At 41.0% G+C, this 144,179-nt stretch overlaps 6 protein-coding genes and 1 pseudogene across 8 annotated transcripts; 4 read left to right on the top strand and 3 right to left on the bottom strand.

Annotated features, from left to right (window-relative positions):
* Positions 1-31,078: 31,078 nt before the first annotated feature.
* On the bottom strand, positions 31,079-35,049 carry LOC117558798 (G2/mitotic-specific cyclin-B1-like). Of its 2 annotated transcripts, none has more exons than XR_004570876.1 (9): positions 34,925-35,049; positions 34,585-34,719; positions 33,934-34,059; positions 33,663-33,851; positions 33,429-33,587; positions 32,587-32,823; positions 32,361-32,494; positions 31,849-31,959; positions 31,079-31,742 (listed from the first exon to the last, which is right to left on the bottom strand). XR_004570876.1 is itself a non-coding variant. In XM_034235192.1 (9 exons), exons 1-9 carry the CDS (start codon positions 34,943-34,945, stop codon positions 31,638-31,640), a joined length of 1,227 nt encoding a protein of 408 aa, XP_034091083.1. In that variant the 5' UTR covers positions 34,946-35,047; the 3' UTR covers positions 31,079-31,637. The 2 variants fall into 2 exon arrangements, 1 of the variants encoding a protein (XP_034091083.1); XM_034235192.1 differs by having other exon boundaries at positions 32,361-32,504; positions 34,925-35,047.
* A 24,267-nt stretch (positions 35,050-59,316) lies between these two features.
* Positions 59,317-66,499, bottom strand: LOC117558809 (G2/mitotic-specific cyclin-B1-like). The gene is made up of 9 exons (XM_034235207.1): positions 66,331-66,499; positions 65,963-66,097; positions 65,414-65,539; positions 65,143-65,331; positions 64,889-65,047; positions 63,639-63,875; positions 63,413-63,553; positions 60,091-60,201; positions 59,317-59,984 (listed from the first exon to the last, which is right to left on the bottom strand). Exons 1-9 carry the CDS (start codon positions 66,349-66,351, stop codon positions 59,880-59,882), a joined length of 1,224 nt encoding a protein of 407 aa, XP_034091098.1. The 5' UTR covers positions 66,352-66,499; the 3' UTR covers positions 59,317-59,879.
* Positions 66,500-67,949: 1,450 nt separating this feature from the next.
* Positions 67,950-75,834, top strand: LOC117558808 (annotated as a pseudogene).
* Positions 75,835-77,182: 1,348 nt separating this feature from the next.
* On the top strand, positions 77,183-97,074 carry tmc2a (transmembrane channel-like 2a). Of its 2 annotated transcripts, none has more exons than XM_034235198.1 (22): positions 77,183-77,267; positions 79,174-79,406; positions 79,827-80,061; positions 81,134-81,172; positions 81,277-81,721; positions 82,400-82,555; positions 83,578-83,668; positions 83,765-83,846; positions 83,928-84,034; positions 84,787-84,885; positions 85,634-85,776; positions 86,119-86,266; positions 86,433-86,621; positions 88,051-88,230; positions 88,655-88,813; positions 89,335-89,463; positions 89,676-89,743; positions 90,053-90,292; positions 90,785-90,910; positions 91,224-91,302; positions 91,506-91,617; positions 96,004-97,074. In XM_034235198.1, the coding sequence occupies exons 3-22, from the start codon at positions 80,034-80,036 to the stop codon at positions 96,285-96,287; spliced, it is 2,904 nt and encodes a 967-aa protein (XP_034091089.1). In that variant the 5' UTR covers positions 77,183-77,267; positions 79,174-79,406; positions 79,827-80,033; the 3' UTR covers positions 96,288-97,074. The 2 variants fall into 2 exon arrangements, with proteins under 2 accessions (XP_034091089.1, XP_034091091.1); XM_034235200.1 differs by lacking the exon at positions 77,183-77,267 and adding an exon at positions 78,938-78,984.
* A 1,017-nt stretch (positions 97,075-98,091) lies between these two features.
* On the top strand, positions 98,092-104,682 carry LOC117558794 (annexin A1-like). The gene is made up of 12 exons (XM_034235186.1): positions 98,092-98,228; positions 98,357-98,435; positions 99,038-99,143; positions 99,226-99,320; positions 100,031-100,144; positions 100,540-100,630; positions 100,889-101,025; positions 101,759-101,852; positions 102,481-102,576; positions 103,300-103,358; positions 104,241-104,363; positions 104,475-104,682. Exons 2-12 carry the CDS (start codon positions 98,367-98,369, stop codon positions 104,529-104,531), a joined length of 1,041 nt encoding a protein of 346 aa, XP_034091077.1. The 5' UTR covers positions 98,092-98,228; positions 98,357-98,366; the 3' UTR covers positions 104,532-104,682.
* Positions 104,683-105,852: 1,170 nt separating this feature from the next.
* slc30a5 (solute carrier family 30 member 5) lies at positions 105,853-119,273 on the top strand. Its single transcript, XM_034235202.1, is given in 17 exon segments — positions 105,853-106,378; positions 106,856-106,978; positions 107,088-107,154; positions 107,704-107,789; positions 108,791-108,878; positions 109,334-109,421; positions 109,528-109,604; positions 109,688-109,858; positions 110,658-110,946; positions 112,195-112,403; positions 113,503-113,660; positions 114,585-114,714; positions 115,394-115,637; positions 116,878-117,063; positions 117,066-117,103; positions 118,354-118,482; positions 118,994-119,273. Coding segments are annotated over 17 exon segments (2,325 nt in total). The 5' UTR covers positions 105,853-106,307; the 3' UTR covers positions 119,165-119,273.
* A 1,684-nt stretch (positions 119,274-120,957) lies between these two features.
* Positions 120,958-144,179, bottom strand: LOC117558796 (MAM domain-containing protein 2-like). Its single transcript, XM_034235190.1, has 17 exons — positions 144,117-144,179; positions 143,694-143,845; positions 137,196-137,253; positions 136,957-137,064; positions 131,321-131,610; positions 128,598-128,682; positions 128,271-128,408; positions 127,703-127,980; positions 127,095-127,188; positions 126,098-126,244; positions 125,348-125,467; positions 125,069-125,208; positions 124,119-124,215; positions 122,991-123,149; positions 122,189-122,442; positions 121,499-121,583; positions 120,958-121,395 (listed from the first exon to the last, which is right to left on the bottom strand). The coding sequence occupies exons 3-17, from the start codon at positions 137,224-137,226 to the stop codon at positions 121,349-121,351; spliced, it is 2,073 nt and encodes a 690-aa protein (XP_034091081.1). The 5' UTR covers positions 137,227-137,253; positions 143,694-143,845; positions 144,117-144,179; the 3' UTR covers positions 120,958-121,348.

The following is a 144,179-nucleotide window of genomic DNA, read 5'->3' as shown; positions in this document are numbered from 1 at the left end:
ACAATTACACCAGGTGCTCTAATCACCCAGTGCCCAAAACATGCCTTCAAAATAAAAGCATAGAAAATACTTTAACTTATGAGACTAACTAAGAATACATTTACAATAAACACTATAAAACAACAAGACAATAAATGTTAAACTATTAAATAATATAAAGATATATAGCTCCAACAATATCTAATAATAAAATAATACAATTCAATAACGTTCTTCAACCTTTCTATCAGCTCTGCACCGTTATGGTTTAAATACAGCCTATCTACCAATTGGATCAAATATAAAAGTCAGCCGAATTAGTGTTGATACTGCAAGGAGACGTATTGTGTGAAAAGAAATGTAAGATGTTGTTTAATTGCTTATATATTTATGATCCACGTCACATTTTCAGTTTTGGCGGCAGTTCTCCTGTTTGTCTAGAAGTCTTCTCATAAATAGAGAATTACGGCAGATATGTAATAGGCTATTTAATGCAGCCGAACCGTGTATTACAATGCGATATGATGACTTTCAAAGAGAAAAGCAAGCACACTCGGAATAAAGTATTATTGTATTTTTTTAAAACGTTTTCAGATTTCACATCACATAAACACCAAATCCCAGCATGCATTGCCGCTAAACCATCCAATCATCGAGCTGAGGATCTTGCCTACGTCTGTTTCCGGTTTTGTTTATGACCGATGTATTTTGTTATACACACATTCCTTCACATTTACATTTTAATTTGCATTAAAGTATTTCGTGAGGCCTTCTAACATGTTTTTAAATATAACTACGGTTGTAGTTGAAAAGTTTGTAAATTAACATGAACCGAAGCTGTTGCCTGGCAACTCAATCGCACAACATGCGTTAATTCCACATCCACACGCATGGATTAACATCGATTTAATACATTAATGTAGCCTTTGTTTCTGCTAAAAGAGGTGTCGACGAGCTGGGGCAACAAGAAAATCGGCGTAATCGAGACTATTACAAAATAAATCATTACGTCGGGGTAGCATTTGCTTGGTATTTCCGGTTATTTCTCCACTGGTTAACATGGGTTAACAATACCGTGTAACTGTCACGTTTGAAGGGACGAAATCGTGACATCTTCACGTCTCCCAGCATGGTAAATCGTCACATGTTCACGTCTTGCCGTGATATCGGGTTGGTTGCAGAATGCAGCGAATAACAACTATTTAACAGATTTAAACACATATCTCTCTCTGTGAGGTCTCTTTTAGCAATGTGGTGTAAGAGACGGTGTTTATTTGCTTTTACCATAATCTTTATAGACAGATACAGTATCTGCATTTCATCTTTAGTCAACAACAAGATTTAAATATTGGAAGCTTTCTGGTTTCCATGTGTAGTCGGTTTGTAGTCTGTCTTGTATTGACCATCATAAGCTACTTTGATTGGAAAGAAAAAGAGGTGGCAGGCATTTGCAGAAATGCAATCTCGGAATCCATAAACTATCATCCAGTGAGGATTTTGCTTTTCGTTGGGTGTAGACTTTCTCTAGTAGGACTCTAAATGATTATTGGTGCACTCAGGGGAAGGCTTGACCATGTATCTGTTATCCCGATATCCATTAGTAGCCGTTGTCCACTGAGTCTAAATTGTCCTCAACAGATAGCTGACGGGTTGCTCAACCACGGAAATTATTTTCTGACGCGTTAACCTATTAGCAAGACACTTCAAGAAACTGTCACCTAAAGAAAATGTGTGTATTTTACTCTAACACCATTTAATTCCTATACCATTTATACCATTTTCTATTACATATGAGCAGTCCAGCTGTGGTCTGGTCTTTATGAGGAGGGATTAACACTTACTGCCCAGTGCCACCCTGCTGGTGCAAAAATGATGAGGTCTCTATGTGAGGTCCAGTTGTGACTTGTGAATAATTGCAAACACCTTCCCTGCCAGGAATCAGTTGTGAAAAGCAGTAAAAAAAGAAAAAAAAGAAAAGGTTGCTGGTGCTTGTTAAAATGGCTTAGTCACAACTGCAGAACATTCCTCACAATATTAAAGAAGGAACAGTCAGCAGAATGTGTTTCTGGGAATGTGTGCACCTTTTTGGTATTTAGGATTAAGCTTAATTGGTTTAAGACATCGGCAGATATCCAGCATGTGAGAAATGTAATGCTCCAACAAAACGATTTAAAAGCCATGGTTTGGAAACTGGGGTACTAGAAAAATACTACTTAATGCCCTGTTGGACTGTTTATTGCAAAGTAAATCCTTCAATTTTGGATAAGCTTCCTTGCGTTAAAAAAAAACGGCAGTTGCTAACAAGGACACTACATTACGTCATCACACCAACGAGTCCGCCTTTAGTTTAGCGGTGCCGGTGGTGATGCGAAGCCATGCGACCGAGATGCAGTTCCTTTATAGCCTTTAGCTTTTTACTTCTGGCTATTGCATTTCAGTTGATGAACCACAAAGGGGCATTCATATGTGGAGATTATCCTGTTGAGTAAAACGTGTACGTATCAATCAATGTGTGTTTGCCACAGAGCTTATTTTCCGCAATACACTGACATTTAATCAAGGGGACCCCAATGCGAGGCTACATTCAAAGACAGTCTACAAAAAACCTCATCACTGCAACACTCTATAAAGATTGGTTAGGGTTAGGCCACCACTTTTATTGAAATGGATATTGTAGGGTATTTTAGCTCTGAGCGCAGGATGATTATTCTGAAAACCTGATGTTCACACACTGGACTTCCGGTTTTCAGAATAAAGCAGCTTTAAATTACACTGAACAAAAATATAAACGCAACACTTTTGTTTTTGCTCCCATTTTTTATGAGATGAACTCAAAGATCTAAAACATTTTCTATATACACAAAATAACCATTTATCTCAAATATTGTTCACAAATCTGAAACAATCTGTGATAGTGAGCACTTCTCCTTTGCCGAGATAATCCATCCCACCTCACAGGTGTGGCATATTAAGATGCTGATTAGACAGCATGATTATTGCACAGGTGTGCCTTAGGCTGGCCACAATAAAAGGCCACTCTGAAACGTGCATTTTTGCTTTATTGGGGGGGTCTGGGGGGGTCCGAAAACCAGTCAGTATCTGGTGTGAGGGGTAGGGTTAGGGTTAGGGTTAGGGTAATGTTGTGAATCGAGTGGCCTGTGTTCGTCGTCCATAACATACACCTGCCCATACCATAACCCCACCACCACCATGGTGGAAGTGGCACATTTTTTACGGCTGTGTATTTTCAAATTCTAGCGCACTCGAGCTGGTTTCTCCAACATTACTATTCCCAGGGCCGGCCCTAGATTTTTGGGGACCCTAAGCGAGCTTTGGCATGGGGGCCACCCTCACTCTAGCGCGTTCTCATTACACACAACATGGAACCAACTTTTGTCTTATGATGTTAGCATAAGCACACATATTGTATAAATAAGCATGTAAACACCACGGACCTAACATCCTCTAGGGGGGTCCTCACCTCCTCTAGGGGGGTCTGGGGGCATGCTCCCCCGGGAAGATTTTGTTTTAAATATTGAAGTTAATAGCATCAATCTGGTGCACTTTGAGAGCAAAATGAAGAGATCTATGGATCAGAGTTCCCGTTAGCCGGTAATTACCGGACTACGACCAGTAAAATATGCTGAAGACCGGCAAATCTAAATCTCTCCGGTCAAAGTATCCGTTCAAAATCATTTCCGTTTAGCGCAATACCACATCAGTTGCGCAACTTGCGCCATTTATGTGACAGACAAAAGAGTATGTGACAGACTCACCCGGTTGCATAGCGATGCTTATTGTTTAGGTGTCTTTTAATAAGCAGGTAGTCATATCATTAGCTAGAACTAGCTAGATCTGATCGATATGGACATAAACGCGAATAAAGTCTAATCTGACGCGAGAGAGAGATCAGCTGCTGTTGACGTGTCCACACGCAGCTCTGCATGATCACCTGCAGCGGTGAGCGGAACAAAACACACACCAGGTTAGAATATCACACGTAGCCATTTAATGACCTCTCAAACTACCTAAACTAGTTATAGGCCTAGATAGGCTATGTTTAGTTTTACTGTCGGGTCACTCATTACTGATCCGCGAGCTGCATGATACTGACGAGCTGTCAGGAGAGGGAGAGCGCTCCGTTTATTATTCCCGTGTTATTGTAAATTACTGTTCACTTTTGAATAATGTAGTTAATCTACTATAATTAGTTTGTTTAATATCGAATCATATCAATTTGTTTTAAAGCACAATAAGTAACAAAGAAGACCTTTGACCGGCACTTTTCTCATTTTGTCCGGAAGATTTAAACTTTAACGGACATGTTGACCGGCGAAAAAATATTCTAACGGGAACTCTGCTATGGATACATCACAACATCCATATGAAACAGAACTGTTAACAGATTTTTCTTTATGGATATTTTACAAATCACTCCCCTTTTAAACTGTATTCTTGTTTTGTCATAGTATTTCATAACTGTTTTTAATTTATTCTCTCTGGCTGTCCATCTCATAATGTTCACACAGAAACTAGCTGTCAATAGGAATATCATTCAGAAGAATTATAATTTCATGCAAAAATCTGTCACAAAAAGAGATTGCACATTTAAATTCAGGTGTTGTTATGGCAACGTCAGTGGCCAAACAGCCACATTTACTGCTGCAAATACGTTCAAACATGCTGTCGACACGTAAAGCAGTGGCAACTATGCCACCATTTCAGCTGACTTTTTCTCAGAAATACTGTCACATAACATCCATATATTTCAGTGCTAGGTTGATGCTTAGCTAAGCTAACTATGAAACACTTTAACTGACAGGACTCCGGATCAACTGTGTACTAGGTAGCTTCTAGCTTCATGTCGAACAGTAAGTCAACATTTCCCAGAGAGCTTTCTTTGAAATCACCAGGTAACGCTAAAAGACATAACATTTAGATTGTATGACAAGGTGTTTATTTAATATATCTGGCTAGCTATAGCTACTTGCTAACGGTTTAGCTTACCCCCGCGATTCAAAGTAACGTCAACGTAGCTGAAATGTATGCTTTGCTTACATGTTCGCATAACTTGGAAGTTTACTGAAATGTACATACCTTGTTCACCTGGCTCAAGTGGTGACTCTGGGGTTGTTGTGTGAGCCACAAATTGTCGTCTTTTATAATTAAGAACAAATGTTCTTATGTCCATCTTCAAAAACTCAGAGTCCGACTGACAGTTTATTTTAAACATTGTCACAGCTCACAGGATAGGTACCTGTCAGCCAATAAGACAGATGTTTATTTCCATTCAACTCTCTGGTTGGTCTGGTGAAATTACAATCCTGCCGTCCTCTAGTCTCATGATGAGTCTCAGGTAAAGCACGGTTAATGTATTATATGATTGACTCAATCATATAATACATGACTTTGAGAGTAGGCAATCTAGGCATATTAACAAAATGAATTAAACATACTTATCACGGCGAGGGTGTACTGAGGGGGCCCTAGTGGCTTCGGGGCCCTAAGCGGCCGCTTATGTCGCTTAATGGGTCGGGCCGGCTCTGACTATACCCCACCTTTAAGTCAAATTACCTTGAATGTTATCAGTCTGAATGTTCTCCATAATTTCAATGTGTTTGTAAAGAGTGTTCTATATAATATAGTTTATCCTTATAGTAAAATTCACTGTTGCCAATTTTTTACCTTTGAGAGACGGATAAAATACCAACCATAAAGAGCATATCACTCTGTAATAAAGTGTGGTATAATGGCTATTAAAATTGCCGGGAATTTTGTTTATCATTTTAATTTACTTGTCACTGAAAGGCACAACACATACTCATTGTAAGCTAACAGCATCACAAGGAAATACTGTCAAGATAAACAGAAAATATAATCTTTAATGTCTTCCTTTTGTATCGTTTAAAAGAGGAAGTTTTTACTTATCCAGTATCTAGTATTTGCTTATTCTCCAAATAACCTTTTTGGACATTTTGTTTTACCTTGGTTCCTGCTATGGAAGTTAAAGTTTACTGCACTTAAAGTCTTAAAGTCTCCATACCATCAACGAAAGTGAAAAAGATTTCAAATAAAAACTTGAATATAAACCTGTAATTATTAGATAAGCGAAGTAAAAGCCAGAATCAAGGCCATTACAAATGTATGACTTCCTATGTAGTATTACTGTGCACTTAATGATTAACGCTTGGCCCAACATTGCTCCAGTTAATAAACGGATTCGAAGGCGCTCTGTATCCTCTGCAGGGTAGCATTGTAAGCCATGATTGCCTGTTGATTCTTCTGGAAGAAAAGCACTATTAATAGCTGAGGAACAGCGGGAGAAAGGTTAGCGAACTATTGAAACTGTCTCGGACTTAAATGGGTAGAAAGCACAGGCTGTCTGCTTCATTCGACTGATGCTGAGTCCCCTTTCCCCTGTAACTATTCCACTAAGAAGGATACATCTCTTGAGGAGCCTCAGGACAGAGGAACTCAGTGAGTGGGATTCAATAAACGTAATACTTCTTGAGTGGGGAGTTTAATGAAATATTTATAATTACAGCAATTTTGGAGGACGAACGATGTGAGAAAATCATGATTATTATAATGGTTACAGCTAGGTTTTTATATAGTTAGTATAACATAGAACACATTATCACATCATCAACAGTACTCGGGCACCAAAAACCTCTTAACCAAAGTGTGACTTGATGGAACCCAGAACATTTTCCATGGCCTACCATAACAAGATACTGAAAGCAGACTGGATGTTGTCTTTGGCACAACACATATCTCAGTAACATTGTTTGGAGGAACAGTGGTGATTTTAAATCTACATGTGTGCACAGAGTCCTTTTATTTAACAACAAACTGCATTTTATATACATGCCATTAGAAGTCATGTATTATAAAGCTATTAAATGTAACATGGGTCAAAGGATCGGGATGTTGGAAAACTTTGTTAGTGATAAAGACTCAACCACAATCCTTTTCTGTAGCAGATGTAAGTACTAATATATTATTATGACGACCCTCATCTTAATTTATTACTTTGCGTTTGCATTTATATATTTTTTGTTTGCATAAGTGTTTTGATTTAAGTTCCAGAGATTTTCACAAGTTTAAAGAACCTATGGAAATGGTAGAAAATGTCAAACTTATATCCACAAAAAAAGTATACAAATAAAGTTATCTTACAAAGTGGGGGCTGGTGGCTTCACATTCCTTTATAATGTATAATTTATTTATGTCCAGCTCATAAAAGAGTGAATGATAAATAAGGACAATTTAACCTGATAGGTTTTGCTGTAAAAATGATTAAATAAAATCTAAAAAAGTAAAAAGTGTGCATGTCTGTAGCACCTTTTAATCTTGATCTGCTCCTGATGTGGCTCTCTGGTGTACAAATCAGCATTATATTGCTGGTATGTTGACATTACAATTTACAATGCTAATATTGAAACGACAGGAGCTCTGCTATTGTCTGAAAAGGTAGAAACAGCTGACATAGTGAAAGGAGGTGAACAGAGCTCATTATAGCAGGAGAGGAATCGTTTGTGCGAGCACATTTCTGTTTGCTCGACAGTGCTCGTTTTGCACAGTTTACAACAAATGGCTTTCACCCTCAATGGGGTACTGCTAGGAGAAAAGAAAAGAACATCTGGAAACCATTTTTGGCAAAGTGATTATTCTGTCTGGGCTGTCAGATATAAATCAGGGCATTGTTTTACCAAATGTCTATTTATGTATGCCCTTGACAAATGGAGTCTAGTGTTTTGAATTGAATAAAACAGTATGCTACATCTGGAGCATGCATTTGCCAGGAACAGTCTATTTACACAAACATATTTTTATTTTATTTTGTTTCCTTCAGACGAGTTTATAATCCTAATGATTTATGAGGCTGAATGGTGTGTTTTTTAATACAAAAACAAGGCTTGTGTGAAATGTTATAATAACTTCCTTAATAAAGCATTTGAAGGCATCAATCATACAAGCCAATTAGTTATTGTTAGAGAGGCACATTTATGGGATAGGATAGAGATTTATTGGTTGGCAACTGGTTGAATATTTGGATCACGCCAAAGTTTTGCATAAGTTCACCATGGAAATAAAAGTTATTTTAAAAGGAGCAGTGTGTAGGATTTAGCAACATCTAGTGGTGAGATTGCAACCAACTGACAACCACTCGGCTCAACACTCCCTTTGAAAGCGTGTTGTTGATCTACGGTGGCCTTCAGGTAGCGTCAAAACTTCCAAGACTTCATAGAGCCAGTGTTCATTTGTCTTTTCTGGGCCTCTGTAACAGCATGGAGCAACAACAACTTGACAAATGCAGACATTGTAGTGTTTTCCTCTGCTGCACTTTATTGATCCCTAAGGTTGATCCACTTCCATTACGCCATGGAGAGGAAGAGCATGGAGGAGAGGGGTGTGTTAGACCACAGAGACTCAGCTATCAGCCTAAGGATAGTTATACAGTAAAAACACCTAAAGGGAACGTTATTTGTAGGTCAAGTGTTAAAGGTCTCCTATTACTGTGTGGCTCTATGCTTTTAATGGACACATTGTACACATTCCCTCAATTATATTACATATACACTATATGCACAAAGAAAAACAACTACACACACACATGCACATGTTCGGCAGATTGCACCGAACTGATTAGACTTAAAAATAAAATTATCTCATTAGTACAGAGAATAGAGAAACAAAATCAATGTATATATCCTCATCTTGGAATGCATCCAGTGGATATAAACACTGCTTCACAACAAGTTTTATACAGACCTCTTATAGATTATAGCAACACACTGACGTTGATAGTTAACCGTGATTTATGACTGATCAATAGAGAAGGTAGAGAAGAGTCCATTTATCTTATGGTGAACATCTGCTCCGCCATCTCGAGGTATAAACATCGTTCTTAATCTTTAGATGTATTTCATTAAGTGCAGTGATAATGACCGGCTCTTTGTGGAGGAAAACAATAATTCCTCTCAGTCACTTTCAATAATCAGTTTCACTGCTGAACATGTTTGAGCCTGACTAGCCGTTAATCACCACCGACCCCAGGCAGATCTGATGGTTTTAGACGGTCACAGCTGGAGCAAGACATGTTTTTGAATATGCTCTACAAGATTTTCAATTTAACTACCAATGGCACCTCTATCGCCATCATCATGCAAGGCCAAGCCCTTCCTATTAGGATAAGTTTTGGTTCAGTCTTGATGTATTCCGTCCATTCAAGGCAATCAGTTGCTGTCAACAGTAGCTCTAACAACATTTTTATCTTAGCCAGAATATACTTAAGCAAAATACATGTTTCGATGTATGTTTTCTTATTATTTTATATACAGGTTAGTTGAATAATCGATTCCAATTGGTCGATTTGGAAATGTTTGCAATCGTTAATACTCACTCAAACCCCACTGCTAACGATAATATGACGGAGGACGATCAAGGGACGATGAGCAGTCATTTCAATCCGCAGAAAGAGGTCTGGTCAATGTAACATCATCAATGGACAACAAACAATAGTTTTCATCCATGAAAAAGTACAGTGGAAAACTTTTTTAATATTTACTTTTGTGAAAGGCATGAAACCCAGAAAAAGAAAAGAAAAAGGGCAGAAGAGAAAGGAAGCGGATAAAAGACAGAGTGCTGGACGTCAGATAATTCAACAGGGGAAGACAGACAGTGGCTGTTTCTCAATGTCGAATACACATGCTGCAGAGCCACTATTTCAAGTATACTACGTAATCGAGTGGCGCCGAAGGACTGTTTAAATGCATGTTAAATGCCCAGCATTCGGCGCCACTCGATGACGTAGTATACTTGAAATAGTGGCTCTGCAGCATGCATACTCGACATTGAGAAACGGCCAGTAAGTAAGTAAACACTACCGGGAACAGCAGAAGAAGAAACATACAGGAAGTACACACTAACTAGAACAGCAGAAGAAGACAGACAGGAAGGCCCAATTCCAAACCACCCCCTACACACTACCCCTCCGTTTGCGCGTTCGCCACATTAAGTGCTTTTCCAAACCAACGAGTGTGGAGGGGGAGTGGGCTATCAAGCCCTCAAACAGCGAGTCTGGGTGTTTCTCAATGTCGAGTATAGCTGCTCCAGAGCCACTATTTCAAGCATACTATGTCATTGAGTGCCGCTGAAGGACTGATCCAATGTCCAGCATACTTGGAATTCTACAGAGCCTGGCGTACTTTGTAGCGAGAAATTTCGAGGCTGCACATGTGTAGACTCCGCGGTCTTAAAATCCCCACAATGCTTTGCGCATGGACCAATTTCCCCAAATCTGTGGCGGAAAATGTAAGGGGGGGCCTCTCATATGACGCACACCTGCACACTTGCTCGCCTGTTCCTCTCTTCGTTTTCCGAATGCCAGGAAGGATTCTTGTCTCGCTACCAAGCAAGCGTACTCGAGATTGAGAAACACCCTCTGCATCGGTCCTGGGTTGCGTTCCGATAATCCAAAAATCAGCTCCTAAATTCTAACCCTATCTCCTATTCCTTGACCTCTGAGTGAAACGTCACGGGGTTAAGGGATAGTGGATAGGAGAATTCAAAAGGACTTAGGAGAAGAGACCGCGGTACTTTAGAGAATCCGAATGCACTTTCACTATCCGACGTGTTGAATGAACACATGAATGTGCGTCTGCTGCTGTGGGGAAACTATGGAAACTACAGTTTTCTATACAGCGGACTACAACATGGATGTATAATAAGAACGAGGGACTACTGTAAACTCATCTAGAGACTGCACCGTGCTCTGATGCTGTTGCTTTATGCTTTATGAACGTGGACAACAGAGAAACATATTCTTCATGACCAAAGTTGGAATTGAAATAAAAAAGGAAAGTGAAACTTCTGCTCGTCACCCTCTCCCTCCGGTCCACATTAATACAAATGATCCCAATACGTATGATTGTATGAAAATATCTTAAAATCAATACAAATGTATTTATTATAAACGTTAGACCTTAACATCTATCACTGTGTATATCACCATTCAAACATCTTTTAAAAGTTGAACAAAGCCCACACAGCTCAGTAAAGACTGTGAGATGTAGACTTTATTTGATCATTTCAGTAAAAACTAACGTTCATATTTCTCTTTTTGATTATAATACTGATGAACGTTCAGAAAAAAGCACTTTGGCAACTTACCACGTACGTTTTAAAATGCTTAATAAGCACCGTAACTTTCATGATATCATTTCTCGGTCATAATCGGTTGTTTCCGTGAACGGCCGACTGTTGTGATGGCAAATGCTGCGGCTGCAATGCATTGTGGGGCAGCATTTTCTCCTCTCCTTTCGGTTAGGGAGGTCCAGTGGTTCCTAAGCTAAAGGAGGTTATAAAGGAAGTTTGAAACCTCCTTTCCTTTCATTTGGAGAATTGGAACGGCACTTATCATGGCTGCCAGTGACGTACTTCCGGGTCATTTCACTCCGTTAGGAAGGTTCCTAAGCTAAATGGACTATTGGAATGCAACCCCGACTTCACCTACTGCACTACCTGACCGGACTCAACGCTGTGTGTGTCCGTCAGGAAACAAGCTGTTTATAAACAGTTCCTGCAAACATCCACTGATAAATTGCGAAGTTAACAACCTCATGATAACCTCATTTTTTTTTTTACTTAGAATCCTATACCTGTGTTTAATCTAGAAAAAGTTAAATGTGTGCATTTTATTATAAAGTTGTGTATATTTACAGACTGTTGCAAAAACTAAGAAGCTTATAAACATCAGGTTTAAAACTAAAAGAGCTGTACAAAAAAGTAACGCAATTAAAGATGCCGATTTGAAACCGTTGTTACATACAGTTACGGCATTTCCCGTTTCTGCCGGAGAGAGGGGAGTTTGTCCCAAAGCTTGCCGCTGTATTTACACCCTCCATCTGACAGGAGTACACACTAACGGAAACAGCAGAAGAAGACACAGACAGGAAGTAAACACTAACACAAACACAGTTTGGGCTCTGGCATTGTGTAAGGACTGGTTAATGGAAAGGAAAATGTGACTGAAATCTTTAGTATATTCTTTATAATATTTTGAGACTTGGTCATTTCCTGGAAAACAATAAATAAACTTTTCCTGCATTTTCTCCTTATATGGAAACTTTAAAAGACTGCGACAGAAATAATAATGAAGTGATAACGGATACTTAGTTATTAACTTTACATACATAGTCACAGGCCCCTGGACTCTGACCCTGTTTTCCCAGTCCTCCATCCTTAATGTAGAGCAGTGACATACCAAATGTTAGCTTCTGCCAGTCATTTAAAGACCTTCCCAGGCTTCATGAAGCCCTTCGCCCAGAGGAAAAGAGACATATAGAGGGACAGGGAGTCAGGGAGAGAGAGAGAGATGACTCTTGGCAACTGTGTTACCTTCTCCTCTCTTGACTATGTTCATATTCCACTGTGATTCTCTGTTTTTGCTGCGAACTGTACTAGCCTAAACTTCCCAGAAATTAGACAAAAGTGAATCAACTGGGGGGTCGATATACCTCACACAGACACTTGGCTTATTTAATGTGCTTTTAAAATTCCACCAGTAAAAGCTTGTATCTTGACGTGATTGTTGTTAGAAAAATATCACTCGTCACCGGCTTGATCTTCAATATCAGGATACATGTATCCTTGCAAGAATGGAAGTAGTCATCACATACAGAGCTGCATCGGACAAAATAGTTCCCCGAATAGTGTCCTTCACATGCTTAGCGAGCGTTACAGTCACAAGATGAAGAATACCGGTTCAAAGCCGTATTCTGGCATTAGTTCAGATTAGCTAAGGCCTGCGTAAGCAATAAACATGACAGTCATATGCCTATCTCTCTACAGTCATATGCCTATCTCTCTACAGCAGGGGTGGGGAACCTCCGGCCTCCGGAGAAAATCTGCTTCCAGTTCTATTTCATATGGGTGTTGAGAGATGTATCCATAGATCTCCTAATGTTGCTCTCAAAGTGCACCAGATAGATGCTTTTAACTTCAACAATTTAAAAAAAAATCTTCCCGGGGGAGCATGCTCCCGGACCCCCCTAGAGGAGGTTAGGTCCCCCCACCACTTAAATCATGTCCACATGAAACTAAATACATTTGCACACATCTTGTGTCCATATCTTTCTGTTTTGGTGGTAATGCCACACCGTGCACGTGCATGCATGCGCGAGTCATGGTAAGATATCTGGATTAAGAGGTTGCTTTTTCTTTGCACAGCATGAAAGAAAGGCGAAATGAATGGGCTGTGATTTTAGTATTTTTAAGCAGAGGTCAATAATTTGTACGGCCCTCGGAGGAAGTTGAAAAAATTGAAATGGCCCTTGAGAGAAAAAAGGTTCCCACCCCTGCTCTACAGTCATATGCCTATCTCCTTAGGGGCTGTGTCATCATGTTTAATCGTAGGAACATAGCTATCGTATGTAAAACACAATGTCTCATGAGCGTCATCTATGTAATCATACATCCTGTTACGTACACAGCTACGTAGGGCCTTTGTTATCATGTGCTACTCTGATATTCAAAGAGTACATTCAGTATTTTCCCAACAATTGTCCAAGGCAAATTCCCTTTCTCTTTTTTCTTTCACTTTCATAGCTTCTCACAGGGGTTCAAGTTGTAACAAGTAGGGAGTACATTGAAAATACATTTGCAGTCAAGTGGTATTTATGGAGGTTGTACAAAGCCATACAAGTCATCGGACCAGGACAATAAGCAATCGTCCTCCTGGAGAGATCGGGTAATGACGGTATGTGCTGCTTTTGTGCAACAGAAGAGCGTTCCTTCAATCAGGCCTTCCTCCTCTTAGCCCCCTCTCACATTCCCCCCCAGCAGTGTTTACGCCTGTCAGCCGGAGCGACACATAAGTGATGGGTGCATTTTACTGTGGATCACTTCAATCCTTTTTCCTAATCAATATTCTCGGTACCGGTAGGATGAAAACTACCAGTTGGATTTCGCTACACGGACCACTATTGCGGTAAGCATGTTGTAACTTCCGGTTGTTGTCATCTCCGGGTATCCCGTGTGCCCGTTCTGTTGCTGATAGCTTATTATCTTAACTTAATCGATCGTTTTAAAACTCTTGATCACGGCAACTGCCTGACGTTGTAATCACACGTTACTATAACGTAAGCTCTCACAACTCTCCTTCTCTTAGCGACTGTAACTCCACAGTTGCCTACACTCTTTTCGGGTTTGCTAACGGTAGCTACTTTAGCTTGATAGCTAGCCATGGCTCTTTCCCCACCCTCGGGTGCTATTTCCTGCTCTAACTGTCTCATGTTTGGTTACTTCCCTACCTCCTTTACTGGTACCGGTACATGTGTTAAATGTAGTATAGTTGTTAGGTTGGAGGCGGGAATCATAGCCATAGAAGCCCGGCTCCGCATCTTAGAAAGAAACTCAGCTACAGTAAAGCCCATGTTAGCCGGTGCGGACCGGCAAAAGGTAGCTCCTATTAGCCGTCCCCCGGCAACTCCCGAGCAGCAGGGAGACTGGGTGACTGTTCAGAAGGGGCATAACGCGAAACCCGCAGGTCCCCACCAACCCGTTCACGTATCTAACAGATATTCCCCACTCAGCGAGACACCCGCTGAGAAGCCAACTCTGGTTATTGGTAGCTCTATTATGAGACACGTGAAATTAGAGACCAAAGCCTCCACAGTCACATGCATTCCGGGGGCCAGAGCGGGCGACGTTGAGGCGCATCTTAAACTGCTGGCTAAAAATAAACGTAAATACAGTAGGATTGTTATTCACGTCGGTGGTAATGATGTTCGTATACGCCGATCAGAATGCACCAAACTTAATGTGGAGTCGGTGTGTAGTTATGCTAAAACAATGTCGGACACCGTAATCTTCTCTGGTCCCCTCCCCAATCTGATCAATGACGACATGTATAGCCGCATGTCATCATTTCAGCGCTGGTTGTCTTGGTGGTGCCCAGTAAACAATGTGGGCTTCGTAAATAATTGGACAGCCTTCTGGGGAAAACCTGGTCTGATTAAGAGAGACGGCATTCATCCTACTTTGGAAGGTGCAGATCTCATTTCGGCAAACATTTCAGGGCTTTGTGGACTTAATCCATGACAAACTGGAGTTGAGACCAGGAGGCGGAGTCGCAGTCTTACACGCTTCTCTGCGCTCTCTCCTAGGCAGTCATCCATAGGAATCCCGAACCCAATAAAATACCCAATATTAGCGGTGTGTGTGTCTGCCCAAGGACAAGTTAAGGTAAAACCTAATAGAGGTGTCATACAAAATAACCTAATAAAAGTAAATGTAACAACTACTACAGTGCAACAAAACAGGAATATTAAATGTGCTCTCTTAAACATAAGATCTCTAGCATCTAAAGCAATATTGGTAAATGATTTAATATCAGATTATAATATTGATATATGCTGTCTCACTGAAACTTGGTTGAGACATGAAGAATATGTCAGCATAAATGAGGCCACTCCACCCAGCCATATCAATACTCATATTGCCCGAGGCACGGGCCGAGGAGGTGGAGTTGCAGCAATCTTTGACTCAAGTTTACTTATCAATACTAAACCAAAATTAAATTATACCTCCTTTGAAAGTCTCGTTTTTAGTCTTACGCATCCGACCTGGAAAACTTTGCAGCCAATCTTATTTGTTACAGTGTACCGTGCACCAGGTCCTTATTCAGAAATTCTTATCTGAATTCTCTGAGTTTTTATCAACTTTGGTTCTTAAAACAGATAAAGTAATTATCGTAGGTGACTTTAATATTCATGTTGACGATGATAAAAATAGCCTTACTGTTGCATTTAACTCTATATTAGATTCTGTTGGTTTTTGTCAGAGTGTAAATAAACCAACCCACTGCTATAATCACACTCTCGACCTTGTTCTGACTTATGGTATTGAAATTGAGCAACTATTAGTCGAACCGCATAATCCTGCTTTATCCGACCATTTCTTAGTAACTTTTGAAGTACTGTTACGAGACTACAAAGCATTAGTCAAAAGCTCCTGCAGCAGAAACCTATCTGTTAGTGCTATAGCCAAATTTAAGGAAGAGATTCCACCAATACTTAACTCGATAGCATGTCTGCATGTAAGGGAGGAAACTTATACAAAATGTACACCACCCCAAATTGATCATGTTGTTGATAGTGCTACAGATGCGCTGCGAATAAAATTAGACTCTGTTGCTCCTTTGAAAAAGAAGAAAATAAAACAACATAGACTAGCTCCATGGCATAATGCCGAAACCCGCAAAATAAAGCAAAAGTCGAGACAACTTGAAAGGATATGGCGTTCTACTAAACTTGAAGAATCTCGTTTAATTTGGCATATTACTCTCAATGAATATAAGAAAGCACTGCGTAAAGCGAGAGCAGCCTACTACTCTTCATTAATAGATGAGAATAAGAATAATGCAAGATTTCTTTTCAGCACTGTAGCCAGGCTGACAGAGAGCCACAGCTCGATTGAGCCTTCTATTCCCATAGCACTCAGTAGTAATGATTTTATGTGCTTTTTTAACGATAAAATTGTTACTCTTAGAAACAAAATTAATGACCTCTTGCCTTTGACCAGTATAGTGTTATCAACAGCTCCCGGAAACGTAAGTTCTAATATTACACTAGATAGTAAACTAGAATGCTTTTCAGCCATAAACCTTGAACAATTAAATTCAATGATTCTCTCTTCTAAACCATCAACGTGCATGTTAGACCCAATTCCAACTAAGCTGTTGAAGGAAGTTTTTCCATTAATTAGCACTTATTTATTAAATATTATGAATATGTCTTTATTATCAGGCTATGTTCCACAATCATTCAAAGTAGCAGTGATAAAACCGCTTCTTAAAAAGCACAACCTCGATCCAGAGGTTTTAGCCAATTATAGACCTATTTCCAATCTTCCGTTCCTCTCAAAAATTCTTGAGAAAGCGGTCGCAAAACAGTTGTGTGATTACTTAAAAAACAAGGATTTATTTGAAGCTTTTCAGTCTGGCTTTAGAACACATCATAGCACAGAGACAGCTCTGGTTAAAGTCACAAATGACATTCTAATAGCCTCTGACAAGGGACGTGTCTCTATTCTTGTTTTGCTCGATCTCAGTGCTGCATTTGATACTATCGACCATGATATCTTATTGCAAAGACTAGAGCACTTAGTTGGCATACAGGGAACTGCTTTAGACTGGTTTAGGTCCTATCTATCTGAACGCTCTCAGTTTGTACGTGTCAATGATGAATCTTCCACGCAAACCAAAGTTAGCCATGGAGTGCCACAGGGCTCAGTGCTCGGACCTATTTTGTTCACATTATATATGCTTCCGTTAGGCAATATTATAAGGAATCATTCTGTAAACTTTCATTGTTATGCGGATGATACTCAACTATATTTATCAATCAAGCCTGATTGACTGCCTTAAGGACTTAAAAACGTGGATGACCTTAAACTTTTTGATGTTAAACACGACCAAAACTGAAGTTATTGTACTTGGCCCGAAGAATCTACGAAACAAATTATCTAAGGATATACTAACTATGGATGGCATTAATTTGGCCTCCAGTGAGACTGTAAGGAATCTTGGTGTTATATTTGATCAGGATTTATCCTTTAACGCCCACATAAAATCAATTTCAAGGACCGCCTACTTCCATCTACGTAACATTGCAAAAATCAGGCATATCTTGCCTCAAAACGATGCAGAGAAACTAGTCCATGCATTTGTTACTTCAAGGCTGGATTATTGTAACTCTTTATTATCAGGGTGTACCAATAAGTCAGTCAAGTCGCTTCAGCTGATTCAAAATGCTGCGGCTCGTGTACTAACCAGAGTTAGGAAAAGGGACCACATTACTCCTGTTCTGGCTGCCTTACACTGGCTCCCTATAGAACACAGGATAGAATTTAAAATTCTTCTTCTCGCCTACAAAGCCCTTAATGGGCAGGCGCCATCTTACCTTAAAGAACTCATTATACCCTACTGTCCTACTAGGGCATTGCGTTCCAAGAATGCAGGGTTGTTGGTTGTTCCTAGAGTCTCTAAAAGTACAATGGGAGCCAGAGCCTTTTCTTATCAAGCTCCACATTTGTGGAATCAGCTTCCAGTTTGTGTTCGGGCGGCAGACACCCTATCCGTTTTTAAGAGTGTGCGCTTAAGACCTTCCTTTTTGATAAAGCTTATAGTTAGGGCTGATTAGATCCAGCCCCTAGTTTTGCTGATATAGGCTTAGTTTGTCGGGGGACATCTTACTTCTTCCTTCTCTCTGTCTATACCTGTGTACTCTCATGTTCCGATTAACCCAGCTTCCCCAAATGTCTTTCTTTTTGGTGTCTATATACGCCGGGATCCGGAGTCATGGATGATCCTGCGCTCCTCTGTCCTGGATCGCGAGCCCTGAATCTTGAGTCGTGGCTGTGGTCCTGGATCATAGGTCCTGGATGGATATCCTCGTGGTTTCATCTTCCTATTATACACACATGCATTTCCAAACATTTGGACTACCTATGTTGCAAATGTATTATCTTTTCAATTTACACACGGCATCTATTGCACGTCTGTCCGTCCTGGGAGAGGGATCCCTCCTCTGTTGCTCTCCCTGAGGTTTCTCCCATGTTCCCCTTAAACTGTGGGTTTTCTCCGGAAGTTTTTCCTTGTACGATGTGAGGGTCTAAGGACAGAGGGTGTCGTATTGTCATACTGATATTTTGTACAAACTGTAAAGTCCACTGAGACAAATGTAACATTTGTGATATTGGGCTATATAAATAAACATTGATTGATTGATTGATTGATTGAGTTGTGGGGAGGGTAGCATGTAATCTATGTCTGCGATTCGTCCATCAAAAACATTTGTGCTTTTCAATTTATTCAAGATATGTGTGGGTTGTTTCCAACTGTTTCAAACATGAAAGTAGATGGATTTATAAAGTGAAGTGACGTGTATCCAGCTAAATGGCACATACAGTACCCTTTTGTCCTTCTGGAAGTGCCAATCATGTTACACTGTGTCATCCAATATGTGGTGTTTGTTGTTGTAGTGGTACCTTTGGTAGGTTGTAATGGTCATTGAGTTGGCTGACCAGGTCCATGAGGTGCTTCTATTAGTCAACACGAAGGTTCAATCGGTCCTTTAGGTCAATCTGGTGGTCCATTATGAGGTTCTAAGCGTTGTGTAAGAGGTTGAAGTGGGCCTGAAGGAAATCATTCAGTTGGTGGAAAACCTAGGGGCAGTAATGTGACAGCGCTCTCCACCACCGTCATCTCAGTCTCAGAATCAATGGTCTACAATCACTTGCTAGTGATTTCGCCTTGTTGTAGTGCTGTCTGAATGTATTGTGTGAAAGAGTATATCATTAAGCCGATTTTTCAAAGGGAGTATTATTCGTTCTTGTTTTAAATTTGTTGTCTGTAGCTGTTGCTGACTATCTTGTCAAATAGATTTTTAATCTCAATATAACTTCTCCTGGTTAAATAAAAAACAAATAAAATCACAACGCAAACAGGCCGACAGTATCTGCATGTCGGTATCTCTGGCACACTATCATTTTTGCACAGCAAAAAGTTCTTATTAGCAAAGATAAATATATAGTATAGTCCTCAACAAGAACTCCCTAAAAAGTGAGAAAGTATTGAAGTGAATGATTTCTGACTTCGCTGACAAGGAGCGCTGAACTTGGTTTAACTCTGTTAGTTTTTCCTTAAAGATCTATGTTCATGTAACGGCTTTTTCTGAGCACCAGCGTTTTTTTTTAATTGATTCCAATAAGAAGAGCACATGCTGTCACATACAGCCTCTCGGGAAATAGAGAATCTTTTTTCTGACTGTCCTTGCTTCTGAGCAGATGCTTCGAGGGCTTCGAGTTGAACATTTTGTGACTTTTAAGAAAAGTGCTGGTGGCGTCAATAAAGAAACTGGAAGAGAAGTTTGTCTTTGGCCATGGATGTTGTTACCGATGAGTGTTGGTACTTTTTCACCGAACACAGATCGTCCTCGTTGTTTTACGGCTGTCAGACTGAGCAGTGAAGCTCCTACATACACAGTGTGTGAGCAAGAATCTTTTGAATGAAGTTTATGGTGAAAAAACGATGTCTAACAATTATAAAGTTGCCCAAATAGATATATAAAAGGCAAGGGGGGGAGTTTGGGATGACTGGAAGCAACGATGGAGGGCTCGTCTGAGGACGACCTAGAGAGGGGGAGCTAGTCGGTCCTGGTGATAGGTTCAGGGGCGGTTCTAGGGGGGGCAGGGGGGCAGTGCCCCCCTAACACTGACTTTGGACCCCCCTGTGGCCCCCCTAAAAATGAAAAAAAAATAAAAATAAGTTTATGATTAAACGATTTCTTGGCTGACGGAATAGGCAGAAGTAACAATTGTTGTCACTCTAGTCGGACCCATTAGAGCAGGGGTCTCTCAACACGTCGTTCACGAGCTACCGGTATCTCGCAAGCCCTCAATAGCCCCCACTTTACAAATATGTTTGTTTTTTTAACGCAAGCCGTCATCGCCACGGAGGAGCACACAGCCTCTGTGAGCGAGCGAGACAGAGGGAGACAGAGAGAGAGAGAGAGCGCACACCTTTATCTATTTAATGTGTTGTAAAAAATAAATAAATCATTCCAATGATATAGGACAGTAAAAAAGAATACTAACTATAGGTAACATAAGATAAGAATAAACTAGTTTAAATGATTTGTTATTGGTTGAGATCATATTCTAAAGATTTGTTGATTATTGAGAAGTATACAGCTCTCTTTCATGAGTGTTGAGAGCTGTATCCATACATTCATTTTGTGCTCAAAGTGCACCAGATTGATGCATTTAACTTCAACATTTAAAAAAAAATCTTCCCAGGGCTGCATGCCCCCGGACCCCCCTAGAGGATGTGAGGTCCACCCCCGAATGAAGCAGGTTCAAATAATTAAATTGCATACATTTTCTTTTAGTAAACACTGAAAACGGGTCCCACAGACCCAAACAGCACACAAAGGTTAAAGGTAAGCGTATAATAATGTGTAATGAAACAAATACCAATAACTGTATTGCATTGTTTTCTTAGGTGTATGCGCAATTACTTCATACTGTCTTTGTCTTTTTCGTCCTGCATTTATTGTGCCCCAGTCTGGCCCCCCCAGTCAAATTGGTCTAGAACCGCCACTAGATAGGTTGTCAGGATATCGTCTCCTCGGGTAGACTCTTCCGGTAGGGCTGCGGTCGTCCACAACAGCTGACTCCATCATTCAGTCCCAGGTGCCCTTGTGTGGTTCCATGGGGCCGGGTGACATCATTATCACTCCCCCCCCCCCCTTTACTCTTCCCCTGCTGACTCTAATGGTGGCCCGGAGGTGGTGGAGGGGCCTTGTGAATAATTTAGGAGCTCTGGTGCACTTTATAACCTGGCCTGCAAGGCTAGCCGGGACATTCACCCTAAGTGCATTAGTATAATAGTCGAGGAGGAGGAAACTAGCCCTTATTGACTAATATAATCAATAACTGTGCTTCTGTTTGCTGTTGATTCCCTTGAGGTACCCGTGTGTGTGGGAGGATGGACCAAACTACCAGAACACACTCATGAGAACTACAAAAAGCAACCTGCTGTAATTACGCTTTGAGGAGTATCGGTTTGTTCCCGACTCTTAGCATAATGAAAGAGCTGAATAATTGGGGCAATTTTATCCAGTCATTCATTTCTTGACAATGCTGAGTGATGAGCCATCTTTAGCGATACAAACATTATTTCTCCACAGAAAGGCAAAGTAACTACGCAGACTGCATGCATTATGTGTCTGAGGCAGCCAATTTCAACAAGGAAAGAGCTCTATAATCAAATAAAGCAGTGTCGGTTTACAGAGGAGAGTGACGTGACAAACGGCGTCATTATCCGAGGCTTCTTGAGTGACTCGAGACTCCTCAGGGGAGGAGGAGGAGGAGGAGGAGGAGGAGGAGGAGGAGGAGGAGGAGGAGGAGGAGGAGGAGGAGGAGGAGGAGGAGGAGGAGGAGGAGGAGGAGGAGGAGGAGGAGCTCACCTTCATGAGGTGAAAGCTAAAGGAAAAAATGACTCCATTCTCATTTACCAAAGTGCTTACTCAGCACTGCAAACAGAGAGCACACTGTTGGTTACATTGTTGGAAATAAACAACTCAAAAATGTGTTTGCACGGAAATATATTTGACTTGGCGACAGCAAAACAGTGGAACTTCTTGTTATAATATTTCCATTCAGAGAAGCAGTTTTTTTCTTTAATGATTAATTTGTGTACAACCTTTGTACAACTTTGAGAAGTCAAGACGGACAAATATGTTGCTCGTTGCATGATGACAATTATTTTGTACACATTTCTCAACTTATACCTCTAATAAAATAACCACTCCTTTCTTATATTGTAGGCTAAATCTCTTTATTTGGTCCTAACATAATTATCTATATGGCTATAGTAAACCTTGACTTTTACTGTAGCGTTATAGTTATAAAAGGTAGCCTACAACATACAGATTTCTAAGCGGATTCAGGCCGGATAAGAAGCATTGGGAGAGCCAAGGTTCAGTGTTTCTGTCAATCTCAGTGTTGCATGCAGACAACAAAAGAGATGGCCAAGTGACCCTAGAGGTTGATATACAACGTGTCAGCAGGAGCAGCAGTGTGTCCCCCCCTCCCCCCGCACACTGAGGATTTATTACAGCGGCGTGTGCCAGGCAGCCTGACTCACCAAACAGGTCAGATTACAACATCCTGTAGATACCAGGAGACGTCTCTGAAGACCGGCCATGCTGGGCGCTTACATCACTTTCAAATTAAAGAACAAAATGCTGCTATTACGACTTTACATGGGCAAACACACTGATTTGAAACAACATCCATCAGGGCCATTTTAATGGTTGTTGTTTTTCTGTGTGTAGAAAGATCCTTTTTCACCATTACTGCATTAAAGACCACTTGTATCAGGAATAATGTAACAATAACAAACTCCAATCACAGCACCAGTAACTATCACTGGCACTCTATTTCTTACAATGTCGTAAATCAGCACAAACACGGGCCCAGTTCCACCTAATTAAACAGTGATATAACCTCTGATAGTTACGGTGCGTGACAAAATGAACTTAATAGACCTTTAGTGGTCATTATGTTGCGTGGCGATGGCAGGTTAAAAGACAGGCAACAGTCTGACAAGTACAAACTATTGTTGTTTCACTCAGTATGATGCCAAGTCAACATCAAGATACGTGATCACTGGTGAGGAAGTCAGTAAACTGCATTTCTGGAGCCAGATTAGAACAAATTCAAGACAAGAGGAAGATTGTCTCAGTTTTAAATGAGTCAACTCAGGACAATGACATGCAAGACTGCCAGTTTTTCGTAATATGTGCCATGAAGTTTTTTCTGTGTACTCCACAAGGAGGCGGCGGGAAATCTGCTTTGGAGGATAACCACCTGATTTGGCCAATTATTGCTAATGAAGCCTCATATTAGCTTTAGCAGAAGTGAATGCTTTTAGCACTACATGATGAAGTAGCAAAGGACCTATCCAGAGCCAATATAAGAGAAACGATTACGTCAACAAATGACTCGTTCATTGTACATATTGAAATGTAATGTGGGAAAAGCATAACCTATCCTTCGATGTCAATTTGAAATGTGTATTTGATTTCTTCATTTGTGTTACGCCTTTTGCTGGAAAAAAAACACTTTTCAAGATACTTGAAAAGTCAACTGAACAAGGCATATTTTAAACAATATTTTAGGGACTGAGAATTCAAAGCTTTTTAATTTAAAGCTGCACTCAAGCATAACAACATTTACAGAAAGACATTAAAAACAAAGGCAACACAAAAAAAACTAAGACTAAAATGCCTTTTCATTTTACCTTAAATGTGGGGTATGTAATTTATTTCAGAAACACTTTTTGTTATATTCCAAGGAATGCTCTTAACACCCCGATAGCAATGAATATATTAAATGCGTTGACAATGAATACATAAAAAAATGTCATCTGTGGAAGCCGTGGCGCTGTAAAAAGCACGACCAATCATCTGAGCCGGCCCGGCTAAAGTAACTGGATGGCCTACCTGCCTGTCAGCCTTCCATCTGTGCACAAACTTATCTCGTGCCCTCATTGGTCATGTGCGCGTTCGTGTGTGTTGGAGGAGGGGCTCTGTAAGGAAGTGGCAGATTTTTTTCCGGTTGTGTATTTTCAAGTTCTAGCGCACTCGAGCTGGTTTCTCCAAAATTACCTACCCCACCTTTAATTATTGAAACCGAAAATATATATTTTTTTGCAAATTTCTCATTTTGTGTGTTTTTCAAATGGCACAGAAGCTGCGTTACAATTAACTATATCTTAACTTGGTATATAAATAAATTGGTAATTTTTTGTGGAACAACTACAGCAGCGTCTATGTCTGTCATCCATGCTTGTTGATATTTTTGTGGCCATACAGTAGGAGGAGGACATAACAATTCTTAATCCCGTCTGCAAAGCTATGATTGGTCAATTGTTCATATCCAGTCTGAAGTCAGAAGAGAGATGCATAACGTCCACAAAGACAAAATAAATATCTATACAGTCTACATGTCTTGTAGGAGAGGAGGAGGTGCTTTTGCAAATTTGTGCCAAGGGGCTCACTGTCTTTTAAATCCGATCATTCATACACTATGCATGTAGTTTTGAAATACTTTATTTTTACAATTCACAATCAACACTAATCTTTATTCAATCCTTCTTGCAAATGAAAAAAGAAATCCCGATCTCCTTCCAAAGTTCTCTCACAACGTGGCGTCTTTATAAAGGAAGCACGCCGCTATCCTTTCTGCGACTTTTAAAAACAAACATGTAAGTGTAACCTTGATGGTGAGGAGACGACAACTTCCTGTTCGCCGCTCAAGCTGTTCACGCAGAGGTTAAGTTGGTCTGGAGAAAATTCAATTCACACCTGGCTCAAATGCTCCACTGTTCAGGCCACAATGGGAGTCTTTCTTTGCTGCGTGACACTGAGCATCCAAGGTCAGCAAAGTTCAGGAAGCACATGATTTTTATTTGAAAATCTATAAATTGTGAAAACGAATGCCCCTGTGTTTATTTGTGCTTCTCTCCACTCTCCAAGCCAGAGGCCTCATTCTGCTTGCCAGCTGCCGACCTATTAGCACCCCACAGAAACCCTAACAGTGTTGTTTGTTTGACTTTGTAGTATTGAATTGAGACACGCAGACTTGGAGGACGGGAGGTGAGAATGGGCATTGACTCATTTTGAAGGGTGCACTTGTTAAATCTCTGGCCATCTTGGCTGATGTTTAGACTGGGAAGGAGTTCCAAAAGTTTGACTCTGGTCTTGGACGATCCGCTTGTGGGTGAGATCTGTATTTCTGAAATACTCAGAAGATCTGAAGCCAAGCTTTGCATTCTTTCTGGACCTCAGTGCTGACTCGCAAATTCATTTAATGGGAACAGCTTGAATATCCATGTAAAAGGACAGAAGCATTTGGGCTTTCAGGACACTGAAATGCGCTAACGTTCTCAAATTGTCATCACACAATGTGTATTAAATGTCCCTACAGGCCATAAAGTCTGCGATCGTACATCATGGTCATAGAGTGGCCAGTTCGCCAAATATTACATTATTCAATTTGAGTGGTATGTAGCCATGCAGATGGTTTGGGCTTTATTTGCATACATAGGCTTTTAGACATTAGCCTCTGATAATACTACTAAAATGTAAGTGTGGAATAAACTGCATGTGAGTTTTGCCAAATTGCAAAGATTATTTGTAACTTTAGGATTTTGTATGAAGCTTGTAATTTCATTTATTAAATGACTCACACAACCAATGACTTTTAATTTAGGGGATTGTGAAGCAAGTTGTTGTACATTGGCTATATTTCTGCTTAACCTGTAAAGCCCCTTTTTTGACTTTTTTGTGCCTCCTTTCGATCGGATAAAAGTATTATTCACTCATTATGGCTGATGGTTGTTGTGAATATGATTTGCCAATGTCTCAGTGAAATTCAGTTCAACACACCTGTTTTAGATACTAAAAAAACATGTTATTTTACTGGAAATACTGTCCTTTCTTTCAAGAAACAGATTAAACAGAGCTGCTGCCTAGCGGCTCTTACAGGTGTTCAGAACATGTACCAACACATCTTCAACAACAAAACTTTGGACTAAAATGACTCAACTGAATATCTATTGTCACTGACTGACGAATCAGTAGCCTTTAGCAGAGGAGCTCCTCTAACTGGTGAGGGTGTGTTGATGTCAGCTCAGTAGTGATGTACAGTACGTTGAGTCCTAGGTAAAAGCTTTTGGAATGATTGTGAAAACTAAAAAACAATCATAATCAGACAACTCAACAATAAATAATTGGCTGCTGAGCTAAAAAACCTTTTAAACAATGGTAGGGAGACAGTTATTATGAACTATGACTGCTTAGTTTAGAAATGAAAAGAGTTGTGTCTAGATGGTCACACATTTTCGAAACCCGCAAGATTGTAAAAATGAAACATTGATTAAGAATGGTGAGGTTTAGCACAGGCCGCTCATACATTACATTACATTACATTACATGGCATTTAGCTGACGCTTTTATCCAAAGCGACTTACAATAAGTGCATTCTCCATACTTGAAGAAAACAGAATCATATAAGTACATCAGGTTTCAGAACCAAAACATTTCAAGTGCTACTCAACTGGCTTTAGATAAGCCAGTCCTTTATTAGTATATACGTGCTTTGTTAACAATTCTATCGCTCGAGGTGGAGTCGAAAGAGATGAGTTTTCAGTCATAGATGCTAATCCCTAGTTATGGCTATCTATTGGGAAGGAAAGGGTGAGGTAGGGATAGGTATTCAGGCAGTGAGTTGTTACTTTAGCATGTGAGCATGCAAACATTTGCCAATTAACCTAGAAAAGTGGAAACTGAAATACTTTTCTTTAATGATGGCGTCATATACTTTTTTCCAGTTGAAGTTCACCAGAGGTATGCCAATTGGATGTTATGGGAAAAGAACATCTGAACCAAAATACTTTTATTGAAAGAATGCATTTCGAGAATTCCGGACCAAGTCTGCCTAGTATTAATCGGCCAAATCTGCTCAAGTGTGGTCCCGTTGCAGTGGGATTTGGGTCTTTTTTTATGTCTGATACTATTGAATCATAAAGAATTGACTCCCAGCGGACTCTTGATCAGCTCTGATCATCTGAGCAGAAGGGAAGAGCAAGAAAAAGGATTTATTGGCTACAGTCGTTCATTATTTGGTGCCTTTTCAATAAAAGGCACTTCTAAAACTGTTCTTAAATTCTTGTCATTTTTCAATGTTTTGAGGACCACAGTGACCCTTCACATAAACCAGACTATTTGCTTGGCTAGATACCACGCGGGGTAAGTGATGAAATATGTTTTTGTAATCTGTGTGAACTGACCCTTTTGAGAATTTGAATTTACAAGCAGTGTTTCAGTATTCAGTTGCTGAGTTGTCTTGAACGGCACAGCCACTGTGTTTAATTTTCCATCATAATAAACGTCACACAGCTGAATTTTCATCAGGAAGGGCCAAATAATGTTCCGGGCAGCTGTAAGTGCACAGTTTGTAGCCCCTGCACAGGAGGAATCTGTCTTGTAAACCGATATAGCTGCCCAGTCATGACCTCAGCCTCAAAGTATGATTTCTCTGTGTGATGTATGGGTTTAAAAGCCCGGCTTTGCAGGATAACTGAGACTGATTATTACGTGTGTCTGGGGAAAACGACAGAAGGCTCAGAGCATTATGGACAAAAGGGATGTGCTCTTAAGGTGTCTGATTTTCTGCTTCGACGTCAGATAGCACATTCGAAGCTAGGATTTTTAGATCAAACTATTTTGCATTATATAACTTTTGTTTCTACCTCGCAAGACGGTGAAAGCACCACTGCTCTTTGGAACCTTGTGTTTCAATTGATTTACTCAGACATAGACTACAATAAACCCAAACTCCCAATGTGCCAAATAATGTAATTCCCCTTTCGACGGCAGAGGATTTCTGGTCCATAAAGCAGCAGATGCGTTCAAGCTGTTATCCAGCAGTCCTTTAGGAGCGATGGCCTTATGATCCTGATGATGAACACAGTGTCATGCAGATGGCAGGTGGTCTTTGTACAGCAAAGCTCTCCTGGCATCCCCCAGGGAGGAAGGAGTCTCAGCTGTGAATGGCTTTAAGTGATAATAGCTCCCTCTCTGCTCCGTCTATTGGCTTTATATACTCGAGGCTTGGCGTGATGTTATTGAAGATGTGAGAAGCTTGCATCTGCAGCTTACAGGATAGCTGCCTATGAGCAGAAGAGGAAGAAGTATTCTGATCGTTCACTTAAAGCAATACTCCACATTGAAAATATTGTTAGCACTGAGGTCTTTAATTCAAAATGTCACTCAAGTTATAGCATGTACTAAAATTAACAGTAGACCTACTCATTATGCAGAATGGCCCATTTCAGAATATTTTTGGGATTATAAATATTGATGTATTAATCGCTTTAATGTTGCATCTGATTAAGGAGTAGATTAAAAACTGAGATGTAGATCAACCTATAATATTCATTAGGGGTTTTTTGTCATCAATTTGAATCTTTAAGGTTAATGAAGCTATCAAATATATTGGAATAACAAGTACAATATTTCCAAAATAGTAGAAAAGTATAGGTTTGCATAAAGATTGAAATACTCAAGAAAAAGAGCCTTAACATTCTAGTTAAAGGTGGGGTAGGTAAGTTTGAGAAACCGGCTCGAGATACACTTTTTGTTATATTCCATGGAATGCTCTTAACATCCCGATAGCAATGAATATCTTAAGTGCTTTGACAAAAAATCCATTAAAAAATGTCATCTGTAGAAGCCGTAGTCAGGGCCGCCCCTGGCCAACTTGGGGCCCCAAGCGACATTGTGAGATGAGGCCCCCCCCCCCCAACCGACAGGAGTGGAAAAAGATGTGTTTGGAAACAAAGTAGGCTACTTTGCAAATATAATTCCTGTTTATTATTATACAAAACACTTTTTTTATGCAGTGAGGTAAATGGTTGTGCATGTATGTCGTTCAGTATGCGTTTACAGGTGAATACGTCTGCATTTCCTGCCAAATACTAGCCTCAAAAAGATTACAATATAATTAATGCAAATAAACAACTTCTACTAATAATCATAATCAATTCAATAATATAAATACTATATTATTTTATTATAATATAGTTGTATAGTCAAGACAAAACATGCTTATGACATGCTCAAAAACTGATATTTCTTAAATCTGTATTCAAATGTAGTTCCCTCTGTCAGCAATGTATCAACAACTACACACACATTTCTATCAGTACAGTATTTCTCTGTGTTGTGGTTGACATGATGACTGTTAGGAGTTAAGGGGAGAAGCTGAGCATCACCATGAAATGTGCAAATTGACGTAAAAATGAATATAAGGGCGAAAAATGCTCCATATTCTTTAGGCTGTAAACTTGAACTGTTATGTAAGCCAACTAGACAGACAGTTTATCACTCTTCCTCCACATTAGCAGATAAAAGGCATCACATACTTGAATGAATGGTAAATAAAGAATGCTGGAAATAACTGCATCTCCATTAGCCTATATGCTATGCAGAGACTGCCTTCTTCATGTCGTGAATTGCAGCTGATGTTTTAATATGGCAATTGGCAATTTGACTTATACAACATTCGCAAGTTGTACATTTGACTCATACAATAACCCACCTTCGAGTGATGCTCTAGTTTCTTCATATGTTTTGTTTTTTGCGCCGGACTGAAACTGTCTTTTCACCGACATCTCTTCATCTGCACTAGTGGCCGTATCAAAGCCGTGATTGGTCAGATGTCGATTTATAGCAACGGTGTCGGGTTACAGACGTGCTCCCCTTGTCACCTCTCACTCTCGCGTGTCAGCCGGGGGTGCGCGGAGAACTGAGCGGAGAACTGCGCACAGCAGCTGAGGCCCTCTGGGCGGGGCCCCCTGCGCAAGGCGGGGCCCCATGCAGCCTGCGTGATTGGCCTGTAGGGAGGGGCGGCCCTGGCCGTAGTACTGTAAAAAGCACGACCAATCACTTTAGCCGCCGCTAAAATAACTGGATGGCCTACCTGCCTGTCAGCCTACCATCTGTGCACAAATGTATCTCGTGCCCTCATTGGTCATGTGCACGTTAGTGTGTGTTGGAGGAGGGGCTCTGGAAGGAAGTGGCAGATTTTTTCAAATTCTAGCGCACTGGAGCTGGTTTCTCCAAAATTACCTACCCCACCTTTAAGTACAGTACTTGGGTAAAAGTCAACCAATGATAACTATTGGATTCTCACTTTATTGATCAGGTTATAATGGCTAACACATTTTCTTGGACTGCATGAATAGACGGGGAGTTTTTCCTCAGCCAGTGGACTGAAAGGTCAAGATACTCAACTTTGACAAATATTCTGCAACCTTAGTGTTACTGTAAGCTGTCCTTCTTACCGAAGACATTGACATGAAAACACATTAAAAATGTTGATAGCTGAACTTTGACTACATCAGTATCAGGAAGCTGGTTTTGCACATGCAGGCCCCGTGGTAGACTTTGTGCTTAAGAACATCTGTTTTCCTGTCACATTGCACCTTATTCAGTGTGATAAACATGGTAGAGAGCTGCACAATGGACATAACACTGGAAACTGAAGTGTTTTATTTGGATCAGATTTGTATGTAAATTTAGAATTTGGCCAAGGTATACAATTAGCATTTTAATGGTGCACCCTGTTGGACATGTAGAAATAAATCATTAGTTCAACTGCAGCAATAGACTAATGTTAAATTAGTGGATACTTCAGTGTGTTCAGGATGGAAGCATTAAGAATGACCAGGAATACGACTAAAAAGTGATGCATACCACCTTTCAAGAAGTGATGCTTTTGAATCACTCAGTACTAAATACCATCATATAGTAGTAATAGTTTTGAAGCTCAGTAAGGTCAATATTAACTGAAAATATAGCGATCAAAGTCTAGATTTTCTGCTGAAGAAAGATGAAGCAGAGAACTTTAAGCTGAGAGTCCCCTCTGGTGGTGATCAACATTAATGACAAGGAAACAAAGGTCTGATCTGAACCATTTTTATTAAAAGCTTTAAGAAAATTAAGCATGTAAAAGGATTTTAAAAGTATTGCTGTACATTTGACACAAGAAAAAAAAATTCACACCTGGCAACTTTAGATATTCGGGACCATTTGAAAGCATGCCACAAGTTTTAGATTTGCAGCCAAGAGCAGCAGTTAAGCTATAAAAATAACTATAGACAGTCAAGATTTCAGTCAGCCAACATCCCAAGTAGTGTATTTATGATGTAAAAAAGTGATTAGGGTTGGATTAGAGTAGTCATACAGACTGAAACTCATACCGAGTAAATAAGCCTGATATGGTTCACTTTACTGAAGAGCAGGTCCTTTTCCAAGACTGAACTGCCAATTTGTGTGAGGGCTAGCTTTTAAATTAAAACTTGTAGCATGCTTTAGAAAAAGAGTCAGTAAAAGTATTCACGATTTCAGTTGATAAAACGTGCAAACCACTGATTTGGTCCTTGGTGTGCAGCTCCTTCGGTCACATTAAAAAGTTTAAGTTACAACTGTACAAAACGGCACATTGTGCCAAAAGTCTTCTCATACGGTGAGCTGCTTTGCAATATCCGTCACCACTGAAGACTTGAGCTGCGAGATGGTGGCAATCCTCATCTGCTTGGAAGTGGAGTACTTTCCTTTAATGGCCTGGAATAAGAGAAAATTATTGGGTTATAAGTCAATCCAAATTAAGGATTAATCCTTTTCAAGTACACAAATGTTGACACTTGAGTTTTGTTTGTTTTACACTTACCATATGTTTGGTCGTACCGTCGTTCACCTTCAGTACATTCTTGGCAATGTGTGCCATCACAGGAATCAAACTCTCTGCCGTGTATTCCATGTAGTGCTGCAGAGTCACGTCCTGAGAAGAGACAATACACAGATGTCCTTCAGAAAAGCATTTAATCCACTTGACAGTAAATGCTCCATGACCATTTTATGACTGAGGCAACCATTTTTTAAAGGCAACACCCCACTTTGCACACTTTTGTAGCAAATGTAGCCTTGAAATACAAATATTGGCCAATATTTAAATAGATGATAAGCCACCTTTTAACATTTTGAAGGTGCACTTATTAGCTTAGTCTTGTAAAAATATGAACGTTTCAAAAGAGGGCCAAATGTGTTATTTTAGCATATTGAACTAATGCATTTTGCTCTCTTGGAAATATTTCTCTTCTCCTTTAAATGGACAGTTATTTTAGCAGTATTAGCATATTTTCCTCATCTGATACAGACGTATTTAGGAAGAGGTTAACTCACCCATTCGCCAGCGTCCAAGACCTTGAGACTGAGAGCCAGAGAAGCACTTGCAACAATGGAAGGTGGCATGTGAACCATCTCGTAGTCGACCATGGTGAGCTCCAGGAAGTATTTAGCCAGGGTGTGCTGCTCAGCTGTTATCATCTGAGGAAAGCCATTGACATCAACAAATTGAAGATCTCAAAGCAGAACATTTGGCTCGTTTGCTGTTAAAAATGATACAAACCTCGTAAACCTTTGACGCTCTTCTGAGGAACTGCAGGGGAAGAGGGCGGCCCAGCTGGAACTTGAGCACTCGCAGGATGGCCATCTCCATGTCTCTGATCTCTGCGGTGGTGTAGGCCTTGTCGGTTACGTAGGCAAAGTCTGAGATCTCGGGGGGGTACATCTCCTCGTATTTGGAAGCCAGGAACATGGCAGTTATGCCGACCAGCTGCAGCTGCTTCTTGGGGACTGGGTTGTCCTGTTGGAGGTGCAATCACAGGACTTTAGACACAAGGATTTATACTGTTTCTCATCAATATATTATAAGTCTCAGATATATGCAAAACATTTCTCTGAAGTGTTTGCCTCGAAATACCAAACAGATCACCCATTGCAGCATCCCATAATCCCCTGTTTCAGCCCTGTTTCTAAAGCGCTGATTCTCTGTCTGTTACTTTAGATGAAAATAAGGAGCCCCTCCCCTCTTGAGAGATATTTGGTTAAAAAGAACACAATGGTGCTCTAGGAGGAGATTCAGGTGATAAGGTGTGTGTGTGTGTGTGTGTGTGTGTGGGGGGGGGGGGTTACCTTTGTTGGTGATTGGCTAATGGTTACACGAGCCAAAAAAAAAAAATCGTTATGACATCATGAAGTGGCCAAAATCTGATCAGCTCATTTTCAGACATGTTTTTTCAGAAATGGATCAGGACAAAAAAAAAGAGAGAATCTTTTTTCCTGAAACTTTCAGAATGTCTTTACACAGAGGGGACACATGTTGATGTATAAAGTGTATTTTGCATAAGAGGTGACCTTTAAGCTAGCCATGTGATGCAAAAAAACAGGACAAGATATACATGTACACACCTGAAGAAAGCGGTCAATTATTCCCACGGTCAGGTACATGGTCTCCTGCAGCAGACGGAACTTGAGGCTCACTTGCACCAACCAGTCAACGAGAATGGCCCGCATGTTCCCAGTCACCTCTTGACCCTGCAGATAAGTGGCTCTGACGTTCTGCTCCACCTGTAGAGACAAAAACTGGTTAAAATCTGGAATCTCCAATGCATATAGCCAGTTGAAGAATATTAATTTGCTTGCCTCGAGCTGACGCAGGTACTTGTAGATTTCCTTCACATATTCGCTGCAGAGCATGGGGTTTTCGTGGTCATCTGCATCAACATCCCTGACAGCAGTGTGAAGAATGATGTCTGAGAAGGCTTCGCAGAGGTCTGCCGGGGCACAGCCAGAAGTCTCCATGGGAGTTGGGGAGGCTGGTTCAGGGATAACCTGGAACGGTGGAATTCCCAACATTAGAACCACACCCGGCAGCCATTTTTGTTTGAGCAGATAGCTGCTGGGATTCACTCACCTGGACTTCTGGCTCAGGTTTAACAGGAACCACAGTTTTTGGTTTGGGCTGTTCAACAACAGCAACTGCTTTTTCAACTTTGGTGACGGGGACTTTGATCTTCTTTGTGGCCTCTGTCTTGACAGCCTAAAAGGAAAAAGATGGATTAAAGTCAGAACTGTGCTGGCCACCATTTCATAGCTTGCGGCAACCACTCTGGATTGTGTACAACTGAATTGCAGAGTAGGTTATAATAGGACACTGTCAATTTAAATGCTGGACAGACATTTAGTGTTTTATAGAAGTGTGAAAAAATGCTTTTACATGGTCAATCTTTCAGAACTTGGGTAAACCCCTTCTAAAAAGCAAATGTAACCTTGTGCTTCAAGACAATGTTACCAGGCTTTGCTTGTTGCTACATCAGAGCACAGCTGTAGTCATTTTGCATAAAAGGCTTTAGTCGTGAGAAGCATGCAGACATGATTGTAGGTAAAAAAAAAACATTCCCACGTTGATTTTGATAAAAATGGAAAGTGATTGTTTTCAGTTATTTAGCCCTCAAAGCCTACCAATAATCTTACATGCATGGCTACGATAATTAGCTGAATATTTGCCGTGTTTTTCCAGGTGTTGGCATCCTACCTAGATTATAAAATGTAGTAAAAATCGTACCTTCTTCTGTACTTCTTTGTTAATTCCAATGTTTCCAATTTCACCGAGAGCCGCTCGGGGCTTTGTGGGCCCGGTGACCGTGGAGGCCTTTCCAGCGAGCTGAATTTCAGCATTTCTGGTTGAAGCCAAGCGGCTCTGCAGAAGAAGAAAAAACGTTATTGTGCATGCCATTAATTTGTAATTGTTTAAAAGAGAGCAAACCCCACAGCTAAGCACGAGGGCATTTAAGAGATATCATGTAGATATTTTTTTTTAAATAAAAAAAATCCAATAAAGACACATTTCCTCTATACAGAATTACTGTCAAATAAAGAATAATGATAAACATAAAAATACTTACTCTGGTAACTCGGAATGCCATTTCGAAATATGCGTCGCTTCAACAGACAGACAGGCACGCAGTCGTAACGGAGAATGATGCGGTGTTTTTTTGAGGTTCAGCGTCCAGGTTTAAATCCTCGCTCCCTACGATCTGATTCGCTGAGGGCTGTAGAGAACCGCAGTGATGCATCCTTAAACCCGGAAGTAAACACCATCCGGTTCCTTCAACAAAAATGCAATGCAATTTCTCCATAGGATTTTGGAAAATAGCTCGAAATAAGGTCTGTGGTTGACACACATTTATGAAACGGATCACGTTTTGTTCAGCCGGATAATATCCACTAGTGATGGCTATAGATGAAGCCTTATGAAGCTTTGAAGCTTTCCAGCCAATTTGTTCGCAAAAGGGTTCATCTCATGAGGCTTCATCATGGGCTTTATTTGAACACAAACCCCCCTGTTGGTCAAAGTGTGTAAAACAGGCAGATTTGACATCTCAACAGTGTGCTCTATCTCATTGGGAACTCGGTATGAGATAGAGTCTATCTCATACCGAATTCCCAATGAGTAAAGCCTTAGAATAACTCTAAACAACAAACATAAAATCATATTTTCATGTTAACAATATTGTTTTTATTCCAGTTTAATGATTGTGATTGAAAAGCCTAAGGAGGCTGGTAAACATTGCAAAGAGGGATTTGTATTCCTTAATAATATTCGTAAATTTAACCATGTTGTAGCCTGTGAAAGTGTGACGAAGGTAACTTCGTCACTGTGAACTGACGGCTTCTGGCCTTGCATGTGTGCACATTTGTATACAATTTATACTATTGATTGATGTAGTGTTTATTGTATTTTATTTTGAAATGTGTTCCCTTTTCCCCATGTCTGTTTCCGTTGAGTGTGTGCACCTGGTGCCCTGTGTTGTCTCCTCCCCCCTCACCTGTGTCCTGTTGGGTTGATTGGGTTGGGCATTTAGGCTCTGGGGTTTTGCTGTTTGGGAGTGTTTTTTGAGATCTTTGTGGCTGCAGGATGTGTGCAAGGAGAACAGCAGGATTGAGGCTGTGAACTTTGTGCCCAGGATTTTAATAAATGCCCACGTCGGGTTATATTTTTGGACGTTCTGCCTCTGCCTCCTTGCTTGGTCTGGGCAGCTCAACGGTCAGCTTCACAATTGGTGTCAGAAGTGGGATTCGACCAAGTGAGGAGGTGAAAATGACGAGAGGAAAGAAGAGGGACCAAAGAGAGGAACCGCGGCTGGGGGTGGCTAGGCCTGGAACTGACCAGGGGGTCACGGCTGCTGAAGCAGCAGGAGACGAGAGACAAGCAGCAGGAGACGAGACACAAGCAGCAGGACACGTGAGACAAGCAGGAGGAGACGAGAGACAAGCAGGAGGAGCAGCGTTTGCAGGCCGAGGAGGCGGACCAGCGCCTTACAACAGGCCAAAACAGCTTCCGGATAAGTGGCAGCACGACATGTTTGACAACGGCTTCACTGGCTTCAGCGGCCCCGCTGAAGGTGGCGGAGGAGGCAGCGTTGAAACCGGGTGGCTGACTGGTTGTCCCGAAGCCGAGACTTTTAAGACACTGTGCTTCCTGGGGAGAGGGGTAAGGAAATGTGACGAAGGTAACTTCGTCACTGTGAACTGACGGCTTCGGGCCTTGCATGTGTGCACATTTGTATACAACTTATACTATTGATTGATGTAGTGTTTATTGTATTTTATTTTGAAATGTGTTCCCTTTTCCCCATGTCTGTTTCCGTTGAGTGTGTGCACCTGGTGCCCTGTGTTGTCTCCTCCCCCCTCACCTGTGTCCTGTTGGGTTGATTGGATTGGGCATTTAGGCTCTGGGGTTTTGCTGTTTGGGAGTGTTTTTTGAGATCTTTGTGGCTGCAGGATGTGTGCAAGGAGAACAGCAGGATTGAGGCTGTGAACTTTGTGCCCAGGATTTTAATAAATGCCCACGTCGGGTTATATCTTTGGACGTTCTGCCTCTGCCTCCTTGCTTGGTCTGGGCCGCTCAACGGTCAGCTTCACAGAAAGGCTAAACCATATCAAAGACTACATTTATTAACTGCATTATCTAATTTAGCTGTAGCTTTTATAATAATAAAAAAAGACGTATTGACGAATCGTTGTACCAGGGACCCTGCGGTTGTGAGTCAACTGCTTTCCAGCTGAGCCACAGCCCACACGCTGAATCCACCTGAAAACACTGTACGCTATTTATTCCTTTATTTATTCATGTTTTTATTCCTACATTTATTTTCTTTTATTTATTTATACTTATGACATGTTCCGACCTCTATATAAGTGAGGGTCTGAGCTCTCTTAATTCCATCGTGTCACCGGGCCCGGGTACAGGAGGGGTTATATTGTTCTTATTATACATCCATGGTTAATATGAGCGTTGCGGTTCAACCGATCTGAATGGCTTCGTGAAGCAGTCACGTGGTATCGACAGGCAGCGAGGCTTCGTTTGTCATCGATGACGTCACTGGCCCAAAACGATACAAGCCTCAATACAAGCTTCACAAAAAGCTTCGGGGATTACTCGACACACGCTCCGAAGCCTCGGCGCAATACGTAACATCACTAATATCCACATGTCTACCCTATACATTTATAATTTTCGAATCGTAAAGCAAATCGCCAGAAGCAAAACGTTATGCTATAAACGAACTACAGCAGGGTCGCTGCTTCAACGTCACGCCGACTTAAGATCCACATTAAAAAAAATACAGATACAAAATTGTACAAGTTGAAGCTTTTGTTTTAACAGTTTGCAAGAGTGCAGGTACTTGCTTTCAAGCAGAACAGGGCAAACAAACTTAGCGGGAGTGTTTACGTGTTCTGTGTAATGACGTAATACGGCCTCGACAACTTCTGTAGTCCTATTCAGCCACATGTTAACAACCATCGTTTTTCAGACACGTTAACTCTTCAAAAATCCCCAGTGGGGTCACTGCTGATGTATTTAATGTCGTAGAACAAAACGTGATCTGTCTCTTCAATTTGTGTCAAACACAGACCTTATTTCAAGCTATTTTCCAAAATCCTATGGAGAAATTGCATTGCTTTTTGTCGAAGGAACCGGATGTGGTAAAAATGCTAACTTACCAGAAGTATCTGGCAAGAAAATATCTCCATGGAGAAAAGCCATGACTGTGAGAACAGCAAAAACTGAGTGCAGAAAAGCTGAACGCAGGTGGAGAAAAACAAATCTCCAGGTTCACTTGGAAATATATAAAAAGAAACTCTGTTTCTATAATCAGGAAATAAAAAAGGCACGACAATCGCTCTTCTGACATAATTAACAAAAATAAAAACAACTCGCGTGCCTTGTTTGCTACCGTCAACAGACTAACAAACCCCCCCAGTGTCGAAAGCCTCAGAATTTCTATCCACCAGGGCCTGCAATGATTTTGCCTCCTTCACTGACAAAATCATGCAAATTAGACAGGCAGTCAGTGCCTCTGTATCAGGAACAGCAAATGTACTGTCCCTGTGTTCACCTAAAGCCAATTCAGACACCATGTCACAATTCCGTCTGATAAATGCTAAAGACCTGGAAGACATTATCCAACATCTGAAATCCTCCTCCTGTAGCCTCGACATCATCCCGACAGGATTTTTCAAAACCGTTTTTCATTGCTTGGCCTCAGATATACTACACATAGAAAACAAGTCTCTTCAATCAGATGTATTTCCACAGGCCCTGAAAACTGCAATAATTAAACCGCTCCTAAAAAAGAATAACCTAGACGCAACCATAATGAATAACTACAGGCCAATATCAAACCTTCCCTTTTTAAGCAAATTGATTGAAAAAGCTGTTTTTCAACAGTTGAGTAATTTCATGTTTTTAACTGACTGTTTTGATGTGTTTTAGCCGGGCTTTCAACCTAACAACAGCACTGAGACTTCACTTGTTAAAGATCAAATGCAAAGCTTCCAAATATGCTACATTTTTATAGAAATGTTGTTTTTAAGACTGCCTGTATTTTTTATTTTATTTAAATCGAGATAGTACACCCAAAAAAAAGCTTTTTATTGATCCAAAACTCGACCCAAAGCCGTCTGAATTTCTGACATGTAATTCCCAGCAGCCTCCGCGCGCGTGACGTAATAGTGGCCAAACAGTCTCTGGACCAAATATCCCGACTCGGCAGTCTCGGTCACATGTTTTTCGAAAAGAAAACTGAATTAACATGGGTTATTGTTGAGCATTTTGTTGTACGAACGGTGCGGGATCTGGGAGAGTTTTACATGCATTTCCCAAAGACCAAATCATCCGCAAAAAAAGGATTTTTTTTTTTTTAGTGAATCGTGTTGGATGGCAACCGACAAAATGGAGCAAGTTGTGTTCTGACCACTTCGCGTGTGATGCATACGACGTTGATCCTGCTATCATGAAGTCTGTTGGTGGAGAAGCATTAATAGCACGTCGGAGGCTGAAACCCGGAGCCGTCCCCTCCATATTTCAGCACAAGAAACCACTGAAAGAACGAAAGAGCCGGGCGATGCAGAAACGCCAAATAATTGAGGTAAACAACTTTTGATTAGATTTCAAAGCGCACGGAGCACAGCAGATAACGGAATTGCAGTTGTATTGCTTATAGAGGTGGGCACCGTTAGATTCTGTGTCTTTACGATCATAAACAATGTGTTGGATGTGGAGCTAGGATAAGTAATAAGGGCGCTAGGAGTGATAGGTTAGCATTTTTCGCTCGGGGCTAATTCACTGTTAGCATTGTAGTTTATCTGCAGCTCATTCATCGCTACCCCACTCATAACGGAAAATGTCGAACGTCCTACAGTCGGTGATGCAGACTTCTTCTCCCATCTCTTCCTTCACTTTCCCATAGTTGTGGCAGCACTTGTTTTCTCGGCTTGTAGGCATGGTCTGGCAGTTTCCACATCTACACCAATTCTCAGCACCCTCGGCCTCTTCCTCAGATGGCGAACTTGAATCATCGCCATCAGCACTTTCATCGGTGATATCAGGTGACGTTTCCTTGTATTTCCTCTTCGACATCAGAGGCTCGTATAGATATGGTTGGATGTCGACAACATACTCCAGATATTGGGTGGCCTCCGACTCAGAATCAGACATGATAGACGAAACTAAGTTGTACTATCGGCGGAAGCCGCTGTGAGCCGCTGCGAGCATTTTTCGCTCGGGGCTAATTCAGAGGCTCACTCAGAGCGCCTGGACTTTATTTTTCTAAACCTCTCTAAAAAGGTCAAATTTCACTTGTTTTGCATCAATCTTGATACAGGGTACTTATTATATGTTATAGTTTGGATTCCTAAAGCTTTTAGTCTATAGTCTACTCAGAATCAGACATGATAGACGAAACTAGTTGTACTAAGCCGCTGTGATTGATAAGCCAGGTGGAAATATGTTTGGCACATCTGACGTCACGCGCCGCCATCTTGCGGAGGAGCGGCGGAGAAAATAAATCGTCGGACTTGGTGTTGGGCGTTGAACAAAATTAATATTGCGCATTGCCAGACTCATATTATCTCCGATTTTAATACTGCAATATCTTAGATAGTGTTGTAGCTATATGATTTCGATTGTACTGGCAATTATACAAAAAGCTTTGCATTTGATCTTTAAGGTCTTAAATGACATCCATTTGAACACAGACAGTGGCAGAATATCAGTGTTAGTATTATTAGATCTCAGCGCTGCCTTTGATACTGTTGACCACAACATATTGCTTGACCGTCTTGAAAACTGGGTGGGAGTTTCAGCAACAGCTCTAAACTGGTTTAGTACCTACTTAAAGGACAGAACAAACGTTGTCTCAATAGGCAATTACAAATCAACCCTGATAAATATGTCATGCGGGGTTCCTCAAGGCTCCATCTTAGGACCTTTGCTTTTTAATATTTATATGCTACCTCTGGCTGAAATTATTAAAAAGAGCGATCTAAGTTATCACATCTATGCAGACGACACCCAGATTTATTTTTAAAATTACACCGGGAGACTATTCTCCGATTAGAACACTGAGCAAGTGCATTGAGCACATCACTGACTGGATGACTCAGAACTTTCTCCAATTGAACAAACAAAAAACTGAGATAATTGTTTTTGACCGATTAAAAGTAATCACAGAGCTTCAGTCGGCAGACTACAAAACCACTAATAAAGCTAGGTGTAGTGATGGACTCAGACCTGAATTTTAACAGTCACATTGCAACAGTTATTAGGTCTGCATATATCACCTGAAGAATATATCAAGGATTAAAAAACTAATGTCGCAACAGGATTTAGAAAAACTTGTCCATGCTTTTATTTTCAGTAGACTCAACTACTGCAATAGTGTATTCATAGGGCTCACTAAAAAATCGATCAGAAAGCTGCAGCTGATTCAGAACGCTGCTGCTCGAGTTCTCACTGACACTAGAAAAGTGGATCACATCACTCCGGTTCTGAGATCATTACACTGGCTTCCAGTCTGCCAAATAATTGATTTTAAAATACTACTGCTAGTTTTTAAATCACTAAATGGCGTAGGACCGAGGTATATAGACGACCTCCTCCATCACTATAGAGAGGCGAAGTCCCTCCCCTTCCGGTGGGACTCATGGGAGTTTATTTCGGAAAAAGTTTGTATTGAAGTCAATGGGGAGAGAAAGATTATCTTTCGATCCCGTTTGAATTGTGCCACGAATTACACATATGATGTTTGTCAATCTTAAATAATAATTTCCGTGTCAAAAAAGTCAGTTTGTCGTAAAACTGTTGAAATATAAAACGATGAAAAATACGCAACTAGAAAGACTACAAATCCCAGAATCCCGGTCCCGACTAACTCCCCTTGTGTGTATGTACAGCTCTCAACGTGCCCAGACTTGTAGTGATTTTCACCTCTTTTAATACTTTCCGCCTCGTTCTGAAAGAAAGAAGTGAAATATGCCAACGTGACGGCCGTCTTGGTGTGTGGTGCGAGACGGGAGATGTAGTTCATTGAGCGGTTTCACACAAAAAAAGTGTTACTTCACAGTTTTACGACACATTTTTATTTTTTTCATTTGTAAAATTATCTTTTAAATTGACAAACATCATATGTGTAATTCGTGGCACAATTCAAACGGGATCGAAAGATAATCTTTCTCTCTCCATTGACTTCAATGCATAACTTTTCCGAAATAAGGTCCCATGGAGCTCAACCGGAAAGGGAGGGACTTCGCCTCTCTATGAAGCATCCAGGAGTCTCAGGTCTTCTGGGTCGGGTCTGCTCTCTGTTCCGAGAATAACAACTAAACATGGAAAAGCATCTTTTAGTTATTATGCCCCAACGATCTGGAACAAACTGCCTAAATCGTGCACGTCCGCTGAAAACACTTCCTATTTTCAAATCCAGACTCAAAACGCACCTATTTGCCGCTGCTTTTAATTGAGCTGCTCATACTCATACAACAGTATGCCTTTTAGTCATGTATTCTGTACCTGCTGTGTTTATTTATTTATTTAATTTCATTATCTTTGCTTTTTATGCCTGTTTTTAAATGCCATTTAATAATGTATTTACGCTGTATTTGTTCTTAAATGTCTTTTGTTTTTATTTTCGAAAGCACTTTGAATCGCCACGTGCTGAAAAGTGCTAAATAAATAAAATTGCCTTGCCTTGCCTTACTTCCGGGTTTTATAATATTCATTGGGGGGTTTGTTATCAATTTGAGGGTCATTCCTCCAATTCCAGAATTGGAGGACATTTCATGTCCCCCATATAAAAAAATGCACTTGTGTTAAACATACTTGTCTTGAGACAAAATGTATATAAAGTTGAAGAAAAAGTGGTTTCAAAATATTATTTAAATGATCAAATAGCTCTCGAACATCCCCTAAAATGGAATTTTTCTCTTGTCCCGTTTCTTGGTGACCAACTTGCATGTCAAATATAACATTTAAAATAGGGATTTTATTTACTTTTGTTGGGATTATTCTATTGATATATGTCTCTTGGGTAAAATCAATTTGTTAAATCATAAACACATTTTAAATAACAGTAATTTTGCACAGAAGGTGTGTCCCTCAACATGCGTTCAACCCTGTTACCCAAACCTTTTTAGATTGGCACAGGAAGTGAAAAAACTGTAAGTCAGATGACACAGTGCAAGTGACATCAGCAAGCCATGTGCTAGTGCCATGGGTAGACCAAAACTAAGTCCTCTCTTTTATTTTTCATATTTTTACAATATTTTCAGTCTTAAAAGAGTGTGGTACTCTGACCCACTCAACCCTGTTACTGATATTATCAGAATAAAGCATATTAATTTCAAAGTTATCTTTCTTGCATTAGATATCCAAGTTTGTCCTTGCCTTGAAAGTAGCATTACATGCTACATCTAGCAATAATTCCTGAGGTTAAAGCTCAAATTAGCATTGATTTTCAACCCTGTTACTATAATTAGCAGGGACGTGCACAGGTACGGGCTAATGTTGCCCGGGCAACGGCCCGTTTGGCCTTTTTGGCTGACCTGCCCCTCTGGAGAGAGCGAGAGTTTGTTTGTCTTTTTTCTGTTGTGGCCGAATGAACATGATCAGCCCACAATTAGTATTGTAGCGTCTCGCTGCGGGAAACACACTTTGTCAGCGCTGTCATCTGACGGTGCGTTAAGACCACCTCAGTGTCGGATTTTGGAAACTTGATTTTGAGTTGTCTCATGGCAGTTAGGGTATAAGGGACAAACCAGGGGACTTTACTTCCTCTTGATACTGTCGGTTATTTACAAAAAAACACCTAAATAAATAAGTAATTAGATACCTTACCGTTACAACGCTCATAACGAATGTTAAGAATAAGAATAATGCGTATTGAACTGGTTTCATTAATTAGTTAGAGGCCCTATTTCATCAGTATGTCTGGACTGCACAGCAGTTACAATGGTCTGGCAAACTACATTAGAACAGAATTGTCCCCATTTTGTCTTTAATAGTTACTAGCATTAGATATTTTAATGAGATATGGACCGCAAAACAAAAAATGTCCCTGGTCACCTTAGCTTATTTTGTTATGAAATGATAATGTGAATTACTCTTCAAATTAGTTAATGTAAAAATCGTTTGGTTTATTTTACATAAAAAACAAGTCACAATTTTCAAAAGGTCTTGTGTTTTTTTCCGGGGGGAGGCCCTTTTTCCAGTTTAGAGCAATAGCCCCTCCAAATGTCTGTGCACGTCCCTGATAATTAAAGTAACAGGGCTAATTCTTCATTGGAAAATATACATTTGATGCCTAGCTGGGCAAATCACTTTTTTGATGGTTTATTATTTGTTTTTCCTAAATACATTAAAAAAAATTATAAAATAAAAGGTTCATTTTTCAAAATCATCAAATAAAGATAGTGGAGTATCAACACACTCTCACTCCATAATCGTCCAGGAGCGACGTTTGGTCAGGGTCCCGTGGCGTGCAGTTGTGACGCTCCTCCTTCAGCTTCATAAAGGGACGCAAAGCTTTCAACTGATTGCAATGTATTCCCATCTGCGGCGGGATTTGACGCTCATGGAAGCACGGCATTCGTTTGTGTCGGCTGCCCTTAAAGGCAATGTGAGCGTCCATTCCCATTGGATAACGGATAATTGTACACCCGGAAGTAAGTATTCCCCTTACTGTCGATTAATTTGACAGTGATATCTGCACTACTCATCGACTAAAAAACACCAGATTATCCTTGTTAATTACACAACATTGATTGGTTTAAATTGTGTGCAATGCTGAGTAAAGGATGGCAGAAGACACTACACTACCCAGAATCCCCAGCTATCGTTTAGGACTACACCATGTGCTCTGTTTGACAAACCCCGTGATTAGTTCTCAAGCTCTGTGATTGGTTGACCTCCAACTGCATTCCATATGAAAAAAAAAACGTTTCGTAAAAGATAAAATCATACTTTATTCAGCAGTGCTTGCTTTACTCTTTGAAAATCATCACATGAATGCATTGTAATAAATGGTTCGGCTGCATTAAATATATTACACATCTGTCGTAGTTCTTTATTTTTATTTATCTTCTACAGAGATCGGGCTCAGAATAGACCGGAAACTATTCTTTTATCGTTCAGTTTGAATTTCACAATAAAGTTAGTAGTAATATTTTGTTTTGATATTATTGTTTTTTATTAACTACTAGACCGCTGGGTCATGTTAAGACCATCTTTTCTGTGTTGCTGTGGGTTTTTTCCATCGCTTTTGTGTTACAAATATCAAAACAATAACTAAATATATCCATCGTAAACTAAACCAGAAACAGCAGTATATTTTATTTTGTTAACACTGTAAACTTGACAGTTTTTTTTAACCCAAACCACCTACTGGTTAAAGCACGTCATTACACGTTTAGAGTAATGCAATGCAGGTAGATTGTGTTGCTTTTTGCGACACCTAAGGGCCGTAAGGGCCCGACCGACAGATCTCATGCCCAGCTCCAGCAGTTTCCGGTAGGGTGCACAATGGAGAGGATCGGGATCGACGTTCTTGGGCCGTTTTCCCGCACAGAAAAAGGGAACCGCTACATCCTCACAGCCATGGACTACTTCACTAACGGCCCGTCTACACTACAGGCGTCGAAAAAGCTTGAAGCTGGGCGTGTCTGAGGCTTGGCGATTTTTTGCGAGCAACGCGACCAACAACCAATCACATGAATCTCCCGCCCCCGACATACAAAGCAATAGCAATGTTAAAACGAAGTAAACTGGATATAAAATCCCCAAACAGGCGAAAACCTACCAGTTTCACCCACTGTCTCTGCCACCTCCCTCCATGCCTCGCTCCTCCTGTTTGTATCCCGGTAGATGAACAGAGACTGATCATACAGCACCGGGTGATTCACTACCGCTATAATGAATTTTCCCTCCATTTTTTTGAATATGAGGAAATGACCTGCGTAGTCTCTCCCAGCATACACGCGGTTTGATTGGCTAGCTTGTACTGGCAGATTTGCATAAACGGGATTTCATTGGCTGACACCAGCTTCGAGCAAGCATCAAGCCTCAAAAGTTGAACATTGTTCAACTTTTGACGCCGATAGACGCTCGCGATGCTTGCAACGCCTTGCCATGCTACCCACAATGCAGTTCGGCGAAGTTTGAAAATATCCTACGTCACCCCATTCAAATGAATGGGCGAAGCGTTGAAAGCATTTTTTGACACCTGTAGTGTAGACGGGCCGTAAGTGGCCTGAGGCATACAGCCTACCAGATCAAGAGGCAGAGACTATTGTGGACGCTTTGGTGGAGGGAATGTTTAGCAGGTTCGGGGCGCCTGAAGTCATACACACAGACCAGGGCCGAAACTTTGAGTCCCGAGTGTTGAAGGCTATGTGCGAAAAACTGGGATCCCATAAGATCCGCACCACACCCCTTCACCCACAGAGCGATGGCCTCGTAGAAAGGTTCAACCGCACACTGGCTCAACAGCTTGCCATAGTGACGGCAAAACACCAAAGAGACTGGGACACCCATGTCCCCCTCGTGCTGATGGCGTACCGGTCTGCGACCCAAGATTCCACTTCCTGCTCCCCTGCCCTCCTCATGTTAGGAAGGGAGATGCGCACGCCGGGCGAGATGATGATGGGCTTGCCCCCCGACGCTCCTGTGGACCCCCCAGGATTCGAATATGCCAGGAAACTCCAGGAACGGTTGCAGTCTGCTCACGACTTTGCCAGGCGCCAACTACAGAGTGCAGGGGCGAGGCAGAAGAGGAACTACGACGTGCATGCTAGAGGACGGCATTTCAGTGCAAGCGAGTTGGTCTGGGTGTATAACCCACAGAAGAAGAAGGGCAGATGCCCAAAGCTGGACAGCAACTGGGAAGGGCCCTGCAGGGTTCTGGAGAGACTGAGTGAGGTCGTCTACAGCAGTGGTTCTCAAACTTTTTTCACTCACCCTTTGAAAAAAAAATTCAGCCAAGTACCCCCTGATCAGCGCAAAAACTATTTGTTAAGGGAAAAAAAGCCTATATAAAGAGGTACAGTGCAGCGCTGCACCATCAGTGTCTGATTTATTAAAACAACAACCTTGTAACTGAGAAACACTTAAATGCTACACTTCAAATGTTTACAATCCATCACTAAAGTCATGGCAAGCCAATTTTAACATCATGCAATAACACAGACGACATTAGTTGCATTGAACTGATCTTTTTAATAAGTTGTACAATGTAGTGAAACATGGGCTTGAGCTTCACTGAGGATCCTTGTCATTCTGACAGGGAGGCAAACTGCAGTTATTACACTTCACGTTTTGAAATATGTGAAACTCTGTTAATATAAAACCCACACTGCTCAAACTTCCTTACTTTTCCTAAAATTGGTATATTTATTTATTTGTTTTGGGGCGTGGGGAATGAAGAGAAAAAATATAGTAGCATTTTATGAGCATGGGATTTTGACCCCTCATATAAACATATGCATAATGCTGCGCTATACTTTGCGGCCACACGCCGTTGCCAAGCAACGCTTATTGTTTAGGTCCTTTGATAAGCAGGCAGTCATATAATTAACTAGAACTAGCTAGATCTGATAGATTTGGACATAGACGCAAGTGAAGTCTAACCGGACGCGAGAGAGAGAGATCAGAGATCCGATCAGCTGCTGCTGACGGAGAACACGCAGCTCTGCATGATCACAGCTCAGCCGCTGTGACGGACCGTTGAGCCGAGCAGAAATACACTAAGAGTTAGACCTAACACACTTAGCTAGTTTATCTACTCTGGAACTAGCTAAACTAATTTTATTTATTTTTTTACTGTCGGTCACTTATTAGAGGTTCAGCGAGCTGCACGAGACTGACGGGCTGTCAGGAGAGGAAAAGAGAGCACCGTTTATTTTTCCCATTTTATTATCCAGAATTACTGTAAATCTTTGAATTGAGTAGTTAAACTACTATTAGTAGTTTGTGTAAATGCATGTGTGTATGAATTATACGTTTTTGTTTTTGTATGATTTTAGTAGAATAAATACAAAAAAATAAAAAATGTTTTTTTTTTCATTAACATAAAATAAATCTCACGTACCCCCTGCAGTACTCCAACGTACCCCTAGGGGTCCGCGTACCCCCATTTGAGAACCACTGGTCTACAGGGTCCAACTGAAGCGGAGAGGGAGAATAGTTGCTCTTCACCGGGACAGGTTGGCACCCTATCGGGGGACAGCGACACCACTAGGATCAGGTGGTGAGACACAGGGGGCTAGGGACACTGTTCTTTCTTCTTCCCAACCCCCCTCTCACGACCCGTGGACCTTGCCTGGTTCCCCACAACCTGGACTTGTTTCCCCTTGCCCTACTCTGGGCCCCACGGTGGGCTTGTCTCCCCCTGCCGCAGACCAGAGAGACTTTGTTTATTCCCTCGAGGGCGAGGGACTTTGAGGAGGGGGGAAAGTGTAACGGACTGGTTATAATCAGGGGTGCACATAACTTTTTTGCCCTGGTTCTCAAAGGAGCACCTGGAGATGTTGCTTGGTGCTCATCCTTAAAATGAAATAAACCGTAACTTTTGATGGGGTCTTGACTTTATTTGCCAGACACACGGCACTGAACACACATGCAGAGGTGAACACAGAACACACATGCAGAGGTGAACACAAGACAACATTAGCACGACCAGTAATCCTACAAGCTGTCGACACTACCCTCCTGACTGTTCTCCTCTCTGTCAGACATGGTAGCTGATGATGTAGGCCTACTACTTTCTCTCTGGTTGAGTCTGCGATTAGCTGCTTGCATCCACAAGTCAACAGCTGGTTTTGGGTCGAAAGTCTCTGTTGTCATCTTAGACAAGTGGATGTAATCAAATAAGTATGTGAACATAACCAATAACCTACCATAGCCAATAACAAATGAATGTAACTTATTTTATTTTTGTTGTTCATATCTTATTTTACCTTAACATTTATTTATGCATTATTTTTATCTCTCCAGTTTTAAAGGATATTTTTGGTTACTGTTCTATAGTATACATTGGAATGATTTCAAACCTGTTTATCTCAATAATTATAAAGGAGTGCCTTGGAAATATGTGTTTACATAAATTGTGACCAAACCGTTTGAACTTAGACTAAAGTGAACTATCTAAACACTCAGACTCCTTTACCTCACTGAGCTGCAGTTATTAGCCTCTCAGTCTGACTGGAGAGGACTCTCCCTCCACATCATTGTAGAAACATCTTCTTCTTATATCCGTTAGTAACGGCCCGTCCACACAGCGGCGTGCGTTGAAGCTTCCAACGCTTCTGCCCATTCACTTTGAATGGGGTGACGTCACTTTTAGCCGAACTGCATTTTGGGAAGCGACGTGGAGCGTTGCTGGCGTAGCTGGCGTCAAAAGTTGAGCAATGTTCAACTTTTGACGCCTCGACGGAGGCGTCAGCCAATGAAATCCCGTTTATTCAAATCTGCCAGTACAATCGCTAGCCAATCAAACCGCGTGTATGCTGGGAGAGACTGCGCAGGTCATTTCCTCATATTCAAACAAAGTGAGGGAAAATTCATTGTAGCGGTAGTGAATCACCCGGTGCTGTATGATCAGTCTCTGTTCATCCACCGGGATACAAACCGGAGGAGCGAGGCATGGAGGGAGGAGGCAGAGACAGTGGGTGAAACTGGTAGGTTTTCGCCTGTTTGGGGATTTTATATCCAGTTTACTTCGTTTTAACATTGCTATTGCTTTGTATGTCGGGGGCGGGAGATTCATGTGATTGGTTGTTGGTCGTGTTGCTCGCAAAAAATCCCCAAGCTTCAGATACGCCCACCTCCAAGCGTCAACGCACGCTGCTGTGTGGACGCTCCGAGCAGCTAGCACCAGATTCTAATAACAACAGCGCCGGAACCGGTGCACCCTCCCTCACTCCCACGCTCACGGTGTGTCCACACAGCAGCTTTGACCAAATCTTGAAAATCCTGGAGCTGGGCGTGTCTGACAGCTTGGGGATTTCGCGACCAACAACCAATCACATGAATATCACATGAATATCCCGCCCCCGACATACAAAGCAAAAAAAACCCGGTTCTTCTACACTATTGTCAAATAGGAAGGGCTATGATGAACATTTATTTTTTTAACATTTTGAACATTTATGAGATTAATGTTTATGGTGCTATTTTATGCTACATTCCATGCTGGCTAATGATACTGTATATGCTTGCTAGCAACGAAGTAAACTAGCAACGAAGTAAACTGGATATAAAATCCCCAAACAAGCGAAAACCTACCAGTTTCACCCACTGTCTCTGCCACCTCCCTCCATGCCTGGTTCCTCCGGTTTGTATCCCGGTAAGTAAATAGGGACTGGTCATAAAGAACCGGGTGATTTGCTACCGCAATAACTAAATTCTCCTCCATTTTTGTGGAATGTAGAAATGAACTGCGGGTCTCGTTCTCCCAGCTTGCACGCGGTTTGATTGGCTAGCGCTTGAACTGTCAGATTTGCATAAACGGATCTGATTGGCTGTCGCTTCCAGCTCAGCCTCAAAAGTTGAACAATGTTCAACTTTGGAATCCTGAACATCCTGGAAATCCTGGAAATCTTCGCCTCGCCCCCCCACAATGCAGTTCGGCGACAAGCGAGGGAAAGTGACGTCATCCCCATTCAAAGTCAATGGGCGGAGACGCGGTGGACAAATCGCCAAAAGCTGCTGTGTGGACGGGCCGTCGCACTTTGGCTGTGAGCTGCGGTTGCCAGATAAGCCAACATCCCCCATTTTCATCACTTACAGCGCCCATCGTACAGGGCAAATGAAACGTGTAACTGGGATGAAAAGGGTGTTACATTTACTCTCTCTCTCTCTCTCTCTCTCTCTCTCTCTCTCTCTCTCTCTCTCTCTCTCTCTCTCTCTCTCTCTCTCTCTCTCTCTCTCTTTTTATCTTTTCCCTTCTCTCTCTTCTCGCTCTCCCTCTCTCTCTCAATGTTGGTACGCAAATGCGCCTTTTTTCAAATGACCCGGTGCTCTTTTTTTGGCGGAGGTGCGCATGCGCACCTGCGCATCAGTTATAATGTTGATGTTTGATGTGTTTGTTGTTCAGAGTTTGTTTGCATTTTACAGAGTGTCAGTGAACGTGCCACTGTTTTGATGGACGGTTCTTGTGACCTGTAGCTGTGGGTTTGGGTGGGAGAGTGTTGTCTGGTTGGTTGGGGCTGGAAGAGGGAGGTTCCTGGGGAGAGGGACGCGGGAAGCTAGGAGAGAGCTAGCGGGAGACGTGACGGAGTGTGAGAATACGACAGGGTTAGTGGATTGTTTTGGCGTGGTTATGGCCAGTGGCGGCGGGTCATTAGGGGCAGGTGGGGCACAGCCCCACCTAGTGTCAGAAGAAAGTATTACAAATAATGATTACAAAAAAATACAAAAAAATAAATAAAAAAACATATAAAATATATTTAAAGGTCATGTTTAATAATCTGATTCGTCTGTACATTTCTGTTTTAGTCTGTGTTCTTCTAATTAGTGTCTAGAGTGCCGTTTTGAGCTGTTTAGAGCCATGTGGGACAAAACCCGATCCTGCCCCTCCCTCTCACAGTCTAAGTGAACGGTGATTGTAAAAACTACACTGCGCATGCTCAGAGTATTTTTCTATTTAATGTGTGTGGCAAAAAAATAATGACCGTAGGGGCATAGTGCTCCCATCCCCACCATACGTCATCTCACATAATTCAGAATTGATTGGCTGTAAGTACTCACGTGTGCAGTGCTGCGAAACGTCACGTGTAGTTTGAAGAGGAGACGAGAGCGCAGCATATAGCTAACATCACCATTAAAAGAAGTAAAAAACTGAAAGAAAATGAATGAAGTTGACCATTTACTGGAGCACACATTTGAGACACTTAGTCTCGGAGAGAAACTGGAGGTAAAGCGCCTCGGTGCCCACCATCCACCGGATTTCCAAATGGTCCAGACTGCGGGCAAAGTTAAACGTGGGTTTAACGCTGAGTGGTTTGCTAAAAATAAATGGCTAACGGCGAGCATCCAGAAGAATTCCCTCTTTTGCTTTCCTTGCCTGCTTTTTGGTGAAGATCAAAGTACTTGGTCGAGGACAGGTTACAAGGACTTAAAGCATCTTTCGGAGAGGACAATGAAGCATGAGAGCAGCAACAGTCATTTGCAAAATGCCGTAAAATTGGGATTACTTGGAAGGGTGAATGTTGCAGCTCAGATTGACAGCGCCTACAGACGCGGCATTGATGATCATAATAGGAAGGTGGAAGAAAACAGGTACGTGCTTGGTCGGATCATCACCTGTATTAAACTGTGTGGGAAATGTGAGACAGCACTGCGGGGCCACAACGAGTCGGCGGACTCTCTGAATCCAGGGATATTCAGGTCAATTTTCGAGACAATGTGTGAGGGTGATTCAGCTTGTTTTCAAAGGGACATCAAGCACCATACAGAATGAACTCTTGGACTGCATGTATGATGTGTACAGGGAGGAAATAGCCAAGCAAGTGGACAACACATCATTTGTTGCCGTTCAGGCCAACGAGACAACCGATGTCTCCTGTAAATCGCAAATGGTGATTGTGCTGCGATACATTATGCCTGACCTCACAGTTACAGAGCGTTTTTTGGAGTTTGTGGAAGTAAAGGACAAAACTGGTGTAGGTCTCTCTAACAGCATCAAGGCTGTTCTGGAACCCTTGAAGCTGAAAGAAAAGCTAATCGCTCAGACCTATGACGGGGCGGACGTCATGAGCGGTAACTTACGCAGGGTACAGACAGTGATGAAGGAGACGTACCCAAACGCTCAGTTTGTTCACTGCTACGCCCACCAACTGAACCTGACCCTGCAGCAACTGTGTTCAGCAAGGATGAGCATCCTGAAGGTGTTTTTTGCAGATCTAACTGCTTTTTCCACTTTTTTTCCACTCTTGCAGAGGCAACACAGAGACGCATCCCACGGCCACCGGCTGTGAGATGGAACTTTAAAAGCAGAACTGTGAACGCGGTTTGAGAGACCCGAGATGCACTACTTCAGTGTATGAAGCATATACGCGCACAACCAGGATGGGATGCGGTCACCATAAGTGAGGCATACGGCCTGTCAAAGAAACTGCGGGACCGAGCATTTATGCAGCTCCTGGAGTTTTTTTCGTTGCTTATGCCAGAAGTGGATGTTCTATACAACACTCTGCAAAAACGAAGCATCAATGCACCTGGGATCAACAGCGCGCTCTGCCGTTTCAAGGAAAATGTTCAGAAAATGAGGCAGAAAACTGATGCATTGGCCGCCACTGCTCATGATGGAACAGACGAGCCAGGCCGACGAGTCAGCAGCACAGCGCCGGTGATGAAGGAGGCTTGTGACACAGTCATCTCACAGGTGGAACAGAGGTTCTCACAGAGTGACCATTTGATCGCTGCAAAGCTTGTTGACAGCTCATTCTTCCCACAGCATGTCCTGTTATTTCCTACAGCTGAGCTTGACTGCGCCGTGAAACTGTGGCCTGCGTTGGGAAACAAGGAGAAGTTGAAGTCTGAGCTGACCACGCTCTACCGCCACAGTGAGCTTCACACTGGAAACACTGCCCTGTCTCTGTTGAAATCCATTCACGAGAACAACTTGGAGGAAACGTTTGCTGAGACTGTTATTTTGGTCAAAATAATAGTGACAACTCCGATGACGACATCCGAGTCAGAGAGGAACTTTTCCACCCTCAAAAGGATAAAGACTTTCACTCGCAACACCATGGGACAGCCGCGACTTAACGCATTGGCCATGCTTTCAATTGAAAGCCAGTTGATCCAGCAACTACAGGACTTCATCCCCAAAGTGATAGACACATTCTGTCAGAGGAAGGACCGCCGTGCCGCTTTTCTTTTCAAGTGAGCCTTCAGCTTTGGTAAGTTCATTTATGTCATATATTTTGTTGATCTTCTGTGTTTTGCCTCTGCTGGATCGATTGATATTGTGACCTCGATGATGAGTGTCTGTGTTTTCCTTATATTTACAGTCTATGGTGTTTTAATGCTAAAGCATTACGGTTGTTGTTATTGTTAAGAATTACTTTGTGATGGTGACCTTTACTCCATGTATGAAGGTGCATTACTATGACATCCCCACGCTGTGTACGTAAATGTATGCGCTCACAGTGTTGCTCCTGTGGTCTTCAGTATGTAATTTGACACTCCCTCTCTCTCTCTCCTCCCCCCCTCTCTCTCCCCCCCCCCCTCTCTCTCTCCTCCCTCTCTCTGTCCCCCCCCTCTCTCTCTCTCTCTCTCCCCCGACCTCTTTCTGCCCCCCCAGTTTTGTACACCTAGAAACGCCACTGGTTATGGCCAACAGTAACCTGTGATCTGTACAATAAACTCCCGGATAAAGGACAAACTAAGCCTCCCTGTGTTCCTGTAGCGAGACGCTACAATACATTCTAGTTAAAGGTGGGGTAGGTAATTCACTTCAGAAACACTTGTTATATTTCATGGAATGCTCTTAACATCCCAATAGCAATACATTAAATGCTTTGACAATAAATACATAACAAAAATTCATCTGTGGAAGCCGTGGCGCTGTAAAAAGCACAACCAATCATCTGAGCCGGCCCGGCTAAAATAACTGGATGGCCTACCTGCCTGTCAACCTTCCATCTCGTGCACAAATTTATCTCGTGCCCTCATTGGTCATGTGCGCGTTCGTGTGTGTTGGAGGAGGGGCTCTGTAAGGAAGTCTGAAGGAAGGGGCAGATTTTGTCGGCTGCGTAGTTTCAAATTTGAGCGCACTCGAGCTGGTTTCTCCATTCTTACCTACCCTACCTTCAAGTACAATAGGCTACTTGGGTAAAAGTCTACCAATTTAATTAATTTAAATTGTTTACATGAAAACACATAACAAAAATGTTGATGGCTGAACTTTAAAGGAGACATGTCATGCTTTTCCGGTTATTACCTGTCCCCTTGTGTGTTATGAAGGTTTGTATGCATGTAAACGGTGTGCAGAGTCACAAACCCTCAAAGTACACCCTGTAGCAAGTAAAACTCTAGACCTCAACAATGGAATTATGATCAGTGGAAATGGCCATGACATGGGACCTTTAAAGAGCCTGTGACACGAGTTTCCCCCATCATCCAAACCCATCAATTTGAGTAAATATTGTCCCCTTGAAAACCGTTACTGAACTGATTTTGGATATTTGTACTTTGATAACCATTAATTTGCCCTTCAATGTTGACCATATTCTGGATCTTCTCGGGGATTCTTCAAGTCCCGCCAAATTATGTGTGACGTCATTGCGGGCACAGCGCTCCAGCTGCACCGTTCAGGATCCCAGCATCTGCATGCAAATGCACGATGGTGCACACCATGGGCGTCGCCTGGGGTAGGCATCCGGGGCTTTAGCCCCGGATGTTTTTTCTTTAGCCCCGGACAAATTCTCCCTCAATAATATAATACATTAACCGTACTTTACCTAGAGGATGGCAGAATTGTAATTTCCCGTGTTCAGTGAATGCAACAGAGGCAACCACCAGACCAATCCGAGAGTTGCATGGAAATAAACGTGTTTTATTGGCTGACCTCTCCTCTGTGACAGTGTTTAAACTTTAAACTTTCAGCCGCGGACGCGGAGTTTCTGAAGATGGACATTAGACATTTTTTAAATAAAAAATACGGCAATTCTCAAGTGGTGGCTTTACACAACAACCCCAGAGCCACCACCTGAGCCAGGTGAACAAGGTATGTAAATGTCAGTAAACTTACAAGTTATGTCAACATGTAAGCAAAGCATAAATTATAGCTACGTTGACGTTACTTTGAATCGCGGGGGTAAGCTAAACCGTTAGCAAGTAGCTATAGCTAGCCAGATATATTAAATAAACACTTTGTCATAAAATCTAAATGTTGTGTTTTTTAGCGTTACCTGGTGATTTCAAAGAAAGCTCTCTGGGAAATGTTGACTTACTGTCAGTGTTCGACATGAAGCTACATGTAGAAGCTACCTTACATTACACAGTTGATCCTGAGTCCTGTCAGTTAAAGTGTTTCATAGTTAGCTTAGCTAAGCATCAACCTAGCACTGAAATATATGGATGTTATGTGACGGTATTTCTGAGGAAAAGTCAGCTGAAATGGTGGCATAGTTGCCACTGCTTTACGTGTCAACAGCATGTTTGAACGTATTTGCAGCAGTACATGTGGCTGTTTGGCCACTGACGTTGCCATAACAACACCTGAATTTAAATGTGCAACCTCTTTTTGTGACAGATTTTTGCATGAAATTATAATTCTTCTGATTGATATTCCTATTGACAGCTAGTTTCTATGTGTACATTATGAGATGGACAGCCAGCTAACAAGCTTTCAGATCAAAGCTAATCCAGTGGGGCTCCTGAAAGGGGGCAAGGGACACTATGCTCCCAAATATTAAGCCTTGACCCGCATCTTAAAATTGATATGATCACAAAATGATCTGCATTGTCGGAGGCCTTTTTTCCTCATTATCATGTCAAATTGTACAGCTTTCCTTAGTGTTGAATGCAGAAAGAGGACTATATTAGAGTATCAAGTGAAAATGACTATATTAAAGTATGAAGTGAATATATTAAGTGAATTACTCAAACTGCATTTGTATAGGAATGATTATGTCCTATTGGCAGATAACTACTCTAACAGTGATATCTACAAGAGATGTACATTTAACTATTTTCAATTGGTTAGTATTACATTTTGTAAGAGTGTGGTGACACTCATTTTAATGAAGACACATTTGTGTATCTTGAAATTCATTTATTTGACAGAGCTGGAAACTGATTGACTTACATACTTGTTTGTGTTTACCTACACAGTCATCACAGATGAGCCAAACAGAGTAGAGGATGAAGAAAGGAGAACAGGAGAAAGGGACACACAAGAAGGAGAAACAACAGACAAGAACAACAATGGAGACAACAATGAACAGGAACACCAGAACAGACAAGAGTCAATGAGTAACATGACTGATTTAGGGACTGCAGATACAGGGCCAAGGCAAGTGAGACATCACTGCTTTCCATCCAGCATGTTTGGCCAGCAAAAGAGATCATTTCAACCGCAAACAGCAAGAGATGAGGGATTATTATTTCCTCCTTCCATCCCTTTTTTCTGTTTAATCTGATTACTAACAACTTCTAATCATTTGACATAGTTTATGATTTAATTGGAAAATGAAGTGTTTTTAAATAATAAACCCGTTTCTGATTCTGATTCTTTGATTTTTGTTGACATATGGGTGTTGAGAGATGTATCCATATCTCTTAACGTTGCTCTCAAAGTGCACAAGATTGATGCTTTTAACTTCAACATTAAAAAAAATTCTTCCTGGGGACCCCAGAGGAGGTGAGTTCCCTCAAAATAGCACTTTATCTCTGCTTATGTAACTCCGGTGTAGTGTCCCCTCGGCAACAGATCACTCAGAGCTGGTGATTATTTTCCTGCATTTCAATGGACAGCATAAAAGGACACATGAGCTGGGTTCTGGTGCTCAGATTAGCTATTGATGATCACGTTGATAAATCATATAAAACCAATCACACAAAAAACATGTTGCTGTGACTGTGAGCATTAAACAATTAACATTAAACTAAACAAACACAACAGTATCATTGTCCTTATAAAATAAAAACATACATTTTGTCCACCGAGATAATACAGGCACCTTACCCTCAAGAAATCCTCACGTGCTATGAGAATCTCCCACAATGCATTGCCGTAACAAAGCTAATGCAGGCACACTGTAGCGCCGCCACTGTGGGCTAAGCCCCGAATGTTTCCAGGTCCAGGCAACGCCCCTGGTGCACACAGCAGCAAGCTCAGACAGTTTAATTTTAAACGTGTCTGAGAGCTCATATGAGGCTGTAGGATCGGTTTATGTTGTATCTGTTAGAAGTTTAGGAATTAGGTGCGTCAATATGGGCGATCATACGGTCATGTAGCCAGTGGTGGACTGGGACTAAAAATCATCCCGGGACTCTCGACCGGCCCACTTCGGTACCGCTAGTAAATTGTCAACGGGGGGAGTGGGGGATGTGCTAGTGATTTATCCGACCGGCCCACTTCGGTACCGGCCCATCGGGATTCGTCCCGATGGCCAGTCCGCCACTGCACCCAGCCCAGCCCACGTAAACTGTCAACGGGGGGAGCCTCGCTGCGGGGAAACGGTGGACCGAGTGTCCCGATCGGAGTGGGAATAATAATAATCCGTGCATTTTATCCATTAATTTCCCCAACATTGTGGTAAAAAAACCACACGTTTAATCCATGTTGGTGTACTACAACTACAAAAAGCATCGGTTTGTTTTCTCATCAGGAAATGCAGACCGGCTCAAACAAACGATTTTTAAATCATCCTCACGATCATTTAATGTATCATATGTTCGCCGAATTGACATGAAAGCACTAATAAATGTAGTTTCATCCACTTGAGTTTACAACTACAAAAATAATCGATTTATTTTTATATCACATCCGACTGGAGGAAATTCAGCAGCTCTCACTACCGATTTTTAATCCTAATTTAATCATCACCACGATCATTTATGTTTATGTTCGCCGAATTGACATGAAAGCACTGACAAATATGAAGATACTGTAGTCAACTTCATTAAAACGTTATTAACGTGCCTAAACCCAGTAATTCACCATTTCTACGCATGACAACACTTTGTCCGTGTTTGGCTCTCTCGCCGCACAGTGAAGCGTTCCCGCATTGACGTCACTTCCGGCTTCCCCCAAAACGAGTCGAAGGAATTTCCCCGCGATGTTCGAAATTATTGATATTTATCGGAACGGTATCGCACCTTCTTTTTTAAACTGACGGTTCGAGATTACTAGTAGCCCAATATTTCATTGCACAACAGTTGTTGGGAGGCTGTCACAGGCTCTTTAACTACATCAGTATCAGGAAGCTGGTTTTTCACATGCAGGCTCCGTGGTAGACTTTATTTTTAAGAACACCCGTTTTCCTGTCACATTGCACCTTATTCAGTGTGATAAACATGGTAGAGAGCTGCACAATGGATATAACACTGGAAACTGAAGTGTGTCATTTGGATCAGATTTGTATGTAAATTAAGAATTTGCCCAAGGAATACAATTTGCATTTTAATGGTGCACATGTAGAAATAAATCATTAGTTCAACTGCAGCAATAGACTAATGTTAAATTAGTGGATACTTCAGTGTGTTCAGGATGGAAGCATTAAGAATGACAAGGAATGATAAGTGATTCATGAAAAGCACCTTTGAAGAAGTGATGCTTTTGAATCACTCAGTACTAAATATCATATAGTAGTAATAGTTTTGAAGCTCAGTAAGGTCAATATTAACTGAAAATATAGCCATCACAGTCTAGATTTTCTGCTGAAGATTAAGCAGAGAACTGAGAGCTCCCTCTGGTGGTGATCAACATTAATGACAAGGAAACAAAGGTCTGATCTGAACTATTTTTAATAAAAGCTTTAAGAAAATTAAGCATGTAAAAGGATTTTAAAAGTATTGCTGTACATTTGACACATTCACACAAGAAAAAAAAAATGCACACCTGGCCACTTTAGATATTCGGGACCATTTGAAAGCATGCCACAAGTTTTAGATTTGCAGCCAGAGCAGCGGTTAAGCTATAAAAATAACTATAACAAGATTTCAGTCAGCCAACATCCCAAGTAGTGTATTTATGATGTAAAAAAGTGATTAGGGTTGGATTAGAGTAGTCATACAGACTGAAACTCATACAGAGTAAATAAGCCTGATATGGTTCACTTTACTGAAGAGCAGGTCCTATTCCAAGACTGAACTGCCAATTTGTGTGAGGGCTAGTTTTTAAATTAAAACTTGTAGCATGCTTTAGAAAAAGAGTCAGTAAAAGTATTCACGATTTCAGTTGATAAAAACGTGCAAACCACTGATTTGGTCCTTGGTGTGCAGCTCCTTCGGTCACATTAAAAAGTTTAAGTTACAACTGTACAAAACGGCACATTGTGCCAAAAGTCTTCTCATACGGTGAGCTGCTTTGCAATATCCGTCACCACTGAAGACTTGAGCTGCGAGATGGTGGCAATCCTCATCTGCTTGGAAGTGGAGTACTTTCCTTTAATGGCCTGGAATAAGAGAAAATTATTGGGTTATAAGTAAATCCAAATTAAGGATTAATCCTTTTCAAGTACACAAATGTTGACACTTGAGTTTTGTTTGTTTTACACTTACCATATGTTTGGTCGTACCGTCGTTCACCTTCAGTACATTCTTGGCAATGTGTGCCATCACAGGAATCAAACTCTCTGCCGTGTATTCCATGTAGTGCTGCAGAGTCACGTCCTGAGAAGAGACAATACACAGATGTCCTTCACAAAAGCATTTAATCCACTTGACAGTAAATGCTCCATTAGAATCTTTAATGACCACACAGCCAGGCTGGTGGAATGACCATTTTATGACTGAGGCAACCATTTTTAAAGGCAACACCCCACTTTACACACTTTTGTAGCAAATGTAGCCTTGAAATACAAATATTGGCCAATATTTAAATAGATGATAAGCCACCTTTTAACATTTTGAAGGTGCACTTATTAGCTTAGTCTTGTAAAAATATGAACGTTTCAAAAGAGGGCCAAATGTGTTATTTTAGCATATTGAACTAATGCATTTTGCTCTTGGAAATATTTCTCTCCTCATTTAATAGACAATTATTTTAACAGTATACTATAATCTACACCAGGGGTCGGCAACAGGCGGACCGCGGTCCGGACGCCGACCTATAACCAATACATTAATAGGGGATTTCAATTTTGACGGGGCGATTCTATTTTAACCGCCGCCGACAGGGGGCGATTGAGACGAGTGAGCGATACAGGGAGAAAAATACAGAAGAGACGAGAGCGCAGCAGAGAGGAAAGAGAGAGAATAATTAGCGATACAGGGAGAGGAGAGTGAACAGGCGTGTCATCCTGCCCGCTGGGAGCACAGAACCAGTGTGTCTCATTGGTTCAGAGACCGTGGCGCTCATTAAAAGTGCCAAAACGCCACTGCATGTGTGTATGAGAATGGCCCCGACACCATTTCAGCCCAGATTTAAACTCCTGGCAGGACAAACTCAATTCTTGCACTAAATTAAAAAGTGAGTGAGGGACTGCAATATAAGATAGAAAGAGAAACTTTAAAACAGTTCAATTGTTATGATGTGTAAACACTGTTATTGTTCTATAATCGGGTGCACATAACTTTGTTGCCCTGGTTCTCAAAGGAGCACCTGGAGATGTTGCTTGGTGCTCATCCTTAAAATGAAATAAACCGTAACTTTTGAGGGGGTCTTGACTTTATTTGCCAGACACACGGCACTGAACACACATGCAGAGGTGAACACAGAACACACATGCAGAGGTGAACACAAGACAACATTAGCACGACCAGTAATCCTACAAGCTGTCATCACTACCCTCCTGACTGTTCTCCTCTCTGTCTTCCTCTGTCAGACATGGTAGCTGATGATGTAGGCCTACTTCTTCCTCTCTGGTTGAGTCTGTGATTAGCTGCTTGCATCCACAAGTCAACAGCTGGTTTTGGGTCGAAAGTCTCTGTTGTCATCTTAGACAAGTGGATGTAATCAAATAAGTATGTGAACATAACCAATAACCTACCATAGCCAATAACAAATGTAACTTATTTTATTTGTGTTGTTCATTCATATCTTACCTTAACATTTATTTATGCATTTTTTTTAATCTCTCCAGTTTTAAAGGATATTTTTGGTTACTATCCTACAGTATACATTGGAATGATTTAAAACCTGTTTATCCCAATAATTATAAAGGAGTGCCTTGGAAATATGTGGCTACATAAATTGCGACCAAACCGTTTGAACTTAGACTAAAGCAGTGGTTCTCAAAGTGGGGGGCGCGCAGAGGCATGCCAGGGGGGGCGCGAGAGACCAGGAGGAAAAATGTTTTTATAAAAAAAAAAAAAAAAAAAAAAAAAAAATTATTGATTCGAAAATAATATGATGCAGTACAGTATTATTACGTGTTGAGAGATGTATCCATAGATCTCTTCATTTTGCTCTCAAAGTGCACCAGATTGATGCATTTAACTTCAACATTTAAAAATGAAATCTTCCCGGGGGAGCTTGCCCCCGGACCCCCCTATGTGAGGTCCACACACCACCTATAAAAATAGCACTTTACCCCTGCTAAGCTGATTATCGAGCCTTCATTGTAACAGTCGCGGGTACACTGTATATGCGTGGGGATTGTTGCAGTAGAAAATTCCACTGTAGCGACCGGTACATTAATGGGAAACCCTAAATGTTTGAGCACCCTCTATGAAACGTCAAGCTACCTGAGCTACTGAGCCTGACTATTTGTGTTGGGGGGGCCCGACTTTTTTTTTTCTCCAAAGGGGGGCCTGACAGAAAAAGTTTGAGAACCACTGGACTAAAGTGAACTATCTAAACACTCAGAGTCCTTTACCTCACTGAGCTGTAGTATCAGCCTCTCAGTCTGACTGGAGAGGACTCTCCCTCCACATTATTGTAGAAACATCTTCTTCTTATATCCGTTAGAGCAGCTAGCACGGCACCAGATTCTAATAACAACAGCGCTGGTACCGGTGCACCCTCCCTCTCTCCCTCGCATTTTGGCTGTGAGCTGCGGGCGCCAGATAAGCCAACATCCCCCATTTTCATCACTTACAGCGCCCATCGTACAGGGCAAATGAAACGTGTAACCGGGGTGAAAAGGGTGTTACATTTACTTAATTATGAATATTGTTACATCAAGGCCGAAAATTAGGATGAGCGCCAACGGTCAAAATGTTTTTTTCCCTCCCAGAACTGCCAGCGCAGCGCCTCCACAGATCTGGCGCCCTAGGCGAACATCTAGCCAGTGCTACGGGCCGGCCCTCAGTTCATACATGTATGCAACTCGCAAATATCTCTCTCCTCTATTTTCTCTTCTCTCTCTCCCTCTCTCAATGTTGGTACGCAAATGCGCTTCGTTTCAAATGACCCGGTGCTCTTTTTTTGGCGGAGGTGCGCATGCGCACCAGTTATGTGCAGCCCTGTCTATAATCGTCTGAAACTGTTTAGTCATGATGTGAAACGGTTAACAAAGAAAAACTCAAGCTACTGCTAAACTTTATCTAAAATTAAGCACTTTTAAAATGCACATATTTTCAAAAGCTATTTTATTTTTAAATGCAGCCCGAGAGGAACATTACACACATCCACAGTATAGTTCAATGTTCATTGACAATAAATATTGTCGTTATTAAATTGTAGTTTCTTTATTTGATTGGCAGTCAGTTGTTGATTACATGCAGACGTTGATAAAGCTACAGGCTACTTCAATACATATCACATTAATTCATAAAGCAACTTAGACATTTTGATGTTCCGGACCTTTGCATGGAGAGATTCTCAAACTGGACCTCGTTGAATACCCTTGATATAAACTATATAAACCATCTGTTCATTTGTCACAAGTAATGATATTTCTCATCTGATACAGACGTATTTAGGAAGAGGTTAACTCACCCATTCACCAGCGTCCAAGACCTTGAGACTGAGAGCCAGAGAAGCACTTGCAACAATGGAAGGTGGCATGTGAACCATCTCGTAGTCGACCATGGTGAGCTCCAGGAGGTATTTAGCCAGGGTGTGCTGCTCAGCTGTTACCTTAAGAGAGACATTGACATCATCAACAAATTGAAGATCTCAAAGCAGAACATTTGGCTCGTTTGCTGTTAAAAATGATACAAACCTCGTAAACCTTTGACGCTCTTCTGAGGAACTGCAGGGGAAGAGGGCGGCCCAGCTGGAACTTGAGCACTCGCAGGATGGCCATCTCCATGTCTCTGATCTCTGCGGTGGTGTAGGCCTTGTCGGTTACGTAGGCAAAGTCTGAGATCTCGGGGGGGTACATCTCCTCGTATTTGGAAGCCAGGAACATGGCAGTTACGCCGACCAGCTGCAGCTGCTTCTTGGGGACTGGGTTGTCCTGTTGGAGGTGCAATCACAGGACTTTAGACACAAGGATTTATACTGTTTCTCATCAATATATTATAAGTCTCAGATATATGCAAAACATGTCTCTGAAGTGTTTGGCTCGAAATACCAAACAGATCACCCATTGCAGCATCCCATAATCCCCTGTTTCAAAAGCGCTGATTCTCTGTTACTTTAGATGAAAATAAGGAGCCACTCCCTTCTTGAGAGATATTTGGTAAAAAAAGAACACAATGGAGAGGAGATTCAGGTGATAAGGTGGGGAGGAGTTACCTTGGTTGGTGATTGGCTAATGGTTATACGAGCCAAAAAAAAAGTTATGACATCATGAAGTGGCCAAAATCTGATCAGCTCATTTTGAGACAGGTTTATAGAAATGGATCAGAACAAAAAGAGAATCTTTTTTCCTGAAACTTTCAGAATCTCTTTACACAGAGGGGACACATGTTGATGTCGAAGAGACATGAAAAAGTGGATTTTGCATAATAGGTGACCTTTAAAGTGGACCTATCATGCTATATTTGAATAATATACTGTAGGGCCATACCTATATAAAACATGTCTGTGAAGTTTTTTTTCAAAATACCAAACCAATCATGCATTTTAGCCATTCCTCATTTCACTCCATTTGCTTTATTCCAGCACTGTTTTTGCCAGGGCTGATTCTGTGGCAAATGAGCTGCAGCTGACCACGCCCCCCTGAAAAGGAGGGGGCGAGGCACAAGCATCATGTTACCATGCCACGGCAACCTCTCATTCCCCTGATAGGCGGAGCTCCCCGTTTCTGATGTCAGAACGATTTCAAATCTGTATCAGCTCCGTTGCAGCCTCGTTTTTAGAGATTTGGGTATGGAAGAAAAGAGAGAGGGTTGTGTTTTCTGACACTTGGTGAGTTCCCTGACACACATATTCATGTATGAAAGACATACAAAAGTGCATTTTGCCTGATAGGTCCCCTTTAAGCTAGCCATGTAAAAAAACAGGACAAGATATACATGTACACACCTGAAGAAAGCGGTCAATTATTCCCACGGTCAGGTACATGGTCTCCTGCAGCAGACGGAACTTGAGGCTCACTTGCACCAACCAGTCAACGAGAATGGCCCGCATGTTCCCAGTCACCTCATGACCCTGCAGATAAGTGGCTCTGACGTTCTGCTCCACCTGTAGAGACAAAAACTGGTTAAAATCCACAAGTAGTAGAGGGGGGGGGGAATCTCCAATGCATATAGCCAGTTGAAGAATATTCATTTGCTTGCCTCGAGCTGACGCAGGTACTTGTAGATTTCCTTCACATATTCGCTGCAGAGCATGGGGTTTTCGTAGTCATCTGCATCAACATCCCTGACAGCAGTGTGAAGAATGACGTCTGAGAAGGCTTGGCAGAGGTCTGCCGGGGCACAGCCAGAAGTCTCCATGGGAGTTGGGGAGGCTGGTTCAGGGATAACCTGGAACGGTGGAATTCCCAACATTAGAACCACACCCGGCAGCCATTTTTGTTTGAGCAGATAGCTGCTGGGATTCACTCACCTGGACTTCTGGCTCAGGTTTAACAGGAACCACAGTTTTTGGTTTGGGCTGTTCAACAACAGCAACTGCTTTTTCAACTTTGGTGACGGGGACTTTGATCTTCTTTGTGGCCTCTGTCTTGACAGCCTAAAAGGAAAAAGATGGATTAAAGTCAGAACTGTGCTGGCCACCATTTCATAGCTTGCGGCAACCACTCTGGATTGTGTACAACTGAATTGCAGAGTAGGTTATAATAGGACACTGTCAATTTAAATGCTGGACAGACATTTAGTGTTTTATAGAAGTGTGAAAAAATGCTTTTACATGGTCAATCTTTCAGAACTTGGTTGAACCCCTTCTAAAAAGCTAAATGTAACCATGTGCTTCAAGACAAGTTACCAGGCTTTGCTTGTTGTTACATCAGAGCACAACTGTAGTTATTTTTGCATAAAAGGCTTTAGTCGTGAGAAGCATGCAGACATGATTGTATGTAGTAAAAAAAAAAAACATTCCCACGTTGATTTTGATAAAAATGGAATGTGATATTATAAAATGTAGTAAAAATCTTACCTTCTTCTGTACTTCTTTGTTAATTCCAATGTTTCCAATTTCACCGAGAGCCGCTCGGGGCTTTGTGGGCCCGGTGACCGTGCAGGCCTTTCCAGCGAGCTGAATTTCAGCATTTCTGGTTGAAGCCAAGCGGGTCTGCAGAAGAAAAAAACGTTTGATTAATTAATAATTTGTAATTGTTTAAAAGGCTCACGTCGAATTATTTCTATAGAACGCTCTGCACGAGAGCAAATCCCACATCTAAGCACGAGGGCATTCAAGAGATATCATGTAGATATTTAAACAACAAAAAAATCCAATAAAGACACATTTCCTCTATACAGAATTACTGTCGAATAAAGAATAATGATAAACATTAAAATACTTACTCTGGTTAATCGGAGTGCCATTTCGAAATATGCGTCGCTTCAACAGACAGACAGGCACGCAGTCGTAATGGAGAATGATGCGGTGTATTTTTGAGGTTCAGCGTCCAGGTTTAAATCCTCACTCCCTACGATCTGATTCGCTGAGGTCTGAATGCTCCGAGAATCTGTTTGGTCGAGCGCAGCAGTTTCGAATGCGTTCCCCGGCCAACCAGTGGTCACGTGACTTACATTTCCGCTCTTCCTTTTCCTGTGACGTCTTGCTTGTTATCTTTCACACTTTCTCATTTTAAGTACTGTTGATTGTGTTCTTCCCATAAACGAACATATTAAATATATACACTACTACAAACTCTTTCTCATAGTCCTTACTTTAAACGTGTGCACAGTCGTCTGACATTTGTGCACATCTCTTCTACTTTTAATGCAGATAGACTGTACACAAGTTTTCATTGTTGTCATATTATATTGTGTTTTTGTGTGTTTGTTGTACACAGTTTTTCATTAGTATGTATTTAATCGTGTTTTAGTATGAACCATTGTACTAAAGCAAATTCCTTGTATTTAAAAAAGTACTTGCAATAAATTGATTCTGATTCTTATAATCCCCCAGAATACACACATTTTGCATTGATAAAATATCAGGGTTTTTTCCCCCACTACTTATTCCTCCCCCACCCATTACACAGGCACATACAGCTTAATGACCAGTGCTTTCTTATTTGTTTTGTTTTTTATTTAATTGTGTTTCTGACCCCCTATTTTAATATAGGTGTAATTGTCACAGACTTAACAGCTTTGTTTTGTGTTGATTGGGGTCAATATGTGAAAAATTAGATGATCATGTAGGGCCATGTAGTCATGAATAGTCTGATGCTTGTTTTGTGGTAATTGTATATATATATTTGCTTGTGTTTTGTGCTGTTTTTCTGGTCTGTTTAGTTTTTAATCCATGTATGATTGTCCATTACTGTGAATACTGTTTACTTATATGTCTTTGGGACATAGAACAACATAGAACAACATTAAACATACATACTATAGCAATCAAAGCTGACCCGTGAACGTACAGAAATCTCTGGACAATTTTGAACTCTTATTTTGCACATTCTGTGGACTTTTGCACTAATGTACATTCTCAAATATTGAAGTGACTGTTATTTTGTTGATTGTTGTGTTTTTATTTAGGTCTTAATGTGTGCACATGTCACGTGTCTTTGATTTTGTGTGTATATATATTTGCACACATATTTGTATATACATTTGTTTTTATATTCGGGATTGTGGGAAACGGTATTCTCTGGTCTGTACCATAGACTGGTCTGTACACACAAACTGGAAGATTGACAATAAAGTTGACTCTGATCTCTAGGTGGAATTTGGAGGATGTGATGAGCATTTGAAGGCAGCACCACAGACTTGTTTACTTGGATCCAAAAACAGCCAGCCTGCGTTGACCATTCCTGCTTACACGAAGCTATAGTAGTATGTTTACTTGCTGGAAGAAGCAGATTTAACAGTTCAGTCATAATCATAGACTGGTAATAATAGCCTGAAATCGTATGTGGTAACTTCTAACACCACAGCCTTCCAATCAGAGGGTCACAATTTCCGTGACGTCCGCCGGAAAAGGAGAGGACACGAAGGCAACACGTAAAACAAAACAGATGCGTCCACAAATCACCGACAGAGGACGATAGAAAACACCACTGCTCCCAGGCGGAGGAGAGTCTGTTTTTGTGAGAAGAGAGACAAACAACAACGTACCTAGACGGCCCTAGATAGCAAACATCGAGGTTAACTTAGTTATACCGTAAATCGTCTTAAAGAAGTTTCAAGGGAAAAGAACAACGTTTCTCAGGTAAGGTACATTCAACTGTGGCTAGCTAACATTAGCATACGTGGTTGTTTGTGAAGTTTCCAGAGTGAAACTCCAAGATAAACAGCTTAAATGTACATTATTAGCTCACAGTGATTCTCATTTATGTTGATTTAAATGTAGGTTTGTTGAATAACGAGGATTAAAGCAATGTTACGGTTGGATAACACGTGTAGCTTGACTTTTCCTGTTTGTAAATGAAATACAACTCAAGCGCTTTAACAGCTAGCCGCTAACTTTTTGCTATTAACATAACAACATTATTGTTTTCTCAACACCGACCTGTCCACTAACTAAAATAAAGGCGATCTGTAATGAACATTGACCTGTCTAGCGTTAATCTGTTAACAGCACTATCATAGTTGTTTTTTAGTTAAGTGTAACATAATCTTGTTGGCTAACTTCATCAAGGTTTTACGATTATGTGATATGCCTGCTTTGATTCACGCACTTACCAAACCTCGTTATGGCTCTAATTAAATAAATACATGTCAAGATACTTAAGTTCGTCTTTGGTTTACACCAAAAGAAAGCACAGACTCAACAAAGGCAATAGCAGTGCTAATAGTTATTTTTCGGATTTAGCTTATCTCTAGTATGCTAACCTCTAGCATGCTAACATTAGCGAGATCACGAGAATATGCTCACACGGTTGTTGTGGCTAGCTATCGTTAGCATACGGGCCAAACGATACTGTTAAATACCTAAATGTCCCTCTGGGTGTCCATCTTTTGACCTCAAACGTTTATAACTTGACTCATAGGTGATATCATCCAACCTGCCAGGTGTCATGTAGCATAGTTATGTGAAAGAAAGACGTTAGCAGCAGCCATTAGCTTGCTAGCATGACTCAGTGGATTTGTGGAAGTGACACGGCTGTGGCCCGGTGTTTGTCATTAGCATCGAATAAAACAGCCTTTAAAAATAATATAACTGGCTAAAAGCACCCCCATTAAGCACTTGTAAGCGTATATAAGGGTTTATTGAGGCGCAGGAGAGTTTTAAGTTAACATACTGCCAGTACGACCACATATAAAGGTCAGTGAGTGAGTTGGGCTTTTGTTTCCAAGGTCCACTCTTTATGCGAGCTACAGGTGTTGTAAATGTTGGACCCAGGTCAGAATCTGTGCCCATTTGTCCCCTGCCAAACGACATCTGACATGTATAGCTTAACAGTTTGGCAGTCTCTGTCTTCACAATGTGTTTACAACCTTGGGTTAGAAAGTTGATGGTATATTTAATGGGGAAACTTACTCTGACCAAGATACACATGTTTTGCACGATACCAGGTTCTCGAGGTGGTCTCTAAATAGATGTGTTCACCGCCTTACTGTATTGAAGTAGCACCTCTTAGATCACAGTGTCACATTGCACTCCCGTGACAGACGAATGCCATCTACACAGGGTCTTGTTGGACTGAAACTGCATGTATCACTGCTGTGATGACAGTTTTGAGGAGGAAAGACGACATCAGATCCAATTTACCAGAATTGTGCCTTGAACACTTCCTTTTTTGATTCTGTCACTCGTTTAAAATAACCCTCCCCTAAAGGGATATCCTCACAACTTCCTTTATTGTAACTGTAAGGGCTGATGCAAGTTCATATTGAGTCACACTTTAAATACATTTAGATTTTCCAACCACTTTCCTTTGTAATCAGCCCATTTGTGAGAAATTGAGATATGCAAGAGTTTTTATAACAAATATTTAAAGCTATCATTATAGTTACATTACGATATTTAATACTTAAAAATATATAAATGTTTTGGTCATTTTACAAATTCTTCTTATACAAAATTAGCCAAACTTCTCAAAAGCTGTTTGAAAAAATGGTTAAAATCAGAGCTTTGGACCACAGTTCACGGTCTTCATTAGTGGAGATTAAAAAAGTGTTTGCATATAGTGCAGAAGACTATCTTTAAAACAGGATGGATTGTGATCCCATCTTGTAATCGTTGTCTACACTTGGGTCATGTGATGATACCAGAACAGTGTCATTGTTGCTGATGAAGAGGTTAAACTGCCAGTAAAGTTTTTAATGGGATTTTTTTTGTTACACAATCTTATTCCAGACACTCAATGTTTACTTTCTGTCCTGTTTTGCGAAAGTACCAATCATTTTATGTACCATACCAGATATTCAGGCAGGAAACCAAGCCCTACATGTTATTGCTTGAGTCACATGACCATTGTCTTTTTTGCTTTGACAAGGGAATAATTAACTTTTTGTTCTGTCACTGGTTTACAATCCTTTTGTTCAATATTGATTGATGAAAAAATAAGAGTGTATGTTGTGTTAAATTAACAAAACCTCTGTTTTGGTTTCCAGGTCAGCTCACCCGACGGCAGACTTCACCATGGCCCAGGAGACCAATCAGACCCCGATGCCTACGCTCTGTGCTAATGGCTGTGGTTTCTATGGCAACCCTAGGACTAATGGCATGTGCTCTGTGTGTCACAAGGAGACACTGTCCAGACAGAACAATGGAGGAGTCGGTTCTCTGAGCGCCGTGGGTAAGACCTGCTGTGTTCAGACGCACACAAGGACTTCACTCCTTACCCTTTTATCCAACTGTAACCATCGTTGACGTTTCCCCCCCCCCAGGCAGCAGCAGTGGCCACGCAGCGGAGGCGTCGGCCATCCAGAGGTTAGAGGCCACGCTGAACAATGCTGCCGCCGCCGCAGTCGCTGCTGCTGAGTCGGCAGCAGAGGCCGCCGCTTCAGCCGAGGCTCTCAGGTGAGGGGATGCACCACGGTATATTGTACTGCCCGCAAAAAGCAGAAGTAGGTATAATCGGCGTTTTCCTGTAACCCGCCCACCCCTACTCTTCAGCAGTTAAATATGGTTTGACTTATGGATGATTCTGTCTGTTTAGTTTCCTGATGTTAAAAAAAAAATGTTGTTTATCCTTCGCAGTGGGGTTTCAAGTTCCCTGACGGAGATGAGTCTCTCCTGTGAGGAGAAAGGAGCATCAGGGAGCAAAGTAGAGATAACAGATCCAGGTGGGTTTATTTTTATTTATTTGATACCTGAATATTTTCTGCTTTTCTATTTACATTAAAAGGGGGTTTAAGTCGGAGTAATGTTTTCCTTTTTACAATGGTGTACAGCAGCTCAGTGTATGTTAGTAAGATATACTTTACTGAATTTATTATGTTTTTATATATTTTGTTCATCTGCAGTGTTGACTCAGCCCACCTCCTCGGCCTCTCATCCCTCCACTTCTGGCAGCGAGGAGTCCAAAACTCCAGAGCCCACAAAGCCCAAGAAGAGCCGCTGCTTTCTGTGCCGCAAAAAGCTTGGCCTGATCGGTAAGAGATAACACTGATCACCGACTTATTGTCTGGGCTGTTTCTTTTTAAACTGTTACTGTACGGCATGTTTTAAAAGATAATTACTACAGACGCACAGCGCCCTTACAGATTTGCTACACAACACCAGCCTTCTCAGATTGTGTTGTTCTCAGATGTTTTTTCTGTGTATTATGGGTGTTAAAATATTCAACATTATAATAGCATTTCAAGGTAGGGTAGGTAAGTTTGAGAAACCAGCTCGAGATCGCTAGAATTTGAAAATACACGACCGGAGAAAATCTGCCACTTCCTTACAGAGCCCCTCCTCCAACACACACAAACACGCACATGACCAATGAGGGCACGAGATAAGTTTGTGCACAGATGGAAGGCTGACAGGCAGGTAGGCCATCCAGTTACTTTAGCCGGGTCGGATAAAATGATTGGTCGTACTTTTTACAGTATTACCGCTACGGTATTTATAATGTCTAGTTATGAAGGTAAATCAATATTATAAATTATGATGTCCCCAAGTAAGTGTACAATTCAAAGAAGAAAGTTAAGGCTTACGTTTTTCCTGAGTTAATAATATTTTACTGATGCCTTCATTTTAGGATTAACTATAAACTATTTTTTAAGGGATCATTTCTAAGCTGGTGATCCCAAAAAAAGATGGGATAATCGCTAGAATACTGGGTTACTTAAATAATGGAAAGCTTCACATTTCAAATGTTCTGTTGGAGCCTTTTAAGACATTTTTACTAATGCTGTAAAAATTATCGCGTTAACGGCGGTAATTCATTTTTTGAATTAATAGCGTTAAAAATATTTAACTCATGTGCAGAATGGCCCGCCCCATACATCCCACTAGTGGCAGCGCCAGGGTATGGCTGGGGTAGGCTACACCCATACCAATAAATGGCTTAGCCCCACCATGACAAATGATGTTAAAGTAAGCAAAATAAAGTCCGCCAACTCGCGCCGAGAAGTGCACAGACAGCAGTTAGTAAGATTGATTTCAGTAGCCACTGGAAATACCGAAGACCAGAAACGGTTTTGAAAACTTTTGTCAAGTAGTGATCGTCTTCTCAATAGAACATCTTTGATAATGTCTTCTGGCCAATCAGAAGATAACGGTGTGGTGTTGTTGCAGGAAGTCCCGACGGAGAATACTTTTGCTGTAGTACAGGGGTGCATACAACTGGTACGCATGCGCGGCAACAATCTGAAATGCGTACCGTCACCTGTGTCACAAAGCGCATTTGCGTACCGACATACTTGTGAAGGTTTACCAGAAGGCGGTTAGATCACCGGACGACAGAGTCGGTCTCCGTGTGCACAGACAGGGCTGCTGTTAACGTCGGTCTGTACAACGGAATTGTGCCAAAACTACGTCAACCGGCTGCAGAGGGAGACTCCCCCCTTCACTGGAGAACTGCGCTAAAACAGCAGGGGCCTCATTTATAAAGGGATATACGCTCAAAAAATGGCGTACGCCAGTTTCTACGCAATGTTTGCGATTTATAAAATACTAACTTGACGGGAAAATGTGCGGTCCTCCACGCAAACTCTAACCCATGCATACGCACTAAGCACAAACACGGGAGAGACGAGAAACTGCGACACCGTTGGCAGAAGGAAGAATGGAAAGAAATAATACCATAAATAAAATTTTACCTCTCATTTATCATATATGAATTCATTTTTCACAAATTGATTAAAGCCAATCTTAAAATGATTTAACAAACGCCTGTTTGAGACTCCTCAGTGCACACAAAAAATAACTTGGAGAAATCAATAAATAGGAATATGTTATTTAAAACCACCTCGAATATGTTGTGTTAATGTTATGAAATGTTTTCTCATAAATGACGCGGTAAGCAGGAGGACAGAATTACGTCTAAACTGACGCCGTTTTGCATTTCTATAGGTTGTAGATACGAGCATGGTTTTATATAGGCTACTAACACGTTTAATCCTTATGCCGCTTGCCAAGACTTGATAAGTCGCTCGTAAAACACAGGAGGTATGGAAACTAAGAACACCATATGTGGTAAATTGTACAGCTAATATAACGCAACACATTTCCTTTAACTGGGGGGGGGGGGGGGTTGAGATGCACAGGCTGCTGCACAGAAGCTGCGCACAGCTGATCGACAGCTGTGAACACAAACCACCAAATACAAAAACATAATTCAGATCCAGTCGTCATGACTCCACACCGGAGGGATTCCCCGATCATTTCTTACAGTCTCTCATCAAGGGGGGGTCTCCTGTCCCCGGTACAAACACACTGCCTGACGAAGGCTATGTGTATTTATTTTGTCATGAACCTTTTTCGGACCACTTATTTATTTATTTTGGTGACGATCCGACCTCCATGCTGCTACTCTGGTTCAAACGGCATCCACCAAACAATATCATTTATCTCGACCTCCCCAAAATAACCAAAATCTGACACGGTGTGAGATGTCTTTTTTTAGCTGTTCTGTCGTCATTTCCTGCGATCTTCTTCATGCAGTCAGTCAGAATGAATGAATGGGCGTTTCTTTGACTATTTATAGGCAAATATGGGCGTTACGTGAAGCCCGCAAAAGCTGCACCGCATTTCGAGTCGATTGTGATTTATAAAGGGAAACCGGCGTAGGAAGTGCCGTACTCACTTTCCTCGCCGGTACGCAATGTTTGGTGAATCGGAAAATGTCGGAAAATATCTGTACCTATTTTTTGGATTTCGACTACGTAAGCAACCTTCCCTCGTGAATCCTACGCACAGCGTTATAAATGAGGCCCCTGGTCACAACGTTCACCCCCCCCCCCCCCCCCCTATTTTTAAGCTGTGATTAATCTGATTAACAATTGTAATCGTTTGACAGCCCTAATTTTTACAAAACGTAACTGAATGAAACAACCGGCAAAAATGTCAAATTCGAAGTGTTGTTTCTCCAAAAATACTGATATATGCGACTCCTGTTGAGTTTCTAATGTAAACACCCTCTGACTTCTGCGTGGATGTTTTCCCACCATAAGCACCTTTTTTATGAGTTATTGATCTGACTCAGTTGTCCTCTGCTGTGCTGTTTCAGGTTTCGACTGCCGCTGTGGGAACCTTGTTCTGTGGAATCCACCGTTACTCCGATAAGCACAACTGTCCGTACGACTACAGAGCCGAAGCCGCCAACAAGATCCGAAAAGAGAACCCTGTGGTCGTAGCTGACAAGATCCAGAGAATATGAAGAGGGTTTTCACTTTGAACACTGGGACATCCGGCTTTAAGAAATAAAAAAAACTCAAGCCCACCCTTCTTCCTGAAGGACCTGTTTTCCCCCCTCAATTGTTTTCCAAACTGTCTCCCGTGCATGAAATTTCACGTCTATTTTCAGCTTTGTTTTTGTGTGAGTTTAACACTTGGAAATGTGAGATCATGGAGATTGCTGTCCCTAAAAACTCTGCCTTGAAGGAGCTTTGGGCCTGTTTGGACTCTCGAGACTTTTACCGCTGTTGGCGAAATCTCAGCCACGCTTGCTCTCTGCTGGCTTGAGTAGCAAAATGGATATCGTCCTTTTTCCCCCCGTTTCTGGCCACTACGTAACTCTGTGGGGTCGGAGTTTAACCCCTCCTTACTTGTCAGACTTTGGTACGTTTTTATCCACCTGTAACGCTTCTCTGTGCACCCGGAATATCGCAAAAGAGACTTTGAAAAGAAAAACGTTATCGCCAGCTTTTTCTCGCTGGCTCTTATTCCTTCCCTCACTGCCGTGTGTGGCCCTCGTTTCACAGAAATAATTCAATCATTATTTCCCCTTCTGTTGATCTCGGGCTGAATGCTGTGACTCGCTCTGCGCCCCCGAAAAAACCCTCTGAAGTCACATGAAATGTTTTATTTTATTTTTCAAAAAAAGGTGTGAGTAAGCTGTGTGTTGTATGACAAGTATCCTAAACTTGTATTGGTGATGTTTCAGAAGGGTTTAGCTCCACTAATATTTTCACCTTTTATTCGCCATTGAATGTTTTCCTTTTTATTTTTAATGTGAGCAGACCAATTCATGACATTGGGAGTGTTGGATTGCCGCATACTGTGTGTTGAACGTGTGTGTGGGAGAATATGTTGGACGGCTGGTGTGTGAGGTTACTTAGACCTGTCGACATTAGGTTATTAATCATTTTCAGTTTTTTGGTCCGGCTGCTTAATCCGTGTGTTTTCAGTTTTTTTTTATCCTTTAGTTATGCAAGTTTGTACAAACATCTTTATTTATATACTGCAGTGTGCGTAATCTTCCAATAATAAAGAATTCTGATGTAAATAAATTATGTCCACAAATTTAAAATCAAGAATGGCTCTTTATTTTCTTATGAATGATAACTGCGGTTTTTCCGCATGTATTTATTTTTTCAAAGCTTCTAATGAGGTTTTTGAATAAAGCTTTAAATGTCTGTTGCCATAACGTATGACGTCATTCCCCCCAAAACATATTTATACTCTATTTTAATCAGAAAAATACATTTTTTTAATAGTTTCTGATATTTTAATGTCACATCTGAAAGTAAACATGTTTAATATCAAGGAACCTCATCATACCACAGGGAAACAATGTTTTCTTTCTTCCAGTTTAATCTCTGAGAATATCCCAGAGGATTTTACGAGTTTAATTTTAAGATATTAAACATGTTTACTTTCAGATGTGACATTAAAATATCAAACTATTAAGAGAATATGTATTTTTCTGGAGCGGGGGAGTGCATCTGACGAAGAGATAGGTTGTTGTGCTCCCTATCTCTGTTTCTTATCCTATATCTAATAGAACTGCTCGGGTCTTGATAGATTGAGTGGGGAAGTTCATGAGATCTTTCTAGAGGGTTATCAAGAATAACTTTTATCCAATGACCTTTTCCCTCTCTGTCTGTGTCTGTGTATTCTCTTGTTCCGATTAACCCAGCCAAATCTTTTTTCTTGTTTTGTATCTATATCTACGCCGGGATCCGGAGTCGAGGCTGATCCTCTTGCTGTAGTCCTGTGTCTTGGATCCTCTATCCTGAGTTCTGGATTAAGTCGTGGACTTCGGGTCGTGGCTGAACCTGTCTCTGCGGTCCTGCCTTGGGTCTCGTCATGCTGCTTCCCTGATGGCTTCCAGAGGATTGTAGCTGACATCCTCGTGGATTCATCTTCTTATTACAGACACATGCATTTCCTAACATTCGGTCTATATGCTGTAAAATGTATTATCTCTTCGATTTACACACGGCATCTATTGCACGTCTGTCCGTCCTGGGAGAGGGATCCCTCCTCTGTTGCTCTCCCTGAGGTTTCTCCCATGTTCCCCTTTAAACTGTGGGTTTTCTCCAGAAGTTTTTCCTTGTACGATGTGAGGGTCTAAGGATAGAGGGTGTCGTTTTTCTCATCCTGATATTCTGAACAATCTGTGCTGTTGTATTTGCTGTAAAGTGTCTCTACTGTAGGCTATTTTTATTATATCTTCAGCACTTTGGCTCGACTAAAAATCGCTTATAAATGTGATATATAAATAAAACTTTGATTTAATCCTGAGTTCTGTCTGGGAATATCACCTCCCTTTCTCTGCTACTTTCTTTACTTGTGACTTGACGGTTATTATGTCAAGTGAGTAATAACACATTTTTGTGAGCCAACTATGCTACAGCATTTTATCTGTAAACACGTGTACATGTCACTGTCTCTGCAGGGGAAACCGGATCTGTTGCACAGAGTGTGACCTTCTGACACCCACTCCTCTTCCATCATCAGGACAGTATGTTTACACGCACACACACTCTCTCACACTTGCATATTATACTCCTTTATCAGCAGAGCAGCACCATAGACATGTTTCTCTCCAGAGGATTTGTAGACATTTTTCCCGAGATAGTTTTGTGGCTATGCAGAAGTAACAACTATTTTCTTTCCATTTGATTCATGTTACACAAATATTCAGATCCACTTTCAGTTTTTAAGTCTTTTTATTATTATATCAGTATTACCTAATGTTCCTAGATAAGTTATAGTAGAATTCTTTGTTTTAATTCTGATAATATTGTTAAAACATTTCAAATAGCCTTTTTGTTGAGATAACCAGCAATCATAAAACTCAAACTATCAACACAATTTCTGAGCTAGTATGCTCTCACTGATTGTGTGAAACTATAGAGGAACATATAAGATATATTAATATATATTCTTAAAAATGTATAATGGCCTCTCAAAATCTGTTGAAAAGCTAATTCATTTAGTAATACACTGTTATGCCAAAGTAGTTTAGTGTAAATGTACGTTTTCGTTTAGCAGACCAGCCACTAGATGGCGTAGCAGACACTACTAACTCCAGATATACTCAATCCCATTTACAATGACACGAAAACAAAAACTCAAAATATAAATGTAGTTTTTAACAAAGTGTTAATTTGGTGCAAAATGATGAAACTCTGGAAGACAAACTCAATAATAAAAGTAAATACAGATCATTCAAATGTCAACATTGTGGGAATGTAAATGTTCATCAGGATTAACAACCATTACTCTCTCTCTCTCTCTCTCTCTCTCTCTCACTCACACACACACACACACACACACACACACACACACACACACACACACACACACACACACACACACACACACACACACACACACACACACTTTGTTGACCTCTCCAGCAAGACATGATCCATTAACTTTTAATTTTTCATACATCTTTCATGGTGGTCACGCATTAAATATTGATTTAGAAACATGCGATGGGTGTTTAGAAATGCGTGTCAAGAACCCCAATGTGTCCGTTGACGAGAACATGTTAGAATTCTCTCTGTGAAGTTTTTTAAACTACTTTCCTGCAGCGGGGGCATTCAGCACTTTAACCAAATAGGTTAATACGATTAATTATAATAATAATTACTTATAGTAGGAGCTCTTGTCTCACCTGTTCATCCACGTTTAAAAATATCAAAATATGGATTTTCTTTAATTATATGTCATCAGAAAATATGTCTGGTTTAAGTAAGGCCCAGTTTTGGTTGAAGATTTAGGTTGCTTTTGTGGTGATTTACTTCTATTGGTCTTAAAAACTGCAGTTGCTAAAAAGTTGGTAAATTACACTACTAAACGTCATCACATCGCACGTTGGCCACCTTTAGTTTAGCGGTGTTGATAAGCAGCCATGTGACCATCTTGTAGTTTTTGTAAAGCCTAGCAATAGCATTTTACTTCTGGTGATTGCTTTTACGCTTAAAAAAATCATAAAGTGGTGTTAATATGTGGAGATTATCCTGCTGAACAAAACATGTTGCTATCTCAATTGTGCGTGTGATGCTCACTTCCAGGTCGGCTTGCATAACTGCATCATCACTGCACTACTGTATTGTTTCTTGATGTAGAAGTGGAACTACGATATAGAACGGGCAGGAGCTAGCTGGTTAGCATGCTAATTTCTGAAGGTATTCCTGCAACACAATACACTGACGTCTTGCTGGAAGGTCAACACTGTTAATCCTCCAAATTCTGTTGTTAATGTCCAATTTTTAAAAGTTTTACAAAGCTAATCGTGCCACACACAGCCCCTTTAACGACAAAACCAGGTCTCTATCACCATCTCGCAGAGTAATATTATGCCGCCCGTCATATAATCTTTCTTCACACATTGACCGGCTTTGTTCTCTAAACAGGTGGGCAGGAATTCAGCAGATGTGTTACACTTCCATCACACTCACGTGTACATCAACACGGGCCTAAAGGGGTGTCATCCAAGTCTCACCTGCGGGAACCGACAACCATGTAATGGAATCATTTTGGACGTGAAAAATGAGCTCCACTGTATTATTTAATGAGGCACCGAGGTGTTTTGAAAGGTTTCTATCTCTGCACACACACAGGTAGCTGCTGTTGGTCTCTGCTGCAGGTTGGTTGACTCTTTATCCCATACTTTGTTTCTATTGAACATTCATAAACATAAGTATACTGCAGCTGCAAAGTCATCTCTGGGTATTTACTGGTTGCCTAATGGGCCTCGCATAGAGAAACCTACACCTTCATTAAATCTTTAGGGCGTCTGAGCTTCTTGTGTGTGTGTGGTCTCCGATAACAAGACGAGTGAGAGTGTCTCTCTGCACTCAGATGATAATCATTTAGGAAAAACAAAGTAGGACAGAATGGTGAAGCCTAGCTAAAAAGAGCCACATTGAATGCTAAGAGTCAGGTGCTAAATGCAAATGCTAATATTTAATGTGACCTGCAGCTGGATATCATCCTCTCTACGTAGAAATTATAAAACAAAAATGCCCATCTCCTGGACCATAACCCAACTTCTCTGCTCTATTAGCCACATTAGATCACTTGAGGTGTCAAGAATTTACTGCAAATTTCCAAAAGCACCTGTTGAGAGCGGGTCAGATGCAGCCGTTGTCATAGTGACGACCCTGTCAGTTACCTGAGTTGGTGCTGGCGACGTGGATCCACAGGACAGTCAACCTGCTGAGGACACAGACTGGGAAAACGCTGCAGAGGACGGACACCTTTTCATTTTACCATGCCGAGAAAAAAGGATACGGATGATAGTAAGTTGAAAATTAAATGTTTAGAGGAGTGACTGAAGGGAAAAATGTTTATCCTATATCAGAACACATTTTTAAGATAATTGTGTTACAAAAATGTACTTTACTTTAGTATACGAACATTAATTGTATATTTTGACATTGGTCTTAACAACTTACTCACTGCTTACAGAATGAAAACAACATTATTAGCTTCAATGCCAAAGATGTGGTCTGTTTAAAAAAAGTGGAGGAAAAAAATTAAGCCTATGTGGAAGTGCATTGAAGCTGCATTCTTCTAATGGCCAGTAGGGGGCAACTTGTTTAAAGTGTTGGATGAAGCCATTTTGGCCAACCTCAATGCTAAAGTTTGCACTAACAGCGAGTTAGCATCACATTTCATAATTAACACCAAACTGCTGAGGCTAATGGGAATGTAACTTTTTCAGATATTTGGTCATAAACATAATTATAATAAGGCCTCTAACATGAAATGTCATTCTAGCTAGCTTGCTAATGTGTAGAGGTTCATGTTTACAATGTTTTTAATCTTAATTTAGCATGTTAGCATGCATCATTTGCTGAATAGCACTAAAAACAAAGTACAGCTGAGTTTGATGTTGGAACTTGGTCATTCAGCAACGTTTTGAACATTACATTACATGTTAGACGCTTTTATCCAAAGCAACTTACATACTCAATACTGTGGGCAATCCCCACAGGAGCAATTTGGGGTGAAGTGTATGCCATATCCCATGCAGTGGGGTTTGAACCTGTGCTCCCCTGATACGAACACCAACGCACCAGCCCACTGCGCCACACGCCTCCCGAACAATTAAGAAACTTGAGATATTTGTTGAGATATTTCTGTTTGGTACAAAGGGGTGGACTGAGTAACAACTGATAACCATCGAACTAGGAAATAAGTTGAAACAATGTCATCGCTTTCGAAAGAATATGTTAAAACACAAATTTCTTGCACTGATTTTGGTAATTATTTGCAGATTGAATTTAAATTGGAGATACATTGTAGATGATGCACTCCTGGCTGGGAGTAATATTTAATGGTGTTGTTGTATTGTGTGTCCTTCCTCAGTTAACATAGAGATGGACGCAGATGAGAGTGAAAGTGATGGTGAGTGCACAAAACAGCATGACATTGAAGTGATTTAAATATAGTAAATGTCTTATTTGAAGACTAAATTCTGCATTTGATTAATGAATTTGGTCTTTATGTAGATGGCGGCAACAACAAGAGGACAAACAACAGGAGGCAGGGAGCTGGAAGAGGAGGTGCAAGGGGAAGAGGCCAGGGGAAAAAACCTACCAGTGAGGACGAAGACGAGGATGATGAAGATGAAGCCCCCAGGGGACGCAGGGGAGCAAACAAGAAGAAGCCCGTCAAGAAACGTGGCGGTCGCAACGCGAAAGATGACGATGACAGCGAGGACGAGGCTCCAAAGAAAGGTCGAAAAGGAGCAGCCAATAAGAAGAAAGGAGGCAAAGCTCAGGACAGTGATGACGATGACAGTGATGCGGGGAAAGGGAAGAAGGGAAAGAGGGGAGGAAAGAAAGGAGGGAAGGATGAGGAGGACAGTAAGGGTAAGAAGGGGGATGCCAAAGGGAAGGACAAGGGGAAAGACAAGGACAATGACAAGAAGAAGAAGAAGAAAAAGGATGACAGGTAAGTTGTCACATATTGTAGCTACCCAACTGATGTGTGAATGGAGATCAAAATGATCTTAAAGGACAACGTAATTGCCAATGATTACAATATATTGCCATCTGGTAGTCTTATTCAACTCCTAGGGGTCATATACCGATGCCTACGAGGCACAATTGAGCGTCTATGAGACACTTCTGGATTCAACTAAAGCATACCAGTGCTCAGTCATGTGTATGCTTATGACCATTAGGTATTTATATTTTTATGCACGAGTGGCATTTTTGTCATAATGCAATAGTCAGAGGGGTTACCGAAATCACGTGGAGTTATCCTCTGGGGAACATGAATATCCTGGCAATAACTGGATGTATACAAAACTGGTATTTGGTCGGAGGATGGTGCTTGAATAAACTTGCATATACTTTTAGGAACTTGAATCTCCGAAACAAACCGCAATTCATGGTCCCCAGAGGATCAATCCTACTGATTTAACTCATCTCCTGACTTATCTTTTAGCACAATTATGAAGTTGACAGTTATGGATTTTAATGAGACTTGTACAATTTCGAATATTTTGGAAGAACAAATGACATTCCAATCAGTCTTATGTATGTTCTGTTGTTAGTGCTAATTATCAAACGGTATCATCCACATGAGAATATGTTTCACAATTGTTGTCTGCCTTTTCTCCTGCAGTTCTGATTCTGATTCCAACACCAACTCTGAAGAGGAGGAGTCCATGTCGGAGGGAGAGATGGGCCGGCTGATGGAGGAGGTGGAGGAGAAGAAGAAACTGATCGCCACCATCAGGAACAAGCCTTGGAGGATGAAGCGGAGGCTTGTACACCTGAAGTAATCTCTCACACCTCTCCTGGTTTCAAGCTTTTCAAAATAAAAGTTATTCGCCTCAGGCCAGAGTCACTGAACCATAAACCAAGCCCCTTGAATATTTACTCAATTTAAAGGTCCCCTATCATACTGTGTTTTTCATCCATATATTATAGGTCTCAGATATATACTAAACATGTCTCTGAAGTGTTTGGCTCCAAACACCAAATAGATCATTGCAGCATTACCCATAATCCCCTCTGTTTCAGCCCTGTTTCCAAAGTGCTGATTCTCTGTCTGTTACTTTAGATGAAAATAAGGAGCCCCTCCCCACGCCCCTCTGAGAGAGATTTGGTTAAAAAGAACACAATGGTGCTCTAGGAGGAGATTCAGGTGATAACACCCATCGCATGTTTCTAAATCAATATTTAATGCGTGACCACCATGAAAGATGTATGAAAAATTAAAAGTTAATGGATCATGTCTTGCTGGAGAGGTCAACAAAGTGTGTGTTGTGTGTGTGTGTGTGTGTGTGTGTGTGTGTGTGTGGGTGTGTGTGTGTGTGTGTATGTATGTGTGGTGTGTGTGTGTGTGTGTGTGTGTGTGTGTGTGTGTGTGTGTGTGTGTGTGGTGTGTGTGTGTGTGTGCGTGTGGAGTGAGTGAGAGAGAGAGAGAGAGAGAGAGAGAGAGAAATGGTTGTTAATCCTGATGAACATTTACATTCCCACAAAGTGGCCAAAATCTGATCAGCTCATTTTCAGACAGGTTTAACTTTTTATATAAATGGATCACGACAAAAAGGGAGCAAATCTTTTTTCCTGAAACTTTCAGAATTTCTTTACACAGAGGGGACACATGTTGATGTATAAAAGACATGACCAAGTGGATTTTGCATGATAGGTGACTTTTAAATTGTGACGTGTGCCCTCAAGACTTGCCGTTTCTTAATACTTTATTTTGTGAAAAACTGTTATTGTGGCTTAGCATGTAAATCAATATGGAAAAAACATAAATCTAGCTTTTAAATGGCAAACATTTTTCCACAGGGAGGCTCAAGAATTCGTTGATAAGTTTGAAGGAGCTTTGGGCAAAGGAAAAGGCAGGAAGTGGTACGCCTACAAAGTGATGATGAAAAAGGCGAGACACAACCTTCAAACTTCTATATTTTCTCTGCTTTTTTGCTTGTGTGTGTTTTCTTCTGTAATATTACGTGTTTTTCTTTTTAAATCCTAGAAATGGATCAAGTTCTCAAGGGATTTTGAGAACTTCAGAACGGCCTGTATCCCCTGGGAGAGGAAGATTAAAGAGGTGGAGAGTAAGTACCTGCGCTAAAGCTAAACATTGACCTCCAGTGGACACACGCTAAACTAAATACATCTTCTTATCCTCTTCTCAGGTCACTTTGGCTCATCTGTGGCTTCTTACTTCATTTTCCTGCGCTGGATGTACGGCATGAACCTGGTCCTTTTTGGTTTCACTTTTGGACTGGTGGTCATCCCTGAGGTGAGATGATGTCCTGTTTCTCAATAAACATGGAATTTGATTTGATTTGATTTATTTCGAATGTGTAAAACAATAAAACAAACAAAATGATAATAATAATTAAATGAAACATGAGAATTATTATACTATACAAACTTAAAGAGTGTCAAATTGATAAACTAAAATATTACTGACTTACAAATTATATACAAACAAATGAACTAATTCCACATCCGAAAAGGTGTGGGAAGAAGTGTTCACTTATTTAATTCCACCCCTTCGCCCATCAACTAAATTATTAACATATATATATATTATTTTTTAATATAAATATATTCATATAAACAAACACAAATTGTTGTATGTCTTCAAAGCCATTGAGCTTTTTATTATTATTTCATTATTATACAAATAAATCACAAAATAGAATACAGCTATCACTTTCACAACTAAAAGACAACAAATAGATAAACATTTGTGTCTAATGATGTGATTATAATGTCCTCGCATCACAAAGTAATGAATTAGTATCTCAAAATAAGAACCAATTTTTTCCAAAAAATGATAAACAACATCTAACAAACAGATAATTCAAGCACTCTTGCGATATGCATTTCGATGAAAGTTTATAAATTAAATTAAATTCAAAATGATGCTGCTGTCTCAGCCAGCTTATGTTAAGGACAGGGTGCTACAGGTGGCAGGAAGAAAGCTTCTTGCAGAGTGATATTTGAAATACAGTTCATACAATAACATGTTATACTTATTTCCAGGTTCTAATGGGCCTTCCCTATGGCTCCATTCCCAGGAAGACTGTCCCGAGAGCAGATCAGGACACCGCTCAGGACTACTCTGTCCTCATGGATTTCCAAGTGAGTCTGATACATGATGATATTAATGCCTCATGAGTATCGATGTATTCATTTTTTATTTTTTTAATGTTAAAAAATCTAATATTACATAAAACTTTTTTGGTGTAACTTTGTCAACCCCCTAAATCAGGGGTGTCCAAACTACGGGCCGGAGTCCAAATGCGGCCCGCGGACCATTTTGAATCGGCCCTCAGCTAATTCTAAAAGTATATTGACTTATGTATAATAAACTTCTGCTTGTCTTATATTGTACTTCTACAATATATATGTGAAAATATATTACACAGTATTCATGTGTTAATAAGCCCAATTGTCAAATAAATTCAGTCAATTAAAGTACATAACAACCTTGAAATATACCCTTCATATTTCCTCTTCTTATAAGCAATCTGAATCTTCTGTTTTAAAGAATGAGTTGCTAAAAAAATAAAGTAAACCCTCTGGAGAGCTGTGAGCTGTTTTTTTCTTAAAGCATTTTCAAGTATCAAGAATAATGTACCTACATTGGATTGATTTTTCAACTTATAACAGAACTTATGAGGCAAAATACCTCTAGTGAGTGGCCCAGCCCTTCGTATATATTTTTCTGTATGTGGCCCTCTGTGAAAAAAGTTTGGACACCCCTGCCTTAAATTATGGAGCATGTATAATACAGTATAATCGTTTTTCTAACTTCTCCAACTCTCACAATGTTCAGCAAATGAACACTAAAGGAAATTAGAATATCAAAGCCCCTTTTCTTTCTCAGGGTTACTGCAAGTACTCAATCATGTTCTACGGGTACTACAACAACCAGAGGACCATCGGCCTGCTGAAGTTCAGGCTGCCTCTCTCCTACCTCATGGTCGGGATCGGCACCTTCGGATACAGCCTGATGGTCGTGATCCGCACGTGAGTCTGCTGCAGTAACCAGCTCAAATAACTCTTTTAAAATATAATTTTTCAAGGAACCACACAGCTTAATTTTACAAGGTTGGATCAACCTGATCACACACTCATTGTTTTATACCTAACCAAAATAACATGTTCAGTTTTTATGATGAGCAATAGGGATATTATTGTGATCTTAGCCCACAATCAACAATTTGAGACATACATCTCAAATAAATGTCTTCTTGGAATAAAACCCCTCTTTCTCAGCTCCTTGATAAAAACATAAATGATACCTTCAAGCTCTAATATGCCATAGTAAACAAGCCCATTAGTGTCATCATTATTTATTATTTTTTTCAGAATGGCCAAGAACGCTGATGTTGGTGGAGGAGACGGAGACGAAGGAGAGTTCACGTTTGCCTGGAAGATGTTCACCAGCTGGGATTACCTCATAGGCAACTCAGAGACCGCTGACAACAAATACGCCTCCATCACCACCAGCTTCAAGGTAACCATTAGCAACCTTTATAAAAGTAACATCCATGCATACTGTTTTTTTCAGCACACCTATAGCTCCATTTTAAACTCACGGCTACACTCCTAATGTAGTCATTGTCAGATTAAGTTCTCTAATCACTGTAAATCCTTCCTGTTCTTGTTCCTGACAATAACAGGAGTCCATTGTAGACGAGCAGGAGAACCAGAAGGATGAGAACATTCACCTGCGGAGGTTCCTCAGAGTCCTGGCTAACCTCATGATCCTGTGCAGCCTCGGAGGCAGCGGGTATCTCATCTACTTTGTAGTGAAGAGGTCTCAGGAGTTCGCCAACAGGGACGACCTCAGCTGGTACGAGAAGAACGAGGTAATGTTGTAGCACAGTGTTGACAAGACAAATACAGTAAAGACTGTCCATCAATCACACGCTACTCAGCAGAAAAGTCAGTCATAAAAGCACTGAAAAAACAAGTAAAGTTGAAAGACTGCACTAATATTCTCAAAGATATTGAAGTCACTGTTATTTTGTATAATATTGATTGTTGTGCTTTTATTTAGGTCTTAATGTGTGCATATGTATAAATGTGTCTTTTGATTGTGTATATATAGGTATATACATATTTTTATATATATTTGTTTTTGTATTCGGGATTGTTGGAAACGGTATTTCGATCTCTCTGTCTGTACACACAAACTGAAAGACATTTGACATTTGAAGACACTTATAGAGCGCAGACCCCCGCCAAGGCCTTTCTAACAATGGTTACATAAGTGAAAAATAGTTTGTGTAATTGCCCCGTGATTCGGATCCCCTCCAAAATGTAATTTGTTCTTCTGTTCCCTTTCCACCAAGTTACATAAAAATCATGCCAGAAGTTTTTATGTTATCTTGAAGGCACAAACATATCAGAACAAAAACATGAACTCCTTTTTGTTTGTTTTGTTTGATGATGTAGTTATTTGACGTGAACATGTTATTGTTGATTGTGATTGTGATTGTACGTTCCAAGAATGCAGGGTTGTTGGTTGTTCCTAGAGTCTCTAAAAGTACAATGGGAGCCAGAGCCTTTTCTTATCAAGCTCCACATTTGTGGAATCAGCTTCCAGTTTGTGTTCGGGCGGCAGACACCCTATCCGTTTTTAAGAGTGCGCTTAAGACCTTCCTTTTTGATAAAGCTTATAGTTAGGGCTGATTAGATCCAGCCCCTAGTTTTGCTGATATAGGCTTAGTTTGTCGGGGGACATCTTACTTCTTCCTTCTCTCTGTCTATACCTGTGTACTCTCATGTTCCGATTAACCCAGCTTCCCCAAATGTCTTTCTTTTTGGTGTCTATATACGCCGGGATCCGGAGTCATGGATGATCCTGCGCTCCTCTGTCCTGGATCGCGAGCCCTGGATCTTGAGTCGTGGCTGTGGTCCTGGATCATAGGTCCTGGATGGATATCCTCGTGGATTCATCTTCCTATTATACACACATGCATTTCCAAACATTTGGACTACCTATGTTGCAAATGTATTATCTTTTCAATTTACACACGGCATCTATTGCACATCTGTCCGTCCTGGGAGAGGGATCCCTCCTCTGTTGCTCTCCCTGAGGTTTCTCCCATTTTTCCCTTTAAACTGTGGGTTTTCTCCGGAAGTTTTTCCTTGTACGATGTGAGGGTCTAAGGACAGAGGGTGTCGTATTGTCATACTGATATTTTGTACAAACTGTAAAGTCCACTGAGACAAATGTAACATTTGTGATATTGGGCTATATAAATAAACATTGATTGATTGATTGATTGACAGTTGGAGCTCATCATGTCTCTGCTGGGTCTGGTGTGTCCTCCTCTGTTTGAGACCATCGCTGAGCTGGAGGACTACCATCCTCGAATCGCCCTCAAGTGGCAGCTCGGACGCATCTTCGCCCTTTTCTTGGGGAACCTGTACACCTTTCTGTTCGCCCTGTTTGACGAGGTCAACACCAAGGTATAGTACCATAGTGTGTGTCTCTTTTTTTAAACTGACCTGATGGACAATTTCCATATAATGAAACTGCATTGACAAGAATGTTTAAAGGGTCATCCATAATTATTTTTGTGGCATGTGAAACCTAAACTAAAATACAGTAACAATCATAGTTATTTTAAACCTAACCATGATGTTTTACTCAATCTGACAAAGTAGTTGTGTTCGTCTAAACTGGCTTTCTGCCAGAAAATGAAACCTGAACTATCAGCCCAACTATTGTTGAGTTGTTGTTGTTGTGAATGTTAGATTTGGGGCTAACCTGAGCCTGTTCACTATGATCTGCAGGTGGTCTTGAGGATCAATATTCACTGACAAATGACCAAAGTGACTGAGTGAATTTAAACTTGTGTCACTGTTGACTGGTTCACTTTGTGCCCTGTAGCTGGAAGAAGAGGGGGCCATTAGGAACGCTAGCCTCTGGGCCATGAAGGAGTACTACGCCAACTACACGCTCTTCCTAAACAACTCCAACTTAACCCCCCCTCCTATGCCCCCTGCTGATGTCATCAGAGGACCCTGCTGGGAGACTGCTGTCGGAATAGTAATGATGACAAAAACTTATTATTAATATTATATTAAACAGAAATAATTTCGAAATAATAGCTAATCTGCTGGCTGTTCTATGAAGAACATGGGGTGATGTGTTCTGTCATTATGTCTGTTCCTTTCAGGACTCCACATGGTCTGTGTTTTGTTTTTATGTTGACCTTACATTTCTGCCTCATGTAGTTATTGTATTCATGTTTCTGTGGTCTTAATTTTATCTTTTGCTCCTACTTGTGAAGCACTTTGTGAATTCTATTTCTGTGAAAGAGGCTATAATAAATAAACGTATTATTATTATGATGAGCACTACAGCTTCTTGTGGTTGAAAGGAGTATTGCAACAAAAAACACACCATCATTTTTGGTCTCTCAGAGCTTCCGTATATTATAGAGAAGCTACAATTTGTATCCGAAAACTGTGTTAGAAAGGAAATAAAAAGATGTCTAAAATGCTGTTTGACAAACCAAACACACCCCTTATTTCCTCTTTTCACTTCCCTGAATCTGTCTCTCACAGGAGTTTGTGAAGCTGACAGTGTCGGACATCCAGGTGTCCTACCTGACCATCCTGATAGGAGACTTTGCTCGAGCGGTTATCGTTCGCTTCCTCAATTACTGCTGGTGCTGGGACCTGGAGGCTGGATTTGTGAGTCTGACTAATGAAGCATTTTAATATAAATAGTTTGCTTAGAGTGTGTCTAAAACGTATCCATAGCTCAAGTTGTGAACCTTTTCCAGCTGTGATGTAGAAGCTCCTCCATATTTGTGTGCACCATTTTCTTTATGCATTGTGATTCTTAAAAGCCCTCACCCGTGCATCAATAGAAAATAGTAATCTTTGTCTCTTTCCACTTCCAGCCTTCATATGGAGAGTTTGACATCAGTGGTAATGTACTTGGTTTGGTCTTCAACCAAGGGATGATCTGGTACGACCTTTAATTTTACTTTCATGCTCAATTGCCAATGTGTACCTCTATGTGTGTGTGTCCATGTTTGTATGCCTGTATAAGGCCCAGTCCATTTGTGCACCAGTATCTTTTAAATACAGGGTTTTGCGTATTCGTTTTTTTTAAATAAAATCACGTCAAGCACTGTTTCGAAAATCTCTCCATATCAAAACGCAAAAACACAATTAAAGAACCATATAGGCCGATTGACAGGTTTGGCCACACAAGAACACGCACACCCGGATCTAATGCTAATACATCATGCTGTCATGTGCTGCTGTACTTCAGGATGGGTGCGTTTTACGCTCCTGGGCTGGTGGGCATCAACGTGCTGCGCCTCCTCAGCTCCATGTACTACCAGTGTTGGGCTGTAATGGCCACCAACGTCCCCCATGAGAGAGTCTTCAAAGCCTCCAAGTCCAACAACTTCTACATGGGTCTGCTGCTCCTCATCCTCTTCCTCAGTCTGCTACCTGTCGTCTACACCATCATGACCCTGCCACCTTCATTCGACTGCGGACCCTTCAGGTAACACTGAAGAACAAGCACAAAATCGCAATAATGGCGAACACTTAAGTGTCAACAAGATATGGTTTATGAGTAATGAAAGGGGGTCAGACTTAAGTATAGGGACAAATAGTCAGTAATGAAAAAGGTACTTCTGAGTGAAAAAGGGTCAAACGGTTAATGAGTTTAGTCGAGTTTTGTCTTGCATCTGTTCAGAAGTTGTGCGTCTTTTGTGGCCACTCTCAAAGACACACACACCCTTTTGAAAATTGGCATACATGCAAACACACCATATACTCATACATTTGACTACCATGCCAAATATCAGCCTTCTAGGGTAAAACTGTGGTCGCTAAAATGTAGGGCAATTTTTCTGGACCGACCAACCTAGAGAACTGCTGGTTGCACCTTCAAATATTCAACAAATTAATGAGTTATTGGAGTATAGTTAGGAATGAGTGTATGTAATTACACATACAGACACATACATATTGACTGTGGAGGTTTTTTCAGTGGCAAGCCCAAGATGTTTGATGTTATCATGGAAACGATCGACCTGGACCTTCCAGCCTTCTTGGGGACGCTTTTCAGCTACGCAGCCAACCCAGGCCTCATCATACCAGCTGTACTGCTCATGGTGTGAGTGTTAAGCAGACACCTTGGATCACACACACTAACCCTTGCCCTAACATTGACCATTGCAATTAAATGCATAACCCAAAACCTTTCAGCATAATTCATGCCTGAACCCTCAAACCAAAACCTCACCCTCAAACAGGCCTCACATCCCAAACATTTTCTAAAGTATAAAAATATGTTGGTCCTTACCCCTGAAGAAGTAAAAGAAACATACATTAGCATACGATGTTACACAAGTAAATTGTTGGTCTAGACGTGTGCGTCTTTGCAGCACTGAAAATACAACGATTCATATTTTACTTTTATTTTACAGTCTGGCCATCTACTATCTGAACTCAGTGTCTGAGGCCTATCAAAACGCCAACATGGAGCTGAAGAAGAAGATGCAGATGGTAAGTAAAGAATGGGATTAAAATGAAGGTAAATTGGTGAAATCTGTGCTCGGAAAAACGGATGTATTCATTTATTTTAGCAAGAAAACAATGTTTTTCGCCTCATTATTCTTTCTCTCTTCCAAAATGTTTCTGAATCTCTTACGTTTCCCATTTTTTCTGTCCCCCACCCTTCTTTCTCTCTCCCTCCATCTTTGCCCTAGGCTCGAGATGAAGAGAAGAACCGGAGGAACAACACGGATAGCACAAACCAGGTGATGAAAGACCTGGAGGACCTGCTGCCCAAAGGATCCCTCATGGCTCCACCAGAGCCTGGTCAGTAAACTCCTGAGAACGTATTCACAAACATTATAAACAACTGAGCCTAAAACTCCCAGCGAGGAATCCCAGCTCAGGAGTATTTTAGGATACTTGTTAAGAACTCAGACACTTAGGAGGTCTATGCCTTTTTTGTGCTCTCGTACATTTTCGATCCTCACTACGTGAGCGCTTTCTTTTTGTTGTCATTTTTTGTCATCTCAGCTAGAGATTTGATAGTGACCATTTGTTGTTGTTCATTTTGTCGTTCATGTCTCCCTTCCTGTGGTCACAGTCCCTTTTTGTTTGGATGCTACCTCGTGCCTTGTACCTATTCGTGGATTCTTGTTTTTCAGCTTTTTGTGAATAAAGCTCGCCTTTTGTTCCATTTTGAAACCTGCGTCCTTCCTCATTCTGCATTTGGGTCCTATTTTCCCCCAACCCTGACAGAGAGCAGTCGGCGGGATCTCCAACGGCACAGAACATATTGGCAGGACCCCCGGCAGAAAAGTAGTCGGCGGGGCCTCCAACGGCACAGGGCATAGGGTTGGCAGGACCTCCGGCAGAAGAGTAGTCGGCGGGGTCTCCAACGGCACAGGACATAGGGTTGGCAGGACCCCCGGCAAAACAGTAGTCGTCGGGGCCTCCAACGGCACAGGACATATTGGCAGGACCCCCGGCAGAAGAGTAGTCGGCGGGGTCTCCAACGGCACAGGGCATAGGGTTGGCAGGACCCCCGGCAGAAGAGTAGTCGGCGGAGTCTCCAACGGCACAGAACATAGGATTGGCAGGACCCCCGGCAGAAGAGTAGTCGGCGGGGCCTCCAACGGCACAGAACATAGGATTGGCAGGACCCCCGGCAGAAGAGTAGTCGGCGGGGCCTCCAACGGCACAGAACATAGGATTGGCAGGACCCCTGGCAGAAGAGCAGTCGGCGGGGCCTCCAACGGCACAGGGCATAGGGTTGGCAGGACCCCCGGCAGAAGAGTAGTCGGCGGGGCCTCCAACGGCACAGGACATAGGGTTGGCAGGACCCCCAGCAGAACAGTAGTCGTCGGGGCCTCCAACGGCACAGGACATAGGGTTGGCAGGACCCCCGGCAAAACAGTAGTCGTCGGGGCCTCCAACGGCACAGGACATATTGGCAGGACCCCCGGCAGAAGAGTAGTCGGCGGGGCCTCCAACGGCACAGGGCATAGGGTTGGCAGGACCCCCGGCAGAAGAGTAGTCGGCGGGGTCTCCAACGGCACAGAACATAGGATTGGCAGGACCCCCGGCAGAAGAGTAGTCGGCGGGGCCTCCAACGGCACAGAACATAGGATTGGCAGGACCCCCGGCAGAAGAGCAGTCGGCGGGGCGTCCAACGGCACAGGACATAGGGTTAGCAGGACCCCGGCAGAACAGTCGTCGTCGGGGCCTCCAACGGCACAGGACATAGGGTTGGCAGGACCCCCGGCAAAACAGTAGTCGTCGGGGCCTCCAACGGCACAGGACATATTGGCAGGACCCCCGGCAGAAGAGTAGTCGGCGGGGCCTCTAACGGCACAGGGCATAGGGTTGGCAGGACCCCGGCAGAAGAGTAGTCGGCGGGGTCTCCAACGGCACAGAACATAGGATTGGCAGGACCCCCGGCAGAAGAGTAGTCGGCCGGGCCTCCAACGGCACAGAACATAGGATTGGCAGGACCCCCGGCAGAAGAGCAGTCGGTGGGGCCTCCAACGGCACAGGACATAGGGTTGGCAGGACCCCCGGCAGAACAGTAGTCGTCGGGGCCTCCAACGGCACAGGACATAGGGTTGGCAGGACCCCCGGCAAAACAGTAGTCGTCGGAGCCTCCAACGGCACAGGACATAGGGTTGGCAGGACCCCCAGCGGAACCTCCAACAGACCAGGACATTGGGTAGGGACTTGAGAGGGAACTCGAGAGGAGCCTCGAGAGGGAACTCGAGAGGAGACTTGAGAGCTGACTTGAGAGGGAACTCGAGAGGAGACTTGAGAGGTGACTTGAGAGGGCTCTCAAGAGATGACTTGAAAGGGAAATCAAGAGGGGACTGGAGAGGGAACTTGAAAAGGACCTTGACAGGGGATTCGAGAGGGGACTTGAGAAGGAACTTGACAGGGGACTCGAGAGGGAACTTGAGAGGTGACTTGAGAGGTGACTTGAGAGGGAACTCCAGAGGTGACTTGAGAGGGAACTCCAGAGGTGACTTGAGAGGGAACTCGAGAGGGGACTTGAGAAGTGTCTTGAAAGGGGACTCGAGAGGGGACTCGAGAGGGCACTCGAGAGGGAACTTGAGAGGTAACTTGAAAGGGAACTCGAGAAGGAACTTGAGAGGAGACTTGAGAGATGACTTGAGAGGGGACTCGAGAGGTGACTGGAGAGGTGACTCGAGAAGAGACTCGAGATGGGACTTGAGAAGTGACTTGAAAGGGGACTCGAGAGGGAACTGGAGAGGAGACTTGAGAGGGAACTGGAGAGGAGACTTGAGAGATGACTCGAGAGGGGACTTGAGAGGGGACTCGAGAGGTGACTTGAGAGGGGACTCGAGAGGTGACTTGAAAGGGAACTCGAGAAGGAACTCGAGAGGGGACTCGAGAAGGAACTCGAGAGGAGACTCGAGAGGAGACTCGGGAGGGGACTTGAGAGGGGACTTCAGAGGGAACTGGAGAGGTGACTTGAGACGGTCGGTACGCCGACAGGACTCGGGGAGCTGGCGTCGGCTGGAGAGCCAACAGGAGACGAGGTGCTGGAGTCGGCCGGTACGCCGACAGGACACGGGGAGCTGGCGTCGGCCGAAGAGTCAACAGGTGACGAGGAGCCGGAGTCGGGACCATGGCTGCTGGGCCCGGTACTTGAGCCGGAACCATGGCTGGAGCTGGGGCCGGAAACATGGCTGTATGGGCCGGTTCTGGAGCAGGGACCATGGCTGCATGGGCCGGTTCTGGAGCCGGAACCATGGCTGTGGGAACCGGAACTGAAGCCTGGATCATGGCTGTGTGGGCCGGTTCTTGAGCCGGAAACATGGCTGTGTGGGCCGGTTCTGGAGCAGGGACCATGGCTGCTGGGGCCGGCACTGGAGCCGGAACCATGGCTGCTGGGCAAGGAACCGGAACACGGAACCATGGCTGTGTGGGATGGTACTGGAGTACGGTACCATGGCTGTGTGGGCTGGCACTGGAGCACGGAACCATGGCTGTGTGGACCGGTACTGGAGCAGGGACCATGGCTGCTAGGGCCGGCACTGGAGCCGGAACCATGGCTGTTGGGCACGGAGCAGAAGCCTGGACCCTGGCTGTGTAAGCCAGGTAATGGAGCACGGAAGCATGGCTGTGTGGGCCGGTGCTGGTGCACGGATCCATGGCCTTGTGGGCCGGTTCTGGAGCCGGAACCATGGCTGCTGGGGCTGGAACCATGGCTGCTGGGGCCACGGCTGGAATCCTGGCCTTGCGTCTCCTAGAGACCTTTTGGAGGCTCCGTGGACCTCCTAAGGCAAGGCAGGATCCCAAGAAGGGGTTTGAGGCTTGAGGCTGGCACTCAGGGCTACTTGTAAAATCCTTAAGCCACTCGGGCAACAAGCACCAGAGCCAGGGTTTGCGAGCAACCACCTGACGTGCCTCCTTCAACGCAGCCTCTCTACCCCGTCTAGATGAGGCGCCATTCCACGTATAAAAAATGTACTCCAGAGAGTACCCAAGACGTTCCGCCTGTAGCATCAAAAGGGCTGAGTCTGCTGGGTCCATAATGGTCAGTTCGTTCTGTTATTTGCCATGGTCAGATCTTTGCTCTTGTCTCTTGCCACGGTCAGGTCTATGCCTTTTTTGTGCTCTCGTAAAGTTTCGATCCTCACTACGTGAGCGCTTTATTTTTGTTCTCATTTTTGTCATCTCAGCTAGAGATTTGATAGTGACCATTTTTTGTTGTTCATTTTGTCATTCATGTCTCCCTTCCTGTGGTCACAGTCCCTTTTTGTTTGGATGCTACCTCGTGCCTTGTACCTATTCGTAGATTCTTGTTTTTCAGCTTATTGTGAATAAAGCTCGCCTTTTGTTCCATTTTGAAACCTGCGTCCTTCCTCATTCTGCATTTGGGTCCTATTGTTCCCCAACCCTGACAATACTCTGTTGAAGAAACTTTAGCTTAGTGGGGAGGTAAGGTTAAACCGTTTGCTAGAACATTGTTGGCTTAATAATAGAATGTAGTGTATTATATTATACACTATATATTCCTCTGTATAACAGACTATAACAATACAAAAATGCCTCTGAATAGAAAGTCAAATTAGTGTGTTTGTCATACTGTTTTGATCTTATTCATACATTGAAGTGTTAAGGGTGTGGATTCAATACATGTGACTGGAAATATAGATATTCAGCTGATTCATCTCTTTTTATATGTTTAAACAGAAAAACCACCAGAACCGGAATCAAGATTAACTAAGACCAAGCCGGGGTCAGCGGGTAAAGGCGTTAATCTGCAGAAAGATGTGGCTCTGGCATCGCCCAACCCCAACGCTCGAGGACCGGTGAACCGTTCTCCTGGGCCGAGGGGAGCTGGACCGGGTCAGGGTCCTGGACGGGGTCAGGGTCCTGGACGGGGTCAGGGTCCTGGTCCTGGACGAGGTCAGGGTCCTGGACGGGGTCAGGGTCCTGGGGGACCTGGACGAGGTCGAGGGCCCCCTCCGAGATAACAGTGTGAAAACCATTCCTGAAGGCTGTGCTCATGCCTCAGTTCATTTTACAGCATGAGACTCAAACAGGCACAAGGTGTTGACACTAAGTGTGGCATTTCAGTGACAAAGACCTTCATTTGGTCTGCATATTTCCTTACTGATAACAAAAGTTCAAAAAATACTGAAGGTCATTTTTGAAGAATACAGCTCTACAAAATGTTGCTATCTTGAGCAACCCATGATTTGCTATAGTTTCTGCCCTTGTGGGTCTAAAGTCAGACAGACACTGTGCTTTTCGTTAAGCTTGTATATCTTGTACAGAAATTCCCAGATTGCATTTTGGTCAATGTGTTCAGTATTGCTCTCCAAACGGACTGAAGCCTGCATTCAACCGATGCCTGCTCAAACAGAATAGGTCAATACTTCTCAAAATGTAAACAGAAACCAGAGCGCTGTGGATACATACATCTTGTCCACCTTGCCTACTATTTATAGAGATGTTTAAACCACAGTGGGTAAAATATTAGCGTCCATACAGTGTCTGCCTGGCTTTAGGATATCTGTTGGATACACCTTTGTCTTAACTTGGGTAGCTACTGGTGAGGTTCTCTGTGGTCTAACATTATTCTCATATATCAAGATAACTCCTTATGTATTCGGTGACATTTACATTACTGTACATACAGAAACATGTTATTTAGTGGTAATGTGTACTCAGGCTGTTTTGTTTTGTTTTACATGTACACTGACTTTGTAATTCATGGTATGATTCTGTCTTTAAATAAAGTTTAAAATCTTTTAATAACATCTGTGTAGCATCTCAGTTTATATAATATCATTGTATTTTATACTGCATTATTTCTGTTTAAAACGTTTTCATTTTCTCTATTTTAGTTCACTCATGCTAATAGCCACACCCCAACAACTCCTAACATTTCTGTTGTTGGTTTGATTTCTTAAATGTATTCATGTCACTTTGTAAGAGCAGTCAACTGATTAAGCATGGTGATGTGATAAAACTGTCAGTCATGATTGACAAAATCATGACTGACAAAAACGTATTTATAACCCGTGTCATAACCCTGGTGCCGTAATTACATAAAATCCAACAAGACCAATAAAGTTTGGTTGGAGATGCAGGTGTAATATGGTACTAGCTAAGGTAGCCTTGATGCTAGCTACAATATGGGATCAAATACTGTGTTCTGATCAAATTACAGTTTTTGTTGTGGAGTGTGGTGTCTTTTGTAGTGAGCATAGATATTGTCTTTGTGACTTTGAAAACAACATAGGGATATAAATATGTTAAATATAGCATGCAACTTTAACTGTGGCTGCTGTGGCTAAGTGGATAGAGTGCTGGACTTCGAATTAGGGTCCTCAATCCAAGGGGTAGCAAGTTTGAGTCCCACTGCATGTCTCTGAATGTATGGAAGTCACTTTGGATAAAAGCGTCTAACAAATTACATGTAATGTAACTGTTAGCATGCTAACTTATTTTGGTGGCTGAAACACTTAGCTGCCGCACCCATCCACAGAAATACATTTCTTAGCTTCTGAGCTGGTAATCCTGTTTGTTTATCTGGGCTTTAACTACTACACGGACTAAGGATAAGTCCCTCATACAACCCCTTTTCAAAAATATGAACTATCCACTATCGCTGTTTCCTCAATGTTTGAAAAATAAGTTGTTTAATTTAAGGGTGAAAGGGTTTTAGCTTACAATACAAGCTTTTACAGAAGAGTAACCCAACCTGTATGGAGCTCTGACTGTCACCCTGCAGGAATGTTGTCTTTGAGAAGTGGCCTGTGACTGGCTGATCCCCTGCAGGTGCATACAAACCTGTCTGAATATCATCTGCATAGAGGAGGGTGGGTCCGCTGCAGAGTGAGTTAAATACTGCGTCTAACACATGAGAACTACAAACTTTGGTTTGAACATCGTCTGCAGCAGCCCAGGTGAGATTTGTTGGGATGTTTAAATATGTATAAGTATATAAACCAAGGTTAACTTCTTTACTTCCTATTTCATTTTGCATTTTTTCCTCTTTAATTATATATATTGTTTTCTGCTTATAACTTTCCAGCCAAGTAAACATGTCCCTGTTCAAGGATTTGTTCAAAAAGATCATACGTAAAAGAAAGCCAGACGAAGACACCGTCTTTGTGAGTATCAAATCTGATATATGGATTATTGACATGTTGTACATAATGTTTTCTTTATGTGATAGCTCAGATTGTTGAGTTAGGTTGTATGAGGCATTTTTCAAAGTCAGTGTAACAGCAGATGGGAGTCGGCACGCGCCCAGTTTGGGTGTAACTTGGAAATAAAACAATGTGGACGCAACAGAACAACATATTTAAGAAATCTAAGGAAAGCTCAAAAAGGTTATATCAGTTTAAGTGTACTGAACTATCCGTTTCAGTGCTTAAAAATGAGCATTTGTAGATTTATATAAAATGACATGCTGACAGATGTCTATATCTCCGTCAGCCATCTCACCTCTACCTAATAACGTCACATATCTTTGCCATTATTCCTGTAATTCTGCGCTGTAATGAAACTCAAATTAATCAAAAATCATCCTATAGACTTAATTATCTTAAGCTTTGAATTCCTAGTGCTTTACAGCAGCTTAAGTCATTAAAACATCCACATTTTGTTTTGCAACTTTTTGTCATGAATGTTGGACATACTGTATTTGTGAAAAACTGAAAAATAAACACAACAAACAAAAAAACATCCACATTTCTGCCTGTTGTTCTAGGTAAAGGGTAAGCCGAAGCCTAAGTATTATGGAACAGTCGTCCCGTATCCCAACTTCAATGCGAACAGCGATGCTTCCATTCTGCAGAGCGCCATTGAGAAAGACGGTGTGTGTGCCTCCACATTTCGGACATAGAGGGTCTCAGGGGTTTAAAGAAAGTAAGCTAAAGTACATCTTGTCCCTCACAGAAGTGGATCACGATGTGATCATCACAGTCCTGGTGAAGAGGAGCAATGAGCAGAGACAGAAGATCAAAGTAGTTTATGAAGCGTCCACGGGCAAGGTAAGTGATTCATTTCTCGTTAAGACCAAATAATGATACATCAGCATCAAGAAGAGCCCAAATAAAAAAACAAGGACGCAATGAAGTTCCAGCGTCCATAGTGAAGTCTCCTTGACTTCACTATGTAAATTTGCAGATTTGCAACACAAACTAGGTTAAATGTTGGGCATACAATGCAGATTCGCTGCATTTGAATGAAAGCTGCTATTGCATTTCATATTTACTCAATGTATAAACCTTTTTGTTTGACTTGTCACAACATAATTTTTGTCCACATAAAGCAAGACGTCTGAAACGTATTCAGAAAGAAAGAAATTGCTTGGTCTGGTATGACCAGTATTATGGTGGCTACGTAGTTAGCACACTTTTAAAAAGCTGCTGCTGTGTAACTAACATTACTGTCTTGATTACTGACTCATTGACTTTTTGTAATTTGTGCTAAAATCTTCTATCTTCTCATGATTTCCACCTTCGTTCCTATCTATGTATCTATGTATCTATCTATGTATCTATCTATGTATCTATCTATGTATCTATCTATGTATCTATGTATCTATCTATGTATCTATGTATCTATGTATCTATGTATCTATCTATGTATCTATCTATCTATCTATCTATCTATGTATCTAACCAAAATGCAACCTCCAACACACACCTAAATTATGACCATGATTGTAATGTAACTTTATGCTCGCTGTGTCTTACAGAGTCTGGAAAAAGCTCTGAAGTCGGCTCTCAGGTCAGACTTAGAGGACGTTTCTCTGGCTCTGCTCATGGATCCCCCTCACTTTGATGCCTACCTGCTCAGGAAGGCCACAAAGGTAAATATCAGTGGTCGATGTACTAAATATGAGAGGAGATCAATTCCAAATATGAATTCTCCAAGATCCTTTTAATTTCACTGTTTGTTCTGCTAGCAGGGACTGTCCAAGGTTCTTAATATTTAGTTTCGTGCTCAGTTTTACATTCAGAGACTTTGGCTTTGCGGTCTTTTACACTATGAGAACATTAGACTAAGTCTAAAGCAGTGAACTCCCACACACAGAGAGTCGTAAAAACATTTTTCAGATTAATTTGAAACCACCTAAATGTAGGCCAAAAGGACTCATCCAGACATTTTTACTCTTTGTTTAGTTATGTTTGAGGACTCCTTTGAAACACATTTTATATAGATATATATGGGAATTCCTAGCTATTCTATTGCTGTACTCAACAGGGTTTCGGCACACATGAACACGTCCTTGTGGAGGTTCTGGCAACAAGATCAAACCAAGAGATTCGAGAGCTCAAGAGGGTCTTCCAAGAAGGTTTGGACTGAGTCAATGTTTATCTCTGTTATTAGTTGGGGAACATGCTGAGTTCTGTTTGTAACATCTTAGGTATTTACTGAAATTCTTGAGGATGTTTTTTGTGTTTGCAACATTCGAACAACACTGATTTCCTCGACAGTGCTGCGCTGTAATCACGCAGTCATGAGGATTGTGTGTCTGAACAACAGCTATAACCACTGCAGGTATACTATGTCCCATTATCTTACTGCAATGTCTACTACCTTTGTCCCTCAGAGTACCAAGAGGAGCTGGAGGAAGTCATTAAGGAGGAGACCAGCGGTGACTTCACCACAGCTCTTCTGGCCCTGTTGAAAGCACAAAAAGATGAAAGTGTGGAAATCGACAATGATCTAGCCCGAAAAGACGCAGAGGTAAAATCTGGAGGAAAAAAAACGTTTTAGATAATAAGGCGGGCATAATTTCAATATTTACTAAACTAAGGTCCCATAAAGAAAACAAAATGAATGCTACTTTATGACCCTAACACAAACGTTTTGAACGGTTTTCTCATATGACAATATCCGTAGAATCCGGTGTGCACATTGTCTGGAAATTGCCCTTCATACATCAAGGAATTTTCCGTGTCAGAAGCGTTCTCACCTGCTGGAAATACTGTTGCCTTGTTATGGCGTAAAGGAGGCATGACACCTCCGGGGTCAAGTACCCACCTTGTTATTTTGTCATATATTTAAGTCTCTTGCCATTCCCGGAATTTGACGGATGATCTTTCCAGTTAGACGTTTTTCTTTTGCTGTTTGTAATGACCCTCCCTTTCAACCCCGGATATTAGTTTTATTCTGGGTTTCACGCTCGCCGTGACAGAAAAATCAACACGGCCACTGGCTCAAAATAAATCTGGTTTATTATACGGCCTTCATCGGAAATAACATGAACTTATCACTTACAACTCCTCCATGTAGAGTCTATATCATTTCAGGTTTGCAGTAAATGTGTGAAAGTGGCTTTGGATCACAAGTGCAGAATATACTTTATTTATTGTATATGGTCATCTCAACAGCAATGGAATCGTAACATACATTAATGTGTAAGTCTTGTAGAGAACAACATTAACGGGGTAATGGCGTGCTACTGTTTTACCCGCAGATTCTGTTTGAGGCCGGGGAGAACACCAAAGGAACCGATGTTTCTGTCTTCATCGACATCCTGTCCAAACGCAGCGGGCCGCAGCTCACCAAGAGTAAGTGTTGAAATATTTAAGAGTTTCAGCTTTTAGGTTTGACTCATTAGAGGCTGAACACACACCTGGAGAACCGGTGGAACCACACTTTTTTGTAGCCGGTGGAACACACCCAGCAGTGTAGTAATAATATGGAGAATAGTAGGGTGGATTTCTTAAAGATAAAAACAGGACTATGAAAGCAGTTGTACTCTTGATATTTTATTTAGGGTTCTTTAGATTTTTTGAATGTTTTGAAAGTGTAGATGTACTTAGGCAAGGCAAGGCAAGTTTATTTATATAGCACATTTCAACACAAGGCAATTCAAAGTGCTTTACAAAAATGAAAGACATTAAGAGCATTAAGAAACATATTTTAAAATGGCATTTAAAAACATTCATTTAAAAGCAAAGATACATTCATAGAAGTTACAGTGCAAAAAGTTAGTTAGGCACACATTCTCTCTCGATATGGTAATAATATATGGTTTGGCCTTTGTAGAGCACACATTCAAAAGATACTTTAAATCCAGCTAAAGGCGCCTTTCTAAATGCACATATTTCCCAACTTTACTTCTATAACTTTTTGTAAAGACGTCTGCTTTAATTTCTGACTCATACATCCCTATTGTTTGTGTTTACCTGTTAGCCTTCCAGCACTACGCCGCTGTCAGTGACATCTCATTACCTAAAGCCCTGGATTTGGAGCTGAAGGGAGACATTGAAGAATGTCTCATTGACATTGGTAAGGAATGGTCTTCATTTATTTCAGTTATTGTTTAATAAAAGGGAAACATTTGTTCTGAAGTAGTAAGCACTGAGGAAGTAAGGTAATAGGATTACAAGGATCTATCTTCCGGGGAGCATGCATGCAATTTATACCTACTTATTCTTTATACCAACATATTGCCATTTACTTTTTATGTAAGCTTGCAAATAATGGTTTGTTATTTGTTGTGTACAAGTAAAGATCTGGCATCATTGTGAATATGAATGGTCAGAAAATCCAACAAATATAGCCTGAATTCCCAAAGTATATTTAATGGAAATATGTCCAGTGATTTTCAAGACATTTTATTGGTGAATGGACTGTTGGACATGTCAGGCTTGTAAATACCGATAGCTGGACAAGAGGGTTTGATTCTGCGAAACATAAATCATCACAATTTTATTGTTAAGTCTGCAACATGTGGTGTCCAGAGGGAAAACCTGGAAGGAGAGAGTGAGAGTCACAAAGACCCATAACAATCAAAGGGAGTGCAGAAAACCTTTTTGAGCACATACTGTACCAACAAAATGATTCCCAGCTGTAATAGGAGGTGAAGCTTTGAACATGGATAGACGATACGATACTGTCTGCATATGCGTGTGTCACGTCATGCTTCTAAAACCTTGTATGGACTTCTTTAGCCTAAACATCTGCATACTGCATATTTTAAATGGGAATGTTTTTCTTTTTGACGTTTAGTAAAATGTTCCTGGAACAAAGCCGCTGTCTTTGCTGAGAAGCTCCATCTGGCTATGAAGGTGTGTGAATATCTCCTTCCTTTTCTCACCATATGTCGGAGTGTGTGTGTGTTTGTGTCACGTTTCCACTGACATTTTGTGTTCTAACTTTGCTCATGTAATTAAGAAAGTTATCTTAATAACGGTGTATGTGTTTTTCTTTGTGATGCCTGCTTTGGAATTTATTTGAAGTGGGGCAATTGTAAAATCCCCCATAATATGCTGTATTTCTTATGAATAATATGTAAAAACTAGGAATCCTTGTTTTGCAACCAACATGATGGTACATAACTTTACCTGATATCATACAAACAGAACCGAAGTGTTGACCCGAGTCACATGATTTGATACTCAACTTGGACTTGAGCCTTTTGACCTAAAACATACTTGATAACTTCCCCCAAGCCCAAAGATGTTATTCAAAAATGGTGCCATGAATCAATTAATTCCCTGAATCAACTTATTAACACAAATCTTTCACAGCGAGTCGAACCAAAATTCCCCCTGACCACTTTCATACAAACCAATGTGAGAGCATCCAATCAGGTTGCAGGAGAGAAACATGTCAAACAGGCGTGTTACTGAGTCCCTGGAGAACATACAATAAAAAACAAAAACGTATAATGTGGTCAACTTAAAACAGATTTAAGCAAATCATCCGTGTCAATTATTATTACAGATGCATTATGACTCGTTTGAGGGTTTAGGACTTCCTTGTAGGACTTGGGGTGGGTCTTGGTTCGTAACTCTTGGGAATCGTCTCCAAACTTGTCTTAAATAACAACTTGAGCACAATATTTACTTGTGATTTGCAACACAATGACTTTGTCCCATATTTACTGCAAAGCGAAGATGTCTGCCTTCTACCTGCTCAGCGTTTACACCTCTGCTACGTTCTCACAGGGCCACGGCACATGTGAGGACACTCTGATCCGAGTGATGGTGAGCCGTTCTGAGGTCGACCTAAAGAAGATTATTGAGGAATACAGGGCCATGTATGACGTCAGCCTACAGGAGGCCATTCTGGTAAAATGACACACCTAGAATTAGTGCCCTAAAGTTCTGTCACTCACTCATACAGAAACAAAGATGTAATATGAGGGTTTTTCAGCTGAGCACTTTTGTTTTTGTTTACAGATGGACACTAAGGGACATTATGAGAGCGTCCTGCTCGGACTGTGTGGAGCTCCCTGAAATTCTTCGGGAAACCACTCTTCTGGAAATGTAGACCATTCTGTCCCCTGGATTATAAACAAATCTTACATCTTTGAAAGTTATGACGAATACCGTGATCAATCTGTTTTATTGAGTTGTTCCCACCACAAATAAAAAAACATCTCATGCACTTCCTGTCTGCTGTTTCTGTTTTTATCTATGTATTTTTTCTCTAGAAATAATTATTTCTACTAGTATATTGATTTATATCTCACACAAAATGGCTAATCATTTGTTATAGGCTAACATAATAATATAAATGCTAAAGATTCTTTAACAGCCTTAGGGACGCCCCTCCCCCCACAATTAAAATAATTAAATACGAATACAAAAATACATTTAAAATAAATTAAATTAAATAAATTTAAAAAATAATAATGTATTACATAATACAATCATAAAAACTAACTTGAAAACAATTATATAAAGATGTTTTATATATATTAAAAAAATGTTTTTACTAAAACAAAAAAAGTAAGTGATAAAAATAAGAATGAAATATATTACTTACGGAGTTTTCATGTTTTGAAATATCTTGTGTCCTTGCCAGCCTAAAGGAGACCACCCTACCTCCAAGGGACCAAACAAAAGGTCATGTAATCGAGTAAGTTCAAATCAATCCTTGCTGATCATGTTGCTGCATAGCTCAGTGGTTAAAGCAGACTGTTCTGAGCCCATAGTCCACTTCTAAATCACTGTGAGACGTCACGTGGGTTCGGATCCACATTCTCGTAGTACATTTTGGGCTGTCTGGCCATAAAACATAATAAAAACATAAAAAGTTGCTTAAAGAATATCCACTGAAATTAAGAAATGCAATAAAAAAAAATCCTTGATGCCAAAGCCTTTATACCTTACACAGATGTTATTAACGTAGTCAAACCACCAGGGGAAGTGTTAGGAGATGTGTGAAGTGATTTTGTGTTTCTTTTAACATACGCATTCTGTTACTCTCTGAGTATTTTGTCTTTTTGTTTATGTATGTCTGTAAGTTGTTGCTATTGTCGGGACCCCCTTGAAAACGAGATGGTGCATCTCAAGGGGTTTATCCCAATCAATAAACATTTCTCTATGACAAGAAAATAAAACACAACATTTAATTCAGGCAAACTTTTTTCTTAAGTGCAGTTCCTGCGCCCTTTTGCTGCAAAGCTGGAGCAATTTTTTTAAAACATTTTTTTATTACAAGCTTACTAACATGTATTACATTTCTTTGTGCACCCTTTTCAGGACATTTATAAGTTGTACTTGTATGTCCTCATCGTCATCGTCTGCGTATCAGTGCGCAGCAGCAACGGTCACAAACACATACCCGTGACGTGACGTGGACCTGTCTACCGTGTCCGGAAATGCTGTGGCTTTTTGTCCAGCTCGGATAATTTACCCTATTTATTGAAGCTGTCAGCTCAGTTTTAACATTATTAATGTCCTACCTCTTACTAAGCAACTGCATGTGTTCATAAGACGGACACAGCACGCGCAGCACGAGTCGCAGCTAATAACTTTGGATACAATCTTAGCTAGCATAACAGATGGCTAGCTAGCAAGCTAACAGACTAAGAAGCTACCAGCTGATTGTTTACAGTTAATTTAACAAACTAACTGTTACGTTTTAACGAAAGAATGATTAAAAGCTAACGGAAGAATGGCTATACTCTTTACCAGTAAATTGGCTGCGGTTTAATTACTTTTAAGGTAATGTTTAGGGTATTGGGGATTTAAATACTTCAACTGGACTTTCACTGGAGCTTTAAGATGGAAGATAAATACAGCAGCAATGTACTCTCAGGGGGGAAACTGGGCATGGTCGAGGTGCCCAATTCTAGGTATGTATCTGTTTTGATCTCATCCATGATCTCTGAAACATTTTACAGCAGAACAGTGTTATGTCAGGCAGGAAAAGCCATTTCATAATTTGGTTGAGTGGATGAAGATCTGAAGGTTGAAGTTAAAATCTACCTGTTATTTCACTTTTAAAACTAGGTTTGAAATGCTCAGGAATATTCTCTTCACTTGACACTATCTTGTAAATAAAAACAAGTATTTGAGAAATGTTGATGTCAATAATAGATTAGAAGAGAGAGGAGGTTGTTGAACAATGTTTTAAAGGGCCTTATTATGCTCAATTTCCAGTTTATATGTGTATATTGTGCTTTTACTGTGACCTGTTCATAAGATGAAATGTTCAAAAAGTGCCTTATTTTTATTGTTTTTAGAAATCCTCCAAATAAAATAGTGCCAAAACTCAACGAATGTTCAATCTTTTCTCTCAAGAACTAATACATCTTTATTTTCCTCCTCAGGTTAACCAGATATATAGTTTTACTGATCGTCACGAAGGTCCTCAAGGCTCTTGGGATATTTGAATCTTATGATATCCTCAAAGTTGTCCACATTGTCCAGTTCATCTTTATACTAAAATTAGGGTAAGTAGCCTATTAGTTGCTTATATTTCATTTCATCAATGTCATCAAATTTGGTAATTCTTTTTATAATTTTTACTACATGTATGTAAGCATCCTTTTCCTTTTCTAGGAGTGCTGTTATCCTGCTTTTCTTTCAAAAGCCCTTCTCCTCTGGCAAAGTCGTCTCAAAAAGACAAGTGAGTGGGATTTCTTCGTCTTCTGTTTGTGCACGATCCAGCTCTAATGTGTATATAAATGTATTTGTTTATTTTCTATAAGTATATCTAATCTAATCTATTGTTTCATTTTAGGAGAACAATTCCCTATTTTTCTCTGTGGCTCATAACAATGGTTTCCTACATTTTCCACATGATTTAAATGTTTGTCAAACCTTTAAGTCCTCTGTGCAAATGCCACCCTCTATTAGGGGAAACATGCTGTAGTTACACAAACAATGCAAATATAGAAACACAAATGTGCCAGAAAACATGCGCAGCGTTTACTGAAGACGCTACATCAAGAAAACTGTGCAAGAAGCTAAAAAAACTACGTAAACAGGGATACTAAAAAGTTGGCCGACTGTCACTGTTGTGATACATTTGCACTTGTCGGCCTCTGTATGTAGTGCTTTACGAAACTACAAGATTGAGCTTTATGTTAAAAGACATTGTATCAATGCCTCCGTAAAGTCACTTTGTTGACCTGCCATAATGATGATTTCTCTTTGTACTCTGTTTTCTTTCTAGTGGATAAAGTTACTGAAGCATGCCGTTTTCAGCTGCATCATTTCCCTCCTGGGCTTCTTCGGGCTAACTCTCTGTGGACCTCTGAGGTAAGCTGTCACCGTAAATGTGTGTTGTTTTTTTTTACAGCAATTCCAGACAACACTGCTGTGTGCATGAACATATGTGTGTGGCATTAACTGCGCCATTCCACATCAAGACCTCCCAGATGTTATCATATATTTTATTTTAAAAAGACAAGTGAAAATCTGTTTACCTTGCCAACAATTTGGTTACTTATACATTTTTGGCACTGCTTATTTTTCAATTAGATCAGATGGAATTACTGAACATCCATGCAAACCGGAGAATGATTTCCAATTATTTTTTAAAATATATATAATAAAAACTACATTTCACCCTTTTTTATACCTCATATACCAGTTTTTCATTAGTTCTTTGACTTTCCTGAAATGTAATGTTTAACCTGTGTAGTATATTCATACCGTTCTATCACACCTTGAATGTATTTGGTCATGCATACAAAATGTGTGACAGATCTTACTAAGTATAGCGTTGAAGCTTAACTTATTGAAATATGTTTTGTATTTCTTTAGAAAGGAATGTGTTAATATACATTACAGATGAGTCAAAATATGTTATATTACTCCTTCGTTAGAATACACAAACTTACAAATCTATTACTACCACTTCTGCAAAGGTATTTGGATGAGCGCTATAGTTTTGGCAAGGCCACATGACTTTATTGAAAACTTTTTCCATGGATAGTTTCAGAAAATCCATGACATGGTGGTTCTTGGTGAGTTTTTATGGACTCACCCAGCTGTGTGTTTTATGTCTTTGGATGTGTCGTAATTAAAACTCTTTTGTGTATAGGGTGTGATTATTTTTGTTCCTTTCAGGGCTCCACGTGGTCTGTTTTGTTTTTATGTTGACCTTAAACATATGCCTCATGTGGTTATTTTATTCATCTTTATGTGGTCTTAATTTTAACTTTGTACTGTGAAGCACTTTGTGAAATCTATTTCTGTGAAAGGTGCTATAATAAATAAACGTATTAATATTGAATTCTGCTTTGTGTCCTTTGCAGGACGCTGTTGCTTTTTGAGCACAGTGATGTGGTGGTCATTGCTCTTCTCGGTGTTTTGTTCACAGGCACAGGAGGGGGGCCATCCAAGGTACGAGGGCTAAATGAAAACATGTCTGTATTTTACTCTCAATATTTATTATAGTGTCAGATATTTTCAGTTCAAGCAACATAAAAACAAGAAAAACTTCAGTTGAACGTTTATTTTTTTCAACGTGTGTCCTATTTTAGTTTTTTTAACCATTATTCAGATGAAGATAATTGATAAGATCTGTTCAATGGCATAGTAAGGCCATTGAAGGTCAACAAAAAAATACATTCCTATACAGAATAGGAAGAAGAGGTCATATTTTAAGAAACAACCATTAAATGAACATTTCAAGATCAAAGTGGTGAATTAAACATACAATTAAGATAAAAACACTTTTATATTCCCTGGAGTTAAGAGTCATACAATTGTGGATAAGAAAGCGTGGGTTATTTTGACCCTGAGTGAAATGAAACTGTATAGAAGTGTGTAATTTGCATTTCTGTGGTTTTTCTCAGACCAGAGGCGCTGCTCTCTTCATCATCGCCGTGATCTGCCTCCTCCTCTTTGACAACGACGATCTCATGGCAAAGATGGCCGAGCACCGTATCCTTTGCTAATTATTCAGAATAGTCATTGACCTGATCTTCTTCTGTTCGTCATCCTACTTCTCTGTTTGTAGTGTTTTCTCCTTGACTCATTTTCTAACCAGCTGAGGGTCACCATGACAGCACGCTGACTCATTTCCTCTACACCGCCATTGCCTTTTTAGGGGTTGCAGATCACAAAGTAAGCGAAGCACACATTAAATGCTGCCTATAGAAGCATTTTAAGTGTATCTCTGCCTGCTAACATCACGTTCCTCCCACCAGGGTGGAGTTGTTCTGCTGGTGGCCTCCCTGTGTCTGAAGGTGGCGTTTCACACGGCCTCCAGGAAACTGTCAGTGGAAATCGGTGGAGCCAAACGCCTCTACGCTCTGGACAACCTGGTTTCTGCTGTGGTGCTGCTGCCCTGGGTTATCGTGCTCTCAGCGACTACAGAAGTGAGTCAACAGAACATGAGAAATCTGAACATGCATCAAAGTCCGTTGTTGTCCCCTTTGGCATCACAAAGCCAAATGGATTTACTCATAACGGTCAATAAGTTGAGTACGCTGGACCCTTCTCTTGAATAAACGTACCACTATACTGTTGTTTCGAAAGCAGCCATTGTGGTTTTTACTGTGTTAATTGAGCAGTCTAATCATTTGGTATTGCAAATGATGCTAACTAGCTAGCTACCAACTGCAAAGTCATCCCGGTCAAAATCCCCACACTGTGTTAAGAGTATACGACATGGCAGTTTAACCTAAGTGTGAGAATTGAGACACAGCAATAATGAGCTGTTCTTGTTTATATGGAGAGTTCAATGTAGCCTTTCAAATCTCAGAGACTTTTAAAGACACTTGTTCAGTTTACCATAAAGTTAAATGACAATTTTAATGACCCAACCAGTAAGATTTCCTAAATTACTTGAACTTTACTGTATAAAATAAATTGGAACGGCTATGCGTTCTGGGACGGCATGGCCATCTTCACAGCCTATAATATCAGCTCTCAAAGGTCGTCTGTCAGCTGTAAAAGCGCAAGATAAATACCTTTACAGAGAGAAGCTTTTCACAAAGGCAGAGGAGCGTTATTTTACTAAATTAAAGTTGATTTATGACAACTGTACTTATGAATCTAGCGAAGAATGCACCGCTTAGTTTGACTGATCACGGCGACTAACTGGTGTTTGGAGTAACCCTGGAGGTCCATGTCTAATTTAATTTAGAACAATTAAGCGTTTATTTACCCCCCCAGAGTAAAGTGGAGTCGTGGTCGTCCCTCATCCTGCCGTTCGGGATGATCATCCTCTCCGTGATGATCCTGGAGTTTTACGTGGAGGCCATCTGCAACACCAAGATGGAGGCGCCGAGGTGCGCCCGCTACGGAGCCATCGCCCTCTTCCTCAGCGCCCTGCTGCTGGCCAACTTCTGGACCCACCCGCTCACCGACCAGCTGCGCTCCATGAGCAAACCCCCCCAGCAGGTCAGCACCGAGCACGTGCTGTCGGGGGGAGTCATTGTCAGCGCCATCTTCTTCATCATGTGTAAGTAACGGCTGCGGGACGAGAGCTCTAAGGAGTCTAAATAGTAATAGATCTTGTAAACCTCATCTTCGATCATTCCACTTCTTTGCTGCACATTACCAGCCCTGATTTTCTTATTTGATATCAACATTCAGACTCAAAAGCTTAAATCAAGACCCTACAGGTATACATATTGTTATCTTTAACAAATATGTGTAACTTTGTCTATTTGTATCTGTAGTCTCCTCCATTCATATAAAGTATGCATTTGCATATGTAATCATAATATTTCAGAAAACGGCAATGAATACAAACTGAAACATGAATTTTGAACCTTTATAGAATGTCTACATATCTGTCGTTGAAAGAACAGTTCCAGCTAATATTTAACAAGATAAAAGCTTTTTTCCATGCTTAAACATAGCCTTTAAAACAAAACAACGATGGGTTTTAAGAAAAGTAATCAAATAGGGAAGTGATATTATTGAGGTATTTCGTTTTTACACAATCCCCCTGAAGCTCCTTGTGCTTTCTGTGCATATTTTCAAGTTAAAGGTCACCTATCATGCAAAATCCACTTGTTCATGTCTCTTCTTCATCAACATGTGTCCCCTCTGTGGAAAGAGACTCTGGAAGTTTCAGGAAAAAAGATTCTCTCTCTTTTTGTCCTGATCCATTTCTATAAAACCACTGTCAGATTTTGGCCACTTTATGATGTCATAACGATGTGTTGGCTCGTGTAACCATTAGCCAATCAGCAACCAAGGTAACCCCCCCCCCCCTATCACCTGAATCTCCTCCTAGAGCACCATTGTGTTCTTTTTAACCAAATATCTCTCAGAGGGGCGTGGGGAGGGGCTCCTTGTTTTCATCTAAAGTAACAGACAGAGGCCGTTTCTCAATGTCGAGTATACCTGCTGCAGTGCCACTATTTCAAGTATACTACGTCATCGAGTGGCGCTGAATGCTGGGCATTTAACATGCATTCAAACAGTCCTTCGGCGCCACTCAATGACGTAGTATACTTGAAATAGTGGCTCTGCAGCAGGTGTACTCGACATTGAGAAACGGCCAGAGAATCAGCACTTTTGAAACAGGGCTGAAACAGAGGGGATTATGGGTAATGCTGCAATGATCTGTTAGGTATTTGGAGCCAAACACTTCAGAGACATGTTCTGTATATATCTGAGACCTGTAATATATTGATGAAAAACAGTATAATAGGGGACCTTTTAAATGTATCTATTCTCCTTTCTCATCCCTCTGCAGCGTCCAGTATTCTCTCGTCCCCCTCAAGGAAAGGTCAGAAGGGCACCCTGGTGGGCTACTCTCCTGAAGGGACCCCCCTGTACAACTTCATGGGCGACGCTCTGCAGCACACATCGCAGTCGATCCCCCGCTTCATCAAAGATTCCCTGAAGCAAATCCTGGAGGAGTACGACTCCAGGCAGATCTTCTACTTCCTGTGTCTCAACCTGGTACGTACAGCGTAAGGAAGAGAAAACTCACAACTGAACTAGGACTAACCATCGAGCATATTATGGTGAAGGGGAATTTATTAAAAATACATTTCAAATTGGCAAATTAAAACTCTATCTTTGTACAAATATTTTAATTATATTTTATTTTTTATTAGACATTATACTTTCACTTCTTCTTCATTTAATTTGACAATCAAAATGTACTCCCACAACCCATCAGAGAGTGCACTGACCTCACCACCTTCAAAAAACGTACAAAAACTCACCTCTTCGATCTGGCTTTTAATGTGTGATTGTTTTTGTATTGCTTGATTTTAATTTGACTTTAACTATATTTATTTGTTGTTCTTTTCTTTTCACCATCTCTGTAAAGCGACTTTGAGCACCTGTAAAAGTGCTTACAAAATACAAATAAATGTATTATTATACAGGAAAAACGTACTTTCTGTTCAATATAGATTAATAATTAATAAGACGGCATTTGCATGAATACAAAGATAACAGAAATTAATCAAGCATTAAGAAAACAATAACATTAACAGCATAATCATTAGAAATAGTTTACTTTTAATTATTTTTTTAAGATTCCTGCAGTGTTCTAACTATATTAATGTCAACTAATCAATAAAGATTAATCATTCAAAATGACAGCCATGCCGCCCACAAACTCCTACAACATCTTGGTGATAGAAGTGGTATACAATTATATTTCCAAACTAAAAGGAAAAAATTGTTTCTGCTAAACTCTGTAGCTACCTCTAGGAATTTAGGCTGTTTAAACACATCAACATTAATTAACATTTTAGAAATACACACATTATTTACTTTTAAAAGCTGACATTTTATGACTCTAGATATTTCAATTTGACAATTGTTTTGTTGAATTTTCTGTAAATCAACACCCTCTGGTTGTGCAGATCCTGCTTAAGGACATATGGATGTTGAATATACAAAATTGGAGCAGTTAGAAGATATTACTTACATTTCAACATTAATAAACCTTTTGTTATACTATACAGGACACCAGCTTTTTCCAGTTTAGGATAAGTGTGTACAGTTTGTGTATTTTGAGTAAACGTGAGGTGTGCTGTTCCAGGCGTTCACCTTCGTGGAGCTGTTTTACGGCGTTTGGACCAACAGTCTGGGGCTGATCTCTGACGGCTTCCACATGCTGTTCGACTGCTCCGCTCTGGTGCTCGGCCTGTTCGCTGCGCTCATGACTCGCTGGAAAGCTACCAGGATCTTCTCCTACGGGTAAACGTCTCTTCTGACTTTTTCTCAAAATCTCAAAATCCTGACTTTTTCCTAAAAATTCTGACTTTTTCCTCAAAATCTCCAAAATTCTGACTTTTTCTCAAATCTCCAAAATTCTGACTTTTTCCTCAAAATCTCCAAAATTCTGACTTTTTCTCAAAATCTCCAAAATTCGGACTTTTTCTCAAAATCTCCAAAATTCGGACTTTTTCTCAAAATCTCCAAAAATCGGACTTTTTCTCAAAATCTCCAAAATTCGGACTTTTTCTCAAAATCTGATCTTTTCTTAAATCAAACTTTTTTTAAATTGTTCCTCAAAATTCTGACTTTTCCCTCAAAATCTCAAAATTCGGACTTTTTCCTCAAAATCTCAAATTTCCGACTTTTTCTTAAATCTCAAAATTCAGACTTTTTCTGAAAATCTGATTGTTTTTTTTTCACAAAATTCAGACTTTTTCTGAATACTTAAACATTTTAATAATGATCCTCTCCAGAATGGAAGTAGTCATCACATACAGAGCATCAACTAGTTCCTGAACAGTGTCCTTCACATGCTGATATCCAAGAGAGGGAGTTACACAGTCACAAGATGGAGGAATAGAAAGCAGTATTCAATGTTCAGTTCAGATTCGCTCCACGTCAGAAATGAGCATGCTTGCCATATGTCTATCTCCATAGAGGCTGAATCATCATGTTAATCACATAGCTATCATGTGCCTAAAACAGTCCTGATGCTCTTCTAGGTAATTATACATCATCCGTCATGTACACAGCTACGTAGGGTTATCATGTGAACTCTGATATTGGAAGAGTACATTCAGTATTTTCCCAACAACGTCCTTCAACAACATGTGGAAGCTCTTTGATGGGAGTTATTAGAGAATTCAGCTGGATGTCTAAAAGTGGACTGTTGTTTTTCTGCAGGTTCGGTCGTGTGGAAATACTTTCTGGATTCATCAACGGCCTGTTTCTCATGGTCATCGCTTTCTTTGTCTTTGTGGAGTCAGTCACCCGTGTGTTGGATCCTCCCAATATAAACACTGACATGCTGACTGTGAGTAAACTGCACCTACGACCTGCTGATGTAATATTCATGTTATGTCCTGATTCAATACAAGGTGTCTGATTCAAAGCCCTTTCCAGATGATTCTATTAACCGAAATGCACAAGAAACACCTGAAGTAGTATTGCTTTTTATTTTAAGTATTTAGTAGTTTTGTGCTCTCAACACATAACAATTAATATAAAAATTAAAAAATGTCACTGTTTTGTTGAGGAGAAAATGTGTTTTGCTATCCATTGCTAAGATTAAATGAACCTGTCGGCTTTCTGTGGATTGATAAGACTGCACATAGTGATCAGAGCGATCAGCTAGCAAGAGCAAGTTCAAAATGGACCAATCAGCATTAAGAATTCAACCAAGCCCTGTAATCAAATGATGATAATAATAATAATACATGTAATCTATATAGCGCTTTTCCTGGTGCTCAAACCGCTTTACAAGCAAGTAAAGAAGAAAAATAACGAGTAAAAAAGTGCTAAGCTAGGTGGAATAAGGGTGAGTGGTTAGTGGATTAGGAGTTGAAGGCTAGAGTGAAAAAGTGAGTTTTGAGGGATTTTTTAAATGAAATAAAATTAGCTAATTAATAACTGAATGCCATCAGTTATTAATGTCCTTTCAGTAAGTCACTAGACACCATTCAGTCTAAACTCTGTGTGTTTTTCTCCTGCAGCCGGTGTCAGTCGGAGGCTTGCTGGTGAACCTGGTGGGGATCTGCGCTTTCAGTCACGCTCACTCCCACGGCGGCAAAAGCTGCTCGTCACATGAAGAAAAAAGTAACTCTCACCACGGCCACTCCCACAGCGAGCACGGCCACTCTCACGGGGGCCACGGCAACTCTCATGGCGGGCACGGAGGACACGGGAACTCCCACGGCTCCGGGGGCGGAGGCGGAGGCATGAACGCTAACATGAGAGGTGCGTTTTCCAAAAAATATATATGCATGTTGATACGACCTTCCTAGCCGGAGATATGGCCGCATTTTACAATAAACTTCCGCTGGGTCGCTTAAAAACAAATATCCCAAATCGAATCGCAATATCTGTCGTAAAAATCGCAATTAGATTATTTCCCCAAATCGTGCAGCCCTAGTAGAGACCACTTCGGAGGGCTTGGGCCCCCTCATCTCCAATACAGTCCAGAAAAGGGTTCCTTATGTGAAAAAAGTTAAAGGGTTTGTCCTTGAGCCAGAAGCGTATAGCGTCTAAGGAATAAGTTCCATAACACTTTGAATCCAATGCGGAACCGTGGGGACAGAGTCTGAAATCCATTGAAGCAGAATACATCTCCTTGCACTACAAAGAAGCACCTTAAGCAGCTTGAGTGAAGAGGGGCTAATGTTAATTGCTGTGGACTGTATTTTGTTTTTTTATTAAGGAGTGCAGATTTAACAGACAATACAACCATGTTTCACATTTCCTGGTTTTGGTTTTCTTATTACAGGAAGTTGCACTACTGCATATAAGAAAACAAACAGAATCCCCCCACTCTCACAAGAACTGGAACATTGGTCACTGCATGGTATCGCTTGCACATCCTGATACATTTCACATGATAAAGAGCAAAAAACACCAAAGAAAATAATAATAATGAATTAAAAACCGAAAAATACAAAATAAATACAAATAAAAGAATAGATGTGCGTTTTTCATTGATGCACTAAAAAACATACTGTAACGTGAGATGTAGCGAGATACATTTATTTAGTTGATCACAGTTGATCACAGCAGTGGCAGAGATTTGCAGTCGATTGAGTGCACTTTTTCTTTTCTGATTGTACTTTCTGTGTCATAGTCCTAACAGTTATTTGGTCCGATTAGGGACATGTTGGAAATGTTTCCATAGGTCACTCCATGGGTTTCAGTAATGACCCCAAAATGATATCAGTTCTTTATTCATTAACTAATCGGAAGATCCTAAGATGCATTCCCACTAGGTGACAGTAAAATCAGCTATTCAATTCAACACTAACCAGTAAAAACACATGCCAACGTATTGTTTTTGAACCATCTCGCTTTATTTGGCATTGAGCATTAATCTAATGCATACACATACAAATCAACAGAGAGGTGCGTTTTTTCATTGATGCACTAAAAAAATACCTTACTGTAAAGGGAGGATGTAGCGAGATACATTAATTTAGTTTTTTCCTTGCAGGTGTTTACCTCCACGTCCTGGCTGACACGTTGGGCAGCGTGGGCGTCATCATCTCCACCATCCTCATCCGTCAGTTCGGCTGGTTGATCGCGGACCCAATCTGCTCGCTCTTCATCGCCGTGCTCATCTTCCTCAGCGTCATCCCTCTGCTGAAGGACGCCTGCGAGGTGCTTCTTCTGAGAATCCCCAAGAGAATGAGAAGGAGCTGACCAGTGCGCTGGAGAAGGTGAGGAAACACTCATGAGGACTAAGTTATCTCAGTTTTCTTTCACAGATAGTGGTTTCACTGCACATCAGAATAACTGTATGTTTAATAGAGTGTACAGATTTTGGGGGCAAATCTGTTATCTATCTATAGCAGGGGGGTCAAACTCAAATACACTGGGCCAACATTTAAAAATGGGTACTAGTCGAGGGCCTGGACTGGTTCAATGTTTATTGCAAAACTTATTGAAATGAACTTATTGCACATATTAAACCTGGAACTAACAAAGCTTAAATTATTGCCTATAAAAACAACATTAAACATTAAATTATCAGTTGCATTCATTTCTTATGGCTCTATCTGCAGCTTCTCCGGAGTCATTTCTTATGATTATATTTTTCCAACAGCTTCAAAAAAACTATTTCCCTCAAAGAAAAAACAAACCTGCCCTGTTGTCGTGAGAGAGAAAGTGCAGAAGGAAACATCCATTAAACTCAGTGTGCTGCTCTGTGATGCTAGTTCAGATACTTGGCATCTCATCTTGGGTGCAAGGTCATCAATGTTTGGGCTCAGGCTCTGAGCTGAGGAGACCCTCAGGATGGAGTGAAGGTGTGCGTGCAATATACCGGCGGGCCAGATCGAATAGTGATTAGAAATTATCCTGTGGGCCGAAATGAAATCCACCACGGGCCTGATTTGGCCCCCGGGCCTTGAGTTTGACACATGTGATCTATATTATTAAAGGAGTTGACTTCTTAGGATTGTTAACTAACCTGATGTGGTTGAATTAATTTGGCTTAGCAAACTTTAGCCATTATATTTGAACGTAAAGTTAGATGTTATTTCCATAAAGGTTATTCCTATTCTTATTGTAATGGCGTTAGCACTCTTACTAACATTACCATAATGTCAACAATTTAGCTCCTGGATCAAAGTATGAACTAACTTCACGTTATCCTCAGCCACCAATGGTTCAATTGTAATTGAGCTAAAATAATTAGCATAGTATTAGGATTTGCTTTTGGATTTGTCTCAGAACATGGGACTAACTTATCAGACAACAGTGAAGACATTAAGTTAAATAGACCGTTAGTACGTGATCTACATTTTCCATTTCTCTGAAACAAATGACTATTTCCTGACATAAATGACAGACTTGCATTGAGATTCAAGAAAGTGCTTGAGCATTATCAAATGCCTTGGCAAAAGTGAATATGTTTCCAGCCCCTCAGCAGTTTTCCTGGTGTTAATTTCCCTGGTTGTTTTTTCAGATCGAGAAGATAGAAGGAGTGTTGTCGTACAGAGACGCTCATTTCTGGAGGCACTCGGCCAACATGGTGGCGGGGACCATCCACCTGCAGATCATGGCAGACGTGGTGGAACAGAGGATCGTTCAGCAGGTCGGTACAAACTGTAGAATCACGTCATGTCCTTAGGCAGATCGCTAAGAAATTATTGGTAATTGTTATGATGGGAATTTATAATAATTCAATATGTATATAGGTTTTCTGACTACAAAATGTTCTCAGACAGAAGGATGTCGCCTTGACCACTGTCAGGCAATTATCATATGGATGTTAGGGTTGTAATTAACATGCGATACTTCCCCTTCTGTCTGCCCCTCAAGACTGTAATGTAAATCACCTAGCTGAATGAATCCTCTTCCTGTGTCTCTTCCCTGTATAAAGTCATTGCTTTTCTGTGTAACTTGGTCAGATTTCTTAAGCACGCAGGTTCTGTCCTTCCAGCTGGAAATTAGATTGATTTTGTTAAATGCTATAACTCTTTATTAAATAACACAACTTTTGTTTAAGCTTGTATATTTGTTCTTTTCTTACCAGAAGGTGATTAAGTGTGGAATTTCCCCCACAATTGTCAGTTCTGATCGCTCTGTGTCTGTGTGATTGGCAGGTGACGGCCATTTTGAAAGACGCCGGGGTGAACAATCTGTCGGTGCAGGTGGAGAAGGAGGCGTACTTCCAGCACATGTCGGGACTCAGCACGGGATTTCACGAAGTTCTTGCGATGACGCAGCAGATGGAGTCCATTAAATACCTGAACGATGGGACACTTATAATGTAACTGAAATATTTTGGACCAAATGAAACTTTTTCGGATTCACTTTTTTTTATTGAGATGTACAGTAAATGTATGAATGTGGTTTGAATAAATCTGAATATATTGGCTTGCTGCATATTATCCCTTACCAATCAGTGAAAAAGCAAACTTTGCTTCATCTGCAATTTAAACCAACGTTGAACTAACACTAGCTTTTTTTTCTTTTTTTTCTGTTATCTCTGCCGGATATCCGTCTGTCCACAGCTACTCTCATAAAGAATCAATCAATCGAAGTACTTACAATAAAACATATTTATATAAACAATTGAAGTGTAAATGTGCAATACAAGTCCTTGTAACCCCAGGGACACAGCGTCTAAAGCACAGGAACAAGACAGGACGTCCTCCACAGCACAGAAACCCTCCGAGGACATGGTGAAGACATGGTGCAAGCCATCGATGGAAACATTGCTGTCAGATCCTGGTGCAGGTCAGACCTAAAGCTGCAGCCATGTTTTGGTAAAGCACACTTAACTACACTCCAGATAATCCGTCTGACTCCTTACTAATGCCGTTAGCTCCTCGATGTTGGTGCATGCTCACTTTTTACTACTGGACCCATCAGCCTCGTATTTTCTGAGCACATTTATGACTGTTTCTTAAAGATCTCTTGTGGCTTTGGGGATGAGAGATTTTTTGAAAAACATATAACATTGTACGTTTTATAATGTCACGACTTGCTTCTGACTGCAGGATGGGGCAAGTGATGAGCAGCTGATCTGATCCTGCCATACTTGCCTGATATTGCAACTCGCAAGGATTTTGTGGAAGTTTACGATATTTGTGGCTTGTATTTTTCCAATATAACATCAGCAGTGGCAGAGATTTGCAGTCGAATGAGTGCATTTTTGAGTATATTTATTATTATTTGTTATTGTATGTTCTGTGTCATAGTCCTTACAGTTATGTGGTCCAACTAGGGACATGTTGGAAATGTTTCCACTTGGGTTTCAGTAATGATCCCAAAATGATGTCCTTAGTCAGTTCGTTATTCATTAATGAATTGGAAGATGCATTCCCACAAGGTGACAGTGAAAAGAGGCATTCAATTCAACATCAACCAGTAAAAACACATACCAACCAGGGTTTCCGTTAGCCGGTAATTACCGGTTTTTAGCTGGTAACATTTATTAAAAACCGGTACATTCAAAACCTGCCGGTCAAAATGTCTGGTAATAATTAGGGAGGCTCCGATAGATCGGCCGCCGGTCATTATCGGCCAATATTCACTCTTAATAGTTTGATCGGTGCTCTCTATAAAGGACGATCAGGAGAGCTGGATCTGATCGATATGGACATAAACGCGAGTGAAGTATAACCGGACACGAGAGAGAGATCAGATCAGCTGCTGAGTCTGACAGAGACACGCAGCTCTGCATAATCACCTGAAGCCCCGCCTCTGTTTGGCGAGCTTTAGGAGCTGCATGAGAAACTGACGGGCTGTCAGGAGAGAGAGGGAGGGAGAGAGGAAAAGAGAGCATCAGTTTCTCCCGTGTTATTATTCAAAGTTGATGTAAACTTTTGAATAATGTACTTCATCTACTACAAGTAGTTTGTTTGAATGTAATAATTATGTTGTTTGTTGTTTGTGGAATCATTTATTGGAAAATGAATCTGAATTTTTCGATCTGTAACGATTATAAACTGAAGCAATATAAAAACGAGCCCCATTAACTGAGTTTTAAACATCAGCATATCTGCTCATAGTCCGGTAATTACCTGCTAACGGAAACTCTGCTACACAACTCTTATTATTATTATTGAAATATGACCGGTAAGTTTCAAATTCGTCCGATAAAATGAATTCTGCCCGGACATTTGACCGGCGAGAAAAAATCCTAGCGGAAACCCTGATACCAACGTATTTTTTTTTTAACCTTCTCGTTTTATTTGGCGTTGAGCATTAATCTAATGCATATACATGTGAACAAAACACAGTTGAACTCACTCTGTTGCTACAGTGCAGAGAGAAATGCGGACTATTATACACCTGATTGGTGATGCTTCAACAAAACGGAACTACATGAAAAGTTTCCTTTTACCCGCACTACTAAATGTTCTGATTGACACAGGGGTCTGTAATGTGCACACAAAAAACACGGGGGGGGGGGGAGGGGGTTCATGCATCGTACGCAGCTGATCTTCCTTCTACTCGATGTCATTGGAGCTTCCCACAGGGGCTTCTGTCTTCGTTACTGCAGGGGAACAAAAGTAAATCAGGTCATTCTCTGTTCATTTTCTTCTTTGATGTTTAATCTTAAACCATGTGTTCAACATTCAATACTGTAGATGTTTTACCTGGGCAAGGTCCGCTCTCTAAGGTAATGTCATCAATGGCAATGTCACTCCTTACTGATGAACCCCTGGTGGCTTCAAACACAATCTGGAACAGAGAGAGAAGTACAGAGCTATAAAGCAAAAAGTATTAAAAGTACAGTTTCTGCAGAATATGGCCCGTGTGACTGATATATCTTTGTATATGACACAATTAGGGTGCAATGTTTAGGCTGCATTTGACTGTTGTAGCTGTTGAATATGTATTTTTATCTTCCTTATTTACAGTCAAACCTCCCTGAGCCTTAACTCATTTGCAAAACAGCCCAAAAGGTTAGGAATCCTATATAATGTATTGTGTTTAATAGGCTGATCCTATCTGTTGGGAAAATACTGAATGTACTCTTCCAATATCAGATAGGCACATGATAACAAAGGCCCCACCCTTAGCTGTGTACATGACAGGATGTATGATTACCTAGAAGAGCATCAGGACTGTTTTAGACCTATGATACAGTATGTGATTAACATGATGATTTAGCCTCTATGGAGATAGATAGATGACAAGCATGATCATTTCTAACGTGGGTCTTAGCTAATCTAAACATTGTATACTGCTTTGGTATTGAACTGCATCCTGAGTGATATTTTTCTAACAATATCCATGTCCAGCGCACAGACTTTAAATACAAACAGCCCTCAGAGGTTTCTTGCCTGATGCTGGATATCGCTCCTGTAATCCACCGTGGCCCTGAGCCAGGCAATGCTCTGCTCTCCGCTCAGTTTCCACAGCAACGCACCCTCTCCATCCTTATGGAGGTGAACGCTGAGCTGACCCGTGCCTGAGCCGTACATGTGGTAGTAGAAGCTCAAACACTGAGGCCCCCTGGAGCCTCTCAGGGGTCGAGAGAGCAGCCGCACGCTCTGACCCGACAGCATGGGCGACGCCTCCATGTGCAGGTAGTATCCTGTCAATCAAAGGTCAACAGGTTCAACGCAGACTGTTACTCAAGCTGTGTTACTGTGTAACTTTCTCTAGTTCTTTTAGAGCAGCTGGTGTCCAAACTTTCTTCACTGAGGGTCACATACAGAAAAATAGAGGTGAGGTATATTGCATTGTCAGTTCAGTTATAAGTTAAAAAAAACAAGCCTCATATTGCTTGTAAAAAGAGAAAATATGAAGGGTGTATTTCAAGCTTGTTATGTAATTAAGTTATTGGGTTATTATTTTGTATCAACTAAGATTTGTTTGAAAATGTTTCCAACTTTAATTGACCTTTTAACACATGAATACTGTGTAATATATTTGTACAAATATATTTAAGAAGTACAGTATATGACAAGCACAAGTTTCATTTGTGGGCCATATTTCAATATACTTTTGGAATTAGCTGATGGCCGATTCAAAATGGGCCGCGGGCCGCATTTGGTCCCCGGGCTGTAGTTTGGACACCCCTGTTTTAGAGCGTGCAGATTATTGTGGATTTGGAAGGAGCGTTAAGCGCGGGACCCTCACCGAGTCCCGTGCTGTGGTCTGCTCTCGGTCCGGTGTAGGAGGTGGGGGTGGGTCCTCGTCTCAACTCCCAGTCTCCACTGTCACTCTGCTTGTCCTGAGTGTAGCCACACAGGCCCGCCTCAAAGTCACAGTGTCCGGGCAGAGTCCGCAACACAGAGCCTGCAACAGCAACATGAAAACACACAAAAAAATCTGTAACACTTGTATTTGATAGTTGCCTTTAAAACAAAACTATGAACTAACTATTTTGGCAGACATCAGGGACCAAAACAAAACAAATAAGGAGCAGAAGTCACATGGCCCTTCGTTTCTTTGTTATAGGTTTTCCTTTGTAAATTGGACTTTTTTGTTTTCGGCCCCTTCTGACCCACAAGGTGTGTGTCCTAGTGGTTGGACTGACAGGGAGCTGTGAGGCATAATTTAGGGTGATATCTTCTTTGTTTGAGAGGGGAGATAGAGACCCCTGGTGGAGGTCTGGACATCAGTTTCTGAGTTGCAAATGTTCTTTAATGGCACAAATTCCTGTAGTGTGTTATATAGGTTTTTGTGCATGTAAATGGTCTGCAAAGGCTACAATCCCAAAGCTCACTCAAGAGGGAGTTTCTCTCCCACACACTCTCCCCCAACCCCCCCCCCCCCCCTGCCTGAAATGCCTCCATTGGACTCCTTTGTTTACTTTTGTATCATAATAACATCACTGTAACAATTGCGCTTCTTCTCTGATAGGCTAAGGGGCGGGACATCTCTAAGCGGTTGAATAATCACAAAAGAGCCGGCCAGCTAACCAATCAGAGCACTCTGGGCTCTGGTTTCATGTGACAGTAGGGGACCAAATACAAAAAATGAACCTGACATCGAGCACAATAGCCCTTTAATAACTTAGCAACTGAAGAAATCATCAAAACCCATTGAATTTAGATTGTTGGTGGTAATAATGCAGCCATGACTCGCGGACTGGAACTAGTTTTCTCATTGCTGCGTTTAGCTAAACAGCATGTGTGCCTATTGTTTTGGGAGTATTTTGATGTCATCTGTCTGCAATTGAAAATGGGGAATGGATTTTTGATCAGGGTAAATAGAGATGTGTATGAGCACGCTATGATTTGTTTTGGTTGTTGCAGTTTGTACCTTCTGTCAGCTCACAGTCTCCGAGGCTCAGGCTGATGTCGTCCAAAGCCACGGAGCCGCAGTCCCAGAAGCTCTTGCAGGTGCTGACGAACACCACCTGAACAGCAGAGGAAAGCAGTGAGCAGCTCCACCATCAGAGGGTCAAAACCATCGCTCATTTACAGACATCTCTGGAGAAAAAACAGAAACTACACACACGTCATTACACACACGTTCTGTCTGTTTCTGCCCTGCGTGAGACTTCCTCATGGGGGAAGAAAAAATCCTCAATTGGAATCTTTAAATCGGTTCAATGTGTTCAGAAAGGAAGAAAAGGCCAGTGTGGGAAATCCTTTGAGCATTTAGTCATCTGGATGAATTCCTTCTCATCATGCACATGAACAAACACAGTAGTAAATCAGATAAATCAAAAAGCTGAACTGTAAAAGGCTCCAACACAAGAGCAGAACACTATTATTTAAGAATAAAAGTGAGAAACATGAGAAAGTGATAATTTGTTCTATTATCGCGAATCCTATCACCAATGAGGGGATGTCTTCAGTTTGCTTTGTGGTCTGCTTGTCTTTCATACGGCAGGCTTAGAAAAACACGACTGGCCCAATGTCAAGTGAAACTTGGTGGAAAGGTGAATCCTGAGCCAAGGAAGAACTCATTACATTCTGGAGCGGATCTGCTTCCTGGAGCATTACTTTTTATTCATGGCAAAGGCCTTAGCGAAGCTCTGTGCTCGCTGCCTTGGCGGAGGTCTGCACTTTTTGAATGCCCTTCTTGTTTGTTTATTATTTCCTTCGTTCCTTCCTCCCGTCCTTTATTAATTAATGATTTGGCTCACTGTCTCCCTCTTTCTCTCCTCCCCTCACTTACTTCCTTTTTGATCCTTCCCTCTTTCCCTTTCACACTTATTCTCTACTGTTTTCTGCCTTTGATATTTCCACTTCCTCTCTTCTGACCTTGGCAGGCTTTGATGTCTGGAAGGTGACGTCCGTTGTGATCCAGATTCCTCTGGACTTCTCCCCCTGAGTCCAGATCCTCTCCTGGCTGCTGCCCTGCTGCAGATACACAGCCAGAGCCTGGTCCGTCTGGTTGAAACCTGAAGTTGCCAGAGTTATTTTTGGTCAGTGAGTCAGTCAAATAAATCACAGCACAGCATTTACAATCAAACAATCACAGACAGCGATAAAATTATGCAAATGTTCTTTCATCCGGAGAGTTTTTGGGGTGCCACTCACCCCTCAGGGAGAAGTAGAATCTCAGACAGTACTTCATGTTCCCAGGCAGAGTTGGACCGATCAGGCGACTAACGTAACCAGAGAGTGGGCTCAGCCAGGAGTGAGCCAACAGGAAATATCCTTGAAGGAGAAGAGAGCCTTTATTTCCCTTCAAAACGGTCTCTTCCTCTGAGTCCATGCCATGAGTGTTCCTGTCACTACTGCCACCTGTTATTGATCTTGAATTCAACAGTTTTCAAATTATTTTAACCCTCAAATCCAGATTGGTTTTACCACATTATCATCCTTTGGTTTTTAAAGCTGTGTCATCCAATTTTCTTTGCTACAAAATCTATACAAAGCAACCACCACTAATAAAATGGTAATCGCTAACATATTAGCAATGTACAATTTAAAAAAGCAACTGCTTCTGGTGGCAACATTTACTAAACCAGATAGTAAAAATGGCAAAAACAATAAGCTAAATAGGGCTAAAAGCTTTGTGAAGCAAACAAGTTGACCACAATACCCACAATCAAACTCCACTGGATTCACTTGACTGTACAGATTTTAGTGTTATGCTAGTAAAAGGTTGATGTAGTCAGGGATTGCAGAGATAAGGGTGGACCTCAGAGATCTAGTAAACTCTCCTCCTTCTTTCTCCAAACCCTCAGAAATGTTTTATATTTTGGGAGTTTCATAATCAGCGCACGCAAAATGGCTCTATAGCGCCCCCTACATTTAAATAGACTATTATTCATTGTAGCCCACCTGCCCCTGTGGTGTGGTCTCCGTTCCTAAAGATGTTGGGCTTCACAGACACTCTCCTCCACGACGACCCGATCATCTGCTCCTGGGAGTAGCGGCAGAAACCAGACTCAAAGTCACAGTTAGCGATGGAGGGGTCAAAGGTCGGCTCTGTGGATCACATGTATGGGATCAGCAGATGTTGTTGGATTAACACTGTTTTGTATTTGGCCTTAACTTAATATTTAACAGAACGTTTCACATGACAGAGGAAATAATAAAAATGCAAGGAAAGCAAGGAACTGTAATGAGCACAATCATGCTTAGGGATGGTCCATACTCTATTTTAATCCACCACCCTGGGGACTAACTTGACATATGACCAGAGGTGGGAAGTATTGGAGTAAAAATACTTCATTACTATACTTAAGTACATTTTTCTGGTTTCAGTTATTTACTCCACTACTTATTTTCCTGACGACTTTTGACTTTTACTTCTTACATTTTTAACACAAACACCTGTACTTTCTACTTCTTACATTTTCCAAACAGCTGGTTCCTTTAGTCTGAATGTGTGTTTGGTGCGTGATCATTATTATTTAGAGTCATTGCGTGCCTATTGATTTGAACACGATCCGTGTATCCATCATTTCCTGGTCTTCTCTAAAGAAGAGGGACCAATGAAAACGTTGTCATGTTGCCGTTGTTCAGCATGGAAACATTCATTAGCTAACAATGACATTATTGTTCTATTAATATAAAGGGCAGGTCAGGTACTCTTTAAAACAGCTGCTAGTTATGGGTACTTTTTACTGAAGAACATTTCAAAGCCCTCTTTACTTTTACTTGAGTAAAGAAGTTTAGTCAGTACTTCTACTTTTACCAGAGTATTTTTAAACACGAGTATCTGTACTTCTACTTGAGTAAAGGATGTGTGTACTTTTGCCATCTCTGCATATGAACATCCTCAATTGTTAATAATTTGGATGAACAACAGTGAGTGACTGTAGCTGCAGCTCACCAGTGTCTGTGCTGCAAAACTCTGGAGAAAAGGAAATGTCATCAACTGCAACACGTCCACCTCTCGCACTGTTAAAGGACACTTCAAAGACCACCTGAGAAGCAGACACATGGAGAAGCTCATAAACAGAGATGCATGACATCATGTGCACGCCAATATAAAACCCTCACACAGAAAGAACATGTATGTAAGAAGAAAGAACACGTTTAAAAACAAACACTTTTACATTCTGTTTTTAGAGTTAAAACTTTAGCAGCATGTTGAATAATTAGACCACCTATAATGCTGCTTATGATTTCATTCAGCATAAAATGATAACAATTCTTCAACATTTTAGTTTCTAAGGGGACATTTCCCCTAGTTATTGCATTGCTACCAACAAACTAGCATGTATTTATATTATTTCTCCATTTAACTAAGCCCTTATATCATATATACTATATGTATTTATCTTTAGACAATAGGACATGTACACAACAAAATAGGAACATGTAAGAAAAACAATGTGATTTCTTACTTTGTAAAGTCATATCGTCTCATCTAAATATCTTAAAGTGTTCACATACACTTTGAAATGCTATGTACATTAAGTGTAATTCCATACTGACCTGTACAGAGTACGGTGCCTTCAGTTCCACCTGCACAGGTATCCATTCTTCCAGCGTCCCGCTCCAGTCGTTTTGGTTTTCTGAGCCGGCCCTCCACAGCTCCTGGTACTGACCCAGCCGGTCCCTGGTGAAAACTGAGAACAGGTTCCCTCTCTCCTCGCTTCGCTGGTACTGAAAACTCAGGCATCCGGACATCGGCACCGTCGTCATGGAAGACACCAGTTTGGCCACTTCTTTGAAAGTCTTGGCGTAGATGGAGTCCACGTACATCAAGTGACCTGAGTGGGAGCTTAGATATGAGTCAGGTTGGCGACTACAGCGTACCCACATAGACTTTCAGAGTCCACATAAATGGATCAGGACAAAAAGAGAGAGAATCTTTTTTCCTGAAACTTTCAGAATCTCTTTACACAGAGGGGACACATGTTGATGTGTAAAATACATGAAAAAGTTGATTTTGCATAATAGGTGACCTTCAATGTAGCGTTCACCTGGTCAATTAGAACGAAAAGGACAAAATGATCACTTAGTAATTGGATGAAAACACCTTTTTGTGAATAATCCTCACCTGTCTTGTTGTTGTATGTGTGGTCGTTTGGTATGTTGTTGTGAAGGATCTGGGAACCGCCTCCTCCCACATACCAGTTTACATTAGCGTTCCACTGATTACTGTATCCACACAGGTGAGACTCCTCAAAATCACAATCTACACGCAGGAAATGAGAAACCGACGACTCATTATGGGTGTAAATGCAAACTGATTATAATTTGTTTATGTTTTTGTGAGGAACATTGCACAGATGGTCTGCATCCGGAGGTACATGCACATGTGAATTCTTATTTTCTTTTTGATTTCAGAAAGATGCGTGAGTGATGTATGTGTGAAGTCACTGACCCAGGCAGTACCCCGGGGTGATGTGGATCTCAAAGACGGCCACGCTGCTCCCAGCGCTCGGTCCGGGTTTAGCTTCGATGACAACCTAATCGACAACACATGTTCAGTGATACCCTGCAATCCTGATAGGGAGTGACACAGGGATGATATCATAGGAGGAAAGCAATTATATGGAAGTCAAAGAGAAAGCACGCACGAAACGCACATAAATCTAATTTGCTTTTGAAGCGGCAGGTTTTCCGTAAAATGACTTGCACAGAGAAGAATCGACACACAGGGAGACGGAGAAGAAACACACTTGTTTAAGCATGAGGTCATGGTTTGAACGTGTGTGTGAGATCAGGCATGACATCCAGGGCTGTCCCTTGCCAAACTTGGGGCCCCAAGCGACATTGTGAGATGAGGCCCCCCCCCCCCCCACCGACAGGAGTGAAACAATTTTTTTGCAAATATAATTCCTGTTTATTATTATCATCAACACAGTTACTTTTTTATACAGTGAGGTAAATGGTAAATGTATAAAATATATATAGTTGTAATATAGTCAGGACAAAACATGCTTATTACATGCTCAAAACCTGATACTTCTTAAATCTGTATTCAAATGTAGTTCCCTCTGTCAGCAATGTATCAACAACTACACACACATTTCTATCAGTATTTCTCTGTGTTGTGGTTGACATGATGATGGCTGTTAGGAGTTAAGGGGAGAGGCTGAGCATCACCATGATATGTGCAAATTGACATAAAAATGAATACAAGGGGAAAAAATGCTAGCCAATGTAAGCCAACTAGACAGACAGTTTCTCAGCGCTGAGAGCTGCGCACAAGCCGAGCTCATAAGCTGAGGCCCCCTGCGCAATGTGAGGCCCCATGCAGCCCCCATGATCGGCCTGTAGGGAGGGACGGCCCTGATGATATCAGAGGTAATTTGAACTTATTTAGACAAACTAGTGCAGTGACCGTTTAAAACATGCCAGTTCGGAGTGGGCTAATTGCTTTTCCACTGTTTTTGCTGCTTATAGCTTTTTCACAGTTTGTGTGCACCGTTATGTTAGCTCATTTATTTAAGGCTCTGGTTTGGTCTCCACCAATTCCTGAGAACGTTTCTGTCTCTTTATAGCTGCAAGAATTGAGAAGGGTCAAGCACGGATTCAAATCCTGCAAAAATAATATGCGTTAAAAAGGAAGATGAAGAAGAAGATTAACCTTTATTTATCCCCTAGGGGGAAATTCATTTTTCAATTAGCCCCACCTCCACCAAAAAACACCAAGGAGGCTAAACATACAACCACTATTTTGATATAACTGAAACTTAAAAAGTTTGGTTTAGTAAGATTTAGCAACAAAATAAGTAATAATTTCCCCCTCTTCATGTTGTGCTAACAATAACACCAGCTAGCGTAAGCAAAGGTCAATAGATTTGTTTGCCACTCGTTACGTTACATAACTTTAATGACTAATTGTAATCTTTCATTCGGTATTATTAGCAGAACTAGTGTAGCACATGATGCAATATATTCAATATATGCTAAATAGGTATTATTGGTTAACAATAAACACTTTTTTTTAAACAAATCTCTGCAACAGGATGCTATCGCTAGAATATAGCAGCTAGGGGTTTCACTGTATTTTCTAGCTAACAGTAGTTGTTAACTTTCTCTTATTGGTATCATTTTTCCTTTTCTTCTAACTAGAAGGAAAATTAGCATGTTTCCCATCTAGAATATTTGTAATTGAAAGGTGAAAGTGATAAAGGGATATTTGGTAGGAGGCCTGAGTTCCAGCTATGAGAATGAGTTGCTTGGTTTCGGTTCAGTGAGACTAGAGAGCAGAACGATTTATCAGTCAGTTCTCTTCTACCTCTGACATTTTCCCTTCTTTTTTTACCTAGGTCTGGTCTGAAATACATTAATGCACTGAGGGGCCCACACATAGCACACACCCCTCTCTCCATTATGTAGGTCACGACCCTGTCACAGACAGCTCTGCCCGAGTCTGGATGTAATATAAACATGTGCTGTACTATTCCCACACAGTGTTTGGATAATGTGTGCATGTGAAGGTGTGTGTTATTGTTTCTGCACACTTTGTCCTTGCCTCAATTTGGGCCCCATGTGTAATTTACATAAATCTAGTTTTGGCCTCCTTTCAACGACAGCATGAGAACTTGGTTTTTGCATTTTCCAGGTTCCTTTAACAAAGAGAGAATATACCTGTGAGCAGAAACAGTTTTTCCAATTCTTGGATGTTTGTTCCCTAACAGTGGACTGCTCATACCTGTTACTTTTATTTGAGTAGTTTTCAATATATGTAATGTTTCCAAACAGCCCCCAAAAGTAACCATCTTAGGTTTACTTTCCGTTTGTCTACGATATCACTAAAACTGAATGTGAAATTGACATTACACTTGCTGTTGGTTTTCGTGGTAGCCATATGATGAATATGACAAATGCTTTTGGTGATCTTCTGAGCTTTTCAGTTAAGCGATAATTTAACCAACATTTGACAATTCTACAATTTAGGCATTACATGTTATTGGGCAGGTGGGCTTGACCTTTAATAAGCATGTTCAAGCAAGAGGATGAACACTGTCTACACTGATATATTTTCTTCCCTGGTGCCTCTTTGTGGATTTTACTTTGGCTACTTTTTACTTTACTATGTTTTCTATTTCAAGCCTTTCAGACAAAGATTAGACACTATTTCAGAAGTCCTCTCACCGTGTAAGGCTCGGTGGTGTTCTGCAGGTCCATGCTGGAGATGACCCAGCTGTCAGAGGGTGCCTGGCTGCTCCACAGCGGTCTGTCAAAGCTCTTTCCCTCAGTGCTCTGCAGGACCTCCAGGCTCCCCGACCCGCTGATCTGGTAGACGAGCCTCAGGCAGCTCCACTCGCCCTGCTCTAGAGCCGGGCTCAGCAGGACCCCTGAGGTCTCTCTCTGTGGTCCGCCATCTGCACCTATCTGATCCTCCTGGTCGTCGCTCACGGCTGCTTCCACCGACACAAAACGGCCTGAAATAAAAAGGTATTTCCGATTTAGAGAAAACATTGGAAAAAATGCCACTGACAAAGAACAAACATGTGATTAAAAGGACAAATATTGATAGCTTTTGACTTTATTTGACTGATCCAAATGTTTATTTTTTATGCATTCATTTTCATTGACATCAGTTGTTGAGTTAAATTAGTTTAGACACTACTTCTTTCTTACTAGAGATTTAAATACAATTAAAATAAACTCCTTTGCATAACAAAACTGAAGGTTTACTTTACACCAGACTGGAAACTGTCTAATTTGTAATTCATTGTTAGTTTAGTGGTTGCCTTTCATTTTGTCAGTGTCTCTATCATAAAGTCAGTTAGCATCACCTGTCAGCTGTAAATGAGATATGGCAGTCTGCATTGTAATAAATAAACTTTCAGGCCAACTCGGTCAAAAAATATTATTATATTTTATGGAATTCCTCAACTGGTTGTACTTTCAATATTACAATGACCAACATAAAAACAAGTGTTTAGCACAAAGTCAAGAAAATCCTCGCAGAAAGTCATATATCGCTTACTTCTACAATGTTTGCTAACGAGTGAGCTACCTGCTTGCTTTTGGCGTCATCAAAGCCCAAAGCAACAAGCAATACATATTACAGTTTAGTAGCTGGGGTAGTAACTATAGTAACGCAGTGTAGGCGGAGCCGTGACGTCATCTTCAATGCGAAACACAAAACCAACATCAACCGTTAGCTGTTAGCCCTCAGAGCTCACAGCTCCTCATATCTGTTCAGAAACTAGACAAAAGTTAAACAAGTACAAACCACAGACTGCCTGTGTCATGACGAATACAGTCACAGGTTTATTTATGTCTGTATAGGCCGTTGTTGTGAGTGTGGACGGTCGGAGCATATGCAACGTTAACTTAGCCAATCTCCATTCAGAAAACACGCATTTTAAAAGGTGTTTCGCCTGCCGTCTGTCTGCAGACTTGTCAAAGCATTGATTCATGGTTTTTACTAACCGGTATCAGTATGTTGTTACTTTGGCATCATTTTGAAACGTGTATTACAATTAAATCACAGTCAAATATGTTCATTTTGTTGTAGTTGCCAGTGATTCTCTCACTAGTTTAGCATACTCAGCCCGGTTGTTGGCCCGGAAAGAACCTCGATTTTGGAGAGCCAGAAAAACTGTGAAAGAGTATACCGCTAGCCAGAACTACGCCTAGTGGAAACGCAACCAAAAACGGTCCGGGCACGGCACGCTTAAACCGCGCTCCGCGCTGTATTGGAAATGCGCCATTACTGAGCTAATGGCTAACGTGTTGCCTTTCAGCAGGTCTAGTTGGCCATTGTCGCCACAGTTTAGCATGTCAGCAAACAAACTTTAGCTCAGGGCAAATTAAAATGTAGACCTGATGGTGGCGCTAGCTAAAAAGTCAGGATTATGCAATCTACCCAACAGCTTCTGTTAGGGATAGAACAGGGAAGAAACATGTAGAAGGCTGGATAATGTCTAATGGAAATGTCCAATTTGAATTCAGCTCCCACCATAACACAGACTCCTAGCTTCTTTTTTGCTCCAGGGGTCTCTGATCTCTCCTGAGTCTGTGATTTATTTGTTGTCCCAGTGGAATGCCCTGCAGCCTTGGGGCTCCTATTGCCTGAGCTCATTTTACTGTTAATGTGGTCAATTCAAGATGTCTTTCGTCTTTTTTTGCGAATAAACTCTAATTGTTTACAAATGTTTGTAGACAGAATATAAACATCATAACCTTGGCTCGCTTTTAAGCTGACATGTTGCCTTGATTGAATCAGTGTATCTGCCTTGTTTGGATTAAGAACAAATGACGTAAAAATTGCTGTTAGCATGACTTCACTTTTCTATTACAGTCAGCTGTGCTGCACAGAGCATAGAAATGAAAGGGGAGTGAGCGAAAACAATAATTGACCAAGAACTGAGTTAACTACTCTGACCTTTTAAGAAGCTGGTTTCAATAGCAACAAGGATGGAAACAGGAAGAGAGAAACTGGTTTATGTATCCAAGAGTGAAGACTAAAAGTGAGACCGAGATTCGCTTAACAGCAGAACAATTTTCGGATAAGTAGGAGCAAGGTGGAGGAAAAAAAGTTGTAATAAGTAGAACCCTTCAGGGTGATAAAAGAGTCCTGATAACCCTGGCTGGTTCCTTTCGCAATAATGACCAGCTCGCAGCATATTAACCCTTAGTTCTGCCTTGCCATTTTCCCTTATATTTTTTAAACTTGATACAGTGCTGACGTTTTTATGTAGGCCAATCCAGAAGTTAGCAATGCATTGTTTGCCTGCATTTATGCTTTAATCATACAAATTGTGTTCATTTGGGATGATTATTTTTCCGAAAAACATGAACCATGTATTTACTGCAATATTCCAAAATCCAATGGAATAAGCGAGCCCATCGACTTTTGCAAAATACAACGCTCAACAATGCTGTTTTATGGACGTCTCAATAACAAGGTACTGTAGACCCGCCCTAAATCTTCCCAGCTATATCGTCTATTTTACCCTTAATAGGACCAAAATACACATAAGGCCGCTATGAAGGCAACTTACAACTAGTATTTGAGACCATAAACTCATCAGTAAATTGTTAACTGAGGTAATAAATCAATTGAGAGGTTGGGTAATTTCCTAGCCGCTTTCACACCATGTACTTATCGTACTTAGTTCCCAGTACTTAGTCCCGCCGAACTCTTTAGTCCCGGAACTGTCCCAGTAAATCACATTCAGACCAGAATAAGTCCCTGACATGGATGTATAATAAGAACTGGATACAGTGTCGGAGGCGGGGTCACGTTCTTTCCTATGAGAGCTGCTCATTGGCGGCCGCATGAGGACAAAATGGCCCAACTTTTGAGAGAGCGAAACGTCACAGATTACCCGTCATGCCTGGCTGTCAGAGCAGAAGAACCCGTATGTGCGCTCATAGAGCATGCGCAGTTGAGTTGCCCCTTAAACACCGCCCCTCGAGCTCCCACTCTCAGATGCGCGTACATAATGCAGAGGAAAATAACTTTCAGAATAACGTTATTAGCACATTTTACAACTTGAGGACCTAATGTATAAGGGCTATACAATAGTTCATACTGGGTAATTTATTTGGTTAAAAAAAAATTATCCAACGATTTACAGACCACTCCTTCGCAATTTTAGTCAATGGGAAAAAGTATTTCTGGGCCCAGGGACATCACGGACTGATACGGAAGTTGCAGTACCGCCGTTTGGACACAACGAATAATTTCCTCAGAGTCCGGTGCACTTCCTGGGGGCTTGGTCCCTGAGGGAGGATTACGCAAATGAAGCCGCTGACGTCACTTCTGCCACCCGAAGTCCCGGAGTCCCCCGGACTCCGGGACTTCGGGTGTCGCTGTAAATCACCACCCGAAGTCCCGAGTAAATCGCCAGAAGCGCCGACACCTCCTCATCAGTCCACCGCTCCCACATTTTATTTTGTGTTGCCATAAGTTAGTCTTTCTCCGTTAGTGCGCTGGGCTAATGCTAATGCTAACAATGCAAATGCGAGCAAATAAAATGGCGGCTTCGCAAAACTTTTCAGAGTTTTACGGCCGTGGTTTGCAATTCGCCCAGCCAATCAGAAATTGGAACCTTTTTCCTCCCCAGGAAAATACCACCTCTCTAGCAGGGACTGAAAAAGGGTGAAAAGCTTCCCGAAAAAAAAAGTTCTAGTTCCAGATCTTTTTGGTGTGAACGCAAAATCCCAGGAACTATCGGAACTATTCCTGTGAAAGCGCCTATAGACTTCACTTCTATACAATTAGACTCCTTTTTGCAATCAGTGGAGTCCCCCCCCTGCTGGCCATTAGATAGAATACAGGTTAAGCAACTTCCACATTGGCTTTACTTTTAGATACCAGAGGTTATACCCCTTGGGTTGGTATACATATTCTTATTTCACTCATGGAACAAAGGCAAATAAGTACATTTCCCAAAATGCTGACATGCACCCTTAAAGAGGTAAGAGTGTTTATTTTATCAACACTACAGCACTTGGTACACGGCTTCAAATATTTAGGATTTTGCTCTCTGACCATTCCTGGTGTAACATTCATTAAGAGCTGCCAAAACATACCTGGCAGATTTAGTTATTTTAAGTGAAAACATTTAACTTTAGGGACAAATGTTGTGCAATTCAAATCAGGTCAGAGAGCTGAGTGTTTTGTAACATAAACATAAGCTCCACCTCTGAAAGCGGGCCTGCTTCCTGTCGCAATTAACTTGACAGGATCCTGCTGCTAGTGCACCATGAGGCATGGGTCTCCTGCAGCTAGATCCATCCCATTATTTCACCACAGTCTTCATGTGTATGACATCTCAGCACATAGCACATATACAACAAAAGAGAATGTTATAGCAGTTGGCGACAGATGGTAGACAGCGTAATGTACACATGATCTAATCTGCATTCATCTGTTGGCTTTGATCACTTGACACAACTTAGATATGGGTGTGTAAGGAACTCATCTGGATCAGCTGCAGTACCAACGCTGCAAGAATGCCAAAATCTGTTATTTCACTGACTCCAGATGTTGGAGTCAATGCAGAGCAGATGGGCTTCTTTTCACCAGTGAGCCTCTATGGTAACGCCAAACCAGCACCAAAACAACTACGACAGGAACACGCAAGCATGAGCACATCACACCAATTCTGGCTTCCCTCCACTGGCTTCCTATCCATTTTAGAGTTCATTTTAAGATTTTAATGATTGTTTTTAAAATCGCTTAATGGGCTGGCCCCTCAGTACATCTCCGACCTCCTAAAGGTGTACACCCCTTCAAGGTCTTTGAGGTCGGCTGATCAGCTGCTGCTAGTAGTCCCTAAAACCACGAAAAAGACCAGGGAAGACCGAGCCTTCTCAGCAGTAGCCCCCAGGCTCTGGAACGACCTGCCCCCCCATGTCAAATTGTCGCCCACCCTCCAAACGTTTAAGTCCCGCCTAAAGACCCACCTCTTTTCCCTCGCTTTCGAGTCAGTTTGAGCTATGTTTTATCGATTTGTATGCTTTTATTGTCTGTCCATAGCCTTTACCTTGTATTAATTCTATACCTTTTATATTTTCTTATGTATGCCTTTTATCTATTATTGTAATATTATATTTTATTATAATGTTATGTTTGCTGTGAAGCACTTTGGTAAACCCTCTGTTTTTAATATGTGCTATAGAAATAAAGTGCATTGGATTGGATTGACATCACAGCTAAACCTGCAACCACTGCTAAAAGAAACACGATGAAGCCTACATCAAGCAAAAGCCACTAATTGTAATGTTTAAAGACTTAAGATGTTGTGCAGAGCGTCTCCCAGTACCATCTTTGTGCAGCGTCCAGCTTGTAAAGTCTGGATCTGACGTATATCCGCAGGTGTTGGACTCGAAGTTGCAGGAGCCTGGCAACAGGTTGTGTGCTTGGATGGTAGCTTTGAGGAAAAATAAAGAAGAAGAGAGAAATTGGAGTGAGAGAATGGTAAGAATGAATCATAGCAACTGGCGTTAACAGAAACATGCCCTCATACTGGCATTGGCAGGACCATTAAATAAAAGTACTCACCAGCTAAAGTCAGGAGGTAGAATGGAAGCATTGCAGCTTTCTTTTCAAATTACCCGACCTGAAAATAAGAAAAGCAATAGTAGGTCTCACGTTGCATCCACAAAAAAGCACAAAAAGCTGCAGGAAAAGTGTGTTTTTGAAGATTTCCTCCAGTGAGAGTCGTCTGAGTGTCTCTCCAGCTCATAGACTGGCAGCCCACTGCAGAAATGGAAAGCGTGTGTCTGGAAAACACAGCAGGGAGGAGGAGGAAGAGAGGACTGAGAGGGAGGGAAAGAGGAGGAGAAAAGAAGGTGAGCAATGGGCAGTTGGGAAGCCAGTGAGGGAGGAAGAGAAAGAGGGATAAGGAAGGGGGGAGGAAGAAGTTGGAGATGTTAGAAAGGGAGAATAAAGTGCGATTAGAGTGGGGATATTGAGGAAAAGATGGAAGATGAAGAATAATTAATTGCAGGGTGTTTCCTCCCAGAAAAAATGACACACACACATACACATAGGCTACACACATATACAAATATACACACACACACACACACACACACACACACACACACACACACACACACACACACACACACAGACACACACACACTTTATATATTTCAGCCGTAATGGCACAGTGGATACATGTTATCACAAACTAAATTAGTTCTGCATTTTCAAACAGAAGACTAGTTACAAAAGATAACATTGCTCCAGGTTTCAATCCCTGATCCCACTCCATAACAACGAGAAGTTCCTTTTAAAGGCATTGCACTCTGCAAAGTCATTAACAACTCTGCTCAAGTCCAAATGTGTGGCTCTGCTGTTCTTTATTTAGAGCCTCTGACTGTTCTTTGAAATTGCAAGCACTTGATAATGATAAAGCAGGGGTATACATTAAGAAAGTAATGTCAAACTTAGTTAGTTAAGTAGTTCACTCCTTCTCTTCTCTTTTGTCCTTCCTGTACATGTGGGCTTGCTCAACATTACGTCCCTAACTTTTTCCAACTGCATCACCCTAAGCATAGGGCCATAAAGAGAAATGTTTTCCAGTTTGGTGTGAAGAAGTCCACTGGCGAGCACCGAGTCTTCTTGACCTCAACCCTATCCAACAATTGTGGGATGTACCCGGAATGCACAGGGAACAAATCCCTGCAAACAGGTTCCAAAATCTTGTGGAAAGACTTACTCAAAGCGTGGTTTTTGGCATAACATGACCAAAAATCACATATGTGTGACGAGTGTGCTCATACTTGTGGTATATAGTATATATTATCAAGACATTTTGTTCATTGTATGTTAAATTAAACAAAAAAATGAGTCTAAGACCCAGGAGATGGTAGATTTAAGGAGAGGCCTGAATACACAAAATGATTTAAGCTTTGTTTTACAAACCTGCAGAGAGTCAAAACATTTTGCAACCATCAAATATTTCTCCTGGCTTCAGTATTAAACAGCTTGCAAGCATTCTGTGTTTGTGAACATGAGGCAATTCTACTTTAATTCTTCAGAAATCAGCAAATATTCCCATTGAGTATCCTCCAATTCCATTAAATAGGTAGGAATTTGTATGCCAACACAACAAAGACAGAATCACTGAAGACCAATATTTGTTATGTGATTTGGAACAGGACTTTTTCACCCATCGTATCCGTGCCAAGTGCCAAGTGCCAAAAATACAACTTCTTGACAAGTCATTGGTAGAAAAAAATACTATTTTGAATTGGTTACACATTCTTTTAAGTGTAATTTTTCTAAGAGAATGGATTTGAGAGGTTGAGAAGAAACTAATGCAGCATGTTGATAACAAGAGATCAGACTATTTTTTAAGGAGGCGCACTCTCATCCACATGCGATCCATCTGTCTGAGCTTTCTCTTTGTCCGCCTTTCTTACACAGTCCTCTCCGATCATTTACCTTCTTCTTGCTTTTGGTTATCTACCTTTGAATGAGGTGCCCTGAACTCTTTCAGACCAGATGAAGGGGTAAATTACTGTATGTCCCCAGAAAACCTCAATACTGCCATACATGTTTTTCTTCAGAAATCACAGAAGATCTGGGTCATCCTTGCCAGAGTTTTGGGAGGAAAAAACTCGTAAAAATTCTCAAGAACCCATCAGCAGAGAGATTGATTATGTCCATGAATTTATTCAGTTCTCAAGACAATTCTAGTTTTTTACTGGTTTGATCTTTCATCACTTATCTGTTTCCTATCCCTGGATGTCTGTTTCTACTTTAACAGTAATATATAGCTTCAATAAAGAGCTGGAGAAATGCATGCAGAGGTTAGTGTTTGCATGATACAGTTATGACATCCTATTCTCAGTATGTGATTTGCTGCCAGAGGTCTCTGCAGGTTACATCTCCACCGGCCCCCACCCCTCCTCTGGGAACACCCAGACCACCGCCTTGGACCAAGAACTCTGAAGAAGCAACATTAATCTTGTTATTAATCATTAAACACCTGCTTTGTTCTCAAGGTTGATGAGAGCAGATTCATTTGTTATTGGCATGTTTTCAACCAAGATTTCTCTCTGAAGAAATCAGTTTTTCCGAGCAAAACTGGCTCAGATGCCAGATTCTTACTTCATCTGTAGGGATCATTAGTAATAATTTACACTAATGACCACTACAAACATATGTAATGTAATCATGAAATTGTGAAATCATTCAATTCATTTGTAAGACTAAGCAGTTTTCAAATCCCCAAATAAAGTTGTTTTTTTAATCAATTCTTTATTGTGTCTTGTGATGCCTCAGTCATAAGCAGAGATGGCAAAAGTACACACATCCTTTACTCAAGTAGAATTACAGATACTCGTGTTTAAAAAGTAGAAATACTGACTAAACTTCTTTACTCAAGTAAAAGTAAAGAAGTATGGGCTTTGAAATGTACTTCAGTAAAAAGTACCCATAACTAGCAGCTGTTTTAAAGAGTACCTGACCTCCCTTTATATTAATAGAACAATAATGTCATTGTTAGCTAATGAATGTTTCCATGCTGAACAACGGCAACATGACAACGTTTTCATTGGTCCCTCTTCTTTAGAGAAGACCAGGAAATTATGGATACACGGATCGTGTTCAAATCAATAGGCACGCAATGACTCTAAATAATAATGATCACGCCACCAAACACACATTCAAACTAAAGTAACCAGCCTGTTTGGAAAATGTAAGAAGTAAAAGTTAAAAGTCGTCAGAAAATAATTATTGGAGTAAAGTACTGATACCAGAAAAATGTACTGAAGTACAGTAACAAAGTATTTGTACTCCACTACTTCCCACCTCTGGTCATAGTAAAGCTAGGTGAACTGAAACAGCTGATTTTTTTATTTCCCCCACTGAAGGGCCCATTGGAAAGGCCCTTAACCCCCCACTAGTCCAGTAGCCAGAAGAGAAGATTCTAGTCAAGGATTTATTATGTATAGCTGACATACAAACAGTGCTCTCAGTGTAACTTCCCTAGATAGATTAAGGTTGGCAATTAAGTGTAACAGTACATGGGCATTACCACCATCCTGCCAAAGAATGCCATCTGCAGTCTGACTGAGAACACAGGCAAACATGGAGCCTACTGTCTCATGAAAACATAGGAACCTCCAGTGGGCATTTTAAGAAGCCATGGGTTTTCTGCCTGATAAGATATAACTCTGTAATGGGCCGCAATGAAACATTAATGTGCATTAATTCCAGTAATGGGTAGTCGGTGCTCACTGCATGCTATACAACTAACGACAAGTCACGTACAGTATACTTTCATCCATGTATGCAGAGAAAGCCACAAATTATTGATGTCTTTCTGGAAATAGACCAGCAAAGAATTGGACTCGTGAATTATATGCTGTGTGACATGACCCCAGATACATTGTGAATGACCTGATTCTGCATGTTGCACTCTATATTTTGGAGCTTTTTGATTGGCTCAAATTGTGTGTCACGCATGCCTCCACTTTCAGACAAAAGTGCAGGCTGAATGTGTGGGATTTGAGATGTGTGTAGCTGCAAATATAGCAGATTAGATGCCATGGTTACAACTCTACACCATCACCATTCTCCAGTCACATTGTTGTCACGGTAACGGCATCTCAAGTACGTGCATGTGACTTAAGTGAGAATGCGTTACAGGGGCTCAACAATGTAGACACAGGCCCTATTGATCTGCTCCACCAGGCCTTGAGTGACACAGAAACATGCCTGGATTATAGCGCACATTGTTTCACACTCCACTCAGTAGGCCTACATTGTATTTCAGTCATGATGATTAGTTACTGTATTTCCTCTTGGACATGTTGACCTAACAATACAACAGGCCTGCAATTAAAAGGGTTTATGAAACTTTTTGAAACGTTTATGAAAAACAAAAAAGACGATAATTTTTTTTAGTATCTGATTTCATTAAAACAGCTCTAACCTGTTAATGTTTAAGAACATAAATTAAGAACATTTACCTACTGTATGTGTTAGATAAAGACACACTTATTATATTGTATTAAAGTATATCCCCCCCAAAACTTTATTGGAACATGAACCCCAAAACTTTATTGGAACATGTGTATCACATACGGCTAGTGATACAACCTATAACCCAGTCTATAACCCAGACATCCATTGGCCTTTCTCCAAGCGGATATTTTGGCATGTCTGGGAAAAGTACAAGTGTTACCAATTAGATTAACAAAGTTCTACTCATGATTTCCAGTAAACTAAGATAGACTCTGTATAATAGGCTTAAACTGTAAATATCTCTGTATATTAAGGTTTTAAATGTCAATACAAATCAATTGTGTTTAAAGCCTTAAGAACAATATATTTATTTTAATCTTTTTAAAATAATTCCTCAAGCTGTTTAATAACACATACACATTTATTAATAATGATTTCCAAATAAAGCGACAACTACGTTACTTCCGGCGGACATCTTTGATTAGCAGGACTCTCCTATATGCCCTGGCTGCGGAACGCGGAATGGGGCGGGGTCGGATGTGGGCGGGGCTGGACGTCCGATGGGCGGGGTGTATGGATATCCTAATGACACAAACAGCATCATCTGCTGGACAACTACAATAAGTACAAATACAAATCTGCACTCGACTAAATATAATTAAAAAACTTCATACTAATTAAATGCATGAATGTATTTAAATATGTGGTATAAAAAGTCATATTTTCTATTAGTGTATTTAAGTTCATTATTTAATATTTGTTTTAATTGATATATTAGTGTATTTAAGTATATTATTTAATATTTGTTTTAATTGATATATTAGTGTATTTAAGTATATTATTTAATATTTGTTTTAATTGATATATTAGTGTATTTAAGTTCATTATTTAATATTTGTTTTAATTGATATATTAGTGTATTTAAGTATATTATTTAATATTTGTTTTAATTGATTATTCATTTAGTTAGTTCTGTGCATACTCATATCTAGTCCATATATTTCAAATGATACATTGCACTGCATTTCATAGAATGATAGAAAAAGCATTTATTATTTACAACATTTATCATATAACAGAACAATCATTAAGATAACAGAACCGAAAAAGCAAATACAGTAAATATAAAAACCAAACCAAGTATACAAAAAAAAAATCTATACAACAGTGAAAGGCTTTGCTGATGCAAACATTCAACCGCGCTCTTCAAAACAGGCATGAACCTTAAGGTTTTCTTTATTAATGCACTGCTCAAAAAACATTAAATAGTCCGACTCAAATTTGAACCTGAACATAAATGGGTCCATCCTGTCTTCCCAGCTGTCTTCGTCCCGCAGGTTGCTGGCTTCACCAAGGTTATGGAGAGCTGCTTCTCTGTCCAGTGGGGCCATGGAAAGAATTTTTGGCAGGATGACTTTATCTCCCATATTCTTTGCAGAGCACCACTGAGATGCCGCCATAGCACTACTTATAAAGGGGTGCTTCTCCTACAGCAGTGGTTCTCAAACTTTTTCTGTCATTCCCCACTTTGAACAGGTGGGCCTTTTCAAGCCCCACCTGTTCCTCTGAAGCTTAATTTTTCAAGCTTAAAATTGTCAAATGTATCGTTCTATAACAGTCTCCAACCTTTTTTAGGATGAGAGCTACTTTCAAAAACTAAAACGAAAAAAAGAGCTACTTTTACTCCTCTTTTTTGTTGCACATTTTAACATTATTATATGCTACCTTTAACCTTTGTGTGCTGCAACTGACAGTGGCTGACAGTTAACAATAGTTTGCAGCTCTTTTTGGTAGCAATACATGTATGTATGTAGTGCTTATATGCTTATAGATGCAGTATATTTACAGTGCATATTTAAGGCTATTTCTGCTGTACACCAGTATAAAGGTAATACCTCAGTTTTCTACTTGTTTACTTTTACCCTTTACTAGTATTTTAAATATGTATCTTTCTACCTTGCTTGTGTATCACTTTCCTTTGGGATAAATAAAGTACCTATATATACACATATGTATGTTGTCTGTTCACATGCATTTTGTTTGTTGTTCAAGTTATGCCCTAACATTGGCTTTGACCTTTATGTTTCACCGTTGCATGATTTTGTATGTGGTTAATCACCAAATGCCTTTCTGCAGTCTTATAAGAGCAGAATGGGCACTGATAAAAAGGTGAATCGGCGGACTGTAGGGGCACAGGTTCTTCTCCCTCAGTAAGAATGGTATGGTGTCTGAGGAAGAACACAAAATGGAATACATTCAAATCAGAGTCTACATGTATCAAATGTTGTTATTTCTTTAAGCAGATCGATTCAGTTAGTTTGTAAGAATTTAAAAACACATCAAGATGAACAATGTAGATATTCTACATCTATGGATTCTTACGAACATTTCAAGACCAAGCATGCTGCGCTAACTTATTGGTACGGCCATACAGACAACTTACAAGGTAGGAACTTGGCAGCGAATGTCTACTGGGTTGCATAATACATAATTGATTACCTTCGGTCGTTCCCTTCCATGATAATGATGATGTATCTTCAAATGTAATAACGCGGACAAACA

The sequence above is a fragment of the Gymnodraco acuticeps genome, unplaced genomic scaffold (assembly GCF_902827175.1).
Source record: "Gymnodraco acuticeps unplaced genomic scaffold, fGymAcu1.1, whole genome shotgun sequence".
Classification (NCBI taxonomy): domain Eukaryota; kingdom Metazoa; phylum Chordata; class Actinopteri; order Perciformes; family Bathydraconidae; genus Gymnodraco; species Gymnodraco acuticeps.
This window is presented reverse-complemented; position numbering and strand designations above follow the sequence as displayed.

Excerpts from the sequence above, each read along its gene's own strand:
- LOC117558798 (XM_034235192.1), bottom strand. The coding sequence starts at position 34,945 with ATGGCATTCCGAGTTACCAGA. Across the intron at positions 34,060-34,584 it reads ACAAAGAAGTACAGAAGAAG|GCTGTCAAGACAGAGGCCAC; the intron begins GTACGATTTTTA and ends TTTTCCTTTTAG. Across the intron at positions 31,960-32,360 it reads TCTTGGACGCTGGCGAATGG|GACGTGACTCTGCAGCACTA; the intron begins GTGAGTTAACCT and ends GTCTCTTCTCAG.
- LOC117558809 (XM_034235207.1), bottom strand. The coding sequence starts at position 66,351 with ATGGCACTCCGATTAACCAGA. Across the intron at positions 65,332-65,413 it reads AACCTGAGCCAGAAGTCCAG|GTTATCCCTGAACCAGCCTC; the intron begins GTGAGTGAATCC and ends CCACCGTTCCAG. Across the intron at positions 65,048-65,142 it reads AGTACCTGCGTCAGCTCGAG|GTGGAGCAGAACGTCAGAGC; the intron begins GCAAGCAAATGA and ends TTGTCTCTACAG.
- tmc2a (XM_034235198.1), top strand. The coding sequence starts at position 80,034 with ATGCCGAGAAAAAAGGATACGGATGATA. Across the intron at positions 86,622-88,050 it reads GCTGGTACGAGAAGAACGAG|TTGGAGCTCATCATGTCTCT; the intron begins GTAATGTTGTAG and ends ATTGATTGACAG. Across the intron at positions 90,293-90,784 it reads TTCGACTGCGGACCCTTCAG|TGGCAAGCCCAAGATGTTTG; the intron begins GTAACACTGAAG and ends AGGTTTTTTCAG.
- LOC117558794 (XM_034235186.1), top strand. The coding sequence starts at position 98,367 with ATGTCCCTGTTCAAGGATTTGTTCAAAAAGATCATACGTAAAAGAAAG. Across the intron at positions 99,321-100,030 it reads ATGAAGCGTCCACGGGCAAG|AGTCTGGAAAAAGCTCTGAA; the intron begins GTAAGTGATTCA and ends TGTGTCTTACAG. Across the intron at positions 101,853-102,480 it reads CGGGCCGCAGCTCACCAAGA|CCTTCCAGCACTACGCCGCT; the intron begins GTAAGTGTTGAA and ends TTTACCTGTTAG.
- LOC117558796 (XM_034235190.1), bottom strand. The coding sequence starts at position 137,226 with ATGCTTCCATTCTACCTCCTGACTTTAGCTG. Across the intron at positions 127,189-127,702 it reads AGGCACCGTACTCTGTACAG|GTGGTCTTTGAAGTGTCCTT; the intron begins GTCAGTATGGAA and ends TCTGCTTCTCAG. Across the intron at positions 121,396-121,498 it reads AGAGAGCGGACCTTGCCCAG|TAACGAAGACAGAAGCCCCT; the intron begins GTAAAACATCTA and ends GTTCCCCTGCAG.